Below are 144,179 nucleotides of genomic sequence, written 5' to 3' on the forward strand. Positions count from 1 at the left end.
AGCAATCGGCTATGTATCAATTACTAGCCAAAAGACTATACAAAAGAAATCGAAATGGAATATTGCTTTTGTGTATTAATCCTGAGGAGAAAACCCAATACCTAAGTCAAGCGCATATTATCATAGTAGGACTTCACTTTACGGAAGACCAAACTATGCAGCGGATCTTGAGACTTGGATTATTTTGGCCAACCATGAGAAGTGATGTTCACTCATTTGTAAAAAAATGTCCTCAATGCCCGAAACAAGCACCCATATACCTCATGTGACATTGTTCCAAACATTGTTCCTAAGTGGAGTAACTATCAAGTTACTTACTTATCAAGTCGAACATTTCCTGAGGATATGAGTAAAAGCCGCCAATGAGCAATTGAAACTGAAGCAAGATACTATGCTCCTATTAGAAACCAAATTGTATCGATGGGAAAAGGATCAACATCTGCATCTTTGTGCAAATGAAGATGAATATATTCCCATTATAGAACAAGCACATGCTGGATTAGCTGGAGGTCACTTTTCTAGTGAAATCACCGTGAGAGCAATCTTAATGGCAGGCATTTGGTGGCCGACACTTTTTCCAGATGCCAAGGAATATGTTCGAAGATGTGATGCATGTCAACGGGAATATGTTCGAAGGTGTGATGTATCTGAATGAGCAAAAATGCCAACCCGTGTAGATAGCATGCCTTTAAGACCAATGATGGGGGCTATAGCTTTTGCAAAGTGGGACATAGATTTTGTCGGCCAATACAACCACCTGCTTATAAAACCCAAGCTCAGTATATCATTGTAGCTACGGACTATTTGATCAAGTGGACAGAGGCAAAGGCAACCCAAAGGAATGATGCCAAAACCGCAGCCGCAGTCTTATATAAAAATGTGTTCACAAGATATGGAGTGCTAATAGAAATTGTCAGTGATTGGGAACCTCATTTCCTCAATGAGGTAATTGAGTATCTACTTAATGAATCTATGATCATCCATAACAAATCAGCTTCCTATCACCCACAAGCAAATGGACAAGCTGAGCACACGAATAAAATTCTTAGCTCAGTATTGACTAAAGTGGTCAGTTCAGGACGGACCAATTGGGAAATGAGTCTCCATGCCTCTCTATGGGCTTATAGCGTTTCATTTAAGACAACTTTAAATGCTACACCCTTTAACCTTGTTTATGGTCTTGATGCCATACTGCCGATAGAATTTCTATTGCCGACACTAAGGGTAGCTAAGGATCTTGAGTGGATCGGACATGAATTGTCAGAGAGGCTTGAAGATTTAGAAAATCTTGATGAGCAAAGGCTAACTGCTATAGCTCACATCTATGCACAAAAGCAGAAACAAAAACAGTTTTTTGATTCCCATCTAGTCACAAAAATCTTCAAAAAAGGGGACTTAGTTTTAGTCTACTCCCTTAAACAACACATTCCTAAGTTTAAGAAAAAGGAAAACAGACCATTTATTATTGAAGAGGTATCTCCAAGTGGAGCAATTAAGTTGTCCACTCTAGATGGTGAACCAATAGCTAATTGGATTAGTGGATGCTGCTTAAAGAAGTACAATTTGCCACTAACCAATGATTTGCTAGAAAAGACGCATGCAGCAAAGCAAAGAAAAATGAAACGACAGGAGGTCATTGATGAAGCCCAAGAGGAACCTCGACTTCGAGTACTCAAAAGGAGAGCTGCTCTCAAAAATCAACAAATACCTATTCCCATTAACACTCTGGAACTAGATGAACGACTATGGGAATTACAGAAGGATGCAGTGTCAACAGATGATGAATGGTTAGATGGAATGGACCTTCGCATCAACATACAGCTGAACAATCATAGCACAAATGCATTGGGTCGATACAGGATCACAAGTAAATGCAGTCAGTTATTCCACGTACAAGAAAGCAACGAATTAGTTTTTGACATCGGGAATATCGGCTATCAAAGGATGCAACAAGAACCCAACACCGGCATTGGGAGTAGTCAACTTAATTGTGATAGTACATGGATGTTCATACCCTCATCAGTTTTATGCTTACCAGATGAACACATTAACAAAATAATGATTTTTAGAATCTCATGGATGCCGACGTACAAGGTAGTACCAAATTGGGATACCAATCAACTCAAGCTATCACCTAAAGGCGGACAACTCATTATTCCAATTGCACCAAGCAAAGAAGAATGGAAAAGAGATTGCTAGCAGAACAAACCACGAAGCAATCAATCTTCTCCATCCTATAGACAAGCAAATGCTACAAGTAGCATGCAAGGAGTCAGGCATATCTGGGTACCAAAAGCACAACTCAAGGACAAGCTGTCTCAAATTTGGGTGCCCAAGACAGCATCCACCGTACCAAAGAAGGTTCCGAAGTTAATGACACAAAGAAGAGCATCTTTGAGCAGGGAACCTAAAACAAGATGGATTTGGAGGAAAAAGAAACACTTATCTGCTCCACAAACTGTAAAACCGATGAAGCAGTGGAGAGTTAAGTTTCAAAACACTCAACCACAACAGTACATCGATGAAAAACCAAGATACCAGTGGCGAGTTAAAGCTCAAAAACCATCATCATTGTTACCGACAGCTCAAGAAATCCACGTGCCAATGCATCTTGACGATACAATAAAGCAAAGAGCACACAAGCTACAAGATTTGCTCTTTGGGAAACAACAACAGGAAACCTTGACCACAAAAACCCTTGAGTTAATTGCTCAAGACCCAACTCTTGCACAACATAATGGTTTGAATTGCATGGTAGAGCCAACCAAAGCAACCCATGCACATAGTCGTCCTGAAGTACCCCATTTAGGAGGGGTGGAAGGGAACTAAGTAATTAAGGGCAATGTTTGAAGAGGGAGTAAAAAATTGGATGTTAACGTGTGATTTGTTGCAAAATTACCTAAAAATTCCCTTAAAAATCAATCAGCACGGGCATTGTAACCGATAAAATTTCCCCTATGAGTGTAAATAGTGTATGTACTATCAGAAAATACACCAGAAAATGGCCTTTTTTGCTTATTTTCATCATTTTTTCTTGATATTGGAGCTAAAATTGGAGAAATCCACCAAAAAACAATAAAGCAGCGTTTCACAATAAATTTTCTTAATTGTTGATTTTTCACTTTGCTTTTTTAATACATTTTATTATTTTCTTTGATTTTTTCAATAAGCGTGTCAAAAATTAATACTAAATAGTAAATGAGCTCAGATGGAGAAACTGAAGATACGGTGAGGATAAGAAGAACAAGGCAGACAGGCACGAGAATTTTCAATCGAATCGGCATATGGAAGCGGGAAGCCTAAAATTAGGCCGCCAAGGCCTACTTTTGCAAATTCTTGTAGAATGAGCTAACAGAATCCGATTGGATAAATTTTTGAGTCTAACATAAATTTCACGGCCTAGTAGGACTAACAGGAAAATCTGGGAGAAAATAGTTTGGGAAGTCCGAGTATAGATATCCAAGGTAGCCCAAAATCACCTCATTTCCACTAGTCACTCTTGGAGGAGAGAGCTTTCTGCCTTCTTCGTGCGCGATTTTCGGAGTCTATAGTCGTCTATTTGCAGTGCCGTCTCACACGAGACATGAGGGGTAAGTTCTAAACTTATTAATGAATATGGTCGGGTAGCAATTATAGGCTCCAAAAAAAACCCTAGAAACCCAGTTGTGCATGAAGTCCTACGACACAAATTGACCATAACGGCCTGTCAGCTCAACCAAATTGGACAAGACTTGAACTGTAGCATGCCCCTATATAAAAGAACACTTCCATCTCACCAGATGACCATTTGGTAGGGGTCGAGGGGGTCCCAAGTAAATAATCTCGGTTTTATCCATATGCCAAAATTAGATTCTGACTCCACGGGCAACTTATAGACGAGGTCTATACACAATGTACCTAGATGGTTTCATGGAAATACTCAAGGCAAGCTCTCAAACAACAAAAAACAGCTCGAAGGCTACAAAGCGTCAAATTTGACATACGAAGTCAAATTGACTCTGAATAGGCCAAAATTGGATGAGTAGCTTCAAGACTATGTAGCGGACAAGTCCATAGCTTCAAAAGTGACTAACAACCTCTAGATGCCAAGCAGTCACAAAAATCGGTGATTTTCATAGTTGATGAGATCACGAAGTAATGCCAACACGACCAAACTTTACCAAATTCATTTTAGGACTTTTTTTAGATGTATTAAAGTTGTTTAGGTCATCAAATTGTCAATTCTTGCAAAAAAAGTGACTGTATTTATTAACCACGATTATTTACTTTTATGCTCGTTTGGCTTGAAATTGATCTCTTCACTTCATATCACTTGTACACATCTATTACATGCCACATGTCAAGTATAAGCCAAAATGATCAAGAAAAACTTTGAATTTGTCAAAAAACCCACCAAAGTCTTTTCAATCCAATTTTTGAGTTAACTGTCACATTTTTTTATCCAAATCACCCTATATCTCACACACAGACTCTACATCATGCCTAGAACCAAGTTGCAACAAAAAAGGTACAAATTGATGAAAAAGTTAATAATCGCGATTATTTACTTGTTTGCCAAAATGGATGCAATTTGCAACTTTGACCTTATGGGACCACAGAGCATGATGTCCCAAGCCCACTAATCAAGTTTGAGCAAGTCACACTTCATTGTGTGATGTTTCCATGCACTAGTCGGGTGACGCTCTCTCCAGATTGATGATTTTGTTGGAGTTGGCCTATGCTACGATCTGTAATGGAAATGGCCTATGAACTTTGAGAGTAGCGGAATTAGAAAATTAGGTGAAGCATTTTTTAGAGATTACTTTGTGAGCATAGCGGGTGAACTTAATTGATGGTAGCAACATAAACATGGTACTTAGTTAACTTGGCATGAACAATAATTTTGCAAGAGAGAGAGTTTAGAGAACATGACAATAGTTGAGGACCGAATTCATATGGAGCTGGTCCCCCCTCTAATAGGCATTTGTATTATAGTTTCTCCCATCAAGAGAGACTTGGTACAATACAATCGTTCTGTTCCTTGTGACCTACGTGATGCAATGAATATGGAAAGCTTCATGCATCACAAGCATAACATAAACTTATAGAAAGCATTAACTATCCCAAGCCTCAGTCCCAAGGCCTTAAACACCTTCAAAGGTGGAGAGAGCTAGCAGGGAATGAGGGTAGGGAAGAGGAAGAAGAAACATTCCATAGGAGAAAGAAATAGTTCCTCACTTATCATTAATCTTCTTGCTAGCATACATAATAGCATAGTAATGGAGATGGAGAAGATGGCAATCTTAAGCATCGAAGCATGGCTCTTGGTTGAATTTGCATTCCATAGCCAAGAGTGTTGATGTAGGCTCTCACTTCTCACAAGCTTGGAGAAGGAGGTGGTGTTCCTCAACTTTCACCGAGTGAGAATGCCCTTGCAAATGAGTGTGTGTGTGGAGTATATCCCCCTAGCACCCCCCTTCCTTGCTTTGGGTGAGTGGTGACTTTTCTACATACTGCAAGCTCATTGGACCCCGCTCCCCTAGCCAATCACATGCAGCATGCAGCCAAGTACATGGGTAGTCTTTTGACAAGTGTCCTCCTTACCCCTTAGAGAGAGAGAGAGATTGAAAATATCTAGATATTTGTTGGATGGAAGTAGAAGCTCATTGGACCCCTCTTTAGCCCAACCAATAGCATTCAAGCACAACATGTGGTTAAGCTTGGTGAGAGTTTGACATGTGTCCCCTGTGCTCTTTTAGAAATGGGGTGCCCCTTGGGTGAGTGGAAGGTTAGGTCAAAGATTCCCATAACTTTGGGACTTTTATGCAGAGGAAGCTTCTCAAGCAACTTCCTCATTAAGTGTGTAGGGTCTCTTTTTGACTCAAGCATCTTACCCCCCATGCATAAGAAGCTTTTTAAACAACTTCCTCATTAAGTGTGTAGGGTCTCTTTTTGACTCAAGCATCTTACCCCCCATGCATAAGAAGCTTCTCAAGCAACTTCCTCATTAAGTGTGTAGGTTCTCTTTTTGACTCAAGCATCTTATCCCCCATGCATAGGAAGCTTCTCAAGCAACTTTCTCATTAAGTATGACAAGTACCTCAAGTACCTTAGTCATCAAGCATGACAAGCACCTTAGGTGGAGTTCCCACCTCAAGCTCAGCCCTAGCTTGCCTAAGGTCAAAGGCAAGATTAGTTCGGGTTCCCACCTCAAGCACAACCCTAGCTTGCTTGTCAAAGACAAGTTTAGGTCGGGTTCCCACCTCAAGCTTAGCCCTAGCTTGCTTAAGGTCAAAGAACTTTTAACACTAACCATTGGAGGTCTTTAATGAAGCTAACCCTAAGGTCTTTTAAGCTCCATTAGTTAACCTTGCTCTTTGACATACCATCTCTCATTTGGGCCCCTTTACCATTGGCCCCATGTTGAGATAGATCCGTAAGCACATGTCTATATTCTAACCCTTGTTCCTGTTTATTATCCCACATTAAATGATCAGTTTAATATAAGAAATCATTTGGGTTGGTTAGATATTAGATATTTAATAACAAATTCTCTTTATATCTACTATTTCAAAGTTTAAAAGCCTAAATTTGGCACCATTTCCACTCAGTGCACTCAAATGAGCCCACACTTCACTCAGAGTACCTAAATGCCATATGTTTCAAGCCTATGATGTCAAAAATGCAAACAGATGGGAAAAAATCCCAGGTTGTAAATGAACGCGATAATTTACTTTTGTTGCAAATTTTGCCTGAATTGTATGATTTTGATCTCTACATGTTTTTATGCATCTATGTATGCTTCAAAATTGATTTGAAGCAAAATGGGCATCATTTGCCAACAATTCAGACTCAGGGCATTTCAGAGAGAAAATCGCAAAGTTTTCTAACTCTGACGTTGTAATCACTTAACAGGAGCAATGCAAGCGGCTGCAAAGGCAAAGAAAAGAGTGTCCCAAAAAGAAAAGCTGCAGAAGCTGCCACTGTACCAGTTAGATCCAAAGCTCAATAAAAACGGCAAAGGCAACCTACTTATCTAAAGAACAGCTCAAAGAAAACAACACCACGGTCTTCACTAGCAGATTCAAGAGTGAAGAAGGACATCAGGTAGAATTAGAAATGCTACATAAGGAGGTTTATGATGTAGCGACAAAGCCAGACACCAAAGAAGCCAACAGAAGGCTGGGGCTTGGGGATTCGAGATTTCTACGAACGGGAATCATGCAGAGTGGACTTCCAAAAGGCATATGAATTGGTATCCTCAATCAAGAAAGATGGGTCGGTCCAAATCACGGATCAATAGGGGCAAAAGGTTGAAGTGGTGATCACTAAAGAAATAGTAGCCGAGGCATTGAAGCTACCAACAGACGGTATGACTATGCAGGCAAGAGATAGAAAGACAACATGTATTTTTACCAAATATACTACTCATGCCATGTTTTCTTATCTCATCCAAAGACAAGTGGAGGAACCTGCGCGCCTCTACCATCAACATTTCCACTTCCTCTCAAAGAGACCGCCACGGTATACAACTCCAAACCATGCAGTTGCGACTACTTTCACTCAAGTATTAAAGTCGACAACCAGGCAGGCAATATATCACGCGTAGTACGTGCTTACAACACTGAAGGGCACGAAGAAAGAGGGAAAGATCACATATCTGGGCGCTCCAGAAGTGCTAACAAGAATAACATATCATGCTATTGGAATGGCCGACAATTTGCCGCCAGCCTCAAATCAGAACACATGGATCATTTTAGCTCAACCTTCTCCACGGATCACTAGATCAACAAAGAGAGTATAAAAATCAGATGAGGAATTTGCAGAAAGTTTCCATGAAGCCCATAGCAGTGAAATCTTTGACAACGAAGAAACCAAGGCAAGAAGAGAAGCAATGAAAAAGAAAGTTGTGGTAGCTCACCAAGAGGAGCCTCAACAAAAGAAGGCTAGAATTGAAAGAGAAAAGCAAACAGACGAAAGGAGCCGCCAAGCTACAAGTGAAGACCCTGAAAAATGGAGTCCAAGGGAGGTAAAGGAACCAAGAATCAAGAACCCTGCAAAGAAGGTAGGAGGGTTACGAAGATTTGCTCGAGTGGATGTATGCGGAAGCTGAAGCTTTAAAGCTGAAGGAAGTTCGAGAAGCTCAAAGAAAAGCAACGGAAGAAGCGGCTGAGCAACAGAGACGTGTGGAAGCTGCCAAACAAAGTGAGTCACATCCTGACCAAGAGGAGATGTCTCCAAGACCCTCTTCAGCAACTACGGAACAAGAAGATCAGCCCATGCCGAGTCCAAGGCCTTCACCAAACGGATAAATCTAAGGAAGACGATGTAGCAAAGAAAAAAGAGAGTGAGCAACAGGAAGAAGCAAATTTTGAACAACCCAAGGAAGCTGAAACAACTGCAGCAAGACTTTACTCTACAATAGCTCAAGCAGAAGCAGCTGTGGCATCCACGAAGCCTCAAGAAGCCGAAGCAGCTGGGGCATCCACAAAGCCTCAAGGAGAAGAAGTAGAACCACCTCCGTGGCCACAAGCAGAAGCCATTGCACCAACAAAAGAGCCACAAAACAAAACAGTCCAAACTTCTAAACAACTTTAGGCAGAGTCTGAAGATTGGGAAACCAATGATGAAGTCATCATGCAGGTAAATGAGTATGCAAAGCAAATGCAGCTGATGACAGACAAGATGAGAACAACAACACTTAGCCGCATTGCCAAGGCAAAAGAGTTGGAACTAGTAATTGATGCTCTACAAGGAGAGCTAGAAGACATAATGAACATCATTGAAGATCTTCAAGGGCAGATTAAAGAGGTGAAAAATGAAGCAAAAATACACTAGATTGCAAAGGAGAAACAACAGAAAGAGATGGAAGAGCTGGGAGAGCTCCTGACAAAGTTATATGATGCATGCAAAAGCAAAGATCAACAACTGACAGAAATAACCAATGAACTTTTAACCACTACTCTATCAGCACAGAAGATCCAAGTGCAGCTCGATGTAGCTAATGCCTCTTTGCAGTACTCCGAGCAACGAATCAATGATCAAGCAACGTTTCTAAGACAGATAAGAGAAAACCCCAGTGTAGCCTCGATCAAGGGAACATATGAAGTCTACAAGACTTTAGAAAAGAGGAACAAAGACCTTGAACTTGAGCTGGAACAAACGCAAAGACGAGACCTTGCATTGATGCGGGTTCAAAGAGAAAAACAATTGCTCAAGGAAATGGAAGAACTTAAGAGAGTCAATCAGCTGCTAAGAGAGGGACAAACAGAAACTCGGTAGGAGGCAAGAACTATGAACAACCAACTATCAACAAACCATCAGTTTCTTTTGCTGATATGGAAACACAGCCGTCAGATGGGCTAACAAGAGAGTTAGATTTTCAAGTACCAATCATTGAAGCCGAGCAAGTGCCAATGGTCTAGCTTTCTAAAGCTGAGGAAGATGCACTGAAGGAGCAAATGGTCCAAGAATAGAATGTTGAATGGAAAGCAGCAATGGATTGGGAGTTGAGAGTTTTCCACTCAGTAAATGTAACTCAACTCACTCCCAACCAAATCAATGCACAATGGCATTAGCAATCACTGTCCTACCCATTGATAAAGGTGGAGCTACTGCAGGTTAAGGAAAGACTTTACAAGGATATGCAGGCAGAAGGCTTAGATGATATCCACCCAAAATGGAGAAGGAACTGGTTGAACAAGAACTCTAGATACCTAAATCTGTTCACAAAAGCACCTGCAGCCCTACCAAAGGACCCTATATTCTGTCTTGTACCAAGGGTAAGGACATGGCAGGCATGCGATGCACTGAAGAAGAAGAGGCCAACATGGCTAAATTACCCACGACTACCAGCTCTAGAGCAGGGACCAGCAATGAAAGAATACATGGTGAAAACCCTAACGAGCACCATGACCTTCTTCAAGAGCCTCCCTGACCTCTCATGCGCAATGCTTTGTAAGACCTACAGAATGCTGCTCACCTGCATTCAAACTTTTCATGAGCCTAAGCAAGCAGGAGCACCATGGGTGTCTTTCCTCGAAGTCAATGAAGGTCTATGCTATGATTTAAGTGGACAGCCTTCAGAAGAAGTCCTTTATGGGTTCTACGCCAAATGTATGTTTTTGCCATCAAGCAATATGTTGGCATTTGAAGAGGCATTCTATACAGGTTTCTTCACATGGCGGACAAAGATATTTGGGCAAGTGATCAGCAACCTTACATCAAGGTTTGTTGGCTATTCAGCCATTGAACTTAAAAACAGAGTCACCATGTAGTTTTTGCAAGTCCCAGACAAAGAAAGACGAATCAAATATGAAAAAAGCCCTACATCCGCTTAAAGACCGCCTCGCCAGTCGTCAACTTGAAGACTGCTTCAGTCCATGAAGCTGTGTCAAGGGATGACATAGTCGAGGAAGGGGGAATGTTAGTAGCAAGCTAACTCGGATAACATTTTTTGGAGCTTTTATTGTCAAAACACTTATTATTTTGATAAATCGAGAATGTTGTAACTCCTAATTTCCAGCAAATAAACAATGTAATTGATGAGCCGGGGCTACAAGCTTCCAGATTGTATCAACCTATCTTTAGTTAGAGCTCCTAGATTATTGGTTTTGACCACAGAAATATTGGCTAAGGTATAAAATCCAATTTTTGTAAGTATTTTGTAAGTTTTGGATAATAGAACACAGCGTGAGCTAACGGCACTCATTTATCTCCTTCTTGTGCTTCCTACTCCCTTTTCGGTTGTCAGATTGCAGTGTCGTTTGTTGCGTTGCAGCCGCAAGTAAGAGCTCTACGCGTTGACGTAAGCATTTTATGGTGATCCATAGCTTTTGGCATCGTCGGCCCGTGGCCTAATTTCATCATAAGTAATAATTTAAGCTTAAAAGTCATAAAATAAATATAGGCGGGGTATTGGAGCATCATTGCTAAGCATTTATATGCATTTTGGGTCGAAAATGACTAGGTCAAAAACTCACTGATGCTGTTAATAATCGTGATTTTTGCACTTGACATAAAGCAAGATTTGCGACCATAAGCATGTGTGCTTAGGTCTTATAAACATGTCCTAGAAGTTTCGTAACGTTTGGATGTCATTTAATGCTCTAACGATTATGATTTGTTTGCCGATTAGCGACTAGCTTTTGGTGATTTCGGTCATTTGAGTGTAGCTTGAGTTAGATGCGAGTTGTCTGTTGTTTTTCAGTAGATTGAAAACCTCTTGTAGCCTCTATGCACTAGTCGAGTTAGCTTCGTCCCATGGATTGACAATTATGTTCGTGGTTCTTACTATGTCTGCAATAAGATATGAGTGAGGTTAGACACCCGTTCCACAGTCATGCTTGATGACTAAGGTGCTTGTCGTGCTTGCTCACTAAGATGCTTGAGATGCTTGCCGTGCTTGCCAACTAGGGAGCTTGAGGTGCTTGTGGGGACACTATCCAAGCTTGAGGTGCTTTGTCATGCTTGCTGACTAAGGTGCTTGAGGGTAAGATGTTCCACAAAGTCAACAAAAGATCCCTACAAGGAGGGGGTGAGCCCTGTAGGAAGGGGCTAGAAAGAGAACACACACACACCCTCAGAGAAGGCAAGCTTGGTACAAAGAAATCATATAGGACACTTATCAAGTTCCTCCTCACGTTGCGCTCATGCTGTGCCTAATGCCTATTGGTTGGCCTCCCAAGGGGTCCAAATGATAATTTAGTTAATTTGATTAATCATTTTTTCATTTATCAAGTACTCTCTCTCGAAGGGGAAAGGGGGACACTTGTCCCAAGGCTACCCTTGTTGCTTCATAAGCCTCTTGCATGTGATTGGCTAGGCCTGGAGAGGTCCAATGAGCTTCAAGCATGAGCTACAAGGGGGGGTCGACCAAAGCAAGAAGGGGGCTAGCTTGGGGGGTATACTCTCCCATACACACTCACACACACTCTCATTGTGTAAGTGCGAAGTGCAAGAGGTCCATCTCCTTCTCCGAGCTAGTAGAGAAGTTGAGAGCCTACACCAACACTCTTGGCTATGGAATGCAAATCCAACCAAGAGCCATGCTTCAATGCTAAAGCTTGCCATCTTCTCCATCTTCATTACTATGCTATTATGTATGCTAGCAAGAAGAGTGATAATAAGTGAGGAACTACTTCTTTCTCCTATGGAATGTTTCTTCTTCTTGTTTCTCCACCTTCGAAAGTGTTTGAGGCCTTGGGACTGAGGCTTGGGATGGTTGATGCTTTTTGAAAAGTTTATGTTATGCTCATGATGCATGAAGCTTTCCATCTTCATTGCATCACGTAGGTCACAAGGAACACAAAGATTGCATTGTACCAAGTCTCTCTTAATGGGAGAAACTATAATACAAATGCCTATTGGAGAGGGGACCGGCTCCACATAAATCCGGGCCTCTAAGTTGTCATGTTCCCTAAACTCTCTCTCTCTTGAAAAAGTATTGTTCACACCAGGTTAACTAAGTACTATGTTTATGTTTCTACCATCAATTAAGTTCACCCTCTATGCTTGCATAGTAATCTCACAAAAATGCTTTCTCTAATTTTCCTAGTTCCTCTACTCTCAAAGTTCATAAGCCATTTCCATTACATTGGTATCATAGCATTTGATTTCTCTTTTCTTGCTTAAAAAGAGAGGTCCTTAAATTAGCCTAGTAATGGTTGATTTTGTTAATTGTATTAGGGTAAATGGGATTGGGATCTATTATCGGCTTTGTTGAGTCCACTATGTGGGATATGGTGCACACCTCGGGAGCTTTGGTATTAATAATGGAGTCTTTTTAGACTTGCCTGTGGCTTTACCATTATGAGCCTTAAGAAGTCTAAAAGGAGCTATCCCTCGGCAACTTTGCAATATTAGACCCACTCCACGACTCTCTATAATTAACCAATTCGAGCTGTGGGTGTAGATACTTAAGTGCTGATTTTCAAAGGCTAAGAGGAGTAGCAACTAAGGTTTTGAATTCCCAAAGAATACACTAAGTACTTACATAAATTCTGTTAGCATGGCTGACAATAACCAAGAGAGTAGAATGAACATTGACAACTTTGATTTCGCACATGAGGGTGCTAATGATGATGCCCCCATATTTTTGTCAATTATCTTGTTACTAGGTTGTAGCAAGCTATGGGCAGCCCTGCTTTTCAAGCCGAAGTTACTCAATAACTTCGCACTTATGGGATTTCCCTTCCTCTCCAAGAGGAGAGATAGCTTAGGAGGCCTCTTGAATAGACTCCCAAAAGAAGACTCTCTACCATATGAGAGGAGGAATCCAAAGAGCAAGAAAGTAATGAATCTTTAAGTTTCTATGAAGATGTGGCTCCACGAAGACGGCGGTCTAGACGATCGCCAACTTCTCCCAAGAGGAAACGATCAACCCACAATCCTTCTCCTCATCACTTCAAAAGGGAAGAGAGGAAACAAAGAAAGAAAAGGGAAAGAAATAGGCCTAAAATAGGTCACCCTCTTCTCCTTCTTCTTTACCTTCCTCCTCTTCCGATGAAAGCTATGGCTATTCTCCTAGAGAATACAAGAGGGGAGGACATCGCAAATCATACCCTGCATGGCAAAGGTCACAAAAGCTCAAGAAGTTCAAAGAGGGATGAAAGAGTATCTCTTCTCTCACCTATGATGGCACCTTTGGTGCTATCGACAAAGTATTGGGCTTCATCCATCAATTTGATGCAGCCTTTGGAGATGAGGGCTTCACGGAGTCCTCCAAGCTATGCCATGTAGCTATGCACTTCCAAAAATTGGCTCGTCAATGGTGGACTAGCATTCGTGGCAACGACAAAGCCCCAAAGACATGGAAAACTCTACGACTTTCCATCATGAAGCAATTCCTTGCAAGCGAAGCAAAGGACAAAGTGTTTACCGAATGGTGCCGTTTGAAGCTTCTCTCCCATGAGTCTATCCACAAATATGTAGACAAGTTTTGGGATTTACATCTCAAGGCTACTGTCTTTCAAAAAATAGACTTTGTTGAGCAAAAGCAACAATTATGTGTGGGATTACCTGAAGAGATGGCCGAGTACATCAAATCTCAACGACCTGGATCTATCAACGAAGTAATCTATCACACCATGGTTGCTTTGCGCATCAATTTTTAACAAGGGGCTAGACGCCCGAGGCGGTCACTTATCAAAAGCTTCCTATATCACGTGCGTTCAAGAGGTTATTAATAATACCTCAATATACATACTATATTTACACTACGTACCTATTTAAAAAAACCCCACCCCCCTCTGTATGTATACATTTTGATACATTTTCATCTTTTAATAATCCTCTCCGGTTAACTCACGTGATAGCATACACATTCTAAAAAGTGACCGCCCCGGGGCTAGACGAAATGTCAAGCCCATGGAAAACAAAGACAAAAATGATGCAAAGGGGAAAATCAATGCCCAGAATTCTTCCTAAGGCAATTCCAACAACAACAACATCAACAACAATCGGTCCAAGGAGAAGGAGTTTACAAAGGTAAAAACAAACTCTCTCCTGAAGATCTTGAAGCTTTTCGCAAGGACCATAAATGTTTTAAGTGTGAGGAGCAAGGACATGGTTATCGTTCTTGCCCCGAGAGAAATGCCCGCAATAAGACTCCTAGAGCTTCCACCATCCAATCTCCAAAAGAGGATGCTCATTGCAAAGGATCACCTCTCTCCTATGCTTGGGGAAAGGTAAGGGAGCATGGTGCCTTCATCTTGTTTGACCCTGGCTCTACTCACAACTTCATATCAATGGAGTTGGCCACCAAGTTGGGCATTCAAGCTTTTGAGATGGGAGATACTGTAACGATCGACGCCGCTTTCAAGGGACATCAAGCCTTCGTTACTCCTTTGATTGGGAAGTTGAGGCTGCATGTCCAAAGCTATGTCGACAAAGAAGAGTTTTTCATCTCTCCTCTCCAACATGAGGATGCTATCCTAGGGGCACCATGGTTCAACCACATGGCTGCCAACATGAAGTCCTCTGAAAGGAGAATCTACTTCACCTACAGGGAAAAGAACATGTATATAGATGCTAGTGAGTCTGGTCGTACTATACCACTTGTAAATCCTCCTGCTTTTGATAAACCAATGAAGAGCTCAGTTTCTGCGTACATGATTTTTATCAAAGAGTCTCTAAAAGGTCCTAATGTTTCATCAAATATAAATGGTAGGAATCAAGAAGAGTTAAACTTGTCTAATTTTCTAAAAGGGTCGATGATATCCCTATGGACTTACCTCCAAAACGAGGGGATGATGACCATCGAATTGAGCTCTTACCCGGAAGCTCACCGCCTAACAAGCCTCCTTATTGAGTTTCCCAAGCTCAAGAAGAGGAGATCATGAGGCAAGTACAAGAATTGGTAGACAAAGGGATGGTGAGGCAAAGCTCCTCTCCCTCTTGTTCTCTAGTCCTTTTAGTGCAAAAGAAAGATGGTACATACGGTATGTGTGTGGACTATCGAGCACTAAACCATATCAATATCGAAAACAGATTTACCGTGCCTCGGTTAGAAGATCTGTTTGATAAGCTACAAGGCTCTACCTAATTCAGTAGGATTGACCTTAAAAGTGGCTTTCATCAAATAAGGATAGTGGATGAAGGTATCCTAAAGACCGCACAATGTTTTGTCTTTATGAATATCTAGTCATGCCTTTTGGCTTGACTAATGCACCAGCCACGTTCAATCAATTAATGGAGAAAAATTTTAGACCCTACTGCAAATTCATTGGAGTGTTCTTTGATGATATCATTATCTACTCTAAGTCATCGGAGGAACACAAGCAACATCTCCAAGTGATTTTTCAAGCACTAAGGGAGAACAAGTTTTTTCTCAACCAAAATAAAAGAAAATTTTTCCTTCAAGAGATCAATGCTTATGTCATATTATCTCTCAAGATTGTATCCATATGGATCCATCAAAGTTAGAGATAATAAAAGCATGGCCTAATCCAAGGAATCTACATGAGCTAAGAAGCTTTATTGGTATGTGTGCATACTATAGATGCTTCATAGCAAAATTTCTCAAATAGCAGTCCTACCATTACATGACTTAACAACGAAGAATGTTAAGTATTCATGGACTACTAAGGAGCAAAATGCTTTTGACAAGCTCAAAGAGAAGCTTACCTCCCAACCAGTCCTCATGCTTCCGGATCTCTCGAAGCCATTTGAGGTCCAATGTGATGCTTGTGGTGATTGAGTTGGAACAGTCTTGCTTCAAGAAGGGCATGCCATAGCGTATGAGAGCCAAAGGCTCAATACGGATGAACCCCATGCTCCTCCTTATGTGGGGCATAGAGGCATTCAACCTACTCTCCGAGGAGTAGAGACGTATTTCTATTGGCCTACCATGAAAGTGGACATACAAGTGTATGTTTCAAAATGGGTGATATGGCAAAAGACCAAGTGTGATAGAGGGAAGCAAACTGGATTACTTCAGCCATTGCCTATCCCAAATTCACCATGGGAGAGTATATCCATGGATTTTATCTTTGGATTACCCAAGTCTATCCATGGGAATACGGGAATATGGACAATAGTCGACAGGTTTAACAAGCAAGTCCACTTTATTCCTGTCCAAAAGACTAGTAAGGCACACCAAATGGCAACTCTCTTCATATAATAGATTTTCAAACATCCATCGTGTCAGATAGAGATCCTAGAATGACCAGTAATTTTTGGAAAGTCTCTTTGAAAATCTAGGAACGAGATTGAATTTCTCTTCGGCTCATCACCCACAAATGGATGGCCAAAGTGAGACAGCCAATCTTACGATACTTGATCTACTAAAGACTTATGTTATCGAAGTAGATCAATGCTCACAATGGAAAAAGTACTTACCTCTTGTAGAGTATGTGCACAATAATACTATCCATACTTCTATGGAAAAAGCACCTTTCGAAATCATTGAGGGAAGACCTAAAAGTCCCTTGCTACTCAAAGTACATGGGAAGATCTTCGCTTGCCGATGACTATAGCCGTGACCTACAAGAATCTTTCCAAAAGATTAAGGAGGCTATATCCATCTCTCAACAAAGGCAAAAAGCTGTTGCTGCTGACAAGCACAAAAGGGCCTTAACGTTCAAAGAAAATGATTGGGTCTTACTTAAGTTTCCCAAGTCTCGATTGAGGCAAACGACGGGTAAAAATCCTACGGGCCATCAAAAGTATTATGCCAAACTAGCAAAAAGATACTATGGTCCTTTCCAAATCTTGAAGCCAATCAATGAGATGGCTTATCAACTCAAGTTGCCCAACCATTGTCTCATATACAACGCTTTTCATGTGAGCCTACTTAAGCCCTACAAAGGAGAGCAACCAAGTGAACCAATTATTAAAGACCCTCCCGAAATCAAAGACCAAGAAGAGGTGCTACAACCCGAAGCTATCCTTCGGCATGAAGACAAGGATTATCCAACGGTTTGTTATTAAGTTCAAAAATATTATTTTGAAGATGCTAAATGGATGCAAGGAATACAACTTAAGGACAATATGAACCTTGTCAATGCTTAGAATGCTTACAATGCTACCTTAGAGTAAGCAAATGTACAAATTTCTTTTAAACAAAATGGCCAATGTGTTTGTCTTATAAGACTGCTTCTCTTTTTATTGTGCACAAATTTAAATAGTATGCATACTTAAGATCATGTTTGTGATGACGACGTCCCTCAAACACCAAGTAGAATTTGTCACTCTACTTGGGAGAATGAAATGGACTAAAGAGCAGACATGCTTGTGGCAGCTATGTCTCCCAAGCACCAAATGGATAAGTCATCCATCTTGGAAAGATGTCGTAGGGTAAAGAGGGATCCTCTACCAACTAAGCAAAACTCACTAATGACTGAGACTTTATCTCTTCTACCTCATAGTCGAGGACGACTATAATTTCAAGAGAGAGGTAATGTCATAAAATCTAATATCTAACCAACCCAAATGATTTTCTCATATTAAACTGATCATTTAATGTGGGAGAATAAATGGGAACAAGGGTTAGAATATAGACATGTGCTTACAGATCTATCTCAACACGACGCCAATGGTAAAGGGGTTCAAATGAGAGATGGTTTGTCAAAAATCAAGGCTAGCCAATGGAGCTTAAAGACCTTAGGGTTAGCTTCATTGAAGACCTCCAAAGGTTAGTGTTAAAAGTCCTTTGACCTTAGGTAAGCTAGGGTTGTACTTGAGGTGGGAACCCGGCCCAAGCTTGAGGTGCTTGTCATGATTGCTGACTAAGGTGCTTGAGGTCCTTGTCGTGCTTGATGACTAAGATGCTTGAGGTGCTTGTCGTGCTTGCTGACTAGGGAGCTTGAGGTGCTTGTGGGAACACTACCCAAGCTTGAGGTGCTTTGTCATGCTTGCTAACTAAGGTGCTTGAGGGTAAGGTGTTCCACAAAGTCAACAAAGATCCCTACAAGGAGGGGGCGAGCCCTACAAGAAGGGGCTAGAGGGAGAACACACACCCTCACACAAGGCAAGCTTGGTACAAAGAAAGCATACAAGACACTTTTCAAGTTTCTCCTCATGTTGGGCGAGCCCTATAAGAAGGGGCTAGAGGGAGAACACACACCCTCACACAAGGCAAGCTTGGTACAAAGAAAGCATACAAGACACTTGTCAAGGTTCTCCTCATGTTGCCCTCATGGTGTGCCTAAAGCCTATTGGTTGGCCTCCTAAGGGGTCCAATGATAATCTAGTTGATTTGATTAATCGTTTTTGCATCTTTCAAAGGGGAAAGGGGGACACTTGTCCCAAGGCTACCCTTGTTTCTTCATAAGCCTCTTGCATGTGATTGGCTAGGATTGGAGGGGTCCAATGAGCTTCAAGCATGAGCTACAAGGGGGGGTCGACCAAAGCAAGAAGGGGGCTAGCTTGGGGGGTATACTCTCCCATACACACTGACACACACTCTCATTGTGTGAAGTGCAAAGTGCAAGAGGTCCATCTCCTTCTCCGAGCTAGTAGAGAAGTTGAGAGCCTACACCAACACTCTTGGCTATGGAATTCAAATCCAACCAAGAGCCATGCTTCAATGCTGAAGCTTGCCATCTTCTCCATCTTCATTACTATGCTATTATGTATGCTAGCAAGAAGAGTGATGATAAATGAGGAACTACTTCTTTCTCCTATGGAATGTTTCTTCTTCCTCTTCCCTACCCTCATTCCCTGCTATCTCTCTCCACCTTCGAAGGTCTTTGAGGCCTTGGGACTGAGGCTTGGGATGGTTAATGCTTTTTGCAAAGTTTATGTTATGCTCATGATGCATGAAGCTTTCCATCTTCATTGTATTACCTAGGTCACAAGGAACACAAAGATTGTATTGTACCAAGTCTCTCTTGATGGGAGAAACTATAATACAAACGCCTTTTGGAGGGGGGACCGGCTCCACATAAATCCGGTCCTCAACTATTGTCATGTTCTCTAAACTCTCTCTCTTGCAAAAGTATTTTTCATGCCAAGTTAACTAAGTACTATGTGTATGTTGATACCATCAATTAAGTTCACCCTCTATGCTCACACAGTAATCTCACAAAAATGCTTTCTCTAATTTTCCTATTTCCGCTAGTCTCAAAGTTCATAGGCTATTTCCATTATAGTCACCTTAGGCATGACATCAAGAGAAAATCTATCTCGAGAGAATGAGAGATAAATTTTCCATTGACTCTTGCATGCCTTGCACACACATAATGTGATAAAAATAGCCACAAATTATCGTAACACAATTTTCATTGGGAAGCCTCAACATTGATATCCCTTGCATGCGGCAAGATATAAACCTTGGCAAAAATATAATCAAATTTTGATATAATTTCATAAAGCCGGCCTTGCATGCATCAATAAAAATCTTCAAGGAAAAACATGGTCATTGGTAATATAAATCCATATGCATGCATTGCACATGTTAATAGAAAAATGTGAATTCATTGTTATTACAAAAACATTATCAAAAGTGGGATCTAATCACATGAATGCCTTGCATGTGTATTCACACTTAAAATTAATTAAGAACAACAAAAACTTGATTAGTACTCAATTAAGTTTGAGAATCATGCCTTGCATTCCATAAGAAGTCTCTCAACACAAAAAGTCAACGGAGATTTGTAGGTATATCTCACATGCAAACCAATCATTGCATGAAAGATAAGTCTCATGATGATGTCATCAACAAAATACGTCAAAGTTGATGAATTAGTACTCACATGCCTTGCATGCAAGAAGGATAATGTCGTAGGACAGTTTGGCTATAGCAGAGGTGAGTAAAAACACACCTTGTGAATTTCAAGGCCATTGTTGAGGACCTTACTCTACATTGCTTAAATAAGTTTTGAGAGGCAAGAAAGTTTGAAAGAGGGTTAAAATCGCAACTCACCTAATGAGGATATTCTTGGAGTATAGAGGTGGTCTTTACGACATGTTTCACAAAAAAACACTTGAAAATACCGTCTTCATGTGCTAAAATTAAGCGATCTCAACCTATTGTAATATCACTATAAGCAATAGAGAGCGCGACTTTCATAACTAGATCACACAAGCCCTCTGCATGAAGAGAGAGGTGGACATTTATTGTGAAGCTCCACCCTAGCAACTCCCTTTATAGCCGGGCTTGGCTCCCTATATATAAGACCCCTTTCCATGTGTGCACCTCCTACATTAGCTACCCTTTAACCTCCCAGGATTTATTCTGCTAGTAGCCTCTAGATTTCTCAGGGCTTCTAGCTCCTAGCGATCTCTATAGGCCACCCGTCCGTTAGTACTTGTGTCTAGATAGATACCATACTATAGAGACCCATGCAATAATTGATGGGCTAGATCTTGCGATTATATTCCCTCCTTGTATTTGTACTCCCCCTTTCCAGTTTGATTCCTTGTATTTGACAACATTCCCTTGTAGTTTTGACCCCATCTTTTCTATCTTTTTAGGTATTTTTTGGTTGATTCTTGTTTTAAACAACCGTATCACACTTATAATGCTTGTAATTTTTGGTCTCACAAGTCATTCGGCCTTTTGTAGATGTTAATAGTATATGACATCTCACTCTCTCTCTCTCTCTCTCTCCCCCCCCCCCCCCCAAACAATAACATGGCCCCCAATCCCAATAATGTTCTTGGGTGGTCACTTATCAAGCATTCCATATATCATGTGCTTTCGACTAATTATTGTTGATAATACCCCTATATACGTGTAATGTGCTATATTCTCTCTATGGGTGTCTTTAAAACACTACCAAGAACCTGTAAATTTATACATATACATTTTTGAGAATAATCTGCTTTGGTTAGCTCACGAGGCATGGCACATTTTGAAGAAGTGACTGCCATGTGGTAATGCTACAATTTGTTGTTACAAGAGAGAGCTAGAAGGAACTCACTTTTAGTGGGAATGAACGACATAGAAGAGTGTGGCGTCATTGATGGACGTTCTTTATGTAGTGTGCCAGCTCGCTTGCGTGTTATAATACTGTAGGACAATTTCACAAAGATAAAATCAGTTGTAGCGGTGGGGAATTGTTGCATATGTTCTCTCATGATATAATTTTATTACAAGATTGGGCCCATGTGACCTTTATTTTGCCTTGGGTGAGCCTTGGCACTAAGTAACACCTATATTTAATGCTAGGGAGAGTAATGGGATCGATAGTCGGGGTTGGGGGGCAGGATCTTGAGGCGCACTAAACCTGGCCAGCGGGAAAAACGAGGCGCACCGTCAAAAAATCTATGGGCACTAAACCGGCCAGAGGGAAAAACGAGGCGTGCCGACGAGATTTGAACCCGTGACCTCGCAGTCCAAGTTTAGGGTCACATAGGCTAACGACCTCACCCACGTGCACATTGTGTATCCATAACCGTTTTTACGATTCAATATTGTGAGTTGATACACATTGCTTAGATTGTCCAGGGTTAGTGCATGTCCAGGTTTAGTTTTTGAGTAGACATCTTCAAGTGCGATCTCTCCGACCTTCATGCGTGAACTTGGGGGCCTTTGATCCCACTACCCCCTCAAATATAGGTGTTACTTAGTGTTGGGGTTGGGTGAGGATTCAGGAAGACCAGACTTCCAAGTTCCCAGGACAGAAATTGTACTATTCGCATTTTATCCAAGCGGAGTTGGGGAGAGAAATGTGTATGTGAGATACGTGTCTGAGAGAGAAAGAGAGAGAGCAGAGAGTGTGTATGCATGCCGCAAGAGGAGGCCGCTGTGTGTTGTGACGAAGAGAGAGGGGATCCCGAACATTATCGCCATCAGCACCACTATGGATTTCAACACAGAGCCTTCCCCGCAGAAGAGGAGGAGGTGAATCTAAATCTTGACAGTTTGGCAAGCAGGCGCTCTGCGGCAGTGAAGGAGGGCCTACGAGCCCGGATTTACAGCAAGCAGATGCTTTCGGAGGACGATACTGCTCATTCCAAGGTCTGGCACAGACGAGCTCGCATGGCAGCTTCTTGCAGCACAGCCTGCCGGCTTGCTTTGATCGTCTCACTGTTCGCTGTCGTTGCTGTTGCATGCTTCACACTCCCCATTGACAAGGTATGCTTGCGTTTGCATAATGCCTTTAAAAGCTGATAGACTTGCAAATGGCAAGATACCAAAAGACTTGCATTTGGATCTGCTACCGAGAAGAAGCTCAACTAGGTCATAGTGCATTATGTATGCGCACTTTGCCTGCAAGGAAAGTGAATTACAGCATGTGAGGGCGAATGCACAAAGCATAAATAGGATAGTTGTGATCGTCATCAGCAAGATACGTTGATCACAATTTATTGATGACTGTTATTCACCACAATGGGTCAGTTTCTTCCTGTCCTGTTATTACTGATTTATAAAGATTGTGTTTGTGTTTGTGCCCATGTACACACTTCTTATTGTGAGACGAATGTTAAGGTGGGCTATTTTAGAGACATGTGTCATTTTCTCTCAACCATAGTTTTTCCAAATGCCAATCAAACTTAAACGCAGGCGATTTGAAAGTATGAAACAAGTTTGACTCGGATCTCTGGGCCATTTTAAACACGACCTTAATTTTTGAACATTTTAGAAACATTTTGTAGCATTAAAGTCCAATTAACCATTAAGTATTAAAATCATAGTTACCAGGAACGGGAAACCGGAACGGCAACGCGGAACAAAATGCCATTCCTTGTTACAGGTACTCGCGTTTGAAACACGGAACGGGGATTCGGAACGGGAACTTGGAATGGGAACAGGGAACAGAGACCTGAAAACGGCCATTCCTTGTTACTATGATTAAAATAGAGCATTTGCAAGCGAGTAGCATGTTCATGGCAATATAACTTGATGCATCACAATGAATAATGGATCAATGATCTTTGTGAAAGAAACCCAATTAGGTGCGGAGTTTGAAACCTAGTGGGCATGATGGCATTTGGACAACGATTCACAGATTCAACAAGCAGTCTCACTTCATTCTGGTAAAGAAGACAGAGAAAGCTGATCACTTGGCCAAGCTGTTTGTCATAGAGATTGGCATGCTTGAACATGTAGTGTCAGATAGAGATCCCCCATTCACGAGCTTGTTTTGGAGAGCAATATGGGAGAATATAGGCAGTTGGCTTAAATTTTCATCCATAGACACCACTGAGATGCCTGTCGATGGAAGGCAAACTCATGACGCCGCTCCTCAATGCTAGTCAGCTCATGTCGAGCCTGCTGCATGTGCTCCTCCAACCAAGGACTGTCTGGGTGGTGCTTCTACATCCTCTGCAAGGAAATAATATCCCGTCGGAGACGCGTCTCCTCCTCCCCGGCTGCAGCCAAGCGAGTTGCCGACTCCTGGAGGAAGAAGCGACGAAGCTCAGTGAGTCCAGAGGCCACTCTACTAGTGGGGGTGTCCTGCGTGTCTAAACTCTCTATCTAAAGTGCCTCCACCCGCTCTCTAAGCTCTGGATCCAACAAGACCCTCTCAGGGATGTGCAACATCATACTCCCCCTCCTTTGTCTGTCTGTCACTGTGAGAATCACTGGCGCATGGTCGGGAAAAGTAGTCCTTGTCAAAATGCAAACAGATCCACCCATGTCAAAGAAGTGGTGACTAGCGTAGAAGCGATCTATCCGAGATAGCTTCACTCCTACTACTTTGCGGTCAGAGCGAGAGAAAGATAAGCCGCAGAAAGCCTGGATGTTGCCAAACATTAGTCTCCCTCAAGGTCATACATAGACGCTCTCGCTCCCAAGCTGCCAACTCAGCCTCGTGCACAGTAGCATGGCTACCTCCAATCCTGTTTGAGGGGTCCTCCAACATGTTGAAGTCTCCCTCAACACACCACTGCTCTGCATGCGGTAGAGACTACAATATGTGACCAGAACTCTGCTCATGCATTTGCCACATTGGGCGCATATATGTTCAGGAAGCCCATGAGGCAACCCTGAACCTGCATTGTAATCCATTGAGCCCTACCTGACACAATAATACCTCTGCCTACAATGGCATGCTGCCATAAGTCCGCACTAGTCACCCCCTTCTTGGATACCACCTGGTCCAAATGCAGCTGACTAAAATGTCTCATAATGACCACGCAAAATCTGACCACATCGTCTAATGCGGCTCTCACAAAGATGATGCTCCTGAAGCATAAGAATATCAATCACACCACCCACAAGGCATCGCTGAAGTTCCTAACACAACCGACCTCGTTGGCGCTGAAATTGGGGTCCACCTAATCCTTGCACATTCCATGAGACTATCCTCATGGAGTCGGTGAGAGAAAACCGATGTTGCAACAACAGCCAACCTTGCTATCTTCGAGGCCGGCTTGGATGAGGAGTAATCCGCATTCGAGCGACCCCGAGATAGACGTGATTGTAGAGACTGTCCAACCAAGGACCAAGAAGAGCATGGTGTTCGTGAGGCTACCTCCTATGTCTAGGAGTCCTCATGTATATATACATAGTGTAACTAAGTCAGACTTTGTAAATAATTAATTTATTTACGAGAAAAGAATTATCTAATTAGTTGTGTGCACACCAGAATAGACCTAGCAGTTCTAAGGCCTCAGGTGAGCCTAAATGCGGGCCACAACACCTCAGAGGGACCTTAGCAGAAATTACCCTGAAGCCCTAGTGATTGGGAAATCGGGTCTTCAGAAAGGGGTAAGCAGTAGCCTCAGATTTTAGGCTCAGAAAAATACGCGCGTTAGTACAAGCACATGAATGAGATGGGCTCCTTAGAACAGTGACCCTAAGGCTAATAAACCTAATAAAGCTTTAGGGTAAGTTTTGTTAAGTTAAATTTAACGGTCCGTGCCCGGGTAGGTGGCCGGACAAGTGTGAACAGGTAAAGGCGGTGCAGTGCCCGTGCGGCATTGCGCCGGCAGACCTTTGGTGTTCTCATAAAAGAATCATTGGTAGCATTTGTTAGTTAGTTGCACATTTTTAATTAATGAGCTAGAAGTTTTTAAAGTCAAAAGTTGAATGGTTTTTAAGTTTTTAAAGTAAGTGTGCCAAGTGGCACACTTACCAATGCAAATTAACTCTCTCTCACTCTCACTCTCACCCTCTCTCTCTTCCTAGCGCCTCCTCTCCCTGATGGCTATTTAGGAGCCCCCCTCCCCCATTTTCAGGGTTGGCAGTGCACCTACCCCCCCTAATGTGAGCGTGCTCTACGCGGTGGAGCCCTCCATTGAAGCTTGAGAGCAACCCCTTGCGACATATGTGGTAGCCTTGTGTTCCCATTGTCAAGAACAAGGGATCTCACAGTCATAGACACCTTCTGGTGAAGTTTCATCGCGAGAAGCTGCCGTAGACGCTCTCTTAGCAGAGTGCGGCTGCTGTAATTCTCTGTTTTCAGCCCCTAATCACCTCGATTAGGGCTGTTTTCAGCAGATCAGCCATAGAAATTCTCTTCTCTCTCCTTATCCTAAGTCTACATCAAGTTTGGCGCGATTCCATCGCGAAGAAGACCTCTGTTTCGGCGTAGGGGTGTGCACAGGTAAGAATTTTAGGTTATGTGCAGAAAATTACAGCAAGTATGTGTGTGTGCATTTTGCTTGTGTCTCTTTTGTGTTCGATGCATGAATGAATGAGCATGAAGGCAACACATAACGGAAGATGGACTCTCGTCTGTGAGAGCTTCCGATGAGTTGTTTCGGAAGATAGACTCTCTTTTCGAGAGCTTCCAACCAGTCTCGCAGAAGAGGGGAAATCCCCTAAGCAGTAAGAAAGTGGAAACACTTTCTCAGTCAGTAGTCAGAACAGAACAGAAGAAAGAATAGAGGACGGGCGTATGCCACGTTCCTGTGCTTGTAAAGATTCTCCTTTAGTAATAAAGATATTCTCTTTATGGGCGGGGACCAGCCCATCTTCTGGTCCCCATTGAAGTGTCAAGTTTTCTCGCTCCCTCTAATTCTCTTGAGTATTTGAAGTGCAATTAAACGTCAGTTTACGCTTCCGTATTTTTGTGACAGTGGTATCAGAGCAAGTTCCTCTCTCTCTTCCTGAAGGGATTGACGACTCTTGGCAGACTGCAGAAATGGGAGGACGCGAGATAGAGTTCTCTCTCCTTCAACAGCAGGTGGAAGAGTTGGAGAAAGCCCTCTCCCATCCAGAAGTCCAAAAGATTCTCCATACTCTTGAAAAAGGGAAGGAGAAAATGCCGATGGGGTCGGGAGAAATCCCGCAGAACCCAAAGGCGCCACAACCAAGAAAAGATCCTTTGATTAGAACTTCCCGCATGCACGAGAGGCAGAAGAAACCTCCAGAACGTCATGTGCGGTTTAATCCAAAAGTTCAAGAGCAGGATCCCCCTGATTCCCCTCAGTTCTCTTTCATGAAGGATGTGGAAGACATAGTTTCTCCGGAAGACATGTTTCTCGACGATACGTCGCAGCAAGAAGTACATTCAAGGGAGATATCTCTCTCCTGCTGAGTTGCGAACCTACATTAGTGAAGGAAGATGCTTCAAGTGCGGACAAGTTGGTCATATGAAGGGTGACTGTCCAACCAAACCTCCACAACCACCCTCTTCCAATGCAGTCCCAGATGTACAGGGAAATACAACCAAGGATGGAAAAGAAAGAGCTCTTCTCAAAGCATGGGGTAGTATCAACAACCAGCGGGCTCTTATTTTGTTTGACCCTGGTGGTACAGACAACTTCATCTCTACCAAGCTAGCTGACGACCTGAACTTGCAGCCCAATCGTTTTGGAGTCTCTATTCAAGCGCAATCTGCTTTCAAAGGGCAGAACTCAGACTCTACTCCAATCATAGGGAAGTTGAATCTAAAGGTCGACGACTACAAGGATCAAGAGTCTTTCTTACTAGCTTCACTTGAAGGATGCGATGTTATCTTGGGAATGCCTTGGCACTACAAGATGCATCCCATTCCTGACTATGTTTAGAAAACCTTATCTTTTGCTCATAAAGGAAAGGAGTATCTTGTACTTGCAGATGCAGGTGATTGGCGTATTCCTATCGCCAATCACATTGCCATCAAGAAAGAAATGAAAAAGTGTGTTTCAACGTACTTGATTTTTGCAAGAGAGAGAGATGTGTCTGTTTGACAACTTTCTTCCTCTTTAGAGCAAAAAAGACTTAAGTTAATAGAAAGATATAAAGATTGTTTTGCAGATGAACTTCCAAATGAACTCCCACCTTCGCGACCTGAGGATCATACAATTGATTTGATCCCAGGAAGTTCTCCTCCAAATCAGCCCCCTTATCGAGTTAGTCTAATGCAGCAAGAGGAAATTCTCAAGCAGGTTAACGAACTTTTGGAGAAGGGCTTAATAAGGCCTAGTACTTCTCCATATTGTTCACCTGTCTTGCTAGTACAGAAAAAGGATGGCACATTCCGCATGTGCATAGACTATAGATCTTTAAACAAGATCACAATCAAGAATCGATTTCCAATCCCTTGGATTGACGACATTCTTGATAAGTTACAAGGAGCCAGTGTCTTTAGTCGTATAGACTTGAAGAGCGGTTATCATCAAATCCGCATAGCTCCTCAGGATGTGCATAAGACTTCATTTATAACAACCTTCGGGTTGTATGAATTTCTAGTGATGCCTTTTGGGCTCACTAATGCACCAGCTACATTCAACAGAATGATGGATAGAATCTTCCACCCATACAGAAGCTTTACAGGCGTTTTCTTTGATGACGTCTTAATCTTCTGAGAGACGGAAGACGAACACTATAAGCATCTCGCCTTAGTGTTTGAAGAATTACGCAAACACAAATTATTTGTGAATGCTAAGAAGAGTGAGTTCTTTCTAAAAGAAATCCACTATTTGGGCCATGTAGTATCTCACAACCAGGTGAGAATGGACCCTGATAAGATTCAAGCAGTTGTAGAATGGCCTACGCCAACTACAGTACATGATGTACGAAGTTTCCTCGGCCTGTGTTCTTATTATCGGCGTTTCATTCGAGCTTTTGCCGCGATAGCAGGTCCCCTCCATGACCCGACAAAGAAGCGGATTCCATTCCATTGGGGGTCTGGGCAAAAACAAGCTTTCGAAAAGCTTAAGTATCTACTCAGTCACGGACCTGTTCTCACCAGCCCTGATCTTCGCAAACCTTTCGAAGTATACTGCGATGCATCTGGAGATTGTGTAGGAGCAGTTTTGAACCAAGAGGGTCACGCGATAGCCTATGAAAGTCAGCGCCTTAAAGATGCAGAGTTGCATGTCTCCATATACGAAAAAGAGCTAATGGCAGTAATTCATGCTCTTTCCATTTGGAAACACTATCTATTAGGAGCTGATTTTATTATCAAGACAGATCATCAAAGTCTTCGCTACTTTCTCACACAGAGAAAGTTATCAGAAAAGCAGATGAGATGGGTCAACTTTCTTTCAATGTTTCATTTTCAGATTTTACACACTTCTGGAACAAAGAATGCAGTTGCAGATGCTCTCTCCAGGCGTCCAAAGATCAATGCACTAACAACAATTTATCATGAGGAACTAGAATCTCTCAGCGAGATGTATCCTCAAGATCCAGACATCGCCACAATTTGGGCAGATCTTCAAGCTGGTCACCCAAAGCCACCTTATTCTATCAGGGATAATACACTCTATCGTCAACAAGCAATATGCATAGCTCAGCCCTTACGACAAAAGGTGATGGATGAAGCACATAATTCACCTTATGCCGGGCATCGGGGAATTGCTTCCACCACTAGTGCCCTCGAAAGGTATTTCTTTTGGCCAACACTCCGTGCGGACATTGAAAAATATATACGTGAGTGTTTAGTCTGCCAAAAGGTAAAATATGACAAGACATAAAGTTTATGGCAAGCTTCAGCCGCTCCCTGTGCCTAACACGCCATGGGAAAGTATTGCCATGGATTTTATTACGGATCTTCCTCGATCCAAGAATGGAAATGATGCAATCTGGACTATAGTAGACAGATTCAGTAAGCAAGCCCATTTTCTTCCAGTAAAGAAGATGATCAAAGCTGATCACATGGCTAGAATATTTCTAGCTCAGATTTTTAAACACCATGGATTGCCAAAGACTATTGTCAGCGATAGAGATCCCCGCATGACTAGTCTATTTTTGCAGGCATTGTTCAAAAACTTGGGAACTAAGCTTGATTTTTCATCAGCTTATCATCCTCAAACAGATGGTGAAAGCGAAATCGTTAATGCCACTGTTTTAGATCTCCTCAAGTGCTATGTTTCGGAACGACAATCCGAATGGGAACAGTACTTACCAATAGTTGAGTTTGCGTATAATAATACCATACATTTCTCAACTGGTAAAGCCCCTTTCGAAATTATTTATGGAAAGCCACTCTTACTTCCTATTATGGTGACCAAAGAAAACATCTTCGCCGCAGATGAATTTGTGCGCAATATTGATATTGCCCATCAACAAGTAAAGCAAGCGATTCTTCGTACTCAAGAGCAACAGAAGAGAAAAGCAGACAAGCACAAAAGGAATCTCAATCTTGAAAAAGGACAATATGTCCTGCTTCGGTTTGAGAAAGCTAGATTGAAAAAGCGGGTCGGCAAAGGGAAAGTTGTGTCAAACTTTCCCATAGATTTTACGGCCCTTTCAAAATTACAGATAAAGTCAATGATGTGACTTTCAGATTGGATTTACCTTATAATTGGCGAATCCATAATGCTTTTCATGTCAGTCTCCTCCGACCCTATGTTGGACCTCCTCCAGTGGCACCCGTACAAGAAGATCCTCCTGAAGTCGAAGAGACTGAGGAAATCCTTCAACCTGGACAGATAATCCACCACTCGGAGAGACAACTCAAGTCGGGGAGTCTACATCGAAAGTATTTAGTCATGTTCAAGAATTACACTCCTTTAGATGCAAAGTGGATGACTGAGTCCGATCTCAAGGACTACCCTGACATCTTGCACAGTTATGTTGACGCTCTACAGTTGAGGTCAACTGTTTAGAACCAAGAGGGATGTAACTAAGTCAGACTTTGTAAATAATTAATTTATTTACGAGAAAAGAATTATCTAGTTAGTTGTGTGCACACGAGAATAGACCTAGTAGTTCTAAGGCCTCAGGTGAGCCTAAATGCGGGCCACAACACCTCAGAGGGACCTTAGCAGAAATTACCCTGAAGCCCGAGTGATTGGGAAATCGGGTCTTCAAAAAGGGGTAAGCAGTAGCCTCAGATTTTAGGCTCAGAAAAATACGCGCGACAGTACAAGCACATGAATGAGATGGGGTCCTTAGAACAGTGACCCTAAGGCTAATAAAGCCTTAGGGTAAGTTGTGTTAAGTTAAATTTAACGGTCCGTGCCCGGGCAGGCGGCCGGACAAGTGTGAACAGGTAAAGGCGGTGCAGTGCCCGTGCGGCATTGCGCCGGCAGACCTTTGGTGTTCTCATAAAAGAATCATTGGTAGCATTTGTTAGTTAGTTGCACATTTTTAATTAATGAGCTAGAAGTTTTTAAAGTCAAAAGTTGAATGGTTTTTAAGTTTTTAAAGTAAGTGTGCCAAGTGGCACACTTACCAATGCAAATTAACTCTCTCTCACTCTCTCTCACCCTCTCTCTCTTCCTAGCACCCCCTCTCCCTGATGGCTATTTAGGAGCCCCTCTCCCCCATTTTCAGGGCTGGCAGTGCACCTACCCCCCCCTAATGTGAGCGTGCTCTACGCGGTGGAGCCCTCCAATGAAGCTTGAGAGCAGCCCCTTGCGACATATGTGGTAGCCTTGTGCTCCCATTGTCAAGAACAAGGGATCTCACACTCATAGACACCTTCTGGTGAAGTTTCATCGCGAGAAGCTGCCGTAGATGCTCTCTTAGCAGAGTGCGGCTGCTGTAACTCTCTGTTTTCAGCCCCTAATCACCTCGATTAGGGCTGTTTTCAGCAGATCAGCCATAGAAATTCTCTTCTCTCTCCTTATCCTAAGTCTACATCAAGTTTGGCGCGATTCCATCGCGAAGAAGACCTCTGTTTCGGCGTAGGGGTGTGCACAGGTAAGAATTTCAGGTTATGTGCAGAAAATTACAGCAAGTATGTGCGTGTGCATTTTGCTTGTTTCTCTTTTATGTTCGATGCATGAATGAATGAGCATGAAGGCAACACATAACGGAAGATGGACTCTCGTCTGTGAGAGCTTCCGATGAGTTGTTTCGGAAGATAGACTCTCTTTTCGAGAGCTTCCAACCAGTCTCGCAGAAGATGGGAAATCCCCTAAGCAGTAAGAAAGTGGAAACACTTTCTCAGTCAGTAGTCAGAACAGAACAGAAGAAAGAATAGAGGACGGGCGTATGCCCCGTTCTTGTGCTTGTAAAGATTCTCCCTTAGTAATAAAGATATTCTCTTTATGGGGGGGGACCAGCCCATCTTTTGGTCCCCAATGAAGTGTCAAGTTTTCTCGCTCCCTCTAATTCTCTTGAGTATTTGAAGTGCAATTAAACGTCTGTTTACGCTTCCGTATTTCTGTGACACATAGCATGGTGGACTCCGCGTGTCAGCAAAAAAGTGCACCACAATGTGTCTACATCTTGCTGTGTCTGGAGGTGTAACCGAGAACTTGGGCAACGACCACAAAGTCTGTACGAAATCTGTCACCCCCAAGTCTCCCGTGTGATGAGAGAACTCAAGAGCCTAAGCCTGAAGCTGGTCCATCACTGTGTCCAGAGTCCACTCAGACTGGTCTCTGGCTGCTGGCACACAGAGGGAAAGAGAAACCAACCGTTGTGTCCAGGGCCTCTATCCCTCTAGTTGAAAGAAACAAAATGTGGACTCTGAAGCAAGCCGCCTCAAAGTCTGGTGAAGAGTCGCCGAGGAAGTGTGTGAAGTCGTAGGCGAAGAAGTCCCACCGGCGACAGATGTCGAAATTCGTCAGTCCTCGAGGGATTGCAGCAAAGGGTGATATCTGCAGCAGAAGGGGGGTCCGCAAGAAAGTCTTATCTCGCTCGGCGGCTCGTGGCAAAAGCGCTGCCAAGAGACTTGCTAGCAGACGATGAAGGTCCCGCCCCTTGGGCTGGCTGTGAGGCAAGAACGGGAGAGGATGATGGAGCAGGGGGGCTAGTGGGTAGAATGGAAGGGGGGCGGTAACGTGGAGAGGCGGAGGAGATGGAGCCGGGGGGGGGGGGCAAGGTGGTGGGTGGCACGGGGGGAGGAGGGGTTGTCGGTGGAGAAGCTAAGGTGGAGGGGGTATCTGTTGCCTTGTCATGCTACAAGGGGTCGAAACGGTTCCCTGTGGGAACGCACTGCTGCTAGCCTGGCGTAGGACGATCACCAAGGGGGACCGAACTGGCGCGGTGGTCCCTGGCGACGACGACCACGGACCTATTGCCATCCCTCCTCTACCCGGGCACTAGTGTCGGAGGAGGAACTTGCCTGAGCTCCTCATGTCTCTGTCTCCTGTGTCTGGCCAACCTAGGAGGCCGGGTTTGGGTCTGTGCTGTCACGTGCGCATCTAACCCTATGTGTACGTGGACAACTTGACAACCTGTTCCTACTGCCAGGGTTTAGGAAGCCTAGGAAGTGTTCTGGCACCCTTGTGAGGCACTTAGAGTAGCTACATACCCTCTGATTGCACAACCCATTGCATTAGCATCACGATATAGTACCTAGCATGAGCATTTTCTACCTATGGTTCCAGTTTCCGACCTCGCGTGTGAACACCTCTAATAGGTCATTTTTTACTAAGCGACTTTTCATTTATCCTTGTTGGAATGTAGGTAGGGCAAATGGCCAAGGGAACTATAAAAGAAACCCATTGGGCACTTAGTAGAAACAGAAGACAGATGAAGGCATCAGTACACAAGTGAAGAAGTGCAGCAGAGCCAGTCCTTCCAACGTTTCTCAAAAATCAGCTAGCGTTTTGGAGCAGACCTCGGCATTTTCAGCTTTTATCAGCTTTTTCAGTTTCTAGCCCTAGCCTCGTGAGAACCCGCATCCATTGGTTGCAGATCCTGCAGATCCTCGCCAGTTTCCCTTTCAAGACCCAGATCAGCCTAGCATTTTCAGCTTCAGCAGAATTCAGCCAGCGTTTTGCAGTTCAGCCCATATCAGCCAGCGTTTTTTCTTTTCAGCCCTTGCACGACACGGCGGTTGCAGATCAGCCCCGCAATACCGCCACGATAGCAGATCCATAGCAGAGCATCTAGCGTTTTCAGTTTTTAGCCTTGAGGCAGTTGTCATCGACACCATTGTCGTTGACATCGTCATCGTCATCGCAGATCCCTATCTTGACGACGACACCTTCGTCGTCATCGTCACACTCACCATCGTCGTCGTCAACTTTGGCATCATCATGTACCACAACATCTAGAAGCATTGTACCAGACATTGTGCAATCTAAAGCAAATACCTCTCTAGCAATAGAGAGGGGGGCCCTTGGAGGGGGGTTTGGGACCCCATCTGATGTCGTCTCTCTCTCTCTCTCTCTCTCTCTCTCTCTCTCTCTCTCTCTCTCTCTCTCTAGCACTCTTGCACACTCACTTAGTTCGCATTCGACTCGTGTTTTGGTCATTGCACATTCTCTCGTTAAGTCAAGGTAGGCTCTCCCTTCCCGTTAGTAAAAGGAACCTTGAGCACCCAGTGATCACTCATCGTGAGCCATACACCATCATTCACTTCCGTTGCACATTAGATGTGCCGAAGGTTGGGCCTCCTTCGTTGACAGGCCTTTGCTAGATGGCCCATCTGTTGACAAATGAAGCACTGATTCGGGAGGCCTGGATACTCCACATTCTGGTGGAGCCAACCACCACTCTCCCGAGGTAGTAGAACGACCTTCGGGAGGGTGTGGGTGACTCGAACCAGAATGCGTATTGTAGGTATACCAGCTGACTTGGCAGCTACAGAAGCTGCCGTGCGAGGTGTCTCCAAGACAATCCCAATCTCTGAACGAATCGTGGAAAGGAGCGGGAGGTACTCTCTTCTCAGACCCGTGAAGTAGATTGAGATGGGAAGGTCTGCCTCCTCAACAAGAACATCGGTAGCCGGATCAAATCCATGGCGCCATTGTCGAAAATGAGCTCTAGCTGCTCGGATGGCCAGGGGGCTCATCTCAAAGACCGTATTGCCATCTCGGAAGTCTCAAACTCTATCTGATAGTAGCTGTGCCTGAGAAGCTGAACATTGATGATCTTGCCCACCTCTGCTAAAAGCGTGCCTGGAGGAGATTACGCAGGATGCAAGGGAAAGCAGGTGCTGGCGGGTGGTAGGGCTAGGGCAGCGCGCAGGGGCACGCGCCGCGCAAGGGGCGTGGGTGGTGAGCAACGAGCGTTTCGTTCCACCCTGTTCCAGACAATATTTCTTAGAGCATCTTCCCGAAGATGATGTAATCATCTGGATGCAGAGCACCACAACATAGGTGCAGGCATTGGAGAGGAGGTTCCATGCTCTCTACTTGAGACATGTTTCCCTCTTTCTCTAGATCTGTTCTCGTGCTAGCTGGAGATACCGCTAGAGCCTTTCTTTCGCATGAGGCTAGGGCAGCCCATGTGGAGACTGTGTCAGTGGTCTCTTGTGCAGGGGCAATTGGCAGTATCGGTAGCAATGGAAGTTGTGTTTACCTCGGGTCTAGCGGTGAGGCATGTCAGGTATATGCTAGGACCACCCTTGGTCACTTGTATGAGCAGATTTTTATGAGCATGGAGAGCCTTTCCCAAATCTCTCTCTCTCTCTCTCTCTCTCTCTCTCTCTCTCTCATTCTCAGATATCCTGTCTCTTTCTACCTCATTGTTCTCTCTTCTCCATAGGTCCCTTGTTCATGTATGTGGCATTGCAGGTGTTCTATTTCAAAGTCGATGTGTCCTACGGATCATCAGCCAGTTCTTGTCTACATTGCATCTTTCGCTGCCACCTTTGACATGGTATCAGAGCCCTAGGTGTCATGACCACCTTGATGCTCGGATTGGGCTGATCCGGTGCCATTTTGGACTTGATTGAGAGAGAAGAAGCTTGCTGTTTTTTCCTGGTTTTCTCCAAGTGTGGGGCAGATTTAGATATGCAGAGGCTATGGATTCTTGTCTAGGAATTCCTTGCCTCTACCCTGGTTTACCCTGACCTCTCTTCACCGAGGGGAACCCGATGGAGGCTTCAAGATGTTAGTAGTGCTGGATTGCTTTGGTTTTCCTAGATGGCGTCATGTTGCCGTGCCTTCCTCCGGCAAGGGGAGCAAGCATGCGGTTGTTAGATCCAGAGGGGAAGCTATTCATTTCGAGCTTCTTCTTCAGAGAGCGAGGGGAAGCTATTCATTTCGAGCTTCTTCAGAGAGCGAATTGTTTGGACAACATTAGGATCTTCTTTCTTAGTTATCGAGGAGGTTTCTATGGTTGTGTTTTCTTGGAGGAGATGGATTGGCAGATATGTTGTCTCAAACGGGAGCGCATAAAGTATCAAATATACTCAAATAAATGGAAGTCATCATTTAAGACTAAAGCCCGATAATATAAATGAAAAAATAATTATATATATATATATATATATATATATAGAGAGAGAGAGAGAGAGAGAGAGAGAGAGAGAGAGAGAGAGAGAAGATCGACACAGTATTGGGGACCAAAAGATGGGTTGGTCCCCCCCCCCCCCCCCCCCCCCTCGTAATAGTATCTTGATTACTGAGGAGAAGTCTATACAAGCACTTGAACTTAACATATTACCACGTACGTTCTAGAATATGACGATGTTTCTTGGAAGCCTCAGCTTCCTATTCCTAGGGTAGAACCCTATTCTAAGGAACTTATGTTCCTTATTCCGAATTCTCGAGAACCAAGGTTCTCGCCTCTGGATCTCACCCTCCAAACTCAGGGCATGGTATCCCTGCAACTCTTTTTCGACTCTGTTCCCAGAATCCTCTTCTTGCAGAATAACTCTGCTTTCCTTGGACGCGAAGTCCGTCCTTGGGGATCTCAAGTTCCTGATCTCAACTCGAGAGTCGATCACTCTCAGATTCGTGAATCTATTTCCCAATCTTGGGTACAAAACCCTTGGGCTGATCTTGCTCTAGTTCCTCAGAGCGCTTTCTCCTGCAAAGGCTTATGCCTGCCTCTGTTCCTACTCCCTCGCGAACAAACACTCAAACAAACAAACACTCAGAGATCATAACATGAAAAAGGTTACCTTGAGGCCTCAACGCTTGAAATGCATTTCGGTTCTTGAAAAGCAATTTTCCGAAAGAGTTCTGGTTGTAGGGAATCCTCTCTTCCAATCTAACACACAAAAGGTGTGCTCTCGGGTTCCTCCTCGTAAATCAGCCCTGTCTACGACGTATATGGGCTGAAAACAGAGAAAACAGCAGCTTGTTACGATGGAAATGCTCTCCATTGGCACTTCTTTGTGATAAATACTGCCTACTTGATCCAAACGACGTCTGGAACTCTTGTGGCAGCCATGGGAATTTCCAACGACTTCATCTTCGTGGCTGAAAATCTGCAACAGCTTCTCCTTGCTAGTAGCGCTGGCTTTTTCTGTCCGTGTGAATGAGAGAGGGCTTTTATTACTCCTGGCAGCCGGCGAGAATAGGGAGGGTCTTGCTGCAAAACAAAAGAAGAGCGCTGATTTCGTTCCATGTTTTTTCATAGGGTGGCTGCCCACTTATTAAATGGGTGGCCAGCCTATTTAAAAATGGTCTGAATGTGTTCAAAAACTCAATAAAACCTTATAAGCTGAAAACAATGCTTGCACGACACTTTCGAGGCGGCCTTGGGGATGCAACCACATACACAGATGCAATGCAAACATAAACTTCCTGCTTTCTCAGAAAGCATCTATCTTTCTGAAAACAATGCTTGCACGACACTTTCGAGGTGGCCCTGGATGCAACCCCATACACAGATGTAATGCAGACAAAAACTTCCTAGCGGGAAATCATCTGCTTTGCCGGAAAGCAACCCGCTTTCTCAGAAAGCATCTGTTTTTCCTCAAAGTTTCCTTTGAACCCATCTTCATTCAAGTGCTTGCTCATCCTTGTGTACAAATCTAATATAGTTCGGAATTTCTTCCCGACTATAGAATATTCCCTTTTCGATGCTCTCGTCACCCACCATGTGTTGCATTAGGAATACCCATCACCTAGTGCTTTCCTACCGAACTTACGGTAGAATCTCCTTCGCGATGCTCTATGTCACCCATCCTATGACGCATCAGAGATGTCCGTTCCCGGATGGTTTAATACTTCTTCCTGATGCTCCTTGTCACCCATCCGATGTGACACCTCAGAGGTGCTTGTTCCTAGTGGCCTTACAGATATTCCTGTTCACAGTGCTCCCGTCATTACTCTGAATGACGACGCTCTAGAAAGATCTGTACTCGGATTTCTCCAATGAGAAAAACCCTCAATTAAAATTCCAATAATTCATTTAGAATTATTTCTTCCTAGTGTCCCAAGCGAGAAAACCCTCTCACTTATAAATCCAATAATTCATTTATTTTTTTGTCAGATTAAGCCAATTTAGCAACAATTGTTGTGCCTTTGCAAATGCACGTCTTTCTTGGAATTGTCGATGGACCTACCTATCCGATGGGTAGTAGATTGATGATTCAATTGCACTTTTGTACCAGATTGTGGATTATGGATGACAGAGGGGGATCTCTCTTCTTCTTGAAACAGAGGGTGCTCTTTGATTTTCTCTTCTCCATGTTCGAGTTCCGGCTTCAAGTGACACTTGCTCATTTGGTATGCAGCAGTTCAGGTGCATGTTCCAGTGGATGTGCTGAGTTTGCTTTGACATGCAAAGGGAGATACTTCTATCTCTAGACCCACTTCTTGTTTCATCATTCGACTTCCTTGGATGATGTTTAGAGGTGGAGCATGTGGTGCCAGACCCTTAGCCAACAATGACGACAATACGAGGAGGTTTTGTTGGAGTATGGACTTCTCTTATCTCCATGTTCTCTCCTTCCCATGTGGTTTATGGCCCTATCGATTTGGTCATTCCTTTGCCCTTTTGTGAGCTTGTCAATACCAGTTGTGGGACGTGTTTACGATCTCTTGTATGCTTGTCAGCACCGGTTATGGGACACGTTTGCAAACTTTTATGGGCGGTTTTCTTGATGTTGGACATCAGATTTGTCGAGATCCTTTGGATGACAGGTTTGCACGTAGTGTCGACAGTTGGTGGGGACATCTAGTTCCTACTCCCGCAATCTTGATGCTTCTTCCTTACATCCCTTTGGAGAGATCCAACCTAGGGGGCAGTCCCTCGGGTGCAGATCTAGCCCCTAGGTAAGTATAGCAGGTTCTTCCTTGCTGTTTTATACCTAGGATATTTGCAACAAGTCTGCGCAGTAGAAAAGTATCTTGCAATAATAACGATCCAACTGCTACCCCTGAAAGACTTACGCAAAGTAAAATGTTGTTCGTTGAGAGTAAATCCAGCTCTAACAAGAATTCTCCCCAATCCAAGCAACTCACAAGTCGCACAACCAGCATTTACAGAAAGTACTGCTGCTGACCATTCCAAGAGAATGCATCAAAATTGAGGATAAAGGCACAAACTACTGGTATCCGGTTCATTTCCCAACTCTAAAGTGCTCCACCTTGGAGGAAAGAGTCGGAAGCCTGCACCTCTGGTCATATACCACATGCCAGAATCTCCAAGATTCTACGAAAAGTCCAAAGAATGGGACAACCGAGGCTATTGCGAAATCAACTCTCCGATGATGAAGAACCAAATAACTGAACCAACCACCATATACAATGATAAACTGCATCGGAACTGAGAGTGAAAGTGCAACTGATCTTCATCTGTCTAGAACACATCCCAAGAGAGTATCACTCTACTCTCAGAGTGAATCGGGAATAAACATCCGGTAGAAAGGAACACACATCAATTTTGAGATTGCAACTAACATGACAAGATCAAGAGACCCTGCACCCAAGCTCTGTAAGAGAAGAACAAGGTGTTCTAAAAAGCCACCAGATAGATTGTCGATCCTGTCCACTACACATGGAGCCACAAGAGCTATAAGGAAGTTGTCCTGGAAACTGATTCCCAAGCCGGCTCAACATCCCCCTTCGAAGGGAGAACACCCGGACCATGGATAACTGTCATAACTCTTCAATAGTCTCTGCCTGTGTAACTGGATCACTCTAGATAGGTGAAGCCAAAAAGAAAATAATATACCTATGGAACCTAGAACCAAATCTGGGAGAACCAAGAAGACACTATGAAGAATGCTCCAGCTAATTGTAACTGGTTCCTAGTCCAAGGACTACTATGCACCTATTCGAAGCAACTTGCCAGTCTAAGGATAAGGAAAGTAGGTGTGTCCTGAACGGTACGGTCTCCAGGGATCAATCTGGAAGACGAGGCATAGGAACTATTGCTCGGATGCACTTGGAAAAGCAACTCACACCACAAATCCGAAAGACGAGGCAACCACCGAAATGGCTAAAGAAAACATCCGCCAAGATACTAATTGCACTGGGGGCTAAAGCACATCATCCAAAGCCACAAGAAATGGGGAAGGAAACCAAGGACTAGATGACAGCGTGCATAACACTCCATTGAATAGAGCACCGGAAGTCGACTGAAGATAATAACTTGAAGACCCTCTCTGAAAGAGATGTATCGTCAAAAGTACGCTATGGGGTAACAATTGACTCAACCCCATGTAGGATCAAAGCAAACGCTATCACTAAAAGCTCCAGAGCTAAAGCAAAGAACTCCCCCCAAGATAGGAAGCCCCATTCCCGCTCAATCCTGGGAAAAGAGAGTAAGTACCACCAGAAAGAAATCTTAGACAACCTGGAATAAATCTGCTTCCTATGTAATTGAATAGCAACACCTGAATCCGAAGGAACTCGAGACCCAAAGAGAATCACACCATTCATAAACTCTGACTGCTAAGAAGGAAGACCTGAATGGTTGTCACCTGAGAATCATGTTTACCAAAGAAGCGTTCGGGGTCCAACAAGAACCGAGCTACTCAAGCAACTCTCTGAGATCAAACCAAATGTCCGTCACCTCTACATCTGCCAAGATCAAACTTGTAGGTTCAATCCAATACAAGATGCCAATGTAAGGTGCAGCGGAGTGAATGTTTGAACTTTGCTCAAGATGAGTGCTCCGATCTGTGCTCAAGGTTCCTTTTATTCTTATGGAAGGGAGAGCCTTCCGTTCTTAATGGGAGAGTGCAATGGACACAAACAAAGTGAATGGACATTGTGCGTGAAAGTGTATGAGACTGAGAGATAGAGAGAGAAGAGAATACGACACCAAAGACGTTGTAAAACCCTCCTCCAAAGGCCCCACTCTCGTTGGCGAGAGTGGTCTACTATTGATTGCACAAACTCGTACAAGTGGATGAATGAAAACTGATGCAAGTCTAGGCTATGTCGATGTCGACGACGGGGATGACGAGATCGACTCTAGGGCTGAAAACTGATGCACTTTATCTGCTGTCCAAAAACGCTGGTTTGGGCTGAATCCTGCTGGTTGACAAAGCTGTTTTAGGCTGTGAAAACCGCTGAAATTCTGATGCTATGGCGATGCTGAAAACGCTAGGAAAAAGGGGGGCGATGTTGGGTTTCTGAAAAACGCCAAGGTTGGGGGTTGTATGGCGATGAGGTCTTTGATGAAAAACACCTAGTGCTGGGGTCCTATGGCGATGAGCTCTGCTGAAAACGCCAAGTGCTGGGAGGTCTTGCTTGAGAGGAAATCGCCACCAAGGGGGAGAATGTCCTGCTTGAGAGGGGGGGGGGGGGGGGGGGGGGAACCTACTGCCTATAGTATCTTACCCAGTTTGCCCTACTCAGTTCCCAACAAAAGTCACTTAAAATAATAAGTGAAAAATCTCAAGAATAGGGAAAATAGGTAAAATACATTGGAAAATTCCCCTGAAGGATTTTGATGGGAATGTTTATGATCATGCTGTGTGCAACCAGAGGATATGCATCTACACTAAGTGCCTGGGCATGCACGGTCTGCGAACAGACTCACAAAAGTGCCAGAACACTTGTTAATCTAGACTGACTGGACTGACGGAACCCTTGTTATGAAGTAGCTTGTCCACGGATACATAGGGTTGGATGTGTCACGTGACATGCCCTCCTTTTTAAAGTGAGGTACTGGTACCGAGTTGCATGGCTTCCTTGTAGTCTGCCAACAACTCTGGATAGTCCTTGAAAAACTCTTCGTCGACCCACACCGCTTCGTGGGTCCCTCGATCCTTGAACTTCAAAAAGTATTGTCTCACTTGCTTCTTCGAACCATGTTAAAATCGATGCAACAACACTTCCTCCGGCTCCATGACTTCAGCTTCATCGATGATCTCCGGTTCTTCTTCTTCCGAAATGTCTTTTGGAGGTGTTTCCTCAAACACTTTGAACCAAGAAACATGGAAAACGTTGTGCATTGGCCATGAGTTAGGCAACTGCAATTTCATTGAAACCTCATTTATCTTTTTAATGACTGGAAATGGACCATACATACAAAAAGACAACTTGGGACACTTCTTTCCAACTTGCTTAAGACGTTGCTTCATGATTCTTAAATACACCCAATCCCCTTCCTTGATCGAAACATCCTGACGATGCTTATTAGCCTGCCGTGAATAAGATTCTTGAGCCTTGCTTAGCCGAAGCTTCACACTCTCAGAGATCTCATCCAATGACTGACTTTCAGCATTGGCATCAGGCATTTGATTGACCGAGCGAGTCAAAAGTGACTGGAACGGACGGCCAAAAGCTGCCTCATACGGAGTTCGACCAATGGCAGAAGAAAAAGAGTCATTCAAAATAGCCTGAACCAATGGGAGATATAGCTCCCATTGAGACTGTTGATCATGCACATATGACTTTAACACATCAAAAGCCAATTGATTGTAAATTTCTGTCTGACCATTTGACTGTGGATGAAAAGCCGATGAAAAATTAAACTTAGTGCCAAAATTTTCAAAGATTGCGCGCCAAAAATTGTACGTGAACTTAACATCCCTATCTGAAACAATTGATTTTGGCAAACCACAAAGGGGGTACCAATGCTTAATGAACAACCGTGCTACATCTTGTGCAGTGACTATGGCTTTACAAAGAATCAACATGCAAAACTTGCTGAAACGATCAACAATTGTTAAACATTGAGTGTTCCTTGAATGCAAACTTGGTGGAAGATTAGTCACAAAATCCATGGAAATATCTTGAAAAGGTCCATCAGGATTAGGCAGCGGAAGCAAGAGGCCTTACTGCTTACCTTGAGGAGCTTTTACCTTTTGACATATAGTGCACTGAGTGACATAACGAAACACATCCTTTCGCATTTTAGGCCAATAAAAGAATCTTTCAATTTTTTCCAAAGTGGTGTTCATTCCCCTGTGCCCACCTGTGAGAGAATCATGTGCATCATGCAATATGGTTGGCCTGAGAGAGGGCAACACTCATAAATGTTGACGAAAATACAACAAACCATCACAAATGAGATAGTTGCTTGTCCCTTGGGAAGCAAGAGCCTGCAACCAATGCTTACCAAACTCGGAATCTGCATACTGATTCTTCATGCTATCGAAAGATACACCTTGAATAGAAAATGTGGTTCTTGACTCAAGAGCCAAAATCTGTCCTTTGCAACTCACCGCATCTGCAACAGGGTTAGCTTTTCCAGGCACGTACTCAATCAAACCTCCAAATCGCTCAAAAAATTGTGACCACCGTGCTTAACGATCACTCCAATGTGCACTAGGCATAGACTGGAGCCACTTGAGGGCTTGATGATCTGTGCGTACCGTAAACTCTCTACCATAAAGAAAATGCTTCCAATGTTGAAGAGAGTGAATGACAAACAAAAGTTCTTTATTATAAACTGAATAATTCTTTTCCGCACTATTGAGCTTCCGGCTAAGGAAAGCTACAGGACGACCATGCTGTTGAAGCACAACGCCTATGGCGACATTGCTCGCATCCGTCCATACCTCAAAGGGATCATCCCAAGAGGCAAGGAGAAGACACGGTGCTTCTGTCACCGCAACCTTGAGAGCTGCGAAAGCCTCAATGGCTGCTTCGGGCAAGTCTACGCGCTACAACGAGTCTTGACCCCTTTCAAAACATCAATCATAGGTGCAGCAATGCGTGCAAAATTCTCTATGTGCGAACTATATGCTTGACATAACCCAAGAAAAGAACGCACAACATATGCAATTTTGGGCAAATCCCAATTACGAACCTGTTCCACCTTCGCGGGGTCTAGCTTGACGCCGTCTACAGAAATGATATAACCTAGATAAGTGACTTCAGCAAGAAAAAATTCAGACTTCTTAGCTGCAATGTACAATTGACACTCATCCAAACTGGTTAGTACCTTTCGACATCCCTTTTATGTTGTTCCCACGATGGAGAAAAAATGAGATTATCATCCAAAAAGATGAACACACATACACCGACCATATCGCCGAAACGACCTATCATGAGACGATTAAATGTACCCACGGCACCTGTCAATTCAAAAGGCATAACAATATACTCCCATTGCACTCGCTCGGTGCGAAAAGCGGTCTTGAAGATGTCGCCTTTGAATACCCGTACTTGATGGTATCCACTCTTGAGATCGACCTTGTTGAAAACCTTTGCCCCATTGAGCCTATCTAGGATATGCTCAATGCGAGGCATCGGAAACTTGTTCTTGACGGTCATCTTGTTTAATGCCCTGTAATCAACACACAAACGAGACGAACCATCCTTCTTGCGAACAAACAAAATAGGAGCAGCAAAAGGACTTACACTAGGACGTATGAATCCTCTCGCCACCAACTCCGTGAGTTGTCGCTCTAACTCTTCCTCCTGTGTCTTGTTCAGACGATAGGGAGCCTTATTGACAAGCTGGGCATCCTCCATAAGCTCGATGCGATGGTCCTCTGGCCACTCGGATGGGAGATGAGGTGGAAGATCATCCTGCAAAAAGAGACGTTTAAACTTGGTAAACAAATCTGAATACTTAGCTGGAGCCTGAATGCTCTGGGAAACTGGAGCAACATAGATGAATGCTGCTTGTGCTCCTCATCGTAATTCACGCTTAACCTGCATATGAGAGATGAGAGGCAAAGAATACAAGCCCTCCTCAACACGAATGATGAGGGGGGAGTCAGTCTTGGCATTTAAAGTGAGAGTGTTAGCCTCCCAATCAATGAGAGGGTTATGCTCACGAAACCATCTTATGCCCAAAAGCATATCACATTTTGAAAGAGGAGACACAAGAAATTTCCTACGGAAAGCAGCTTCTTGAACTGTAAACATCACATCATGGCACTCTTTCGTGATGAGAGAGTCCATACTAGGAGCGAAGCCAGAAACCTCGAGAGGAGATTTCTGACTAACCTCTAGGCGGGCTCTCTCAACAAGAGAGGCACTCATGCATACTGCCTGGATCAAACAATATGATAAAACGTTGACCCTTTACATGACCATAACACTTCATGAGAGACGCATCAATGTGTGTGTCAGAGACATGAGAAGATTCAACTTGGTTCATTAGAAGTGCTTGTGGTTGCTGTGGGTGCCTTTGGTTCTTTAGGTGGGACTGTCTTAGGACAAGCCTTCTTAATGTGACCCTTGACGTGACATTGATAACATCTACCTTCCTTAGCATTAATCACTTGTTCTTCAGCCGTGATGTATCCTCTTGTAATTTCTTGTGCAGCTTTTTCATTCGGGGTTAGCTTAGGTTTTGCACGTGCTTTAGCTTTACCCTTAGATTCATCATGAGAGTTCTTTTCCGAAGCATTAGAGGAAGATGGGCTAGAAGAGTTTCCATTCTTACCATTCTTACCGTTCTTACCATTCTGCGTGTTCTGAGAATTCTAAGAGGGTTCCTTGAGAAGTCTTGTTCTCCTTAGGCTTTCCCTTGTTGTGCTTTATCTCTTGGGAGAGAGCAATCGCTACCGCCTTGTTGAGATCCGCGGGGTCAAAGACTTCTACATCAAACTTGATATATTCGTCTAACCCAAAAAGGAAAGCCTCTTTGCGCTCATCATCCGATTTCATAATTGAGTGCCGAGCTGCAAAACACGGTTAGAAAAAGACATGACTGGCATACCATGTTGCTTGAGATTGTGCCAATCTTCTTTCAATCGTGCTAGGTACTGAGGAGGCATAAACCGCGCCTTGAGCTTGTCTTGGAAGTCGGCCCAATTGAAGGAAAGGGGCGCGTCTCCGTCGGCTTCCTCTAGGTGCACGGCTAGCTGTGCCTCTTGCCATGCATGGTATCAATTGATGGCATCACCAGCAAGGTACATAGCTGCCGTCAAAACCTTGCTATTTCCTGTTTTCTTAGTTCTTGCAAACTAAGCATTAAATTGATGCAACCAAGAATGAATAACACTAGCGTCCATCTTACCATCATACTTACTGAACGTCAACTTCTCGGTGACGGGGTTGTTGGAGTCCGAATCTCGGCTTGCGCCACTTGATGAACCACCAACTTCTTTTGGCCGGTTCGTTTCGAGGTGAGGACATGTGGTACCAAGTCGTTCATGCGTTGTTCTCTTTGGGCCTTACGCTCTAACTTCAAAGTAGGCTTTCTTTCTTCGGCCGCTTCCCTTCTTGCGTCGGCCGCCAATTGTGCTTGCACAAGCTCACGCTCAATAGTAGCCTTTCTTTCTTCAGCCGCCAAGCGAGCTTGCTCAAGTCGGCCTTTCTTGCCGCTTTTTTTTCTTTCTGTTCCTCGGCCGCCAAGCGATCGCGATCTTGTTTGTCTTGGCGGTCACGCTCCGCGGCAATGCGAGTCGCCTCTTGCTTTGCCATCATGTCCATCATTGACTTAACCAAAGCTTCCATGGGGTTTGATGCATTTCCTGGCGTAGATGGCGAAGGGGGAGGGCCAGGAAAACCTCCCTGTTGCTGAAATTCTTCTTGACTACTTTCTTGCCCATCACTCTCATACCCGTATCCATTCCGCTTCGGGTGATGACCATGCACTGAAGTTGTGGGTTCTTAAGTTCACGAGGAACTTGTGTTCTTGTGGGTCTTGGGCTCTTGGGTTCTTGAGGGTCTTGAGGTTCTTCTTTTGCTTGCAATTTGTGTTAGAGAAGGATCTTCTCTTCACCCGAGTTCTGCTCTTTTCCGCGGGCTCACCCCTTGGCAGCCTTGTGCTCACACCAAGGTTCCTTTTTCCCACCTCACGTCGATTGGCCGGCCGCTAAGTGCACGGTCCGCTCTCACTGAGTGAAAAGAGACACAAGGGGAGGCTGGACAAGCCCTTCTTTCCTGGGATTCCTGCCACTCTTCAAAAACACGATTAGGAATCGACACGCCCAAGTGAACTTGGGTTCGTGCGACTGCAACAAGCAAAAAGATATCTTGTGATTCTTGTGGTTCTTTCCTTGAGTGATACAGAACACTGCCAAAGCTCTGATACCAATGTAAGGTGCAGGGGAGTGAATGTTTGAACTTTGCTCAATATGAGTGCTCCGATGTGTGCTCAAGGTTCCTTTTATTCTTATGGAAGGGAGAGCCTTCCGTTCTTAATGGGAGAGTGCAATGGACACAAACAAAGTGAATGGACACTGTGCGTGAAAGTGTATGAGACTGAGAGATAGAGAGAGAAGAGAATATGATACCAGAGATGTTGTAAAACCCTTCTCCGAAGGTCCCACTCTCGTTGGCGAGAGTGGTCTACTATTGATTGCACAAACTCGTACAAGTGGATGAATGAGAACTGATGCAAGTCTAGGCTATGTCGATGTCGACGACGGGGATGACGAGACCGACTCTAGGGCTGAAAACTGATGCCCTTTATCTGCCGTCCAAAAACGGTGGTTTGGGTTGAATCCTGCTGGCTGAAAACGCTGTTTTAGGCTGTCAAAACCGCTGAAATTCTGATGGTATGGCGATGCTGAAAACGCTAGGAAAAGGGGGGGCGATGTTGGGTTTCTGAAAAACGCCAAGGCTGGGGGTTGTATGGCGATGAGGTCTTTGATGAAAAACGTGAAATGCTGGGGTCCTATGGTGATGCGCTCTGCTGAAAACGCCAAGTGCTGGGAGGTCTTGCTTGAGAGAAAATCGCCACCAAGGGGGAGAATGTCTTGCTTGAGAGAGAGGGGGGGAACCTGCTGCTTGTGGCTTGTGTTCTCCTTCCTCTTCTGCCAAATAGTGCTAGCCTTGGTTTGCCTATATATTATCTTACCCAATTTGCCCTACTCAGTTTCCAACAAAAGTCACTTAAAATAATAAGTGAAAAATGTCAAAAATAGGGAAAATAGGTAAAATATACTGGAAAAGTCCCTTGAAGGATTCTGATGGGAATGTTTATGATCGTGCTGTGTGCAATCGGAGGATATGCATCTACACTAAGTGCCTGGGCATGCACGGTTTGCGAACAGACTCACAAAAGTGCCAGAACACTTGCTAATCTAGACTGTCTAGACTGACGGAACCCTTGTTATGAAGTAGCTTGTCCGACGAACACATAGGGCTGGATGTGTCACGTGACAGCCAAACTGCATACAGACTCGGAAGAGCACATATACTCCCACAATTGTAACTTGCTTCCTTAAAATCTTCCTCAAAATTGTCCTTTATACTTGTGCTAAAGAGAACATACCCACAACTTAATTGTGCAATCAATATCCAATACATAGCATGATACGAATACTCAAAGGAAGAGTAACGGAACCGGCTCGGGAAACAAGTCCATGAAGAACGTTGGGGACGATCTATAAAACCCTCTCTTTATAGTTGCAGATTGCTCACTCCAGCCTCTTGGTCCGTCTTCCTTTCCACGAGCTGAGATCTCTTTGGATTCATATAGTCGATCCCAATTTCTCCCAGGGATAGGTGTTAGGGAGTGAGGGCTGTTTTGTGCTGTGCCCGGCCAGTGAGAGGTAGATTTCTCATGTCGGGATATGTCTAGCCATGTTTAGCCTTGGGTTTTAGCCTTGGTATGTTTAGCCTTGGGTTTTAGGCTCGGTTCCATGGTCATTAGGCTCCTGCAGGCTTGGAGTATTTTTCCCACCCTTGCCAGTATTTTTCCCTATAGCCCACGGGGCTTCCGGTGCCTTTTCTCCCTATTTCCCATTTTCCCAGGTCATGGGGGACTGGTGAACAGCTGGCCAACCTGGACATGAGTGGGTATATAGGTGTGGGCAGGGTGCTAGGGGAGGGGTGTGTGCATAGAGTCTGCTAGAGCATTGGGCAGCCCTGGAGGGTGTTTGGAGGGTAGGGGGGGACAACATGTCCTAGCGTTTTTGCTGGCTGCTCCCATCCCTAGCGAGCAGCCCTGGAGGGTGTTTGGAAGGCAGGGGGGGACAACATGTCCTAGCGTTTTTGCTGGCTGCTCCCATCCCTAGCGTTTTTCATCCTCAGGTGCGAGGCAACACCGCGAGGCAGACGATGGGCAGCAGCCTTGCGTTTTTCTTAGAGCATCTACACGGAGACGATGTGATCATCTGGATGCAGAGCACCACAACAGAGGTGCAAGCAATGGAGAGGAGGTTCCATGCTCTCTACTCAAGACATTTTCCTCCAGATCTGCTCTCTTGCTAGGAGGAGTTACCGCCAGAGCCTCTCTTTCACAGGAGGCTAGGGCAGCCCTTGTGGAGATTGTGTCAGTGGTCTCGTGTGGAGCAGTTGGCAGTGTCAGTAGCAGTCGCAGTTGTGTTTACCTTGGGTCTAGCCGTGAGGCATGCCATATATATGCCAGGACCACCCTTGGTCACTTGTATGAGCAAATTGTTATCAGCATGGAGAGCCTTTCCGAGATCTCTCTCATTCTCAGATGTCATTCTCTTTCTACCTCAGTGATCTCTCTTCTCCACAGGTGCCTTGTTCATGTATGTGGCATTGCAAGTGTTCTAGATCAGAGTCAAGGTGTCCACTGGATCACGAGCTAGTTCTTGTCTTCATTGCATCTTCCACTGCCACCTTTGACACATCTGGAAGCATGCCATCGGCCATACCGTGTCAAAAAGATCATGATGTTATTGTTCCTTATCACATTAGCCCAAAGGCTTCTGTATACAATCGTATCATAATCTGTCAATTCTTCTGAATTCATTCACTGAGCATCTATAGGTGGGCAGCTCTTGAACTTCACCAGATATTGCCGTGTTGTTCTTCCTTGAGTGATGCAAACTACCACATACACTCTTTATTGTGTTTTGCAACTCTGACCTGGGCTCTGTACTGTGGGACAATGATAGCCTTTCAATGCTTGCCAACCAGTTATAGGTATGCTTAATGTTTTGAATTCACAGAGTTTTTGGAATGGAAACAAAGGATTTTTCTGTTTTTATAGTACCTTAAAGTGTGGTTCTGATGCTGTGCTCGATTATTATTTGCCCATTTTCAGATGTTGAATGGATTTCTGATCTGGATTCATGTCAATCTTGGACCTTGGGGCCCTGTTGCACTGTAAGCTACTTAAATAGTGCCAACTGGTTCATTTGGGTTGAATCTTTCTTTTTGCATAATGTAGCCTTGATTGTGTGTGACAAAGGAAGACATACATGGGTAAAACAGGAACATGTAGACATGGAAGTCAACTTTCCACAATACTCGTTAGATATAGTGGTTTTAGACATCAGATGGGTGCCAGAAGCTCTTTCACACTTCTATCAGACCTGTTTACAGTCCTCTTTCAGCAGACAGCACGTCACATTTAGTTGCTGAGAATATGATTTTCTCTGACTTCATACAATTATTGGACCATAGGTTATAATGAATTGTTAGGAAGAAAATATAGATGCATGGACTGTACTGGCGAAAAAGTTTAGAAGCTTCAGTGTACTTGAGGCACATGGTGGGTCGTATTTGATGTTTGTGTGATGCAATCTGACAGGGCCTTGGCTTATATACCATTGACAGTTTTTGCTGTTCCAGCATCAATTCTTACGGTATGTTAAGTGATGTCTTTGGGTTTGAAGTCAAATTATCATTTAGTATGTGACCATAGTACATTCTGCACAGTCTGAGTAATTGGCTTTGTTAAACAATCTTACAAAGACCGCACACCTCTTTGTTGTGCATTGTTCTTTTATAAAGCCTTGTTTTTGGATTCATGCAATGCTATGTTCTTTCTTTTCTGAATACACAGATTGGTGGCGGTTATTTGTTTGGCCTCCCTATTGGGTTTCTAGCTGATTCAATTGGGGCTGCCTTGGGAGCAACAGTGGCTTTTCTGGTTGGCAGAACGGTCTGTCAACAAACAAATATTCACATTTTATGCTCTGTTTGAATTATGGTGCCTCATTTTTAAGTATACTGCTTCAATGACATCTCTAGGTTTTGTCATATAGATTGGAAGACCACTTGTTCTTGCAAAATTGAAGGACTTTCCACAATTTCAAGCTATATCGTCTGCAGTGCAGCATTCGGGATTCAAGGCAAGTTCATCTTTTTTTCCTTTTGAAACAAAATGGTGAAGACAGGGGCCAGATACTTGTGTTTTGTGGAATAGGAACTTGTATTAACCAGTTGCTTCTATATCTTTTGGGAAGCATTGAAACTAAGACCCACTTTTTTCCTTGGTTTAATGTTGTACAAGTCAAGAGACAGCTAAATAAATGCATGTTACACCAAGAAAGCACTCATTTCTTGCAACTCTTAATGTACTTCGAATTTAGTAGTGTAGAGATCCTGTGAATTATGCTCAAATTGCAGCCCTGGAACCATCTCAACCTAGGTGACCCTCTTTTTTCCATTTGGTGGTGGAAGATCAGATGTCCACCAAACTAGCAGCAAGCCTTGTGTTTTTGCAGCATTTGTGCAGTTAGCCTCTCTGCGACCCCTAGGGCGGCAAACCTGTTTGCAGACAATGTTGTCAATCAAGCCCATACCATTTGCGCTTTTGCAGCGGTAGAGACCAGCGTTAGATCTGCATTTGCAGCCAGCAGATATCATCAAGAAGAAGTCTCAAGTGAGTCCGGAGCTAGGAATTCCATTATATGAGCCAGCTTAGTAGTCTGAGGTATTGATGGAGGATCATTTTGAGGTGTCTATAGATCAGTGAGTTCAGGAGTTGGTGGTAAGTTCCAGTCAGAGGTTCCACTCTTGGCAGGTTTTTTGTTTGGGGGGCAGTAGGAGGTAGTGGAGTTTTCCTTGCAGGAGAAGGGTTTTGGTTGCTATGCTCTTTTTGCTTTTACTTCAGATCTCCTGTTGTCCACGTGGTTGCCTAGTCACTGACATGCAGTTCTCAATCAGACAGAGGCCTAGCTTCTTCTGTTCCGGGGGGTCATGGATGGTGTGCTACAGATTGTATATGACCATCCTTTAACTGAGATGTCTGCTTATGATTCAGTGAACGATCAGATTTTGAGGGAGACACGGAGTTTCATAGATTATATTCTTATGGGTGACTACAGTGAGCCTATAACTTGCACTTCCCTTTAAAGGTGAATTTGGGCTTATCTTGGATTCATCTATGTACATGTTTTAGCAGTATAGCGGACATGCAGACTTCATTCTTGAACTTTTTGATCAAGTTACGATCAGTTGATATTGTGCTAATTCTTTCTATCTTGAATGGTGCGTATGCCCTATAGGGTATCAACTACTCTTGATTTGTTTGAATTCTTTCATTCAATGTTTCTTATAGTGCTAGGCTTCGTTATGGCTGAGTCTGGCAATGCCAAGCCGGTTACAACAATTGCAGACATGTGTCCCATCTATAAAGTTGGTTGTAGCCCCTTCCATTGATTTCCTTGAGACTATTGATTTTGAGTGGAGGGGAGAGATCTTGTTCTCAGAGGATTGTGGTCACGAGCAAACTGAACCGATTCTTGGGATGCCATATGATGGACCACCTTGTGAAGGATTGTTACAAGGCGCAACCCTAGAGACATTTTTTTTTTCTATTGCGATAAAAGTGGGGCTTGGTACCCTTTGTATTAGGTTATCAGAATTACAAAGCCCAAAGGCATTGCACAATCCATAGGCATAACAAAAGAAAATGGAACTGGTAGTGTCAAGTGAAAAAACTGTTAGGATTTACAATGCCAACAAACCTTACCAGTGATACAGAGTTACAAAAGATGAGTGAGTTTGCAAAGCCTAGGAACAGGGGAGTAATGGAGGAAAGTAGGAGAGAGCTAAAGCGAAAACATGCCACCCAGACTTCGACGAGGACGCCGACCAAACAATCTCCGATATCAAACTCTAGATCTCCAAAGCCGCACGGTGCATCCCAGCAGAGTAGGAATCACCACTGCAAAAGATTCTACATCAAATTGCGGGGGAGAGGTGTCAAAATTATCTCTGGCATTAGACCACAAGGTTATCCCTTTAACCTGTAAAAATAGGCATAATAGAGCAAGCCGAAGATGTAAAAGACAATCTGGTTACAAAAGAGCTTAACGTTATAGAGCAAGCTGAAGATGTAAGAGACAATTTTCTTACAAAAGAGCACTGACGAAGTTAGTAGGGATGTATTTAGTCGGTACTATGCATGATGGAGCTGATGGTTATATTGTCTTGTGCATGACTACCATGGGTCTATACCTTTCACTTTCCTTTAAGGGGTGAATCCGGGCTTATCCTGAGGTTATCTAGGTATATTTTTTAGTCGTACAATGGACATGCAGACATCACATTGTGAAGTTTTCATCCAAGTTATGACCAGTTGATATTGTGTGAATTCTTTCTATCTTTTGTGGTGCGTATGCCCGATCAACTACCTCATTTTTGTGCTATTTTGTCCCATTTAATGCTTCTTTTAGTGCTAGGCTTCATTATGGTTGAGTCTCCCCTTGATCTCCGGAGTCATCACAGGAACTCAGTACGCTGAACTTTGTGCTGATGTATGCTCATGTGTGGTGTGTGTGTGTTCTTTTCAAGAGGTCTGTCTGGGGTTGCTTTGCCTTATCCAACCTCTACCTCACTACCTGTCTGTAAACAAGGATAGGTTGTGCCTGCCCTACCTACTTGCCTACCTCGGTCTCTATGAGCAATATTGTGCTGCTACTAAGCACTCTGTTGCTGCTAACCGTGACCTTTTGATCTCTATCATGATGTGTCACGTGCGCATTGCATTTCAGCCACGTGGACAAGCTATTGCTACATGTCAGTGCCAGTATTAGTTAGTATAGATTAGGATCTAGCCTGGCACCTTGTGAGCCTCTAGAAGGACATGCATGATCACGTAGATCATAGTTGCATACCCTCACTTGCACAGTACAATGACTTTGACACCACATTCATAAAAAGTAGAGGGAAAATGGCTAAAAAACTATAAAAGAGTCACATGACCTTCAATTTTTAGGACAATCGGTACCCAGTACCCGCACGGGCAACAACGCCTCAACACCTAGCATTTGCATCACCAATACCCTAGCATCGTCATGGTTTTGCATCAGATCGAGCTTAGCATCAAATCAGCCCCAACGTTTTTGGATCAGTAGTTCAGCACAACATTTTTCCACCAGATCAACCTAGCGTTTTTGCAGGAAGTATTCAATATTCATCATTTAGCCATTGTATCAGCATTCGTGCAGGTAATCTAAAGCAAGTACTTGCTCTGGCAACAAAGCAAGGGGGCCCTTGAGGGCGGTTGGGAGGGTCCTATTGCTGAGCAAAACTCTCTTGGATCTGCTCTGGCTGTGAGGGTTGTGGCCTCCTACGACCAATCTATGTCTATTTGTCGCTCTCTAGGGCAATCCCTCACCAAATGCCACATCTCATGACATCTAAGGCACTAATTTGGTCTGGCCATAACCACAACCCTCTACGAGTGTAACACCCCTTTCCACTCGAGTGATGGAATTTGAAAACTCTGTGGAAGGGGTGGTAGCCACCTTAATAGATGGCACACATGTCTGGGCTGCTCAACACTTGAATGATATGCCAAATCTGCCTCAACATCTTTGACAACCAGAACTATGCAGGTAGCTCTGAAAAAGCAATTATTAGAGTGTACTTCAGGACCTGGCATCTATCCTCGAAAGCAGCTAATGAGAAATCCTCATACCAATGATGCAAAAAAATCAATCTATCCCCAAAAAGGAGGAGTGCAAGTGACAGTCCCAGAGGCTGGCCCCTATGATGAGTGTAACAAACTTGGACCACGCCAAGTCTAGATTCTGTCGCCACACAACAGAGATTACTTAAAAACAATTCACAATTCAAGAGAGTCGACACGGCCCGATGTAGTTCCGTGCCTAGAGAGATTGGCCCCAAAGACTGGCGCACCTTTCGGTATTTCTTTTCTATTAATCTTTGAGCAAAGTACAACTTCCCGTGGGTGCTCGCTCTCAGATTCGGTGTCTAGATGCTCTGAGAAGTGAGCCCCCTTGGGTCACCTATAAAGATTACAAGGGATGCTAAAAGCAGAGCCCCAAAAGTGTTAAAACTCAAAAGAAATTGAGTCCCAAAAGCAACTGGTCAAAAATCTACCTATAAAAGCAGCAACACAAATTACGGAAATCCGTACATGTGCCACGTCAATATGTCAGTGCAACAGGCAGAAATCCGTACTGTCTGCCACGTCGACAAGTCAGTGCGAACTGCAGAATTCCGTATTGTTGCCACGTGGCACTCTGCCACGTCAGCCTATCCACAAGGTGATGCCACGTCATCAGTTTGTGACATACCCCCCTCTTGAAAGAATTGTCATCGCCCTTGATCACGCCTGCAAAACAAACAGAGGCCATAAATCAACTCAGTAGACATTGACTCGAAGTACCGACGCACTAGACACGACACATCTAGCACTTGTACAAAGATGACTGTAACAAACTGTTGACGTGTCAAAGCCTAAAGAATGGAGCCAACTTACAGATGCCGGCCGAGGGGCCTAAACCCTAAGAAGAACAAGCAGTAGAAGAAGTGTCACAGAGTGAGGACGTGGTTGCCCGAGTGCAGAAAACCCTAACCCTAATTTCTGCCAGAAACCCTAATTCTGAAAACCCTAACTGCTGAAACCCTAATTCTGGAAACCCTAACCCTAAAACCTGCAAACCCTAATTTCTGCAAGAAACCCTAATTGCTGCAAACCCTAATTCTGAAAACCCTAACCCTAAAACCTGCAACCCTAATTTCTGCCAGAAACCCTAACTGCTGAAACCCTAATTCTGCTGCCAGAAACCCTAAAACTGCAGAAACCCTAACCCTAACCCTAAGGACAGATTTCTGCGTTTTGCGCTGGCTGATGACGTGGCAGGCTGTACGGATTTCCGTGATTTACGCTGGCAGCTTTTGGCATTGCTTTTTGGACCAGAAGCTTTTGAGTTTGAAAGTTTTTCATGTAAACTGCTTTTTGGACCAGAAGCTTTTGAGTTTGAAAGCTTTTCATGTAAACTGCTTTTCAGGCCAAGGGCCTTTAAATATGAGGCTAGGGCTCATTCTCTGGCATGCTTCTTGGAGAAGGTGCAAAGTTTGGAGTACCGGCTTGTACTTTGATGATGCAATATAAAGAAATACCGAAAGGGGCGCCAAGGTTTGGGGCCAATACTCTCTGGGGTGGAATTCCGCCACTCCGTGTCGTGTGTCGTCTCTCTCTCTCTCTCTCTCTCTCTCTCTCTCTCTCTCTCTCTCTCTCTCTCTCTCTCTCAGTTCAGTTGTTATTGAAGTGCGAAGAGTTTGTTCAGTCTGTTCTTTTCTATTGGCACGTGGTTCCCGCATTTGTGACAGTGGTATCAGAGCATCAGGCGTGTGCTTTTCTAAAAGCATACCGGTCCTACAAAAGAGCAGACAGAGCTATTGGAATTTGATTCGAGGTATCTTCGCCCGCCAACCCGGACTTATTAGCCACCCCCACCCTTACTTCATCGCGCATCGGGCGCGCTCCCGTCTTCACCGCAGTGTCTTACAGGGCATAAGCCAATTAAGATCACTTGCAAGAGAAGGATCCAGATTTGTTTCAAGTCACTGTTTTTTTTCAGAAGCAGTGCCATGCAGATGTTGACGTCTACAGCTACCAAGCAGCATACTCCAAGTACTTGGCAAGCTTTCAAGAAATTTTTTGCTCGAAGTTATATGGTTTCTGACATCTTCCTTCGGAGTGCAACTTCTAGCAGAGTGGGGTATCCTGAAATGCTTGCCATGGAAACCCTAGCAGATTATAACTTGAAGTTTCTCGACATCTCCCAGTAGATGTCTCTTCACGAGCAGATGAACTTGGAGACCGAGTGCGATTGCTATCTTGGGACTACTATCGCCGCCAAAGAAACACTGTTTGTCCAAGAGCTGATGGACCATGCTGTGCTCGGCTATGACCTTATGGAATGAACCTAACCCTAATTTTTGGTGCAGGTTTCAGGATGGAAAGTCAGTCGACTTTTCGAGCTCGATTGATGTCGAGATTGCTTTTTAAGTTTAAGTTCTGTTTGATCTTGTTTGGTGATCCTGTTTGGAATTTGTTTGAAATGGATGATATCTGTTTTGAACCTGTTTTGGTGCCGATTTGAATTGTTTGACTCTGGTTTGATACTGGTTTCAATGATTGGTGATTTTACTCCTGGGTGGAGAAGTGAGAAATACTATTTTGGTATTGTTTGAACCTCGGAACGACGCAGGCCGATGCCTGGGGAGCGTTTCGTTGTATGTTTGAAAACCTCCGGACGACGCAGGCCGATGCCTGGGGAGCGCTTGGTTGTATGCTTGTAAAATAATTATTGTTGTGACTCCCGGCCCGGACCTGGATGGTTATGCGGGAGGAGTATTAAGAAGTCTGAGCAGTGGTTACTCTCAGCACCTCCAAACGACGCAGGTTGCGGTCTGGGGGGTGTTTGGTTGTAAAAGGCCTCTATATCTCCCGGCCCGGACCTTTTTAGGTTATGCGGGAGGAGTGATGAGGGAGTCGTTGAATATCTCCCGGCCCGGACCTTGTTAGGTTATGCGGGAGGAGTGTTCATCGGCGGCTTTATGTTTCTATGTCTTGTAATATGCATATGTGAGCATTTGTGTTGCATTGTGATGTGCCAACCACTGAATATTCCTAATTGGATGAGATTCCCTGGGTATGTAATTTTAGTGCATCAAGACACCCGAGGAAGATCAGTACGGTCTGGGTGTGATGGCTAATTTTACTACGCCGGAATATCAAGAGTTCCGATCTGGACGAAAGGAGAAGCTAACTCCTTGATCAAAACAGTCGATAGGAGCAGCTAACTCCTTGATCAAAAGAGCAGAAAGGAGAAGCTAACTCCTTAATAAAAAGAGCAAATTGATTGTCCCTCGGCATGACCCTTGGAAATTTTTGAACTAACTTGAGTTGTTTTGCAGATATGCTGTAATCGCGAACGATTACTCTCTTTCAAGAAGGGGAGATGTAACAAATTGTTGACGTGTCAGCCTAAAGAATGGAGCCAACTTACAGATGCCGGCCGAGGGGCCTAAACCCTAAGAAGAACAAGCTGTAGAAGAAGTGTCACAGAGTGAGGACGTGGTTGCCCGAGTGCAGAAAACCCTAACCCTAATTTCTGCCAGAAACCCTAATTCTGAAAACCCTAACTGCTGAAACCCTAATTCTGGAAACCCTAACCCTAAAACCTGCAAACCCTAATTTCTGCAGGAAACCCTAATTGCGGCAAACCCTAATTCTGAAAACCCTAACCCTAAAACCTGCAACCCTAATTTCTGCCAGAAACCCTAACTGCTGAAACCCTAATTCTGCTGCCAGAAACCCTAACCCTAACCCTAAGGACAGATTTCTGCGTTTTGCGCTGGCTGATGACGTGGTAGGCTGTACGGATTTCCGTGATTTACGCTGGCAGCTTTTGGCATTGCTTTTTGGACCAGAGGCTTTTGAGTTTGAAAGTTTTTCATGTAAACTGCTTTTTGGACCAGAAGCTTTTGAGTTTGAAAGCTTTTCATGTAAACTGCTTTTCAGGCCAAGGGCCTTTAAATATGAGGCTAGGGCTCATTCTCTGGCATGCTTCCTGGAGAAGGTGCAGAGTTTGGAGTACCGGCTTGTACTTTGATGATGCAATATAAAGAAATACCGAAAGGGGCGCCAAGGTTTGGGGCCAATACTCTCTGGGGTGGAATTCCGCCTCTCCGTGTCGCGTATCGTCTCTCTCTCTCTCTCTCTCTCTCTCTCTCTCAGTTCAGTTGTTATTGAAGTGCGAAGAGTTTGTTCAGTCTGTTCTTTTCTATCTGCACGTGGTGCCCGCATTTGTGACAATGACAGTCACATCACAGGACATCACACGACATCACATGACAAATCAATCACATAAAAATGCATTCCAAATCTCAGACCATGACTGCCAGCAAGGTATTTAGTAACTGCATCTAGATCCATCTCGGACCTCACTGATGCCGGATTAACTAATCCTTATTGCGATCATGTTTATAGAGATTTTTAAGACGGAAATGCTGCAGTCATTTCGTCTTTCAGTTCCTGCACTCAAACACATCAAATGAGAGAGTACAAATCAATCAAATTCAATTTCGGGAATTCTGTTCATAAAGTCATACAGCAGAATAGTGTCAGCCGAGCAATATCCTTGAAACCCAATGGGGACATCAGTGACCTTATTCAATCGAGGTAGACTGTTGACAAAGGAGCGGAGTGACTCCCCTCTTGTGCAATCCCTCTGCACCAGATTCAACCTTGCTGATTTCAGGGATCTATCGGAGTAGACGATGCTAAACCGAATGCTTCAAGGTAAAGTTCCAAAATTTGAGGAGTATCTGCTAGGTCCTCCTCCTCCATCCACTTCGCATTTAATGCCGGATAGTTCTCGAATTCAACCAAGAACCGCCGAATCACTATACCTTTCATCTTTCTTTCCTTGTGTGCCAAAATGTGTTCAGAAACGATTATCTCCTTGCTCTCTTCCACTTCGGGTTGCTCATCAGGCTCCCCATCAACTGGCACCTCACCTTTAAAAGGTTTCAAGAGACTCACATGGAATGCATTGTGAATCTTCCAAGTATTGGGCAGCTCGAGTCGAAATGAGGCATGATTTATGTTTTCTTTAATCTGGAAAGGGCCATAATACCTCATGCTAAGCTTTGGAAAAAGCTGCTCCTTTCCCTTTTATTTCCTTAGGCGTGCCTTCTCAAAACGTAAGAGCACCCAATTGGCTTCCTTTAATTTCAAGTCTAGTCGATGTCGATCTGCTACCTTCTTATGTCGTTCTTGATATTTCTCTAAAGCCTCGCGGACCTTGGCAAAAGCAGTGTCCAAGTTCCTCATGTACTGGTCGGCTTCAAAAATCTTATCCTAGGTTTGGGGAATGTTATGATCTACTAGCTGATTCCCTTTTTCCGTTCTTTCCTTCTTCCCTTGAGACCTGCGGGTAGAGTCTTTCGCTTTCCCTGTCCATTGGCACGTTAGAGTCAATCATCGGAACCCTAAGACGCACTATCATCTGATTCCTCTTTCTTTGGAATGCTTTGATGAACTTGCATCTGGTTCCCTTTGTTCGTCGGAACCTTTTGATTCTCCAGAATCTAGTGATGAGCTCTCATCTGGTTTCCTTGATCCATTCTCTTCACTGACAAACTCTTGCTTTTTTTGAGGTGGATACTATCTTACCCGTCGCATAAGTCAATGAGCTGGCATGCATTCCAAATCGTTGCTTAGTCATGTCTTGTAAGTCTCTGAATGGAGTCAGACTTCTGGTTTAAAGCATAGTCTTGAATCTCTTTAGCAAACCACAACAAAACCGCTCAATCTGGTCTTTCAAAGTAATCTTCCGAAACGAAGACACTGGCAAACAAGTATCCCAAAACCTTTGGCAGTTGTCACAGAAATACGGAAGCGTAAATTGACATTTAATTGCACTTCAAATACTCAAGAGAATTAGAGGGAGCGAGAAAACTTGACACTTCATTGGGGACCAGAAGATGGGCTGGTCCCCCCCCATAAAGAGAATATCTTTATTACTAAGGGAGAATCTTTACAAGCACAGGAACGGGGCATACGCCCGTCCTCTATTCTTTCTTCTGTTCTGTTCTGACTATTGACTGAGAAAGTGTTTCCACTTTCTTACTGCTTAGGGGATTTCCCCTCTTCTGCGAGACTGGTTGGAAGCTCTCGAAAAGAGAGTCTATCTTCCGAAACAGCTCATCGGAAGCTCTCACAGACGAGAGTCCATCTTCCGTTATGTGTTGCCTTCATGCTCATTCATTCATGCATCGAACACAAAAGAGAAACAAGGAAAATGCACACGCACATGCTTGCTGTAATTTTCTGCACATAACCTGAAATTCTTACCTGTGCACACCCCTACGTCGAAACAGAGGTCTTCTTCGCGATGGAATCGCGCCAAACTTGATGTAGACTTAGGATAAGGAGAGAGAAGAGAATTTCTATGGCTGATCTGCTGAAAACATCCCTAATCGAGGTGATTAGGGGCTGAAAACAGAGAATTACAGCAGCCGCACTCTGCTAAGAGAGCGTCTACGGCAGCAGCTCGCGATGAAACTTCACTAGAAGGTGTCTATGACTGTGAGATCCCTTGTTCTTGACAATGGGAGCACAAGGCTACCACATATGTCGCAAGGGGCTGCTCTCAAGCTTCAATGCAGGGCTCCATCGCGTAGAGCACGCTCACATTAGCGGGGGTAGGCGCATTGCCAGCCCTGAAAATGGGGGAGGGGGGCTCCTAAATAGCCATCAGGGAGAGGGGGCGCTAGGAAGAGAGAGAGGGTGAGAGTGAGAGTGAGAGTGAGAGAGAGTTAGTTTGCATTGGTAAGTGTGCCACTTGGCACACTTACTTTATAAACTTAAAAAACCATTCAACTTTTGACTTTAAAAACTTCTAGCTCATTAATTAAAAATGTGCAACTAACTAACAAATGCTACCAATGATTCTTTTATGAGAACACCAAAGGTTTGCCGGCGCAATGCCGCACGGGCACTGCACCGCCTTTACATGTTCACACTTGTCCGGCCGCCTGCCCGGGCACGGACCGTTAAATTTAACTTAACAAACTTACCCTAAGGCTTTATTAGCCTTAGGGTCACTGTTCTAAGGACCCCATCTCATTTATGTGCTTGTACTGACGCGCGTATTTTTCTGAGCCTAAAATCTGAGGCTACTGCTTACTCCTTTCTAAAGACCCGATTTCCCAATCACTAGGGCTTCAGGGTAATTTCTGCTAAGGTCCCTCTGAGGTGTTGTGGCCCACATTTAGGCTCACCTGAGGCCTTAGAACTGCTAGGTCTATTCTGGTGTGCACACAACTAATTAGATAATTCTTTTCTCGTAAATAAATTAATTATTTACAAAGTCTGACTTAGTTACATCCCTCTTGGTTCTAAACTGTTGACCTCAACTGTAGAGCGTCAACATAACTGTGCAAGATGTCAGGGTAGTCCTTGAGATCGGACTCAGTCATCCACTTTGCATCTAAAGGAGTGTAATTCTTGAACTTGACTAAATACTTTCGATCTAGACTCCCCGACTTGAGTTGTCTCTCCGAGTGGTGGATTATCTGTTCAGGTTGAAGGATTTCCTCAGTCTCTTCGACTTCAGGAGGATCTTCTTGTACGGGCGCCACTGGAGGAGGTCCAACATAGGGTCGGAGGAGACTGACATGAAAAGCATTATGGATTCTCCAATTATAAGGTAAACCCAATCTAAAAGTCACATCATTGACTTTATCTGTAATTTTGAAAGGGCCGTAAAATCTATGGGAAAGTTTGACAACTTTCCCTTTGCCGACCCGCTTTTTCAATCTAGCTTTCTCAAACCGAAGCAGGACATATTGTCCTTTTTCAAGATTGAGATTCCTTTTGTGCTTGTCTGCTTTTCTCTTCTGTTGCTCTTGAGTACGAAGAATCGCTTGCTTTACTTGTTGATGGGCAATATCAATATTGCGCACAAATTCATCTGCGGCGAAGATGTTTTCTTTGGTCACCATAATAGGAAGTAAGAGTGGCTTCCCATAAATAATTTCGAAAGGGGCTTTACCAATTGAGGAATGTATGGTATTATTATACGCAAACTCAACTATTGGTAAGTACTGTTCCAATTCGGATTGTCGTTCCGAAACATAGCACTTGAGGAGATCTAAAACAGTGGCATTAGCGATTTCGCTTTGACCATCTGTTTGAGGATGATAAGCTGATGAAAAATCAAGCTTAGTTCCCAAGTTTTCGAACAATGCCTGCCAAAATAGACTAGTCATGCGGGGATCTCTATCGCTGACAATAGTCTTTGGCAATCCATGGTGTTTAAAAATCTGAGCTAGAAATATTCTAGCCATGTGATCAGCTTTGATCGTCTTCTTTACTGGAAGAAAATGGGCTTGCTTACTGAATCTGTCTACTATAGTCCAGATTGCATCATTTCCATTCTTGGATCAAGGAAGATCCGTAATAAAATCCATGGCAATACTTTCCCATGGCGTGTTAGGCACAGGGAGCGGTTGAAGCTTGCCATAAATTTTATGTCTTGTCATATTTTACCTATTGGCAGACTAAACACTCACGTACATATTTTTCAATGTCCGCACGGAGTGTTGGCCAAAAGAAATACCTTTCGAGGGCACTAGTGGTGGAAGCAATTCCCCGATGCCCGGCATAAGGTGAATTATGTGCTTCATCCATCACCTTTTGTCGTAAGGGCTGAGCTATGCATATTGCTTGTTGACGATAGAGTGTATTATCCTTGATAGAATAAGGTGGCTTCGGGTGACCAGCTTGAAGATCTGCCCAAATTGTGGCGAAGTCTGGATCTTGAGGATACATCTCGCTCAGAGATTCTAGTTCCTCATGATAAATTGTTGTTAGTGCATTGATCTTTGGACGCCTGGAGAGAGCATCTGCAACTGCATTCTTTGTTCCAGAAGTGTGTAAAATCTGAAAATGAAACATTGAAAGAAAGTTGGCCCATCTCATCTGCTTTTCTGATAACTTTCTCTGTGTGAGAAAGTAGCGAAGACTTTGATGATCTGTCTTGATAATAAAATCAGCTCCTAATAGATAGTGTTTCCAAATGGAAAGAGCATGAATTACTGCCATTAGCTCTTTTTCGTATATGGAGGCATGCAACTCTGCATCTTTAAGGCGCCGACTTTCATAGGCTAAGTTTGACAACTTTCCCTTTGCCGACCCGCTTTTTCAATCTAGCTTTCTCAAACCGAAGCAGGACATATTGTCCTTTTTCAAGATTGAGATTCCTTTTGTGCTTGTCTGCTTTTCTCTTCTGTTGCTCTTGAGTACGAAGAATCGCTTGCTTTACTTGTTGATGGGCAATATCAATATTGCGCACAAATTCATCTGCGGCGAAGATGTTTTCTTTGGTCACCATAATAGGAAGTAAGAGTGGCTTCCCATAAATAATTTCGAAAGGGGCTTTACCAATTGAGGAATGTATGGTATTATTATACGCAAACTCAACTATTGGTAAGTACTGTTCCAATTCGGATTGTCGTTCCGAAACATAGCACTTGAGGAGATCTAAAACAGTGGCATTAGCGATTTCGCTTTGACCATCTGTTTGAGGATGATAAGCTGATGAAAAATCAAGCTTAGTTCCCAAGTTTTCGAACAATGCCTGCCAAAATAGACTAGTCATGCGGGGATCTCTATCGCTGACAATAGTCTTTGGCAATCCATGGTGTTTAAAAATCTGAGCTAGAAATATTCTAGCCATGTGATCAGCTTTGATCGTCTTCTTTACTGGAAGAAAATGGGCTTGCTTACTGAATCTGTCTACTATAGTCCAGATTGCATCATTTCCATTCTTGGATCGAGGAAGATCCGTAATAAAATCCATGGCAATACTTTCCCATGGCGTGTTAGGCACAGGGAGCGGTTGAAGCTTGCCATAAATTTTATGTCTTGTCATATTTTACCTATTGGCAGACTAAACACTCACGTACATATTTTTCAATGTCCGCACGGAGTGTTGGCCAAAAGAAATACCTTTCGAGGGCACTAGTGGTGGAAGCAATTCCCCGATGCCCGGCATAAGGTGAATTATGTGCTTCATCCATCACCTTTTGTCGTAAGGGCTGAGCTATGCATATTGCTTGTTGACGATAGAGTGTATTATCCTTGATAGAATAAGGTGGCTTCGGGTGACCAGCTTGAAGATCTGCCCAAATTGTGGCGAAGTCTGGATCTTGAGGATACATCTCGCTCAGAGATTCTAGTTCCTCATGATAAATTGTTGTTAGTGCATTGATCTTTGGACGCCTGGAGAGAGCATCTGCAACTGCATTCTTTGTTCCAGAAGTGTGTAAAATCTGAAAATGAAACATTGAAAGAAAGTTGGCCCATCTCATCTGCTTTTCTGATAACTTTCTCTGTGTGAGAAAGTAGCGAAGACTTTGATGATCTGTCTTGATAATAAAATCAGCTCCTAATAGATAGTGTTTCCAAATGGAAAGAGCATGAATTACTGCCATTAGCTCTTTTTCGTATATGGAGGCATGCAACTCTGCATCTTTAAGGCGCCGACTTTCATAGGCTATCGCGTGACCCTCTTGGTTCAAAACTGCTCCTACACAATCTCCAGATGCATCGCAGTATACTTCCAAAGGTTTGCGAAGATCAGGGACGGTGAGAACAGGTCCGTGACTGAGTAGATACTTAAGCTTTTCGAAAGCTTGTTTTTGCCCAGACCCCCAATGGAATGGAATCCACTTCTTTGTCAGGTCATGGAGGGGACCTGCTATCGCGGCAAAAGCTCGAATGAAACGCCGATAATAATAACACAGGCCGAGGAAACTTCGTACATCATGTACTGTAGTTGGCGTAGGCCATTCTACAACTGCTTGAATCTTATCAGGGTCCATTCTCACCTGGTTGTGAGATACTACATGGCCCAAATAGTGGATTTCTTTTAGAAAGAACTCACTCTTCTTAGCATTCACAAATAATTTGTGTTTGCGTAATTCTTCAAACACTAAGACGAGATGCTTATAGTGTTCGTCTTCCGTCTCTGAGAAGATTAAGACGTCATCAAAGAAAACGCCTGTAAAGCTTCTGTATGAGTGGAAGATATTATCCATCATTCTGTTGAATGTAGCTGGTGCATTAGTGAGCCCAAAAAGCATCACTAGAAATTCATACAACCCGAAGGTTGTTCTAAATGAAGTCTTATGCACATCCTGAGGAGCTATGCGGATTCGATGATAACCGCTCTTCAAGTCTATACGACTAAAGACACTAGCTCCTTGTAACTTATCAAGAATGTCGTCAATCCGAGGGATTGGAAATCGATTCTTGATTGTGATCTTGTTTAGAGATCTATAGTCTATGCACATGCGGAATGTGCCATCCTTTTTCTGTACTAGCAAGACAGGTGAACAATATGGAGAAGTACTAGGCCTTATTAAGCCCTTCTCCAAAAGTTCGTTAACCTGCTTGAGAATTTCCTCTTGCTGCATTAGACTAACTCGATAAGGGGGCTGATTTGGAGGAGAACTTCCTGGGATCAAATCAATTGTATGATCCTCAGGTCGCGAAGGTGGGAGTTCATTTGGAAGTTCATATGCAAAACAATCTTTATATCTTACTATTAACTTAAGTCTTTTTTGCTCTAAAGAGGAAGAAAGTTGTGAAACAGACACATCTCTCTCTCTTGCAAAAATCAAGTACGTTGAAACACACTTTTTCATTTCTTTCTTGATGGCAATGTGATTGGCGATAGGAATACGCCAATCACCTGCATCTGCAAGTACAAGATACTCCTTTCCTTTATGAGCAAAAGATAAGGTTTTCTAAACATAGTCAGGAATGGGATGCATCTTGTAGTGCCAAGGCATTCCCAAGATAACATCGCATCCTTCAAGTGAAGCTAGTAAGAAAGACTCTTGATCCTTGTAGTCGTCGACCTTTAGATTCAACTTCCCTATGATTGGAGTAGAGTCTGAGTTCTGCCCTTTGAAAGCAGATTGCGCTTGAATAGAGACTCCAAAACGATTGGGCTGCAAGTTCAGGTCGTCAGCTAGCTTGGTAGAGATGAAGTTGTCTGTACTACTAGGGTCAAACAAAATAAGAGCCCGCTGGTTGTTGATACTACCCCATGCTTTGAGAAGAGCTCTTTCTTTTCCATCCTTGGTTGTATTTCCCTGTACATCTGGGACTGCATTGGAAGAGGGTGGTTGTGGAGGTTTGGTTGGACAGTCACCCTTCATATGACCAACTTGTCCGCACTTGAAGCATCTTCCTTCACTAATGTAGGTTCGCAACTCTGCAGGAGAGAGATATCTCCCTTTCTTGGGCTGATTTGGCTTTGCTTCTACTTCGGAGGCGGTTCTTTTCTTCTATTGAGAAGAAGTAGAAGAGGTAGGCTGCTCATGGAGAGCCTTCTGCTTGGCATGGTAAGTGCTTTGCTCCATCTTCCTGGGAGTACCCTTGTCATGTATTCCATCAGCTATCCGGGCTGATTCCTTAAGTATCTGCAAGTTACCTCGAGGGTAAAGCTTCATAGCCTTTTGCAAGGCTTCATGCAAACCTGCTTCAAACTTGCGCATCTTCTGCGAATCGTCAATCTTCTTGAATGGAGTGACTTTCAAGAGAACGTCCCAAAACCTATCCACATAGCGTGGAACAGTTTCGTTCTCTGACTGTGAAAGTCGATCCCATTCTTTCTTTACCTCTTCCTCATAGTCTGGAGGAAGGAACTGCGCGTAGAACTCCTCCTTGAAAGTGGTCCAATCTTGGGGTTTGCGATCTTCCAGATAAGGGTTAACCACCAATTGCTGGCGGTGCCTTTCAGGTACAAACTGACATCGCGAAGCTTGGATCTTTCTTTAAAATTCCCTTCAGCAAATGCAACTTCAAATTGGCGGATGAAAGCCAAAGCTTTGTCATTATCACGCCGTCCATTGTAGGTGTCGAATTTCACATCTTTATCTCCCGACTTGAATGTTTTCTGCCTGTGGTGCTTCTTCTTATGGTGCTCCTTCTTTCTATGCTTAGACTCCTTGTGGACTGGAGTCCTTTCCCTTGAATGTACTTCTTGCTGTGACGGATCGTCGAGAAACTATGTCTTCCGAAGAAACTATGTCTTCCAGATCCTTCATGAAAGAGAACTGAGGGGAATCAGGGGGATCCTGCTCTTGAACTTTTGGATTAAACCGCACATGACGTTTTGGAGGTTTCTTCTGCCTCTCGTGCATGCGGGAAGTTCCAATCAAAGGATCTTTTCTTGGTTGTGGCGCCTTTGGGTTCTGCGGGATTTCTCCCGACCCCATCGGCATTTTCTCCTTCCCTTTTTCAAGAGTATGGAGAATCTTTTGGACTTCTGGATGGGAGAGGGCTTTCTCCAACTCTTCCACCTGCTGTTGAAGGAGAGAGAACTCTATCTCGCGTCCTCCCATTTCTGCAATCTGCCAAGAGTCGTCAATCCCTTCAGGAAGAGAGAGAGGACCTTGCTCTGATACCACTGTCACAGAAATACGGAAGCGTAAACTGACGTTTAATTGCACTTCAAATACTCAAGAGAATTAGAGGGAGCGAGAAAACTTGACACTTCATTGGGGACCAGAAGATGGGCTGGTCCCCCCCCATAAAGAGAATATCTTTATTACTAAGGGAGAATCTTTACAAGCACAGGAACAGGGCATACGCCAGTCCTCTATTCTTTCTTCTGTTCTGTTCTGACTACTGACTGAGAAAGTGTTTCCACTTTCTTATTGCTTAGGGGATTTCCCCTCTTCTGCGAGACTGGTTGGAAGCTCTCGAAAAGAGAGTCTATCTTCCGAAACAACTCATCGGAAGCTCTCACAGACGAGAGTCCATCTTCCGTTATGTGTTGCCTTCATGCTCATTCATTCATGCATCGAACACAAAAGAGACACAAGCAAAATGCACACGCACTTGCTTGCTGTAATTTTCTGCACATAACCTGAAATTCTTACCTGTGCACACCCCTACGCCGAAACAGAGGTCTTCTTCGCGATGGAATCGCGCCAAACTTGATGTAGACTTAGGATAAGGAGAGAGAAGAGAATTTCTATGGCTGATCTACTGAAAACAGCCCTAATCGAGGTGATTAGGGGCTGAAAACAGAGAATTACATCAGCCGCACTCTGCTAAGAGAGCGTCTACGGCAGCTTCTCGCGATGAAACTTCACTAGAAGGTGTCTATGACTGTGAGATCCCTTGTTCTTGACAATGGGAGCACAAGGCTACCACATATGTCGCAAGGGGCTGCTCTCAAGCTTCAATGGAGGGCTCCACCGCATAGAGCACGCTCACATTAGGGGGGGTAGGTGCACTGCCAGCCCTGAAAATGGGGGAGGGGGGCTCCTAAATAGCCATCAGGGAGAGGGGGCGCTAGGAAGAGAGAGAGGGTGAGAGTGAGAGTGAGAGAGAGTTAGTTTGCATCGGTAAGTGTGCCACTTGGCACACTTACTTTAAAAACTTAAAAACCATTCAACTTTTGACTTTAAAAACTTCTAGCTCATTAATTAAAAATGTGCAACTAACTAACAAATGCTACCAATGATTCTTTTATGAGAACACCAAAGGTCTACCGGCGCAATGCCGCACGGGCACTACACCGCCTTTACCTGTTCACACTTGTCCGGCCACCTGCCCGGGCACGGACCGTTAAATTTAACTTAACAAAACTTACCCTAAGGCTTTATTAGGTTTATTAGCCTTAGGGTCACTGTTCTAAGGACCCCATCTCATTCATGTGCTTGTACTTACGTGCGTATTTTTCTGAGCCTAAAATCTGAGGCTACTGCTTACTCCTTTCTGAAGACCCGATTTCCCAATCACTAGGGCTTCAGGGTAATTTCTGCTAAGGTCCCTCTGAGGTGTTGTGGCCCGCATTTAGGCTCACCTGAGGCCTTAGAACTACTAGGTCTATTTTGGTGTGCACACAACTAATTAGATAATTCTTTTCTCGTAAATAAATTAATTATTTACAAAGTCTGACTTAGTTACAGCAGTAGTCATCCAATATATCTTTCTCAGTCATTTTCAAGTGATCCCAAGTCATTTTCAAGTAGTCTACCCAATGCTGCATGGGCTCTGGTCAATCTAGTCTCTGCTGCCCTCCTCAATGAAAATGCTGGCCCACTAAAAACCACTCCAAGGTAAGTGTAAGCATCTGTATACTCCACCTTCTCTTGGTCGTATGTGAATGCGGGCGCTGACCTCTTGATCCACTGTGGGGTGGTATTAAATACCATGACCTTGGTTTTACCAAGGTTGACGGACAAACCACTTTCCTAGGCAAACCTATGTAAAGCATCCAAGTGACATTGCATCCCCTCCGGAGAGTTGGAGATAAACACAATATCATCAGCATATAACAATAGTGGAATCCATGTCCCTGCCAGCTGTGCACCTCTATCACCATCTCTCTCAATAAAGTCAGAAACCTCATCCACATACATACCAAATAGAGTAGGAGAGAGCGGGCAACCCTGCTTCACCCCAATAGTGGAGTAAACCGCTGTGGATAGACCCTCTGGGGTGCGTACATGCCCCACTACTGACCTGTATAATGCCATGACCCCCCAAATGAGCTCTGTGGGTACTCCCATCTGCTGTAATCTGCACATCAATCTAGCTCTGGGCACTATGTCAAATGCTTTGTGGATCCCACAAAGCTACAATAGATCGTCTCCCACGCGATTTGCCCTCCTCAATGATGGCTCTGAGTGTCAAGATATGGTCAAGGGTAGAAAAACCCCTCCTAAAACCTGTCTGCCCGGCTGCGCGTATTCCCTCCCTCTCTGCCCATCTACTCAGTTGCTGCTCAAGAATAGATGCGTACAACCATGCCAATGTGTGTCCTATCATGATAGTGCGATAGTTCCCAGGCTCCATAGGTCTCCCGACTTGAAGATAGGTACAATAGTAGATAGGCTCCAAGTATCAGGCAAGCCCTCACACATGGCACGGTTAAACATAACTGCTAGAAGCTCTGCTAGTAAATCTCTCGCATGCGTGGAATGCTCAGCCACGAAGCCATCATGATCATATGCTCTCCCAGTCCTCATCCTGTCAATGGCCTTTCTCACCATCTCAGCGGTGAAAAAAGCACATGTGTGTGGGCATGGCTCGGGGGGGGGGGGGGGGGGGGAGTGCTCATGAAAGAGCCTCCATGCCTCACGTGAGTCCTGACTCAAGAATAGCTGGTATAGATCCTGCTCTAGGCGAGCCAAAAATGCCCTCTTCTTCCGCCGCACTAGGCGTCGGAAGTAAATCTGCGTGACTGTCTGTGAGTGATGTCCCCCAAAAGCACCTCCCTCTGAAGTCTAGCTCTAGTGTCCCGGCATTCCTCATCGTACCAACTGTTGTGGGGCATGCTCCCCGAACGGCGTTTCTGCTCAGGCTGGGTATGTGGGTATGCCTTTGCTGCTGCCTCATGTAGTGTTTGTGTCAGTTTAGTAGTAAGCTCCTCCAGAGGTCGCCCTAGCTCCTCTGTGCACAGGCGTCTGTAGATCCCATCTATGTATACAGAGTCCGTCTCCCGCGTGAAGGTGTAGCGAGTAGGGGCTGCTGCCCATAGCCTTTGTGCTACACTAAACTGAAAAGAGATGGTCAGCGACACAAGAGCATGGTCCACTGCCACACCAACAGGTCTGGGTCCAACCGTGAGATCGTGGATACTAGAGATGAGGCTCGGCTGTGCCATTACGTAATCCGCTGTGCTGGCTCCATGTGTGTGTTGAAAGCATGTAAAACCCCCCGTAGCGGGAAATCTCTGTAGGCCATTCAAGATGGCCAATCCATGTGCAGTCCCCATGTCTATCAAGTGTCGTCCATACTCATTGTGTTCTCCATCCTGTGATATTCTGGATAGGCCCGTCTCTGCAACATCCAACTCTCTCAGCATCTCCTCTGAAGTATCATAAAATACTGTCTGATGATGGGCCGTCCTAGCATTGAAATCCCCTAGAATGATGATGTCACCATCTCTAGAGACCTCCCATATGTCATCATCCAGAATAGAGAAGGGGGATTGTCCTCTGGGTGGTGCATAAATTGACGTACTCGGGGGAAAGTAGCAAATAGCAATGTAAAGATATCTGCCTGTCTCTGCTCTCAATCTCACCCACATGTACCTAGCTTGCCCATCCGTGCGGGCTATATGTATCAATGACTGCAACTCCTCCCTGAATAACACTGCCACTCCTCCTGAGCCCCGCCCTTTGTGCTCTGATCACGTCTCCTGTCTACAGGCTGTCTCCCATCTATATCCATTAATGTGAGGCATAGATTGCCCCGGGGCTTGATGTGTCTCAGAGTAGAAGACGATGTCTCTTCCCATAACTCAAAAGCACCCACATCAAGGCGCATAGATCCATCACAATTCCAGGTGGCAACTTTGAGTGTGGTCCCATAGGTCTCGCACCATCATGTGGAGCGCTGCTCTACAATCACTACCTGGCCATCGCTGTAGAAGGCAGTCTTTCCCTTCTCCCTTGCCGCTTGAATCTTTGGCATTACCTCTCTCATATGTGCAAGCTGTGTGAGAGTGAGGTCATCTCCAAGGAATATGCCCGTTTTCTTTAGTGTAGGGTGCTTCTGCAAGAAGTCCTTCTTTGCCTCCATGGATGGGAAATGGATGATTAAAGCTCTCCCTTTTGAAGTCTCCCCATTGCCTTGTGTCTTCTTCCCTTACCCTCCATGCCTTTGTATGAGTAGCCTCACTACCCATCATGCGGAGAAGTTCTTCGACTTCCCCTTCCACATCATCTCGGTCTTTTAGACCGGTTACTCTTATACGCAAGGCTCTAGTTTTCCTTCGCTGCTCTTCTTCTAGAGTCATGTTGATGATGTAGGAGTGGGGACGGATGTGGTTTCTTTCCCTTTCTTAGCGACTTCTATCCATTTCTCGGCCTCATCCGCCTTCTTCTACGTCTTCGTGACCACATCCATCCACGAAGACGTCTTTACCACCTTCTGTTTCTCCTCCTCTTTGATCATCCGTACCTGCTCCTTGATGACCTTGATTTCCTCTATCACCGAGGGCTGGAATTTTCCTTCTTGCAGTCCACTGCTTACTCAATCCGCAAGCTCTCGCTTGAGAGCTGTGACCTCTTCTTTAATTGCTTGTGAAGCCGCCTTAAGTGCCTGTAGCTCTGCGTGCAGGTCCTCTTTCTCCTTCTTCCATTGCGCGCCTTCGTTGAGAAACATTTGAAGAAGGTTGGCCTTCTCTTTCCACCATCCCTCCATCTCTGCTTTCCATTCTTTCATCTCCCTTTCCATTTGTGTTATCCGCTTGTTTGTAAGCACAAAGGTTGCCTTGGTATGGGGCTTACATACTGGTGAAACGATAATGGCTTCCACTGGCGAAGCGCTCATGGCCTCCATCAAAAACAAAACCAAACCAAAAACAAACCCACAATTTGCACTTCTGCGAGAGAGGCCAACTCGCTATATCCACACTACGCATACATCCATTTCCCGCAGAATGCATACGTATGTTTCCTCATATCAATCATACATTCCTACTAATTTCATGCCGTTCTGTAATTCCCTGCTCGTGAAAATTCTGAGAATTCCTGAAAAGGTATACGTGCAGGTCTGAGAAATGCAGGATTTTGAAGATTCGGAAAGTCGAAACGGAAAATGTGAAACTGTGAAAATTCCTCCTGGATTTCTTAAATTCTGCGGGGTGTATGTACCTGCGGGCTGAAAAAGGGGGGGGGGGGGGGGGGGGGGGGGGGGGGGGGGGGGGGGGGGGGGGGGGGGGGGGGGGGGGGGGGGGTGCGCGAGGCAGGGGGGGGGGGCGGTGAGGGGGTGCAGGTTGCGCGAGGGGAAGGTACTGCAGGCTATGCGAGGGGTGCAGAGAGAGAGAGAGAGAGAGAGAGAGAGAGAGAGAGAGAGAGAGAGAGAGAGAGAGAGAGGTGGCCTTCTTCCCCTCCTTGCGCGCTTTTGCAACGCCGTCATGGCTCCACGCACAATTGCAGCCAGCATTGAGCTCTTGCTGTTGCTGCTGTTTAACGTTGTGCTGTTATTGCTTTACGAGACTGCACCGTTGTTGCTGCTCGACAATAGCTGTTTCACTGTTGTTCAACGCCATAACTGTTGGTTTTTGCTGTCACCCGTGAGCACCCTTACCTGCGTGTGTGAGTATTTTCATTGCTTGGCGTTGAAACACCTGCGCCTTCAGTTTTATGACGACTACCGCAGGGATGGAGCCTTTAGTACAGCTGTCTGGAGAGTCAGATTATGATGTCAAGATATTTGGACAGGGCTCTCTATGACAGAGCAGTCATTTGTCAACTGGTCGGCTCCTTAGCTCCTTGTCAAAGGGGTCGTTTAAGGGATTGGGTACAGTCAGCTCTCATCCCGAAGTTTTAGGGATTGGGTTCAGGCAGCTCTCATCTCGAAGGAATAGCTACAGAGATTGATTTTATTGGATAAAGGGTTGTTCAAATTGTTATTCTCTTCAACGCCTGCAGTTCATTCGGTGGTGGCCCGTTGTCCTCTCTTTTACAACACTTGCTTCCTCTAGAATTACCTGACTATTCAGAATTTGAGATTGCATCGTTTAATGCGGTGCAACAGATCCCCATATTTTTAGTGAAGATATCTTTCCTAGATCTGTAAGCATGGTTTAGGATGCCTTCGTTATTCGATAGTTTGGATCAGATTTGGGCACTCCTTTTTTAGAATCTACTGATGTGGATTCTTCTACACCTCTGGTGACGGTGGATACTACTCCAAGGTAGACATTTCCAGTCATTCCATTTTGAGTGGGGTAGAGTAGTCAGGTTTTAGAGATTATCTGTCAGTGGTCGTCCAAGCCAGTGCTATTATTGTCATGCCTTGGGACATCTTGTCACAGATTGTTCTAAAGGCACTTGCAAGTGAGGCAGACAGAGACAGAGACATGGAGATTGTGATCAACAGCAGCAGCAACATACAGAGAGGCAAGATCCACGGCAAATTGCAGCAGCAACAATACTGGTTCAGAGAGCTGCTCATTGTTAGAGCAGTGGTTCTAGGCGTCCTACCATGGTCTATAGGAGGAGAGAGGTGCCTCTTGTATCAATACCATAGCAGGACAATCCTTTAGATGAGAGACAGTTTTCACAGAAAGAAGGCGTTTCTCCTTCACTGCAGCAGTTTGCAGACAGCCTGGTCCAGTCTCTTGTCAAGGAGACAGCAGCGACACCAGATTTGGAGGTTGGGCCTTTGGAGATAGATGTTTTGCTTATTTAGGTCACAAAGAGGAGAGGTCATATGTTTATTCGTAAAGACACTCCTACTCTCAAGACCACTCTATCTCCAAAAAGCCAGGAAAGCTAGTTATTGGAATGAACTATCACTAGTTACAGAAGAGGTGAGTTTGAGTAGATGGACTCAGAAAATGGTTAGAGGCATTTGTAGAGGATATTCAGTACCTTGGATATGATCTCTTCCTGAGATGACACAGTACACTGCAGATACTTGCAGACATGGTTACAGAGAGCGTCTTGGAGAGTATGTGTAACAAACTGCTGACGTGTCAAAGCCTAAAGAATGGAGTCAACGTACAGATGTGGCCGAGGGGCCTAAACCCTAATGCTGGAAACCCTAACCCTAAAATCTGCAAACCCTAATTCTGAAAACCCTAACCCTAAAACCTGCAAACCCTAATTTCTGCCAGAAACCCTAACCCTAACCCTAAGGGAGCAGACAAATTCCGAAAATTGTGCTAACATGATGACGTGGTAGGCTATACGGATTTCCGCGTTTTGCGTTGGTTGATGACGTGGCAAGCTGTACGGATTTCCGTAAATTGCGCTGGCAGCTTTTTGGCTTTGCTTTTGAACCAGAAGCTTTTGAGTTTTAAAGGCTTTTTACTATAATTGCTTTTCAAGCCAAGGGCCTTTACATATGAGGCTAGAGCTCATTCTCTGGCATGCTTCCTGGAGAAGGTGCAGAGTCTGGAGTACCGGCTTGTACTTTGATGATGCAATATAAAGAAATACCGAAAGGGGCGCCAAGGTTTGGGGCCAATACTCTCTAGGGTGGAATTCCGCCACTTCGTGTCGCGTGTCGTCTCTCTCTTTCAGTTCAGTTGTTATTGAAGTGCTAAAAGTTTGTTCAGTCTGTTCTTTTCTATTGGCACGTGGTGCCCGCCTTGTGACAGTGGTATCAGAGCATCAGGCGTGTGCTTTTCTGAAAGCATACCGGTCCCACAAAAGAGCAGCAAGGAGAAGCTAACTCCTTGATCAAAACAGTCGATAGGAGCAGCTAACTCCTTGATCAAAAGAGCAGCAAGGAGAAGCTAACTCCTTAATAAGAAGAGCAAACTGATTGTCCCTCGGAATGACCCTCGGAAATTTTTGAGCTAACTTGAGTTGTTTTGCAGGTATGCTGTAATTGCGGACGATTACTCTCTTTCAAGAAGGGGAGATGTAACAAACCGCTGACATGTCAAAGCCTAAAGAATGGAGTCAACGTACAGATGTGGCCGAGGGGCCTAAACCCTAACTGCTGAAACCCTAATGCTGGAAACCCTAACCCTAAAACCTGCAAACCCTAATTTTTGTTAGAAACCCTAACCCTAACTCTAACCCTAAGGCAACAGACAAATTCCGAAAATTGCGCTAACATGATGACGTGGCAAGGTGTACGGATTTTCGCGTTTTGCATTGGCTGATGACGTGGCAGGCTGTACGGATTTCCGTAAATTGCGCTGGCAGCTTTTTGGCTTTGCTTTTGAACCAGAAGCTTTTGAGTTTTAAAGGCTTTTTACTATAACTGCTTTTCAAGCCAAGGGCCTTTAAATATGAGGCTAGGGCTCATTCTCTGGCATGCTTCCTGGAGAAGGTGTAGAGTTTGGAGTACTGGCTTGTACTTTGATGATGCAATATAAAGAAATACTGAAAGGGGCACCAATGTTTGGGGCCAATACTCTCTGGGGTGGAATTCCGCCACTCCGTGTCGCGTGTCGTCTCTCTCTTTCAGTTCAGTTGTTATTGAAGTGCTAAAAGTCTGTTCAGTCTGTTCTTTTCTATTGGCACGTGGTGCCCGCCTTGTGACAGTGTGGAGGAAGGATTCCTGTGCACAGGTCTTGGAGACCATTATAGATCCCCCCTACTGTTCCCCTACAGGGCTAGAGAAGGGGGACTGTCCTCTGAGTTGTGCATATACTGACGTACTCGGGGGAAAGTAGCAAATGGCAATGTAAAGATATCTGTCAGTCTCTGCTCTCAATCTCGCCCACATGTACCTAGCTTGTACATCCCTACGAGCTGTATGTATCGATGGCTGCAACTCCTTCCTGAATAACACTGCCACTCCTCTTGAGCCCCGCCCTCTGTGCTCTGATCGTCTCCTGTCTACAAAGTGTCTCCCATCTGTATCCACTAATGTGAGGCATAGATTGCCCAGGGGCCTGATGTGTCTCAGAGTAGAAGATGATGTCTCTCCCGGTAAAACTCTCCTCAAAAGCACCACATCCAGACGTATAGATACATTACAATTCCAGGTAGCAACTTTGAGTGTGGTCCCATAGGCCTCACACCGTCATGTGGAGCGTGGCTCCAATATCACCACTCTTCCATCTCGGCAGAAAGCAATCTTACCTTTCTCCCTTGCCGCTCTAATCTCTGGCATTACTTCCTGCATATGGGCCAGATGTGAGAGGGTAAGGTCATCCCCGAGAAAAATGCCCGTCTTCTTAAGAGTTGGTCTCTTCTTCAAAAAGTCCTTCTTCGCTTCCATGGAGGGAAAACGAAGGATGAGTGCCCTTTCTTTCGAGGTTTCCCCCTTGCTCCCATTTTTCTTGTTACCCACTCTCCAAGCTCGAGTGCATTGGCTCATGAACCCCCATCAAAGCCATGAGTTCTTTTACCTCTTTGTTTGCATTATCTTTGTCTTTAAGGCCGCAAATTCTCACATGTAGAGAGCGTACACGTCTTCTTTGCTCCTCTTCTAATGTCAGGTTGATAAGGGTGGGTGTGGATGTTGTTTCCTTGCTTTTCCCTTTCTTGGCAACCTCAATCCATTTCTCAACCTCATCTGCTTTCTGTTGAGTTTTTGTAATAACGTCCACCCAAGAAGTCGTCATTTCTTTATGCTGCTCTTCCCCCTCTTTGATGGCTCGCACTTGCTCTTTGATTGTGTTTAGTTCTTCTATCACAGAGGGTTGCAATTCTCCCTCTTCAAGCGTGTTTCGTGAGCGTGTCTCAGCGAGCTCCTTCTTGAGTGATGCAATCTCTTTGTCTTGGGCCGTCATCCGATCTCGCATTGCCGTGATCTTGCTTTGTTGGGCCGAAACGCATCCTTGAGCATTTTTATTGTCCCTAATAGGTGGCGCTTGATCTTGTTAATGGTTGAGAGAGAGAGAGAGAGAGAGAGAGAGAGAGAGAGAGAGAGAGAGAAATGAAATGAAATGAAATGTTATATTAACGTCTTCAAAAGGCCAAAGTGACCTATGAGACCAGAAAGTTACAATGTGGTGGATCTAATACAAAATCAGAGTAACAAGATGACAAAATGACAAAATAACAAAATAAAATACTATGGAATCCTAGAGTGCTGAGTGTGGACTAAGCCGCTAAAACAGCTAGAGAGAGAGAGAGAGAGAGAGAGAGCTTGCAATCTTTTATCTTGCAGATTGTCCTATTGCTTCGGCTAGTACCTCTCCTACCATTCAACATTTTGAATTACCTTCTTTCAGTTACTCCAATCAGTCTTGGAGCCTACATGATGGCATCGTGGATAGGCATGATGGTGAGTCCAAATCTTCATATATGTGTTGAGAAGAGTCTATAGGTATTTTGATCATTGCTATTGCTAGAAAAGTTTATTAAGTCTTTAAGGAAGCATGAATCTGGTAAATTGCATGTTGTATTATGCTTGTGGTAACAATTGCTTAACGGATTGAAGTCTAATGATCATGAGAGCAAGTACCTGCATACATGAACTTGCTTTGATTCCTCCAATGCCCCCCCCCCCCCCCCCGACCCCGGGGCACACTGGGCCATCAAGCATGATGGAATAAATCTATAAGGAAGCTTGAATTTGGTAAATAGCATGTTGTATTGCACTTGTGGTAACAAGTGTTGAACCCAAATGAATTCTAATGTTCTTGATAGCAAGTATGTAAACAACATGGCCTTCGTTCCTTCAATTCCTGGCCTCTTCTGAGCATTAAGTGATTAACAATCTCCCCTTGAAGCTCCTCTCTTTGAAAGGATACCGATGTCTCCTGGTAGGTTTTCCTCGAGCTATCTTCTTGACATGCAAGGAGTCGTTTTGGCAGTGCTCAATGAATACCCAAAGTTATGATATCTATCAACCTTTGATTAACAACCGCTCCTTCAAGCTCCTAATACTGCACTGACTGCAATTGATAACACAGACCACTTATGATTGATAGCCCAAACTACAGTTACAAGTAGATTGATCAGAGACCGAGTAGATGCAAGCTCATGTAAGGCATTAACCATTGATATTAAACAGCAGGGGTGAATTTAGATGTACAGCTTAACATAATGGGGGGAATATTCTGTCAAAGACTCAAGTACATGCAAGTACCATTTGCTCAAATCATCTTGCCTATCATTTATGGCTCTGACACGCAAAGGTGACACTTGAGAAACTCTCCTGTTACTTGGATAAAAACTCTGTTGTCTTCATGCCATCGTTCTTCTTTTTCCTTGCCTCACTTATATCCCCCCCCCCCCCCCCCGCCTCTCTCCCAATCCCCGCAAAAAAAAAAAAACCAAATTCCCTCACCTGCCATTCAAGCGGATTGTTACCCTGCACATTCCTCAAAACCAAAATGTTTTTTGTTTCTGATAATGCACCATTCTTGTTTGACATGTGTGTTCTGCTACTTCAAGTAAAACATGAATATACTCCGGTAATTCGGAACATTTCCAGCTTCATGATTCTTCACGTAATTCATCCCGTCCTAGTCTCTATTAGTCGAAATTGATGCACAGCCATCATCTACCTGTGCATAGCATATAGGATTTTGGGTCCCCTTTTGGTCGTTTCAGGGGATTTTTTGGGTGTGAGATGCACCTCTTAGTGAGAGGACGTCCCACATGGGCTCATATTTTGAGGCAGAGAGAGTTGCTCCTCTTCAAGCTATCCAGTCCTAGTTATAGGATTTCACCACTGCTTGTTTAATTACCTTCGTTTAGATCATCTTAAGGTCAGCCATGGAGTCCTCCTTGGGGCTGATCGTCTATCAGCATAGCATCCCATCTTTGCTCTCCACATGGTTTCCTGGCCCACATCTGTGGTTTCAATGGTGCAGCCCTAGCTATTTCTTTCCCTCTTTACAACACTTTGAGCTGTCTTTTCAAGAGCCTTTGGCTTGTAGGTTGTGCAGCACATAGGCTGATGTGCATGGTCATAGGATAACCCTCTTCATCCTTGGGGTTCCGTGCTAGTGGTGGATAGTCTGTGTTAAAGAATTTGGGAAAAATTGCGACCACCGCTCACATAGATTGGATTGAATTGAAATGTTATACTAACTTCTTCTAAAGGCCAAAATGACCTATGAGACCAAAGACTCAAGAGTTACATCATGGTGAATCTGATACAAGGTGTGGATAAAACGAAAGAAACTAACTATACAGAAACACTACTAAGGTGGGTATCAAGAGCCTGAGGGGTACACCTATGAAAGGTGGGTGTGTATCTCAGAGCTAAGATAAAGAATGGTGGATATGTGTGTGTTACGATCCGGAGATGGCTCGCATCTTTTGGTGCATGATCGTGTTAATATCCTCTATGGTGAGACTTGAGAGTCTGCACAGGGCGTTTCCCATGTCTTGCCAATATAAATCTGATTTTGTGCTGCAAACTCCTCCCGTGATGGGAGTAAAACCTAGAGGTAGAAGAATATCTCCCAACTTACTGAAGATGGCCGAGGGGTCTAAAAGCCTCAAGTAAAGACCAGAGGGGTTGGGATTAAAAATCCAAACCCTGTCAACTTGTAGATCTCAGCCAAGGGCCTAACCCTAAAAGATAAAACACAAACCTAATTTTGTGTGGAGCATGCTGATGTGGCACCTGCCCACGTATTGTGGAACTGACTGATGACGTTGCAACGCTGTAAGGACAACCTTCTGAGCGCATGCTTTTGGACCTTAAGCTTTTAGAACTATTGCTTTTCGTGTAACTGCTTTTGGATAGACCAAGGGCCTTGAAATGGGTTGTGTGGGCTCTCTCTCTCTCTCTCTCTCTCTCTCTCTCTCTCTCTCTCTCTCTCTCTCTCTCTCTCTCTCTCTCTCTCTCTGGCATTCTACCGTGTGGAGAAGCAAAGTAGAAGTCCCAGAGCTTGTACCTTGTGGAAGCAATATAAAGAAATACCGAAAGTGTCAAAGGTGGTAGTGGAAGATGCATTGAAGACAAGATCTAGCTCGTGATCCGGTGGACACCTCCACTCCGATCTAGAATACCTACAATTCCACGTACATGAGCAAGCCACTTGTGGAGGAGAGAGATCTCTGAGGTAGAAAGAGATGACATCTGAGAATGAAGGAGATTTTTCAAGCATGTCAATTGCCATTCATACTTTCCCACTTAGGGATTGTCACGCGCGCACTGTAATTGCGCCACGTGGACAAGCTTCTGCTACAGTCTAGTGTTCATCTTAGTTTAGCTTAGGACCTAGCGTAGCACTTTGTGAGCCTCTAACAGGAGGTCCATGCCCATGCAGGTCATAGTCATCATTGCATACCCTCTCTTGCACAGTACAACCATTTCAGCATGTAGGCATAGGGACGGTCCCTTAAATCATTTTATTAATAAGTGACCTTTTAGCCATTTTCATCAAGGTCGTGGGGCTGACTTTATGACTGCTCGACCCATCATTTATGGAGTATATATGTGACCTTGGCTTCTCTCCTAAGGGGGGAAGAAGTAGTAACCACAATATCAAGTACCCTCAGCTGTACCCACAGTAGCACTCACAACACCAGCGTTTTCAAGCCTCCACTATCATGTGCACACTGCACTTGCGCGACGTCAACAAGCTTTTGCTACAGTCTAGCGTCAATCTTAGCTTAGGACCTAGCTTGGCACCCTTGTGAGCCTCTAGCAAGACTTGCATGTCCAGGTAGGTCACAATTGCATACTCTCTCTTGCACAATATGTCCCGAGGACGTGGCAATTGCTAACTTGAGTTGTTGGTTTCTTTTCGATGATTTTTGTTTAATTTTTGGGACCCTCTTTTTGAAGTTGCAAATGGTTGGACATTGTATGGTCAGTGTGAAACGGTAGTTTCACCCGCAGACGGGAAGTTGGTCGGCACTGGAATTCCTATAGTAAGAGGATGTATAGGCTCGGTTCAAGATCATGTAGGTCCTCCCGTCGCACTTAGCAAGTTGGTGGATACTAGGAAGTAAACTCAATAAAGGCACAAGGTCAAGGTGGGGTCACGAAAAGAAAGTACCCGACAGTTGGGCCACATTGCATTTTTGGATGCGGTTCCAATGGGGATAGATGGTCAGAAGACAAGTGGGAGCCCAACGGAAGCATCTCCTAAAAATTAGGGAACTGCTATTTTGGGCCATGAAATCTGTTCGCGTCATTACCTCCGAAATGACAAGGGGAACATTTTAGAACTCTGCTGCAAAGTCAACTGGGCAACCAGGCAGGAGATTTTTAAGCGGGGAGCCCAAAATGAGAAAAGGTGGCGCGTTCTAGTGCAGTTTCCTCATGCAGAAACTTGGGCACTCGATTTCTTGTTGAGAGGGAGCTCATTTGAAGTCTGCCACATGTTAAGAGCTATTGATTGCAAGCTTTCCTTCTCATGTACAGTGTGGTGCAAGAAGTCATGCCGTGCACACCTCACACTGCTCTCTCTCTTCCCTACGTACAGTAATGTGATGCCCCACAGGAGGGCTCTTCATTTGACTCATGTATAGCTGTGTGGTTACATGCGTTTTTGCTGAGGCAAGAGCCTCTCTGAGCAGGAACAAGAGTAGCTAACTGCTGCTCCAAAGGCAGGCACCGGTGAGGGTGATAACCTCACCGTACAGGTGTGATTTCAGCGCTGGTTATGCGCTGTATTTTGACTGTTTTCCAGCCATACGGACGCCTGAACCATTGGGAATAGTGCCCCACTACTAGAGGGCAGTTCAGGGACTGTTTAGGGCTGAAAATAGGGCAAAAACCAGTAAATACAGCGTGCTGAATTTAATGTTTTTGTGCAGGAATCAGAGGGTTTATGTCAGTGGAAGCGAGTTCCAGCAGGGGAAAGTTTTGGGGTTGTTATGTTGCTGAAATTTTGCCAGAACAGGTGGTATCTAGTTGGATACAGTTAAAGGATTCCAAGGACTCTTCTTTGTTATTTACGCTCCTAAAGAATAAAGAAATACCGAAAGGGGCGCCAATTTTGGGGCCTACAAGTTGTCGGCGACTGCTCAGAGCATTCTAGCCTCCGAGCCGTGTGTCTGCTTAAGTGTTAATTCCCATCGCAGGTTACCTTGCTAAGGTGCTTTGTGTGTGTGTCTAAAGTAAAGAATTTCGGGTGAAAACCTACGTCTACCGCCCTACGGGCCAGTTTCATGGTTCCGTTGCCAGGACAAAATCACTTTTTCTTCAAGAAGTGAGCCTCTGTTGGTTTGGTGAAGACACAGTATAGAAACGTGGGATTACACTATGGCAGACAAAGGGAAGGGCATTATGGAAGAGGGTTCCTCTTCACAGGACAGACAATAAATTCTGCATGTTCCTACATAATCTTTTCAGCATTCGCTTTGCCAAAAAGTGGTCAAATCAGGGCTGATTTTCTGCTGCGTTTTTAGGGTTTGCAAGTATGAACCAAGATGTCTACTAGATCTCTTGCGGGAGTGATGTGGGTCTATCAGGTGGCACGTTGCTCTCGGATTCTTTGACGCATTGGTAAATCATCTTAAAATTTGAGCTTACTTGGGCACATGTAAAAGTTAAGGGATAGGTTGCAAAATGCTATTTGGTGAAGCTCAAGAACTCCACCTATGGATTGAAAGTGGATGGAAGAGCATGAACTGTCAGAGTCACCAAATTGCAGCTTTACCTCGAGGCCTTTGGGTTATAGCTTACGTATGCCCCAACCCAAGGTCTGCCAAGGAGAGGTAATGGTAGAACTAGCACATCAAATGTACCGATGGATTCAGTGCAATAGCAGTGTACATTGTTTGACAAAAGTATGAAGGTCTCATTAAGTCATCTGTACACATGTTTTGACAGCTTTCTTGCGGATAAATGCGAGATAAAAGGATGCTTACCACACTAAATCATCTATGGCATGTATATATGGCACGTAGTCGAGGGCGGTATGTCACGAGGACGTGGCAATTGCTAACTTGAGTTGTTGGTTTCTTTCCGATGATTTTTGTTTAATTTTTGGGACCCTCTTTTTGAAGTTTTAAATGGCTGGATATTGTATGGCTAGTGTGAAACGGTAGTTTCACCCGCAGACGGGAAGTTGGTTGGCACTGGAATTCGTATAGTAAGAGGATGTCTAGGCTCAGTTCAAGATCATGTAGGTCCCCCCGTCGCACTTAGCAAGTTGGTGGATACTAGGAAGTGAACTCAATAAAGGCACAAAGTCAAGGTGGGGTCACCAAAAGAAAGTACCCGACAGTTGGGCCACATTGCATTTTTGGATGCGGTCCCAATGGGAATAGATGGTCAAAAGACCAGTGGGAGCCCAACGGAAGCATCTCCTAAAACTTAGGGAACTTCTATTTTGGGCCATGAAATCTGTTCGCGTCATTATCTCCGGTCTCCTAGGTCATGATGGGACCGACTTGCTGAGTTTTGTGTAGTCATCCTTTATTTCTTCTGCTAGTTTGTTCTTCATACTCTCCAATCTTTCCTTATCTTTAACCACTCATATGACTTTGTTCACAACCTAGATGAGTTTACCTTTAACACTTGGTCATTCAATGCTTGTAGTGTCTGTGGCAATCGTCCTGGTAATCTGTTGCTTGGTGTTCATGACTTCACTGGGCTTGCAATTCGAGAATTTGCTTGTCTTTCTTGCTTCATGGCTTCCATGCCGATTGCAATTTCTTCAGCTCTAGGAGTAGATAGGATTTCTGTGTGACATAAAAACCTTGAAACCTCGGAACTTGTGGAACATTTTCAGTGAAACGCAAAGCATTCCCAAAAAAATAAGTCAAGGTTTCCTTTTTTCAACACATACTTTTAGTGCATCGTTTATTTTGTCATCACGCGTGTGTGATTACTCTTTGGCAATACAACAAAATTTTAATTCCGAATTTCTGCTATGCTTCTGCTGTCTTTGTCTGTATGTGCGCCCCCCCCCCCCCCCCCCCCCCCCCCCCCCCCCCCCCAACCCAAACCCACAAGCGAACGCGCGCTCACACACAGACAACAGGTTTTATCTCCTATGTTATTTTGTTTCTTAATTAAGCTTTGCTTAAGTTAATACTTCAATTGTGAACAAATTGGCATGTCTATGAATGATAAATTCAAATTGCACTATACTATGTAAAAATACATTTCTAGATTTGTAGTTATGTACGCATTTGTATGTGTACATAGTTCTGTATGTGTGTATACATACGTGCAAACACACACATGTAGATGTGCGATACGAATATAGATATAAAATACCTATATCTACATATGTATTACAAAATAAAAATGAAACCTATGTTTAATGAAACATTTCAAAACCTCAAAACCCCCCACGAAACATTTGATGCCACACTGCGAGTCCCATGGAGATTACTTGGTATGGGGGTAGGGGATCGATGGATTATGTGAAGTCGGGCAAAGCAAAGGTCTTCTTCCCTGTCATTCTGCTGCTGGAGGGGTTTGAGGAGGGTGTTGCCATTTATTCCGATGGAGGCCCCGTCTAGGGGAACTATATGTAAGGGTTACAAGCCCCAAGGCTTAAGAGCCGTAAGGTGCTGCTGCTGTCAAGCTGAGAAAAGGGGAGCGAGCAGAGAAGAGGAGGAAAAACGCAGGCTCTGTGAAGGCGGTGTGCGAGGTGCCCCTAACAAGCTGCCCCTCCGCTCAGGCTGACCTCCTGCATATGAAAATCAATGCGCAGTTGTGGGTATCGTGCGAACATAGCCGGAACCTTACAAATGAGCTTGTAGGAACTTTACTCGCGGTGAATCTAAGGCTGTCTGGTCCTTCGTGAATAGTAGAGATAGTCTTGTGCTTTGGTACCACTATAATCGGCCAACACCACCTGCCAGGCGATACAAGAAGATAGTAATTCTACCTTGTCTCACTAGCTCACATATCCATTAGAATGCAATTTCCACTTGCTCCCTTTTGATGTCTAATCTGGGATCCTAGAAAAGACACGTGCATACGGATATTTACTAGCCTTAAAGAGCTTTTTGAAGTAGATGGGTTCCTTAAGCGTGCCAAAATAAAGCATATGGAAAGGAAATGTTTTAGTGCTTAGATCGTTTCGTTGGAAACAAGTCAATGAGTTTTTATTGGGAGTGCTTGTAGTTGTTACAAGCATTGTGCCATTGTTTAGATAACATGAGTCTTGGGGGGCGGGCGGTAATAATGTAAAGTCAATGGACAGGCAGTTATGGCACTTTTAAATGAGACCGGGTGTGTATCGGTTTTGCTAAAGCAAGGTATTATGATTTGTAATGTGCAGCTGTTGCAAAATCTCATGGTAATTGATGTTTTGATAATTAACATTTTAGTCGGAAGGTTCAAGAACACGCACAAGTCCCTTGCCATCAAATTCAGGCTGTTTTGGATTAAGTTGTTTCATTGATTTCTGTAAATGCTCCTTTAACCGTTTGTGACTTTCTGTAGCCCGTCACCGGAGTTCTTGTTTATGTTGGAACCACCATCAAGGATCTTTCTGATATAAGTCACCACTGGGGCCATTTCACAACATTTGAATGGGTAAAGTCAAAATGTTTGTGATGCCTTAATTCTGTATTGTTAGCCATATTGGTGATGACAGATTCCATTTTGTAAATGAACATTCAATTTATAAATTTGTTCTATTTTCTTATAAATGCATGTTGATGGAGCAGATTCTGTTGGTGCTGGGATTGGCGGTTTCTGGTCAGTAACCAACACATCGACTTTTCAGAAATCGTTGCATGTGGATTTTAGTAATGAGCAGTTATTAATGTACCTTGGTGCTTTTGCAGTGGTGTTGATAGCTCTTTTGTCCAGAATAGCTAGAAGGTCACTCAACAAAGCAATCCTTGAAATTGAAGGAGAGAAAACAAGTCTGAAGCCATCTGAAGCTGAAGCTGTTTCAGAGCTTTGTCAGCCTTTGATTGTTCGTGTAGATCCCGGAGATAGCAAGGACAGCAAAAATGTCCAACACCCTTTATTGAATTGATTCATACCCCTTCATCAGGGTTTCTACGTTTCAAAAGATGTATATAACATAGTCCACCCTGTACATGTTTACAAGAGCTCGGATGGATCTCCGAAACTGGAGATGATAAGAGGAAATGCTTTATGTTCTCTTTTTTGCGTCACTGTTATACCTTCTTTGCTGGCTTCTATTTATAAAAATACAAGCATGTCTGTGTCATCTAAGAGGTGGAGTATGCTGAAAATCAGAAATTCTCGTAGTGACTGAAGCAGCTGAATGGAGCTCATGCTATGCCTCCTGAAAGAAATGTTGAAGTCATTTATTAGTCTTACCGGGGATTTCAAATTCACGCTCATATCCAAACGCATTTTAGGGGAAGTTAAGTCCCTTTTTGGAACTATAATTTCCACCTACACTGGCCCTAGATGAGTGACTGTCTTGGGGCTCTCATTCAGGTCAGTGATGAGACTTGAGCACATAGCCTTTTCTTCTGAAAGCCAATTATTAAGATTATTAAATGAATAAATATATAATATTGATTAAACTTTTTGGTGATACTTGTAATTCTGATCTCGCTCTCTGTGATTCAGCCCATGTAACAAGTTTACCTAATTGTATTTTAACATCTAATATTAGAAGTGAAGGTCTCTTGTACATATACTTTAAATGCAAACTCGAAGTTGAAAGGTCCTTACTTGTAACTGTCAGGATTTAAGATCTGTAAGGACTAAGATTTGCAAGTATGCCATAGGGCTTGTTCGTTTACATGTAGAAATGTTAGATAGGATTTTTATCATGGGTTTTTGAGGCTAGTGGAGAATTCCTGTTGATAGGCATATTGGCAGCATACTTCACTAAGGCCTGAAGTACATGGGTGTATGACAAATACGGACCTGAAGGAACGGCATTGTTAGATGTGAAGTTATCTACGAAATTGAATATGCATGTTGTGAGCAATCAATTCAATGACCATCCCATAATAATGTCAAATCTCTTGATGATTGTGCAAGCACATATTGCTTATCCGCTTCTTTATAGTGGGGGAGAAAAAAAAAGTTTTCTTGTTTGCCTGTTTGACATGGACCACAAAGTCTGTGTGCATCATCGTGTAGGGCACCGTGAAGGTAGACATTGGCAATCCAAGAACATAGTAGTCGAGCTTCTCAAACATGAAGTATATTCCATAAAGTACAATTTGTAATACTCTATTCCATATAACTTTGACATCTTGTGCTCTTAAAGCTGGATTCGCATCATTTCTTGTATTCATTGTTGCATAATACCTATAGCTACGATCTTTTAGAGCAAGGCAGCACCACAAAAATTTTCCGCATGCCTTATGACGAAGTGGCATCTTGTAGTGCATCTAAAACCGAGTTTGAGAATCAACTTGAATTCATTGCCTGCCATCGGCACCTCTGTACCTTGCGTGCTTCTCATGGCCTTCATGTTAAGGCTTCGCATTTCATGTGGATGTGGTTACTTACAAGCATTCCCAAACCACGAAGGAGAACTGCCTTGAGCCATTCTTCTTGGGTTGCCCCTCATTTTCCATTGCAGTAGCTTCCAGCTCCGATGATGCGTGCAAGTATCTTAGGGATGCAATCGGCATTGTCAAATTCGAAACTTCTTGTCGAGGGCCTTGCCATGATCTCCCTCTTGAGATCTTCTTTTTGAGAGCTCGCTTTACTATTTCTAGCTCCTTCCAAGACTCTTTGAAATTTGTTGTGGACAGAGGATGATTTGTAGCAAACATTCAAATCCTCAATCATTCACGGTGTCTTGAGAGCTCGTAGATCCACACCCCTCACATGGGTTTGCCAATAGTGGGCACATGTGGGTGGGAACACCCACTTTGGGCACTTTAATGGCCTTCAATATGAAAATGAAGCTCTCATGGGATGAGCAACCTGCAGTGCATAACCTAGAAGAAGGATTTACAGTGCTCTACATGATGCTTAAAAGAGGCGGAAGTTGAAACAATTTCTCTGCTAGGGATGGCATGCATCCGTCAAGCCCACTTGTGGGTTGTTTCATGGCAGTTGACCCTAGGCCCCTTCCCTTGGAAAACAATTGTTCCGCCTATTTTGCTTCATGATCAAGCTCACTTAAAGGTGGATTCTTGTAGGCATGGCAGCGGGAGGAGGACAAAGATAGAATCCTTGCACTGACCATGCACCACAACCTTCCCCTCTATCCTTGCAAGAGTTTTTCCCATGGCCCATAGCTTTCCGGAGAGAGAGAGAGAGAGAGAGAGAGAGAGAGAGAGAGAAGACCAACGACCAAGCATGCTTCTGTAGTTCGTCATGCTTCTCTTCCTTCCATGCCCTAAGCTTTGATATCAGTATGAGAGACTCGGGACTAGCACATGTGACTCTCCACCCAACCATGCCTAATATAGGCCCTTGGCCTACTAAATATAGGCTCCCATGTACCGCATGTGTGTCCTAGCCCTTGTGTTAAGTATGGAGCCTGATTTATGTCTTGTAATTTTTTGTATTAAAAACACACATTTGTATGGCCCCCATTATGAGGAGAAGCCATCGGGCGTGAAGAAAAATTACTCGTCAAAACAAGCAAAACTTTTGTCGAAATATTCCTTTTCGTCGGAATATTATGGCCGGACAGCGGCCGGAAAGTGGTTGGTAAACGACCGGTCGTTTGGCCTATTGGTCGGTAGTCAATGGCCGGTGGCCGATTTCAAAAGCGGACTTGTCTTCTCAAGGACGGCCACACATGGGCGGATTAGAGAGTCCGTTTGGACTTGTCTACACAAGGGCGGCTACACATGGCTGCCTCTCATGAGAGAGGGTAGCTCTTTTGGCCTATAAAAGGAAGCCATTTTTACACACATTTTGGAGTGTGAAGTTGATGCAACAAGGTGGGTGTGAGGTGGTGAGATTGAAGCAAGGTGAGAGCTCTATTAAGGGTATAATCCCTTTGTAACCTACTTCTTGTTTGAAGTACTAAAGTCATTGAGTGGTTGCTTTCCCCTGGATGTAGCTTACATTGGGTGAACCACGTATATGTTGTGCTCTCTCTCTCTCTCTCTCTCTCTCTCTCTCTCTCTAATCTCTTGTGTGTGAAAATTTGTCTCTCTCCATTAAGTAAGCTACTCAAATATCTATTTAGCTACATCCTATTTCCTAACACCTTGGCCCTGACCCATCTTATCCTAGGCCTAACATTTTTCCAAACTTATTGAAATCTACGTTGGTTACATGCATAGAATCGGGGTAAGATTTTCTATATTTTAATGTGTGTTTTTTCTCAAATGACTTCTTCATAAAACACTATGTGCAACAATAATTTTCAAGTAGAAGTTCCACTTCACTTGCAACAAAAAACATCATCATGAAATCAAAGCATATTTGTTTTAGCCTTTGTTGAAATCCATACATGCACATACTTTACTCCAAAAGCAAAGAATGCCATGATGTATTAGGACATTTACACTTATTCCTTGCAATTATATACATCCCTTTGATCCGTGGCCCGTACATAGCTAGCTCCCACTGCAACCCACTTTAGTTTAACGAGGATGTTATAATTTTATTATTGTGAGTGTATATCATGGTAATGATCCATTCGAAGGCCGGACAAGTGGGGAGCTCCCATGCTAGTCCTGCACACACCGTGCATTGTGGGAATATACCAAAGGGTTTACTAGGGGTTGTTTATGACCCTTATGTGGTTGGAGCTTGGGACTACACCACCTAACTTAGATTGATGACAAGACGGATATATGATCACAAGCGATAGCAAGCCAAGCCTACAAATCAAGAGTTGACGGGACCTTACACGGTCTCAAGCCAAGGGTGAGGACGTGACACTATGTAAGGGGTAATAGTCATTAAGTCCCTTATCTCTAGCCATCAATGTAAGGTTTGGAGCTTTTGAGTTCAATTGACTATATGAACTATTGTTGGGTCCCTTGCACATGTGCCCCTCATTTCTTGTCCCTCATTTTCTCATGCATTTGCATTTTTTTTGCCAATCTTGTGATTTTCAAGTCTTGTCTCTATATGTGGAGTACGTCATGGAGTGGACTCAATGCAACTCAATCTAAATCGTCACAAAGGTGTCAATGTGAGCTTATGTTTTGCCACCTAGAAATCAATTCTATCTATTTTAGCACAAGTATGGCATAGAGGACACTTTTATCGCCACATTTGCCACATGTTGATAGTTTTAATGTTTTTCAATCTCCAATGTTATAAGGATCGTGAAATTCTTAAAGAGGCACTAGCTGAATTTACAGCAAGCTCATTGATGTTTCCATAGCTTGGGTTGCCTCCATAGATGCTGCTTGCATGGGTAGTATTCCCATTGGAGTAAGGTGGGGTCGAACCAAGGATAAAGTGGTTGTTAACAGGGATGACGTCCTTGTAGGAAGTATGATCTGGAGGTGCAGTAGCCATAGCCACATAGAAGCCTTTGCCAAAAGCTGTGAAGTGGCAAATGGAATCTCTACCGTTCATCACAGCTGCTGTTGAATCCCAACATTATGTAGTTATTACCTTATCACAATATTTGTTTGTCAATGTGAGTGAGGTATTATTGTGGCTAAGGGATCTTCCTCTTCCATCACCTCCATGCCAAGAGTTTTCCAAAGTACTTTGAGATCCACACATATTTATTCTTTAAAGAAGCTAATCATGACAGGCTAAACTTTATGAAGCAATAGATTGGTTAGAGCAGATTGTTACCTCACGCAAGTGCTTAGGAACATTTATATGATGTTGTTTTAGACCAAAAAAAGATCTGTGGGTACCTCTAGTTAAAGTAGTGTGTTCAATGCCAAAAGGCATAGCATGACATGTTCATCTTATGTTCCTTTTGGCATGGTTCTCTCACATGTGGTGCCACCTTGCGGGCTATTTTCGACAAAGGTAGTCTAGGATAATATATCATAAATCCTTATGATTGGAAATTGGTTTTCAGAGGCCACATGCAAGAAGTGAAGCATGACTTATTTCTTTTGTAGGAATGTATAGAAAGCAATCTCCAAGTTAGACAATTCCCCATGGATTGATGCCAATGGTAGTTTAGAAGTTTACTAAAAATTAATAAACTATGCATTTTTAAGAGAATGGAACGTTGAATTTGTATAGACTAATTGGTTGCAAATGGAACTCATTGAAAGTATTATCTGTTTATACTTTTTTTTTAATCTAGTGAAACACAAAACTAATGCAGAGAGATTCTACTTTTACATTTTTTGAGGAGTTTCTTTGAATTATATCATCTTTTTGACTTAGCATATTTTTCAAGAATTTTCAAACAAATTGCACTGCATGATTGTGGAAATGTTCTTAGCATGCTTTTTATGTCTTTACAAGCTAGTTTGCAAGGGTAGTTTTGTTAATGATCTTTCAAGACAATTTTCATCACTACCAAAGTGTTTTGTGTGGATAAATTTGAAGAGTTACAAGTATACATACGAATCAATGTAATTTAACTTATCATTTTCACAATCTAGATAGTGGACTTGAGCTAAGAGCCATCAACTCCATCTTATGATTGGATTGAGGATAATATTAATGTAATCAAAAAGTAAGTTCCGTAGACAAGTTGCTACTACTTTTGTTAAATGGAAGAAAGATTATCTGCAAGGTAAATGATTCTTTCACTGTATTAAGCATGACACTACATAACTATACAAATTCAATCTCTACAGTAGCTCTGTGAGTGCGCATGTGCGGTGTGGTGAGGAAGGAGACACACAAGAACACAGAGATATGGGCGGGGAGACTCCAAGAGTGAAAAGTCCCCCTATACACTCTAAGTACATGAATGTACAAAAGTGGGCGGGCACCCATAGCCTAAGCGGTCGGGCAAGGCACAGACGCCTTTACCCCAACAATCTCCCACTTATAGGCGAATGTGCCAATAAATGGGTGTTGGGTGCTACTAGCTAAACTACTAGTATGCCCAGTAGCTCGCTTGATCAATTTACATGCAGTCGTATCGGTTGTAGTGATAGGCGAGCGCATGTCCATGCTAGAGCATGCATGTAAATCCCGCAGACAACTTTGTATGGTCTACAAATCTCCACAATGCATCATGCTAGTGTTAGTCATTGTACAATTGACAATCTCTGCTACAAATGCTCCCACTGTTGCCGCTATCTCGAGTCTCAACCGCAAAAGGTCATGCATGAGTGTCCCGAACATTGAAAAAATCCATGCAACCTCTGCTAACCTGTTCGTGTCAATCACCTCTACATTATGTGCAATCCCTGCACCATCAGGTCAACATCTAGCATAAATCATATCAAAGAACTCCATGTATGCCCGTGTCTCTAAGGAGCACACCCGCTCTACCTCTGCCTGCACAAACAACACCTATTGTGTCTCACTAGAGCAATGTCGCTCTAACTATATTATGCAGACACGTCCTACATAGCACTAAGATCATCCACAAAAGACACGTCTCGTCTCTTGATGAGTTTATGTTTGCAAAGTCATTGAGACTACAATGTCTCATATTTGATCCACGTGCATAGGGTAAACCATGCCATCCCTAGCACCTCTCGCAAGGACCAGTGAACCCAAATGCATCGTAAAAGATCGCTCTCAAAGTGAAGTATGGCATCCACAATCTCTAAGAGCTGATCAACTGAGATCAAACTGACTCTCATGTCTGGCACATGGTGCACATGTCTAAGCACATATGATGTGCCACCTCAGTAATGATAGTCTCACCTCTCTGCACCAACTATGTCATGCACTGAACCATCAGTTAAGCATTCCACTAGAATAGCTAAAAAACCATTCATGGTGTGGAGTGACTTGAAATGTAGCATCCGCATCTAGCAACAATTGCGAAGGAAATCCATAATCCATAGACATAAGAAACGTCAAGAGAAAAAGATGAAGCAAATGTGAGATCCACGTCACTCATGTACTTAGAAACTGCATCTGATCCTTTAACTGTCAAATCAACTGCGCTAACAACATCTACTGCATCTTGAAGACAACCATGTCTCCTACGCTAACGTAACCTAAATGACCACAATGCCAACACATAACTTGTCGACGTGGACATGAACGCCTCTGACTCACAGAAGTCGTAGATGACTCAAATCATTGATGACTCACACAAGTCGTCACAAGTCATAGATGACTCAAATCTATCATACATGCCATGTAATCTTAGGTTCGTTCATAACAAGAGCATATAATGACTCTGCAAGGTATAATCGGATAGTAGATAATTCCATCTTCTCTAGATCCTGCCACTGATTTTTAGACATCCTGCAAGGTCTACTTGCATTACCAGTGAATGATCCATGCAAACCTCATTGTGTCAATGCATCAAGCATGCACTCTCACCATGATGCAAATTTTGAACCGTCGAACCTACTCATCCGTGATGTCACAATTTGAATGATCACCTATCTCTGAAGGACTCTTAACTCATCAACACGTGAAAGAAATAAAGAATCCCTCCTAGAAAATCTTTGGCTTCAACAGCTCCTACTTTCCTGCTCGGGCGGCACATACCGACACATACGGCTCCAACGGACCATTCCAGAGTGCATTTCCCTCGAGCGTGCTCGGCTCTTGGATGGCGTTTACGACCACTGGTGGTTGGTTTTACTTTCTGTTTGGTTTTTTATCAACATGTTTTCTAACCGACAAGGTAGTGTGTGCCAGTTTCTATGCGGTTTTGCTCACAGGTTGCACGCTCTTCACAGGTTGCAAATTATGTGACACAGGTTGTGCGTTCTTCACAAGTTATAGGTTAGGTGCACAGGGTGCACTATGTGGGGCATTCCAAAGAGTATTTTTAGCACAATCTTGTGCACTTCATGCTATGTATGCATTTGTAGATACAACTTGAGCTAGGTATACCTCACAGGTTGGTACATTCATAGGTTTCTCGTACTTTGGACAGGTGCCCTAGTCCATAGAGCCACTCACTCAGGAGTAATCTTCTTAGCCAGGGTTTTGGCAGTTTCATGTATACCCTTTTTGAATCTGTTTATCGAGACACCAAGGGTTTGTTTTCATGCATGTTTGGTGAGATTTTTTAAGTTTTCTACTTAGTTTTCAAGGGAAACTTTGCCAAATTTTTCCCAGATTCTCGCCATGTTTCATGCGTATTTGCAGTTTTACTCTCTGATGGTTTAGTGGTCGAGTGTGACTCCCACTTGGACAATTTTTGTCAACTTGGACATAGTTTAGCGTTCTTGTCTCCACTCTCCTAGGAGTGAGGATTGCATATGCTCGTCTTACTACATATTATAGGCAGTCACACAGGTTTTACAAGTGATATCAAAGCCATGGTGATTAACGGTAGTGCTCCCTCAACGACAATGGAGTTCGGATCTAGGCGGCATCAAATCAAAGTGACACAACATAAATGGGGCAAGGAGAAGTCGAATCGGAGGAGATCCGGATGGATCTTACAGCTCGGTGCATCCCAACGCTTGTAGTCCCTCTTGAGCTAAAGAGGGAATCTTGGAAGAATTGGCTCTCTACAGGGAATTCAAAGATCTACAGACATGGGGCATCTTGCATTGAAGAAAATTGAACAACTAAATGGGGTGCAGCTCACAGTCCGGCATCAAGTAGCTTGGAAGCAAAGGGGGAAACTGTCTAGTAAATGGGGTGGAAGCAAAGGGGGAAATTGGTTAGTAAATCAAGCAAGGCTTGCGAGCTGCCATAAGCAGTGAACCAAGCAAAGCTAAAGCATTGAAAGGCTTTTGTGCAAGCAAACCAAGAAGTATTGTGTGTACTCTCTCTCTCTCTCTCTCTCTCTCTCTCTCTCTCTCTCTCTCTCTCTCTCTCTCTCTCTCTCTCTCTCTCTCTCTCTCTCTCTCTCTCTCTCTCTCTCATACTCTCTCTCTCTCTCTCTCTCTCTCTCTCTCTCTCTCTCTCTCATACACACACAAAAATTTCCAACTCCAATCGATAGCAAGGTTGGGTAGCCAATTTTGACCAAGCCTTGGAAGGGGCACTGGTAGTGTTGGACATTAGGGGTTGCTTGAATAAGCATCAGAAGCAAGGAAATTAAGGTGCAGACATAGACAGCATTGGTGAAGAACCCTAGCAAGTCAGCAAGGCAAAGAATCAAGCAAGGCACATTGTGTGTGTGTGTGTGTGTGTGTGTGTGTGTGTGTGTGTGTGTGTGTGTGTGTGTGTAGCCTACACGCACACACCCATAGTTTGAAGCAATTTTTGTAGAACTGGGGAAAGCATCAAAGGGCATGTAGCGTTGAAGAAATGCTTGGGAGTTGAGACAAAATGGGCAATCATAGCTCTGATACCACTTGTGAGTGCATGGTACAGAGCGTGCAAGTGTGCAGTGCGATGAGGAAGAAGACACACAGGAACATAGAGATATGGGTGGGGAGACTCCAAGAGTGAGCAGCCCCCCCCTATACACTCTAGGTATATGAATGTACAAAAGTGGGCGGGGGCCCATAGCCTAGGTGATCGGGCAAGACACAAAGAGCCTTAACCCCAATAAGCTATTTGCCTAAAAATGTAAGCAGGTCTTTGTACAACTAATATCACATCACATCTCCTTACTGTCAATGTGAATTTGATGCATCCTATAGCTAGGAGTGTAGGGTCAAGATGAACAAAGGATCCTCTTAGACAGAGGTAGTGTTTTAAGATACTATACACACAATTCCACTCTAAACTCCTTGGAGTGATGAACCAAATTGATAAAATCATTTAGGAGATACTCCACATGTCCAAAGTACGAAAGTTCATGGGGTCATGACACATGGTGCCACAATTCTTTTGTGTCAAATGGCCCAATGTGCTAGTCATTTTCTTCATGCAACCTTTACATGCAATTTGGAAGTGCACAAACAAAGTAAGTGACATGCTAATCAAAACACTAATTACTCAATGAAAATTGACTAGAGTGTTGACACAAAATGAACTAGATTACTTGGTTGAAATGAGTACAAAACAGGTGCTTATGTAGCACTTGAGATGTAGCATCTACTTACCTCATGCATGACAACTTTGAAGGACCTATTTGAAGAGCCAAACTCAAATTTTCATATTGAAGGGTTTTTATTTATGCCTACATGGATCCTACATGTGCTGTTATGCTCTATAAATGTTCCACATGGGCTAGGATACAAACAAGGCCTATTTTGGCAATGTTGCACATGCCACCTAGGATGCCTAGTAGATTCTAGGGATATGCTCCATGGTGACTCTAGGACAAAGCCCATGAATCTTACAGTAAGGTATTTGTTGAGATAGAGCACATTAGGAAGGTAGACTTTGGTCCATCGTTAGGGCCAAAAACGACTCAAAAAGGGTTGTTTGTTAATCTAAGGATTAAGGAATAGTTCGATAGTCATTTGACACGTATACAAAAGTATGGCACTCTTGTCTCCTCCATTTTGGGTTTTGGTGGTCCTATTTTGACGGAGAATGGCTAAATGTTCTTGATCATAAGGCTGAAACTGCTATATTTAGGTGCTTTCGGCGAGCGAGCTCATTAAATTTGCGGCCAAAGTAATGAAGTCTCATCTTTTATTCTATTTTATATTTCAAAAAAGCGTTGTCAAAAGATACAAAATCTATGTCATAAGGCTCTCAAAAAAAGGCCATTAATGACAAATCACCTACTTTTTTCAAACATATACCTTTTTCACTCTCTCTCTCTCTATATATATATTGTGAGAGGTTTAAGTCTTTCCGTCTCTATATTTTCTTTCTTCTTCTCTAAGCTTTGAGTTTCCATGGCGTCTTCTGCACGTCGCCCTTCACATAACATAACTTCTTGTGACTTTCATAACGTTAAAGAGGATGGTCTTTGGAAGCCCATATCTTTTCGTGTGAATGACTGGGTAACAATGCTTCCTTCATGCAAAGGTGTACACAGAGTGAAGAGAACTAAACGTGATAAAGTAAAAAACCATTGGAAAGGTCGTGTTCTTGCTTTCAAAGTGACCAACAATGGCTGGCTAGCTAAGGTTCAGCATGTGTACATGGCCAAGGATATGGTGTTAGACTGGGAAGAACATCCCACATTGCATTCTTACTGTAAGTTTAAAAAAAACTTCTATTTGATACAATGAATTTTTCATTCTCCCATTGTTTTTTCTCATTTTTTGATTCCATTCCAGATATATTTCCTTCAACAGCTGTGGAATGGTAGCCTGTGGAGAGTCTAAGTGGGACGTTCAAAGCAATGCATAAAGGGATTGCAGATGCTATGTATGCTGACAAGCCACCTTCCTTTTACAAAACAATGGATTTGTTTGTCTATTTTGCAGAATACAAGGTTCCATCACGAGAAGGTGCATATGGAGAACTACATTAGTTACCCGTTCCCACAATAAGTTCACTTGACTGGGAAGCTCCTGATGCATGTACTATATCAAGCTTCAAATCCAAGATCAAAGAAGACATCCTTAAAGCTATGTCTCCGGGCAGGATATCAAGAAGGATTAAAGTTCAATGGTTCTTGCCTATACATGTCTTTGTGGCATGTTTCAAAACAATGGACTTGCAGAGGACAAAGACGATGTGGCTTAGTAGAAGACTTTCTATGACTGAACTGGATAATGTACTTGGAGACGGATGGAGTACCAAAGAAACTTTCCATATTGGCAATAATATTAGTTGTAGAGTAAGCCAAAATTCTATGTCTATCTCATATCAACTATGTCGTCAATCATTAGTTCTGGGCTACGATTATAGAAGATGGAGAAGCAAATTAGGTAGATGGGTTCCTCTCGAATCTGAGGAAAACTGTCTAGAGTTTGAACTAAAGGTCACAGTCCATCCGCACACCCAGTATAGAAGCCTTATAGTAACAACAAATTGGAGACTACATGATGTTAGAGAATCTCGAGTTTCTTGATGAAACATCTCCAGACTATAGATTCAAAGTGGATGGAATTGTGGTGAGCACAAGGATGGAGAATTCAACCTCTTGTATCACATGCCTTCCCCCAGAAAGAGTTGTATTTGAGCCACTTGCAAGGACTTGAAAAAACAAGTTCAATATTGTAATCATTGCATTTTGCAAATATATTTATCTTTTCTCTACCTTATTGTGATCATTATTTATGTTGTTTTAAACTTATGTGACACCATGATACACATTTAAGAATCGATAGTTGGTATTAAGTATTTGAAGTACAAAATTATGAATCACCAAAGGGTATATGTTCATAAGGACAAAATGAACAAAAGTGTACATAAATTTTGTGGAGTAATCAATCATGAAACTCCACTTTTCTTTTTACCTGAGAGGATTCTACATCCTCAGAGACCCTTTTTCTTTTGTGTTTAGGAGGGGGTGAAAGTTCAGGAGTGGGTGGTGGTGACTTGGGCTCCTCAGGGCTTGGCACGGGGGACTTGGCAAGGGTTGGTGCATTGGGCTCCTGATAAGTGGTTGGCTTGGGTGACTTGGCAACCTTTTTGGCAACATGAATGGTAGCTTGAAAGGTGAGCTAGGTGCTCCCCCTTACTGTTCTTAGTTGTACGACGCTTTTGAACCTTGAATTTCAATGGTGAGTGGAATGGATGGTCCTTTGTATCTGCTCTTCTTTTTGCAGGGCTCTTCTTCTTGGTGGGACTCTTCCTCTTGGCAGGGCTCTTCTTGGCATGTCTCTTCTTAGGACTCTTCTTCTTGTGATCCCTTTTCTTTGAAGGGCTTTTCTTTGTATGGAGGATCTTGTTTGGAGGACTCTTCTTCTTGTGATCCATTTTCTTTGCATCCAAACCCTTGGTGGCTCTACCTTTCTTTGGTGGCAAAGGAGATTCTGGATCATTTGGGTTTATTGATCTTTCCAAAACCATAGAAACAACCTTCTCTCTCACCCACGTGACCCAAGACTCTGGATAGTCATGCAACTGAAACAAATAGAAAAAGAAATTAAAGGACATGAGTACATACATACATACTTAAGAAATCAAAATAAATCAATGGCACATACGATACACACTTACAGTGAGTGCAGTCATCCTGCACCTTGACTCAAAATATCTTCATGCATTGGCAAGCACCCTCCATCCACAAGATGTTGAGTCTATTTGTAAAGACACTTTTTGATTGTAGTACTTGAAACCTTCTATATTGTAATCCTTATTCCTGGTACTCAGGTGACCAACAATAAGTTTGGCAGCACTGTAAGAAGGCATCAATCAAAAAGCTACTAATAGAAAACAATGGGCCATCAAGCATAGGTCATACTATATGCTTACAGTTTACTTCTCCCATGGATACTTGACAATGAATTCATAAATATAATATCTTTCTCCAAAAGATTGAAGATAATAAGAGTCCAATGTCCTCTACAAAAAATAATTAGCTAGGAATACCACAAAAATTTATAAATACATGTAAGGAGTTAAGAGTTACCCTTCAACATAGGGGTATATTATGTAATTGCAGGTCAGCATGTTAAAATCTTCAAAAAAACTTGAAAGGCTTCCTTGCTTGTTAAAAAGACACTGTGTCACTGGAGGATTAAGTATGGAAATTTGCATAGCTATAGCCTCTGGAAGATCCCTCATAAGACACCTGAAAAAGAAAACACATCCCCCAATGAGGCCCTTGTGCCTGCACATGCACTAATAATTAGCAAAGGGGTAACACATACCTGAGATAGATAAAGAGCATAGTATCACCAAGCTCAATGTTGGGGTTTGCAAGCATACTTGTGTCTTGAGGGAATATGTCACAGTACACCTCATCATCCCCACACAAGGAGACATCCACCACCATTTGGCTTGTAACTTTTTCATAAAGGAGAGAGTTGGATGCTCTTAAAATTTTTGCTTGCTCTATAAGGATAGCATCCTCTGACATCATGTCTTGCTCCCTCTCAACCTCCTTGCCTGCTTTGATATCCTGGGCCTTTCTTGTCTCATATTGATGTGTAACATCTTCAATGACAACCCCTGAATTTTTCTGCTGCCTGGAAGGGGGAATATTTAAAATTTGGAAGGCCTTAAGAGCCTCACTAGGAATAAGCTCAAGAGTCTTATCAAACTTGTACCTCGGCCTTGACACAAGCACAAAATCTTTGCTCATAAGTGTGACCCTGTGAGCAAATACAGCTGCAATGTAGCTATCATTCATAAAGTCTATAAGAAAATCCTCAGTAGCCTCCTGAAGGCACATCAAGGCTTGATATTGCACCTTACTGAAACAAAGGTTTTGGTATTCATCATGCTCACAAGTCTACCCTATCTGATATCTCTTTGACAACTCTCATGAAAGGTAGCTTTGGAATGAGAAGACAAGTAGACTTTTGTGCTTTCCTTATTTCCCTTAAAGATTTGACTTGATAATTCAATCTTTTTCTAGCAGTAGGCCTCTAACGAGGTTGTGTAGGTGGTTTCTCTGAATCTTTTTCTAGCAGTAGGCCTCTCACGAGGTTGTGTAGGTGGTTTCTCTGAATCATCATCTTTCTCTGGATCTTTTGGGGCTTGGTAAACTTTTCTTGCAGTTTGTTTTGTCCTCGCCATTTGATAGTCGAAAACTTCTGTCTTTTTGTCACAAAATTCTTCAAAACAAGACCCGCATAGAGGTCCAAGCGCTTTCTAAAGTATCCAGAACAATGCGAAAAGAGATCCTCCCACAATCTAGAAGAGCTTGGTATCGCGTGGCTCGGGATATGAAAAGATACCGCAGGACGCGATAGAAGGTCCTCGCAAAATCTGGAAGAGCTCGCTATCGCGTCGTACGGGAAGATGATGAGCTCGATATCACATGGCTCGGAAACATGAAAAGACACCGCACGATACGATAGGGGGGACACCCACAATCTAGAACAGCTCGCTATCGCGTCGTACGGGAAGATGATGAGCTCGGTAGCGCGTGGCCCGGAAATATGAAAGGACATCGCAGGACGCGATAGGAGGGACACCCACAGTCTAGAAGAGCTCGCTATCGCATCATACAAGAATATGAAAAGATACCATAGGACACGATAAGATGCACTCCGGAAGTGTGGAAGTACTTGCTATCGCGTCATGCGGTAAATAGGGCAGAAGGGGGTGTGTGGGTGGATGAAATAACGCGAAAGAGGGCATGCGGGTCGATGAAAGAAGAGATGCCGGAGGATGCTTGAGGTACGAAACGACACGAACGTGTTGTTTGGGGGAAGGTGAAAAATGAGCATGTGACTTGAGCTTTTTATACAACCGACCGTCCGTATAATGACCGTTGGAAGCATGCCACGTGGCACGTGTGCATGGATGACACGTGTCCATAATGATCATTTTTTACATCCTTATATAAAGCTTGATCTCGTCTTTTTGTGGTGTTGTACTTTTTTGGTGCTTCACGATGCGAGAATCTTTTAGTTTTAACATCAAGCTCTGTTTCACTTCTCTCTCAACTCTATCATGGCTTCTCTCTCAACTCCATCACTTTGGTCCCGCACGACGCAAGGGTAAGTCTTTGCAAACTCTGGAACGTGCCTCTATCGTTTTGATCGGGCTTCTTTTGGCGCGTTCTTATCGACAGGCACGATGCGATAGACAAAGGCCACAGATTGTGCCGCGTGCTTCTATCGCACCGTTTGGGTTTTGCTGCCTAAACCTCTGCACGACATGATAGCGGTAGTTGGCAGATTGTGCCTGAGGCTTCTATCGTGTCGCTTGGGTTCTTGTTCAGCCTTAGCCTCTCCGTTTTGGTCTAGCTTCTTCGATTTGAACGTTTTTCCAACCAAACCATGAACGAAGGTCGTGAAGAGATTTTATAGGAGAGTCCAAGTGAGAAGCTCTTGGTTGCTGTCGTGGATGGTGGTGACATGGAAGTGTACACCAAGGCATATGAAATATTCAACCCTTTGTTTGATCTTGCAATTATGCTAGACTATTTGAAGGACTTTTTGTCAGAAGAATGCAAAGACTTTGAAGAGGCAGTTGAAGGCAAGTGTTTGGTTTTAGATGGTAAGACTTATTGCCATCTAACTGAATTTACTACCAACTCAATTGAGAAAGGCAAAGTAACAGGGAGGTTTGGAAGGTTTTCTAAGAAGACTTCATTTATTTGTCCACCTACCATTTCTTGTCAATTACATTCAAATCCTTGCAACCTTGTTCCAAAAGAAGTTGACTTTCTTTTCTTTTTGTTCCTTAAAGTTGATATGCAAGTTAAAGGTGATGAAGTGAAAGATACAGACGAAGAGGGAACAAATACAAATGTTTCCACAGTTTTACAGCTTGAGAAATATGAAAAGATAACCGATGGGTATGGAAAGACCTCAACCCATGTTGGGTCAACAACCTCCATATCCTGGACATAATGCAATGCGTGTAAAGTACATGCATTTCATAGGGAATCATGGATGAACAAGCACTAGTGCATGTTACACCCTATGTTGAGCCTAGTCCATCTATAGTAATGGTAGAAGGAGAGTGGTATAATTCACATCCACCACCAATGAAAGAACTTGTGACTTATGCTACACCAGAGCTTGCACCGATGTACTATGTAGCTAATCAAGGTTTTAGACCTCCGATGGTAAGACCCATGATTAAGCCAAGAACTGGAAACTGCCATAATTGTGGTGCAGATGATCACTAGAAAAATGAATGTCCAAAGCCTGACAAGAACAAGCCAGTTGAAGCTTTCTGTATACAATGTTGCAAAAAGGGAGGACAATTCCCTGAAGATTGTCCAAAAATTCCTTTAAACAACGGGAAAACAGTAGTGAACGTAGTCCAAGTGATACCTAGTAGCTCATTAGAGATGGAACCTATTGTTCCAATCAAGGTAATCACCAGAGCCCAAGCTAAGAAAAAGAAACATAACTCCTCTGATGACTCAGAGAATACTAAAATTTCCTCTCAAAAGACCAAGAAAAGAAAAAGGCAGAGATATGAGATAAGAAAACAAAAACAAAGGGCTGAAATCAAGGAGAAAGCCAAGAAACTATTCCAAAAAAAAGTGAAAGAAATTGGAAGTGAAATCAAGGAGACCACGGTGAAATCTAGAGGATCAATTTTGGTAGACAAAATTTTTAAGCCAATCAATGCAGCCTCGGAAGCTTACCAAAAGCGGGACTTAAAGCATGCCAAAACATGGGAAAAAAATAGAAAAACTATCCTTCTCCAGATATGGAAGCAGCTAAGCTTGAAGCTGATCAAAATCTGGTAAGAATTACTTAAGAGAAGCTGGAAAAACAAAAACCCAAGCTCGAGAGTATAGCAAAACCTGAGGAGCTTGTGGTAGGAATTAGTAAAGAGAAATCCGCAGTGGTGGTAGAACCCCACCTTGAAACTAAAGAGCTTAAACTCATAGTGCCTCGCAATGAAGATATCTTAAATGGAATTCCGTTCGTAGAAGAAGACTGGCTAGGACATTTATGGAAAAAAGTTAAAGAGATTAATGATGGGAGCCTAACTTTGAAGTCAGCTCCTATAGAGGAAGTTTGGTTAGACAATCTACCTCCTGATATGGACATGGATGTACAATCATTGTATGGGGATTGCGGCTCTGAAGCTTCAAGAATGTCTTAACCAATGACTCTAAAAACACTACCCTCTTACTTGGGTGATAACGAAGACGAATCCATAGTGTGTAAAACCACTCATATAAAAAGATCGGAACAGACCCTAGAGGTAGACAACATCCATTCAATCACGTCTACATCCATTCAATGCACTCTTACTTTAGGAGAACTGTTAAGAATCAGACCATATTTATGGAATGATCTACAAAAAAATCTAGGGAAGGTGGGGATAACAGGGCTATTCGCAAATTTTTTTTGGAAAATTTGAAACACAAATTGGATAACAAAGAGATTAGATATGTGCCAATGAACAAAGTCCGACTATACTACGAAGGGGAAGAAGGAAACACAACCCTTCCAGTGAGACATAATGGTGTGGAAACCATGGCAATACTAGATACTGGGCCAGGCATAGCCATAGCCACGAATGCAGTATGGGAATCATGGGGAAAACCGGCCATTAGATGAATGAAATTGCAATTGGCTCATGGACACATCGAAAAACCTTTAGGACTGCTTGAAAAAGTGATAGTTATTGATTATCAACATACTTTTGCAATAGTGGACTTTGGAAAGAAACTCAATTATGGAATAATCTTGGGAAGACCTTTCATAACTTGCAGGTTCAACATTATCTCCATGAGCTCACGCTAACGTTAGCAGCCCCACTACTTTCTTAAGCAAACCCAAAAGGCACAGTACATCTCAAGAGCCTGTAGCTTGCGTCACTATTGAGCTACAAATTTGGAACCCCCTATGCCAGCTCTAGAGAAGGTAGCCCACATGCAAAATTCAACGATTTTTTCTCTTTTGTTTCAACCTTTTTTTAATTTAAATTTTACCTTTGTAAATTCGTGCATGAGGGACAAGGTTGAGATTTCACATTTCAAAGGTTGTTCTCGCTCTCTACCTTGATAAATTGAAAGAGTTTAAACTAAGGGTGTCTAAGATCAGAGGAGCTTTCTCTTGATTCACAAAGGATAATAGTTGTGATTGTTCACACGAAATAGTTATATCTCATAAGGAAATTTTGATTCAAAGCACCATCATATATGTCTGGACACAATCAAGAAGAGGAGAGAGCAATTGACTTCACTAGCTTAAATTTGCACAACGATGCTACAACTATTGATGGAATTTGGGCAGTTCAATTTCTTGCTTACAGGTTACAAGAAGGTATAGAAAATACTTCTTTGCAGGCTGTAATCCAAACACATCTGCATAAGGAATCATATTGTCCCTCCTCCCAAAGAGGATTCTCCTATGAGGTCTCATAAAGAGACTTTAAAAGGAGGGAATTCTATCGAGTGGAAGAAGCACTCATCTGCCTACAAGAAGAGGAAGAAGCCCTCAACATAAGGCAAAGGGAAAGAATAAATACAAAGATACAAGAGAGAAATCTCCAATGAATGAAGAAGATAGTCCTGAGTCATCTGCTGCAGATGTACATCCTCCTAGGAGATGTGAAAGAATCCCTCACCATCACCTTCCTTTGGGAGGAGAAGATCTTTAAGCTCTCTTTCTTCTAGTCGTTCTAGAGAGAGTGAGACGAAGCCTGAAAGAAACGGAGAAAGAAGAAACCATTTCGCTCTTCATCACCATGAAGCTCATCTAGATCCGGGAGTTTCTCCCACTCATTCTCCCAAAGCACACAAGAGGAGAGGCCATCGATGCTCTGATGCCTAAAGAGAGCATCTCACCTAAGAAATTTCATGAAAGGAGGTAAAATCATAACCTTCCTCTCCTTCAATGGAACTTTTGGCAACGTGGACAAAGTTCTTAGCTTTATCCAACAATTTGATGCGGCCTTTAGGTATGAAATTTTTTCAGAGTCATCCAAACTCCAACATGTTGCTATGCATCCCCATAAATTAGTCCGTCAATGGTTGGCAAGTCTTCGCTCCACGGGGAGAAGCTATGAAGACTTGGAGAACATGTCCAGTTGCTATCGTGAAGTGATTCTTATCCAGTGGGGATTTTGACAAAGTGCTTACATCATGGCGAGTCTCCGAAGACTTGAAAAACATGTCAAGTTGCTATCATGAAGCAATTATTATCCAATGGGGCTTCCAACCAAGTGCTTGTGGTATGGCAAAGCCTAAAGATTGATGATGGTGAGAGCATGCAAAAATATGTGGAAAAGTTTTGGGATCTACAACTCAAAGCTACAATATACAAGCACATCAACTTCTCGGAGCAAAGCAGCAATTCTATGTTGGGCTCCTTGAAGATTGGAGAAACTATCAATACACAAAGACCCTGGACTATTTTGGAGGTTATGCACCACTTGATGATAACCTCCAACATCAAATTCCAAGATTTGGACAAGGGTTCAAAGCCAAAGAATGGGAGAGACAAGCCATAGGAGAAACGAAGAAATTCAAATCAAAATGTTCCTACCAAAATTGAGAAGTCTAAAGACAAATCCGGCTATTAATGTAAAAATTGATTATCTCCTAAAGATATAGAGTGTTATCATAAGGATAATAGATGTTTTAAATGCGGTGAACAAAGTCGTTCTTACCGCGTATGCCCTCAAAGGATGAAAGAGGGAACCCCCTAGAACTACAATGATATTTGTTCAAGAAGAGGGAGTTCTCTCCACCTGGAAGTCCCTTATGTTATGCACGGGGAAAAATGAGAGAACATGGTTCACTCATCCTCTTTGATTAAGGTAACACACACAATCATATATCTGTGGGATTAGCATTAATGCTAGGTTCATGAGATGGGACAAATAGATGTTGGTGAAGGACCCTTGAAGGCCAAGAGACTCTAGTCACACCTTTGTTTGGAAAGCTAAGGCTTCATGTTCAAGGATATGTGAACAATGAGGATTTTCTCATCTCTCCACTCAAGAATGAGGATGTGCTTCTTGGAGCACCATAGTTCCATCATAGTTCCATCAAGTTTCTAGAGAGGTTGGTAGCATTTCAGGATAAGGGTAAAGACATCACTCTGCGAGTTAATGAGAAGGGACACACCATCGTCATTGTATCTCATGACTCCTTTGACAAATCAATAAAGAGTTCTATATATGCTTACATTATATTTTTCACGGATGTTCCTAAAAATATTGTCGTCTCTTCTAATGGTTCATTAAAAGTAGAAAGTAATTTCTATTCATTTCTAAATGAACATGTTGATCTTTTTATCGATGACATCCCAGGAGAGTTACCTCCCAGAGGGGGATGACGATCATAGAGATTAAGCTCATACTAGAAATCTCTCCTCCTAACAAACCTCCTTATTGAATATGACTAGCTCAACAAGAGGAGATTATATCACAACTCAATGAACTTGTGCAAAAAGGAATGGTAAGACCTAGCTCTTTGTCATTTTGTTCTCGTCTTATTAGTGCACAAAAAGGATATCACATACAAAATGAGTGTAGACTATCTTACATTAAACAAGATAATAGTAAAGAACAAATTTTGATCCCAAGGATTAGGAATTTCTTTGATAAGCTACAAGGATCTACCTACTTTAGTAGAATAGACCTTAAAAGTCGTTATCAGCAAATACAATTTGTACCAGAAGATATTCACAAGACATGCTTACAAAACTTGTCAAAGTGAGAGTCAAAACTTGATCACTATCAAAGTGGGAGTCACAACTCGATCACTATCAAAGTGGGAGTCACACTCGACCATGAAACTATCGAAGAGTAAACGGCATACACGAAACCATTAGAGAGTAAATTGTAGATATGCATAAATCATGGTGAGAATCTGGGAGAAATATAGCAAAGATTTCCCTAAATCTTGAGCTAAATCTTATAAATCTCACCAAAATTGCATAGACCATAAATAGACACTCATTGTCTCATTAGCAAATCCATACATAAACTACCAAAATCTTGGCAATCTAGGTCACTCGAGAACGAGCAGCTCTACGGATAACTGTAAACTCTGTTCAAAATACCTGTAAACCTGCGAATTTACCACATGCAACCAATACCTAGCTCACTCGGTATCTGCATATGCATACATAACAACATTTGCACAAATTATGTTGGAAAACTCTCTAAAGTAACCCACATAGTCATACATGAGCACATAACCTGTGCATCATGATGCGCATAGGAAAAACATGACATGTGAGAAAAAATACCTCATCCAAAAAGTGATCCTCAGTCTGAATTGCTCTCCACTTGCCTTGTCGATGCAAAAGAGTGCACCTTCGAGAAAGTGTGTGCTTGGGAAATTGCGTCTCTCAAGAGACGACTTTGATGTTGTGTAAACGCCTTCGTGATTGGTTATCTACCAAAACACCTCAAAAATCTTGCTCTGCACAAGCTAAAATTGCATCTTCAACCTCATAATTTATGCACACCATTTGAGCACCTTTCGTGCTTGCAAAAGTGCATCAAAAATTGCACACTACGCGAAACATAAAACTTGAAATTTCTTGTATACAATCAGTTTGAGATGAATATCAACAAATTGGTGAGGAATTTGCAAAGTTGTAAACCACATCAAAACGGAGGGAAATGGATATAATTTTCAGATCTACATTCTACCAAGAGAAAAACAATCTACAAAACAATGCTAGTGTGCCATAATTTTTAGGGCAGCACCTTCACCTACACACTATATTCCACGTTGTCTTCTAAGCTTCCAAAAGAGCATACATCACTCTTAGCTGAGCTCACAAGCTCCTTTTTTTTCTCACAAAGCTTCTAATCTTTCTTGATCTCTCCACCACCAAGAGCAAGCAAGCTATCGCCTATAATCTCTTGACGCTAATGTGCTCCCCATGATTGCCATGCACTCTGATACCAATTGAAGGGATGCACGAAGCGGAGAGAGAGAGAGAGAGAGAGAGAGAGAGAGAGAGATAGTGTGGGGTGGAGCAGAGTGGCCTAAAGTAGCACTCACTCCTTATTCTTTTATGTATATAAAGAATAAGTGAGTGGGTTAGTAGAGTCAGTGGGGGTGGACATTGAGTGTCCATCCTAGGGCAAGGCACATGCTGCCTTTACCAACACCAAGGGACGTGACAGACATGCGATATAGGGGAGCCTATATTTAGCAAGCCAAGGGCCTATATTAGGCATGGTTGGGTGGAGAGTTGCATGTGCTAGTCCCCAGTCTCTCAGAGCAACCCCTTTGTTGTCCCCATGAAAGTTAGATTATTCATGTGTTGTATGTAGGTATTGCATGGCTCTGTCCCCGAAACACGAAGGCACTACCATATGCATAGTTGAAAAATCAAATCTTTCAATGGTCTGATCATTCTCCTCATCAAGTGAGAGTCAGTTGTGATGAAGCTCCAACTTTGGTTTGTCTAAATGAAACCCAAAAGCCTTGGGATACAAGAAACTATGCAATTACTGTTAAAAATGTATAAGCACAGCCTTGCCATGCATGTTGTGATTCATGAAATAACATGAGTGAGCTCCAAACCATTGTAACCATGGTGCAAGAATGTGTAAAGATAGGAATGCACCAATACTGGTGGTAGATAATAAAGACCACCAATCAAGTGTGAGACCGTGGGGGACTAGACTATGCAATTCTTCACCCAGCCTTGCTATATATAGGCTCCTAGCCATTCAAACATAGCACCCCTTGATCGCATGTCTTTCCTGGCTCTTGGCCCGCCCGGTCTTACCCTAGACATGATATTACTCCCCCTTGGAGAAGCGTTTTTGTCCTCGAAAACAAAGTGGTTGTATCTTCATAAGAACATTATTGTTTTCCACGGTGGCATCCTTCATGGATCCAGCTGTTCATTTGACCGAAACGCGGTTTAGAAGGAGGTTCAATGAAACCAAGACTAACATCTTGATTTTCCACATTGTTGTCCCTGTGCAACCGTCTTGTTGAACCGACCCATTTCCAACATAGTGTGTAAACTCCATTTAAAACTCACCTGAGCATGGTAAACACTTTAATACAACAAAGATGTGCCCAAAAGAGTACCTCTTTTTACTTTCCATGAGAGTAAATGACTGACATAACTTAGCAGCAAAGTATAAGTCCTTGACTTGTTATCAATTTTCACGAGTAAACAACCCCGCTATAACTAGTGTTCAAGGTACATGAGCTTTGAGCAGATCAAGCACAATGGAGTTCACAATTTCACTTTGCCTATCCATTTTGAAGATGATAGGCTTAAGAGAAATTGAGCTTTGTTCCAAGATTCTCAAAGAGTCCTTTCCCTAAATTACTAGTCATTCTGGGATCTCTATCAGAAACAATACTTGTTGGCAAACCATGATACTTAAATATTTGAGAGATGAATAGATATCCCATCTGTGGAGCCTTTCTAATCTTTTTGATAGGCATAAAACGAGCTTGCTTGCTAAAGTCCATATTCGTATATTCCCATGGATATTAAGCCAAAGATAAAATCCATAGAAATAATCTCACAAGGTCATATGCAGTCTCTATAACAAGGTTGGGGGACATGGATCGCGATCCATGTTCCACCACATATGGACTTGATCTCTTGGCAGCTTGTTACCGACTATGTCCACAAATTATGCTGGAAAACTCTCTGAAGTAACCCACATAGTCAGTCATACATGCTACCATATACATGTGGTAGTGATGTGTGTGAACACACTAGGACCGCCGGGGCATTTTTTCCCTCTTTAGGAGGTTTTTCCCCCCGTGCATTGCATATACGCCCATCACTCTAGGGATATCTATCTTTCCATTGCACACTAAGTAACACACTCTCTATTGTGTGCCTTGAGCTTCCTTCGTCTTCTCCAAGCTGTGTGCATTTCTCTACAACCCTAATTCCAACAATTGGTATCAGAGCAGGTTGCGTCCTCCCGGGCTTAGTCTCCAACTGCTTCAGCACACGCCTGCTCACTTTCTCCAATTACAGTGAAGTTTGGCGAGTGTTCACAAGTCGAAAAATAATTTGGGAAGGCTCATAGTACTTAGTGTGCTCAGATTTCTGATTCGGGCTCATTTCGGCCTCTGTTTCCACTACAGGCAGGTCTGCACAAGCAATTTCATCATTTTGTGCAGAATCTTTGTCAGTGCCGTTTACTGCATAACATGTGTCTTACAATCTTCTACGGTTTGTGCTATATAGCACGTGTTGTTCTCGCTTCTTTTCTCCTATTTTCGGGCAGTTTTCACATCAAGTGTAGCATTTACCATGGCTGACAACAACACAGATGTCTTCAAGATGTTTGCTGCTGAGGACAGGTTGGATGGGGACAATTACCCTATGTGGGCTTATATCATGCAATATGTTCTTGTGTCAAAGGGCGTCTGGAACATTGTGCGGGGCATTGATGTACGTCTTGGTTCTGAGGATGTAGGCGATGTTGAAGATGTTGCAGGTCTTCCTGCAAGGATTGATGCTATTAGAGTTGTTTTGCCTATGGCAGAACAAGCTCGTTGGGATGTAAAGGATGCGCAGGCTCATGCATTGATTGCGTTGTTTGTGAAGCGCACCATTGTTCCTCACATTCGTTCAGCAAAATCTGCAAAACAGGCTTGGGATATTCTAGTAGGTCTTTATGCAAGCTGCAATGAGGCTAAAATTGTTTTGCTGCGGAAAGAGTTGGAATCAAAGATTATGCACGAGGAAGATGATATGGACACTTTCCTTACTGGTGTCAAGGATATCAATGAGCAACTTATTTCTACAGGTGAAGTCATTTCAGACAGTTCCCTTGTGTAGACTGTTCTTGATGCCTTACCAGATTCTTACTAGACTTTTGCTAGTACTTGGAGACTTATGACCCAAGGAAATCCTGAAGTTGTCAAGTTTGATGCATTATGCACATTGTTGTTGCAAGAGTCACTTTCTAGAAAAAACAAGACTAGGGCGTGAAGTTGAATAGGTTTTTATTGCTTCTCAGAGAAAGGGTGGTAACAGCAATACAGCCACTTCTTATAGTTCTACTGCGAGTGGAATTTTTTTTGTTCCTAATGCTTCTGCTTGCAGCAATTTGTCTAGAAATTATGGTGATAAGGGCAAAAAGAAAATGTGTTGCCATTATTGTAAAGCTAATGATCACTTTATCAAGTCATGTCCTAAGTTGAAGGCCAAAGAGGCTAAGAAGAAAGAGGGTGGTTCCACTGCAAATGCTAGTTCCACTACAAATCCAGCCATTATTGAGTCTTTAGTGAAAGGAGACTGTGATGCTGATGTTGATGCAAAATGGGCTTTTAGTGCAGAGTGCACTTACAATCCTGTTGTCCATGATGCATGCTTGTTAGTTGCTGCAGATTCACATGTATGGTATTTTGACAGTGGTGCTACAAAGCACATTACCTCACATCGTGAATTATTCACCTCTCTCGAGTCTGTCCCTCATGGGAATTCAGTCACTTCTGCCAACAATGCCTCTTATCCGATTCAAGGAGTTGGAAATATTGTGCTTACTGCTGCTGCAAATGGCAGTTCCTTCACACTCGTTGACGCACTCTATGTACCTGGGATCAAGAAGAATCTCTTGTCTATATCCGCACATGCTAGACTTGGACTTGTAGTCAAATTTGTGGATGATAGATGTACAATTCATGATCTCAGTTTTGGTGATGAAATTGTTGCATCTGGCCTTTTGTGGCGTGGGCTGTATAAGCTCACTTTGTATGACAAGTGTGGACAAAATTTTGCAGATGATGTTGCAGATTCAAGGGCTATTTCATATGCAAAACTTTGGCATGCATGTTTTGGTCATCTGAATTTTGCGAGTTTGCTACGTTTGCAGAAATCTGATATGGTTACTTCTTTGCCGCCTCTTGAAGCACCTATCAAACATGTTTGTGAAGGTTGTATTATGGGTAAAATGCAGCATTCTAAGTTTCCAAAGGATAGTTCAGTTAGGGCCACATGCAGGTTACAACTTGTGCATAGTGATGTTTGTGGGCCCATGCAAACTCCGTCCTTGGGCAATTACTGTACTTCGTGACTTTCATTGATGATTACTCCAGGCATGCATGGGTATTTCCGCTTAAAGCGAATCCGAAGTTTTTATGTGCTTCAAACAATTTCTGGCTATGGTTGAAAATGTATGAAATGTACTATGGGCACCCTCCGTTCCGATCGAGGGGGGGAGTATATGTCTCATGAATTTAATGCATTTTGGCTAGTCGTGGGATAAAACACCAATGTACAGTGCCTTATACACCTCAACAAAATGGTGTTGCTGAGAGGAAAAACGGATCACTTACAGAAATGGCACGATGTATGGTCAAAAGTCAAGCTTTGCCGCATTCTTTTTGGCTTGAGGCCATGATGTGTGCCACTTATGTACTTAAGAGGTGTCCTACGAAAGCTTTGCAGTCTATTACTCCATATGAAGCATGGCATGATAGAAAGCCTTCTATTGAGCACATGCGTGTTTTTGGCTGTTTGGCATATGCTTTGGTTCCACAAACACAACGCAGAAAATTGGATGATAAGGCTGTCAAATGTATTTTTGTTGGTTATAGTGCTGAAAGCAAAGGTTACATGTTGTATCATCCGCAAAAAAAGCATATTCTGGTTTCATAGGATGTACTGTTTGTGGAAGATTCTGTTCATCCCTTGCTGTCATGTACTAGAGACAGTAATGTAAGCTCACAGGACATTTATGACACTTTGTTGCCTCTTTTCAGTGGTGGAAGTTCGAATGTAAATTCCAATGAGGCAAATGTACAGCCTATGGGGGTTTCCACAATTGTTACAGATCAGCCTATTACTGATGCAAATGTACATGATGTACTTGATGAGGAAAGGGCTGAAAATGAGCAGGCTAGAGGTATGCCAAAATGGCTGGTGCATACATTGCGTGATAGTAAATTGGATGCACCTTTGTCTAGTCGTACTCGTTCAGGCTCTCACCATGCATCTTATGCATCAGATTGTTATGTTGTGGCTATGTCCAACTTACATGATGTCAAGGGAACCTCTCTCTTTTAATGAAGCACAGAATTCAGAAAATTGGATGGCTGCCATGCAATCAGAATATGATGCACTTATAGAAAATGACACATGGACTTTATGTGATTTGCCTCTTGGCAAAAAGGCCATTGGTACAAAGTGGGTTTACAAGTTGAAACGCAAGCCGGATGGTGAGATCGATCGCCATAAGGCTCGACTTGTTGCAAAGGGTTATGCACAGCAAAAAGGCATAGATTATGAAGAGACTCTTGCTCCCACTTTTCGTATGACTAATGTGCATTAGCATCTCATTTTGGTTGGGATGTACATCAATCACACATTGTTACTGCTTTCTTGAATGGTGACATATTTGAGGAAGTTTATGTAACGCAGTCTCGCGGTTTTGTCAAGAAAGGACAAGAGAACAAAGTGTGCAAATGTAACAAGGCTTTGTATGGGTTGAAGCAATCTCCTCGTGCTTGGTATGAGAAATCTAACACTCATTTGATCAAACAAGGCTTTCGTAAACAATCCAACAGAAAGCACATTGTATGTAAAGCGTGAGGGTGATGTACTTCTCGTTGTGGTTCTTTATGTAGATGATTTGCTGATCACTGGACCAAATGAGAGGCATATTGCTGAATTTAAGGCTCATTTGAATGCTACTTTCAAGATGAAAGATTTGGGATTGTTGCATCATTATTTGGGCATACAGTTTAAGCAGTGTGATGGTGGTATTGCCTTGTGTCAGAAAAGTTACATAGAGACATTGCTATGTAAGTTTGAACTTGAGGATTGCAAACCTATTGCCACTCCCATGGAAACAGGTTTGAAGTTGAGTCTACATGATGTTGGCGATATTGCTGATGTCACTCTTTACCACACTGCTGTTGGCTGCCTCATTTATGTATGCAACACGAGGCCAGATATTCAGTTTGCAGTCTCACAAGTCAGCAAATTTATGCATAACCCAGGGTCTAAGCATTGGCTGGCAAGAGGATTTTCCGCTACCTTAGTGGCACTTTACATCTTGACTTGTTTTATCCCAAGGGGGAATCATTGCCACCAGGCTTACATGCTTTTTTGGACTCAGATTGGACTGGTTGTTTTGACACGCAAGTGTCCACAAGTGGTTTCTGTTTCATGCTTGGTAGTTCATGTATATCATGGTTGAGCAAGAAGCAACCTACGTGGACACTTCAAGTTGTGAGGCTGAGTACAAGGCAGTCTTGATAGCTACAGTTGAGTGTGTGTGGCTCAGACGCCTTATGGTTGATTTGGGTGTTGGACAGGACACTGCCAACACTATCTACACTGACAGTCAGAGCGCATTGGTAGTTGCGAGGAACCCAATTTTTCATGCTCGCACAAAGCACATCGAGGTGCATTACCACTATGTCAGGGAGAGGCTCTGAGCAGGAGAGATCAGCTTGGCTTATGTGCCAACACAGGACAAACTTGCAGATCTTTTCACAAAGGCATTGTCTCGTGAGAAGCTCAAAGCTTTCCGCAAAGCTTTGGGCTTACTCCCCTTTGTGGACTGATCATGTCCTTAGGGCATGGCACTTCCCTTTACTCATGTGCCAGCTCTCGTTCACCGCATCACTCCAGGGGGGATTTGTTACCATATACATGTGGTAGTGATGTGTGTGAACACACTAGGACTGCTGAGGCATTTATTCCCTCTTTAAGAGGTTTTTGCCTCCCGTGCATTGTATATACGCCCATCACTCTAGGGCTATCTATCTTTCCATTGCACACTAAGTAACACACTCTCTATTGTGTGCCTTGAGCTTTCTTCATCTTCTCCAAGCTGTGTGCGTTTCTCTACAACCCTAATTCCAACAATACATGAGCACATAACCTCTGCATCATAATGCGCATAGGAAAAACATGACATGTGAGAAAAAATACCTTATCCAAAAAGTCCTCGGTCTGAAATGCTCTCCACGTGCGTTGTCGATGCAAAAGAGTGCACCTTCGAGCAAGTGTGTGCTTGGGAAACTGTGTCTCTCAAGAGACGTGTAAACGCCTCTATGAATTGTTATCTACCAAAACACCTCAAAATTCCTGCTCTAGACTAGCTAAAATTGCATCTTCAACCTCATAATTTATGCACACACATTTGAGCACCTGTTGTGCTTGGGAAACTGCGTCTCTCAAGAGACGTGTAAACGCCTCCATGAATTGTTATCTACCAAAACACCTCAAAATTCCTGCTCTAGACAAGCTAAAATTGCATCTTCAACCTCATAATTTATGCACACACATTTGAGCACCTGTTGTGCTTGCAAAAGTGCATCAAAATTTGCACATTGCACAAAACATAAAACTTGAAATTTCTTGTATAAAGCCAGTTTAGATGAATATCAACAAATCAGTGAGTAATTTGTAAAGTTATAAGCCACATCAAAACAGAGGGAAATGGATATAATTTTCAGATCTACATTCTACCAAGAGAAAAACAATCTACAAAATAGTGCTAGTGTGCCATAATTTTTAGGGTAGCACCTTCACCTACACACTATATTCCACGTTGTCTTCAAAAGAATGTGTAAAGATAGGAGTGCACCAATATTGGTTGTAGATAATAAAGACCACCAATCAAGTGTGAGACCGTGGGGGACTAGACTATGCAATTCTTCACCCAACCTTGCTATATATAGGCTCCTAGCCGTTCAAACATAGCACCCCTTGATCGCATGTCTATCCTGGCCCTTGGCCCGCCCGGTCTTACCCTAGACATGACATTACTCCCCATTGGAGAAGCGTTTTTGTCCTCAAAAACAAAACTGGTTGTATCTTCATAAGAACGTTAATGTTTTCCACAGTGGCATCCTTCATGGATCCAGGTGTTTGTTTGACCGAAACGCGGTTCAAAAGGAGGTTCAATGAAACCAAGACTAACATCTTGATTTTCCACATTGTTGTCCCTGTGCAACTGTCTTGTTGAACCGGGCCCATATCCAACATAATGTGTAAACTCCATTTAAAGCTCACTTGAACATGCTAAACGATTTAATACAACAAAGATGTGCCCAAAAGAGTACCTCTTTTCACTTTTTATGAAAGTAAATGGCTGACATAACTCATAACAAAGTATAAGTCCTTGACTTGTTATCAATTTTCACCTGTAAACAACCCCACTATAACTAGTGTTCAAGGTTGAGAACCTGATTACACATGAAGAGACTAAACCTAGTCGCAAACATGCTTTACCTTTTGGTAAGCAAAGTAAAACTAAAGCGATACATGCTTTCTAATTGGATTGCTTGGTGCTAACGTATGCGCTTTGCATATCCTTTAGCGCAAGATACACTTGTAATCTGTCTATCCCCTTTGGATAAATGACAATATTGAGGTGTGTTTTTCGACGGTTTATAGACTGTCTTTCAAAACGACTTGTAAACATGGATCACAATGCCGTAGAACATTGTTGAGGAATGAACAATGTCATGAATAACCATCTTGGTTAACTTGAAAGATCTACAAGCACCCAAAGCAAGCCATGACTTCTATTGGTGATGGTAGATCCAAAAGTAATCTCATAGAGTTACTGCACATAGAGAAACCTAGTAGCCAACGGGGACAAACATAGTCCCACTACCCCTTGGTAGATTGTGGACTTCTTTCCTTGAAAGTACAACTATGTTGAGCTCAAATACCGACTCTCAACACCTATGGAGTGATTGTGTATTAGCTCGATCATAGCCTTGAAAATACCACTCCTAGGGACATAATCAATGTTGCAGAACTAAGCAACAGATCTTCTGCAGTTGGAATCTTATTCACAACTAAGTCATGAGAGAATATTCTTCCTCCATGAAGAGAGGAGAAAGATGTCAAGCCCCCCACAAGAAAATAGTCATACTAGAGTTTCTCAAGTGGTTACATAAGAGAGTACCTGTGTGAAGGCTCTCATAATCTATTCATGTCATGCCATGAATCAGTTTCTTGATAGCTAGGCCATACCTACTTGCTACCCATAAAAACTATCATTGGGAGCTTAGCTATCAAATTTCATCTTACTACCAATCTCTACTCGATCGAAGCCACATTTTCTTGTGAGGTTGGCATTGTAGAAAATCCTACAAAAATAAGAAGTTCAAAAATTGAAACTTAAACATACTTATCAAATTTTTGTAATTATCGCCCTTGTGGCATCACACGTCGTAACATCTCGAGATGGTCTATAGGGCTTGCATTCACCCTTGAAATCCCGTCGGATCTGTTGTGCCAATAGTGGGTTTGGCCTAACCATTTTGGATTGTATCAGATATGGTATCCACAACCTTGCACAAAGTCGTGCTTCTTACATATCGTGGAGGTAATGTTCAACTGGAGCCCTTTGGTCAGAAGGTTTTAAGTCTTGTTCTCAACTGAATGGCATTTTGTGCTTCCTCTCCCTGATTGAAGCTCTGAAAATGGTTGAATTTTCTTGAAATGCACAACCACTTAAGACAAACTCCTTGCAGATAAATGGAATTGGCAAAGCTCAATAACAGCCTTGTTGTAACGAAAATCAAGCCATGCTTGATAAACTTCAACATACCCCTTGGGCGGCAATCATTGCACAAGTTAGACCTGTGCTACTTATACATCTTATTGAGAAGCAAAAAAATACTTTCGGTTAATGCGGCTCTTACCTACTAGCTTTTATTGCCACTGTCCTTGACAAGCACAACCTTGAGCACTAAGATTTCTATCACCACATGGTGTGGTTTAATAGTGTATAGTTATGCAAGCCATGCTTCCCCCTTTAGCATTGTCTTGATCGACTGAAGTTCATAAATAGTTTGCCTAGGAGCCATGCCATACCAAACTTGCAACCCCAAACTCAGAGACGGAGAAAGAAAGACTACTACCAGTCTTCCTGAAATGTAACAAACAATCGGCCATGCCGACCATTGATCCGGCCATGTCGAACAACTTTGCACCCATGAGGCAAACAAGCAATAAGCCTTGCTGATCAACCTGCAGACATCTATCTGTGGAAATCAACAAAAATAAATTCACATCGAGATTAAGAAAACCCTAATTGTTATGTAATGGCAAACCTGATGACCATGACGTTGTTGGTATACTTGGCCAAGGGCCAAGTAAATCGATTGCCTTGCATATTGTTGTATTTTAGATTCCCTTATTGAAGTCTCTGCCAACTTTTTGCTCATGCTTTGCATGCATTCAATGTGCCACATGCAAGTCCGCTTGTCGATATTGGACAACAAGCAATAAATGACTTGATCAGTACTTCTTAAGCCAAATATTCTCAGTCAGTGGTAATCGAATTGCCTTTGCTATCAAACTTTGACGAACAAAAAAAAAGACTCGTACAAGTCCACTTCAAATGACATGACCATGTCTTCGTAGCCTCAATGTAACATCTTGCATGTGGCATGGCCTGAAGAGTGCATGCACGGTGTAGAATGTTGTGCGGTGTGAGTGGGGGAAAGAGAGAAGGAGAGACTAGACAATGTGTGGGTGGAGTAGGGCTTAACTCATTGAGCTCCCCCTTTTTCTTTGTATATGTACACAAGAATAAGGTGTTAGTGGGCGGGCGCCCATAGCCTGGGCGACTAGGCAAGGCACAGACAATTGTACCCCAACATGGCCATCCATACCAAGCTTCTCGTTAATCCATGTCAGCTCACAACCATGCCGATCTACCCTATTGAATCTCAAATCTTGCTTGATTGTCTATGAGTTTTCGTAGCCAATCCATAATTTTCAGATATTCTAAAAGAATTTGAGCTTTGAATCAAAAACCATTTTGTAATTTGCTAATAATTTATTTGCAATTGATGCACAGTACCCTCTTTTGCTCCCAAATCGTATAGCAAGAGGGGAATTTCCCTTGGTTCGGTACGTTTGGGTGGGTACACCCTCTTAAGCAAGGTAAAGAGGTCAAGTTTAGGGGTTGTAGGACCTAGCATGTGAACACAAGAAGCAAAAATGGCGATAGGCAGGCTGGAACATGTCACACAGGGAGAGAAAGAGAGAGAGAGATGCCACGATAGTGACAAAAAAGGACCCTGAGGCTGGCACGAACACGTAGAGGGTGAAAAATCTCATATTGATGCAGGTCCAATTTTGGCCCCTCTCTTATCCTAGGGTTGCTGCCCATCAAGGTTTCATCCTCCCCGGCTTCTTCTTCTTCAGTCCATGACATGCAAAGCATGCAAGCCTAGAGAGAGGCCACGCCTTTTTCCGTTCAAGAGCCTCTGCTCTGATACTAGTGTGAGATTGCGAGGGACTAGACTATGCAATTTTCCACCTAGTCTTGCTATATATAGGCTCCTAGGCCGTTCAAACATAGCACCCCTTGATCGCATGTCCGTCCTTACCCTTGGCCCACCCGGTCATTGTCATAAAATCTAATATCTAACCAACCCAAATGTTTTTCTCATATTAAACTGATCATTTAATGTGAGAGAATAAATGGGAACAAAGGGTTGGAATATAGACATGTGCTTACAGATCTATCTCAACACGACGCCAATGGTAAAGGGGTCCAAATGAGCGATGGTCTGTCAAAGAGCAAGGCTAGCCAATAAATCTTAAAGACCTTAGGGTTAGCTTCATTGAAGACCTCCAAAGGTTAGTGTTAAAAGTCCTTTGACCTTAGGTAAGCTAGGGTTGTACTTGAGGTGGGCACCCGACCCAAACTTGAGGTGCTTGTCATGCTTGCTGGCTAAGATGCTTGAGGTGCTTGATGACTAAGGTTCTTGTCATTGTTAGCAGCAAGCTAACTCGGATAACATTTTTGGAGCTTTTATTGTAAAAACACTTATTTTTTGATAAATCAAGAATGTTGTACCTCATACTTTCCAGCTAAACAGTGTAATTGATGAGCCGAGGCTACAAGCTTCTAGATTATATCAACCTATCTTTAATTAGAGCTCCCAGATTATTAGTTTTGACCACAAAAACCTTGGCTAAGGTATAAAAGCCAAATTTTATAAGTATTTTGTAAGTTTTGGATAATAGAACACAACGTGAGCTAACGACGCTCACTTCTCTCCTTCTCGCGCTTCCGACTCCCTTTCCGGTTGTCACATTGCAATGCCGTCGATTGCCTTGCAACCGTAGGTAAGAGCTCTACACGCTAATGTAAGCATTTCATGGTAATTTGTAGCTTTTGGCGTCGCCGACCCGCAGCTTAATTTCATCATAAGTAAAAATTTAAGCTTAAAAATCATAAAATAAGTGTAGGCGGGGTATTAGCGCATCATTGCTAAGCATTTAGGTAAAAAACGACTTGGTCAAAAACGACTAGGTCGAAAACAACTAGGTCAAAAACTCACCGCTTTTAATTATCGCGATTCTTGCACTTGACCTAAAGTGATATTTGAGACCATAAGCATGTGTGCTTAGGTCTTATAAGCGTGTCCTAAAAGCTTCGTAACGTTTGGATGTTGTTTTATGCTGTAACGGTTATGATTTGTTTGCTGAATAGTGACTAGCTTTTGGTGATTTCGGTCATTTGAGTGTAGCTTGAGTTAGATATAAGTTGTCTGTTGTTTTCCAAAAGATTGACAACCTCTTGTAGCCTCTATGTACTAGTCGGGTAAGCTTCGTTCCATGGATTGACAATTATGTTCGTGGTTCTCGCTATATCTGCAATAAGATAGGAGTGAGGTTAGACACCCGTTCCACATTTGGCACCGCTGCCGGGGATTGGAGAGACCTAAACTAGGGAAAACATGAGCATCTTGTGTAGTTGTCCTTTAACTTCCTCTAGGATCACCTAGAGTGAAAACTTTTATTTAAAAGCTGCATAGCTTAAGATTGTCGTCTTTTGCTATGTAGAGGTAGCTTGGAAGTAAGTGTACTCGCTAAGTACCTTTTAGGATTGTAGTATAGTAGGATTAGATTAGAACTTTGAGAATGATTGATGGACGAGACAAATCTTAAGATCAAGCCTCAAAAAATTTAAAAAAACAAGAAAACGAGTGTTTGTGGACACTTTCCACAACCCCATTGTAGTAGAATCTAAGAGTAGGGCAAGTAGAATCCGAAGTGGGATCTCATAACATTGCTCACTCCAAAAGAATCAATTCTGAGTTGTTTATGTGAATTTCAAGTCTACGGCTTGAAACATCATCAAAAGACTGTCAACCACTGAATCCGGCTAGAGATTATGGTTTAAAAGTTCTATGAACCAGTGGGTAAGCTTAAGGACGTATTTGAGGAAAATTTTCAAGAGTTTGCAAAAACTCGATTATTTTACTTTTTCTTGACATTTTAGGCCAAATTAAGTTTTGACCTAACTCAGAGGCTTAAAATACATCATTAAAAAACTTTCCATCGAAAAAGTTGAAAAAAGTGTTCAATTTAGGCCAAAAGTAAATAATCACGATTATTTACTTTTAGCTAAAAAAATGACCAAGGTTGATACCAGAGACTCTATGCATGTGTACAAACATCTTTTGTAAAGGCCCATAGAATTTGGATCACCAAATTGACCAAAATCGTGGTTAAAACTGAAATTTGTATTGATTGTCGAGAACTTGAGTGTGAGTTGGGAAAATCTTGTTCAAACTTAATAAAACTTGACTCAGGGGCTTATATTGAAGTGTTAAACAAGTGTACATGCTTTGTTTACCAAAAAGATGCAAAAATTTGCCAGAAGTAAATAATTGCGATTATTTACTTTTGTCCCATTTCTCAACTTTTTTGACCAACCCAACATACCACTAGTTTTAGCATGTTATATTAAGACCACAAATCAAATTTGGTAAGATTTGGATCATTGAAGTGAAAATTGTGGCCAAATTTGTAATAGTCAGTCTGCAGACACAAAACTATTGATTATTTGAACAAGGATCATCCAAACTTGATGAAGCTTGGCTAAGGAGCTTAAGTTGAGCCGCTTAACCATTCTGTGTCAACATTGTGGCAAAAAGTTGCACAAAAACAGTAGAAGTAAATAATCGTGATTATTTACATCTGCTACAAAAATTGGACATTTTTGCACATTTGAGTATATCACAAGGTCAACCATATCAAGTAGACCACACAAATCAAATTTGGTGGAATTTGGATCACAAAAGCGAGACTTAAGCCAGATTCTCAAAAACTGAGTCTACGGACACTAAACAATTGATAACTTGGACAAATTTTGTTCAAATTCAGTGAAACTTGTCCAGGGACCATAACAAGTTGATTACTTGGCAAAACAAGCCAAAAAGTGTAAAAAATAAAAAATAATAATAATCGTGATTATTTACTTCTGATACACATAAAATTTTGAACTTTTGAGCTTGTACAATGTTAGAACAACATAATACAAGATCACCGGTCAATTTTGGGTTCAATCGGATCTAAATTAGTACATGTTCACTGAGATTCTAGGTTGCAGATTAGTCCTTTGGCTTTTTGCAAAAGCAGAATTTGAAAGTCTCAATTGATGACTCACTTAGCTCAATTTGAAGTGATATACATAGACCAGTCACAATAGTTAGCAAAAATTGTACAGTCTTTGTGAAAGATAGCTAACTTGATTAAACTGATACAAGAATCAGGTTGCAGACAAGGAATTCAAAGCTCGACAGCGCAATCAAGTCAAGGGAAGAAACTGATAACAAGTCAATCCGATGCTAAGTACTCTATCCAGGGCTTCACAAGTCTATATGAACCTTAGATCTGGTCGTGTACTAGCAAACCAAGGCGTATTTGGAGAGACCGTTAGTAGAGTATCCACCGAAGAGAGTGTGAATCAAGGCGATCACTTTGACACTATCTTTGAAGAAGTCCCAGGCACTTATTCATACTCAACATCTGAAATGTCTTCCTATTCAACTCATTTAGGATCCGGAACGACAGTGCGATATAAGCACATACCCACCTTTTATAAGACTAATGGCCATGGAGCTCAAGTTTACCTGGATCCTAATGAAGAGTATGCCATTCACATTGATGACCATGACATGGAGTTTGAAGAGGAAATCAGGGGAAACAAACAAGGAAAAATGTATATGGATAAAAATGGAACTCATTATTTACAAGTTGAAAACCCTGATGTGATAGACAAATGGGGGTTATAAGTGAATACCATAATTCTCGATATGGCAAGAAAAGAAGGACCACCGACTTTAGAATTCAAGGGATACGATCAAGTTGATTTGAAGCCTTTGAAACAGCTTAGCACGGATAATCCTAGGATTGGAGTCCATTGTTGGGAGGATAGAAACGTCAAAAATCTTCTATAGACTTCTAGGCCAAATCAGGACATTGAATACCCATGAAGATCATCTATATCTTAAAAATCAAAGACAAGGGTTCAACAAATCTACCAACCTATCTATTTAGGGATTGTTATAACAATAACTTTGTTATGATGAGTCCTAAGGAGGTGGAACAAACCAAATACCAAGGATACTCCATAAGAGATTGGATATTGAGCCAAGGACCAAAAACTATACCAAGAGAGGAACTCCGAGAGAAATCTTTGGGAGCAATGTTAAAAAACTCGAACCTACCTCGTCACAAAGAAAACCGTGTGACACTAAAGCCAGTCTAGGGCTACATGAGTCACTATTTCCAACATACTGGTTTGAGGGACTAGGAACATGACCAACTGCTAGGAGACCTGGAGTTGAACCAAATAGACGTGTCAGACCAACTGTTTTTAAAAAATGGGTCAGAAAATATAGTGGATCTAGAGATCCATATGACCACTTAGCAAACTTTAAGCAAGTGCTAAGAGCAAAATGCATATTTGATTTTCATACTCAATTTGAGGGATTTGGAATAACATTAGAAGGAAAAGCATTGACATGGTTCCAAAGCATTCCACCGAGGTCAATCATGGACTTAAATACATTAGCTCAAGGATTTATAGCTGTATGTTCCAAAACGGGGATCAAACATAATATGGTAGCTCAAATCTATAGCTTCAAATAGAAACAAGGTGAGTCTGTTAGGGATGGTGCAACTAAAATGAAGCAATACATTGTAAGATGCCCAGAACTAGAAATACCTGCAGAAGAAAGATTAGTATCATTGTTTCTAGAGGGACTACTAAAGAAAGAACTTCATGCTATATTGTATAGCAAGAAACATATGACCCTGGAAGAGTGTGTGTCAGATGCCATTGACTTGGGAGACAATTGTGATATTTTCAATGAAGAAGATGTCCCTAAGGATAATCAAAGTGAGAAAACAACATCCACCAAACCAACACAAGTGGAAACGGCTGTTGCAGCACCACTTATAGCCATAGAAGACATGCTCAAAAGGATGAATGAAATGATGAATAACGTGCAAAAGCCACCTATCAGGGGACTAGGGCAAGGGATAACTCAACAGGGACAACAAATTAGGCCACAAAAATGGTTTGCAATAGAGGGTAAATGGACCAACCATGAGACCAATGAGTGCTATTACTGAACAAAGCATGATGGAAATGTTCAATATGTGCCTACGAGGCCACAAGGACAACCCATATACAGATATCAGCCTAATATGGTCATCACCGAAAGCAAAGAGATATGTACGCGCACTGAATAATTTGACTCGTCAAAACAAGTCCAAGTCCAAAAAGTTTTGAGATTTAGCTTGTGGACATAATTGGTAACAAGCTGCCAAGAGATCAAGTCCATATGTGGTGGAACATGGATTGCGATCCATGTCCCCCAACCTCAAAATTTGTTGAAAATTTTTATAGAGCCTGCATATGACCTTGTGAGAGTATTTCTATGTATTTTATCTTTGGCTTACCAAAGTATATCCATGGGAATATACGTTTATGGACAATAGTAGACAGGTTTAGCAAGCAAGCTCGTTTTATGCCTATCAAAAAAATTAGTAAGGCTCCACAGATGGCACATCTATTCATCTCTCAAATATTTAAGTATCATGGTTCACCAACAAGTATTATTTCTGATAGAGATCCCAGAATGACTAATAATTTAGGGAAAGGACTCTTTGAGAATCTTGGAACAAAGCTCAATTTCTCTTAAGCCTATCATCTTCAAAATGGATAGGCAAAGTGAAATTGTGAATTCCATTGTGCTTGATTTACTCAAAGCTCATGTAACTAAAGTAGACTGACACAACCAATGGGAGTAGTATCTACCTTTAGTGGAATATGCATGCAACAATATTGTGCATTTTTCTACAGGTAAAGCACCTTTTGAGGTAATCAGAGGAAGGTCAAAAGTTCCCTCCATTTTTAAACTGCATGGGAAGATCTTCCATGTTGATGAGTATAGTTGTGACTTACATGATGCTTAAGATCAAAGAAGTTATCTCTATCACACAGCAAAAGCACAAGGCTAGTGTTGACAAGCATAGAAGGACTCTTCAACTCAAAGATAATGATTGGGTTCTCTTAGAGTTTTCAAAGCTCGCCTACGCCATACTATGGGCAAAATTTGGCACGGAGAACTTACAAGTCATCAAAAGGACTATGCAAAATTAACACGCAAGTATTATGGACCATTCTAGATTGTATGACCAATTTATGAAACTGCTTATCAACTTAAGTTGCCCTCTCATTGGACAATCCAAAAGCATTCCATATAAGTCCACTAAAGGGCTACAAGGGTGATCCGCCACAAGAGCCAGTAGTAGAATATCCTCCAGAACTTGAAGGGACTAAAGAGATATTGCAACCCGAGTATACCATCCACTACCAAGACAAGGTGCTACGCAATGGTTAGTAATTGCGTAAGTATCTCATAAAATTTAAAACAATTCTTTTGAAGATGTTAAATGTATGCAATATCCACAATTGAAAAATAATGTCACTTGTAGCTACATGCAATGAGTTGCATACAAAGCCCTAATGTGTTTACATTGATGAAAATGCAATGAACATGATTCTCTATTTTGAACTTTTTTGTCGCAAATTCTTCATTAATGTATAGATGTAATTTGCATGCATACCAAATGTTGCACAAGAGCGACATAGTTTCTCCCGAGTACCGAGTAGCAATCTACTATAGAAAGGTGCTAGTGCTAGCAAGGTAGATAACTTGCGGCAGATTTTCTCCCAAATGCCAAGTAAATTGGTCACCTACTTTGGAACAATGTCCAATGTGCTAAAAGCAGATCCTGAGCAAAAAGACAATAGCCAAAGAAACCTCTCTTGAATAGAAGCATAGTCGAGGACGACTATAATTTCAAGGGTGGGGTAATGTCAAGAAACTCTCTTGAATAGAAGTATAGTCGAGGAAGACTATGGTTTCAAGGGTGGGATAATGTCACAAATTTCATTTTTGGTCTACTTAAATGAATTTTCTCTCTCTAGAATTGGTCATTCTAGTCAGAGAAAATAAAAATAGTAGAAGACTCAATTATGTACAATGGGTAGAGGAACGTGTTTGTGAACTAGAGAGTTCCAAAAGTTGAATGCATTTTTCATAAGTGCCAACGAAACTCGATAAGGATTCAATAAGGATTTTATGGGGAGAAGACGGGATATTTGCGAGTCCAAAAGAGTCCAAAACGGATACCGAAAGCCTCCGAAAGTGAGAAGGTTAACCAAAAGGTGGGAATGGGAGGCAAGGTGTTAATATTCACACATGCCAAACTTAAGATATATGGAGATAGGGGATGCTTTCCACAAGCCTCGCATGCAAAAGAAAAGGTAAGAGGAGTAGTTCTAAAAATAGATTTTTTTTTTACAAGACCTAAGGTGAGTATTTATGGAATAACTCAAAAAAGAAGGCGTTTCAATAAAAAGGTCCCCCTACAACTTATTGAAAACAGCGAGATGAACAATCTATATTTCTGAGTTTTTTCATTTGAGGACCATAAGAGGGAGATTTCTTCATTTTTCTGCAGGGCTACACTGGAGAGAGCAAGGAAACTTATGTCTTCATGGCTCTTGAAGCTCCATGCAATCCTCAGCCAAAAGGAAGCTCTCCATGCTCTTGTCAAGGCTCATCATCTCCTCTCTCTCTCTCTCTCTCTCTCTCTCTCTCTCTCTCTCTCTCTCTCTCTCCCCACACACACACAAGTATCCATAGTTAAGGTTGCTTAAGCTTTTACATAATTAACTATACATGTTACTACTTCTTAATCCTTACATATCTTCTTTTTGACTTGATTCTTGTTTAATTCCTACGGATCCTATTACTTGTGAGGTGTTTTAGGTGAATAGTCTAATTGCAACCTCTGCCAAATTTTAGAGCTTTCATCTCTTCAATTTGTGCCGTTAAAAGTGCAATTAGCCAATTGTATTGATTAGAAGCTCTTCTGAAGAAGAAGGATGTATTAATACAAAGTCCTTTTGGAGGGGGAGCCGGGTCCAAAATGTCTGGCCCTCAACTAGTGTTGAATTCTCCCTCTCTCCCTCTCTCCCTCTCTCTCTCTCTCTCTTTCTTGTAGTTTCAGCACATGTATGTGATGTGTAATTGAATCTAAGTCAATGCTTGCTTTTTGCAATTGTCATGCTTGATATGCTCAATGTTACACAATTGATCGATTACTCTTTCTGTAATTTTTGTTGTACTTTAATTCCAATTCTATGACAACTATTCAAAATTGCCATAGGTTGTATCAAATTGGATTTTAACACAAGTGCATGACAAAATTGTGGTACCATTTATTACATCTATAACAACTTAGGCTACTTCTCTTGGTTTTCTTCCCTCCACTCTATCCTCACTTTAAGCTTTTCCAAACTAGAAATCTAAAATGCATACTCATGTTTTGATCTCTCTGTATCCATGTTAAAGTGTGCTCCTCAAAGGAAAATTTGTGGAGTGGGTGCCATTTTTTAGCCTCCTTAGAAGCAGGCATGTGCTTGTGCTCAGAGTACACAGAGGAGAAATCATAGAAAGAAAGAGGACTTAAAAAGGATGAGACCTCTAGCGCGTTGTAAGGTGTATTTTGAGCTTTTCTTGCGAGGGTTGTTGTTGTTGCTACTAATTCAAAGTCGATAAGGCCCTCCATGATCTACCAATAGAAAGCATAAACAAAAAGATGTTCTACAAATTGCACGCGAAACACCACTTACACAACTACATTTGGACAAACAATGAATCGCCAAGTAAGAGGAAGAGGCACTTTCTCTACCCTTTTTATTCGGCTTGTTGTGGTGTGATACGCATTCTTTCGTTGAAAAACAACAACCATCACGTGTCAAATGAACCCCTGTGTGTGTGTGTGTGTTGTTGTTGTTGTTGGGAATGGTGTTCCCTAATCGCCAATGGTAGTGTCAAGCTATGGTGGGTGTAGCCTTAGCTTAACCATGGTGTTAGAGTTAGGGTTAGCATGATTAACATTAGGATTAGGGTTATGCTAAGAGCAAAAGCATAAAGAGAGTATAAACACGATGATAAAGTTCAAAGTGCAAATGCTTCATTACAAAACGACCTCTAAAGTAGGCTTGGTTTACAATCATTAGCTAGAGAGGTTCCACCCTCTTGCTATTGGACCATGCCATCATTTATCTTTCCTAGGTGGCTAGAGGGCATTCCCATGTGGTGCCTCAAGTTGGGCTTACACTAACAAGTGCCCCCTTAAGCCAAATTTGGGTTTTAGAAAGACTTCATATGTTTTTGTCATGGTGTACTCTTAGGCTAACATGATTCATCTACTTGATACATCATGGCGGTTCAATTTGATTCATCACCATGGTTCAATATCTCATGATACATCATAGTGGTTCTCGATTGGATTCATCACTATGGTTCACAAGTGAGACTTAGTAGGTTCACCAGTAGTCCTAGGTCGTACAAGAAATTTCATTCATTCATTTTTTGTGAAGAGGTAGTCATGGTTTTCCTCTTCAAAATTTGTCTTCATTTTGTTGTTGTCGTTGATTGGTCCGATTTGTAGAGGATGCGGCGTTCATGGCTAGTGGTGTAAAACACATTTCAATGTTAATGTTGCTTGTCTGTGTGCTCATCATGATGAGCGGTCTTACCACGAAGGACTCCTTCAGGAGTGCCTAGAACCCGTGCTCATGTGTGTGGTGCCTTTGTACACAAATAGTACGTACATTTTGAAAATGGGCTCTTTGTGAAGAAATATTTTTTCATGATTGCTTAGTGAAGCAATCCTTCATTGAGTGTTGAGAAGAGGGCCCTGAACTTTATGACTTTTTAAATTTGAAGAAGAAGTGCTCGGTGTGGAGGTAGTCCGTGAGAACAAGAGCTAATGGCAAAAGGCCCCTGTGTTTCTTGGATAAGGGTCTTGGCTGCAAATATCATTGGGAGCCTTGGGTTTTGTGTGCCTCGAATAGCTGCACTAGGCCAGTTCTCTGCCAAATCACAACAAATAAATTGATTATTACAAGTTGTTGTGATTTCTACCTCTATGAGAAACAAATCTTGGGTTGTTGAAAATATTGGGTAAATCGGTGGATAGATCGTGGGTGAAGTTTTGGGCAAAGTTTGGACACTTCCGGCATATGCGGGCAGACCAGGTAGACCTCCAGGCAGATTGGGTAGCATCGTTAGATGGCAAGAAGGTCATTGTGAACACGATTAGTGGTCGAGGTAGGGAACAGAGTCGTCGAACAGCAACCTAAATTGCAAGCAGCCGGCATGAAGTTTGTCCGGAGCTGACAATGCTAGAAAGCAGTTAAGTGCCTTTCCACCAGGCGGTTCTAAGGTTCTTAATGTGTGAGCGCCCAATGTAGGTAAGCCTTCACAAGGGGGACCTTCCCACGTGGGCCCTTTTAAAGAAAGCAAACTCGATCTTTAGTTCCCAAAAGCTCTCTGAGCATGAAATGCTCAAACTTTCACAAACATACACACAAACTTCTTTAACTGCAGGTCTGTAAAAAATCCAGAGAATGAGCATTGGTGTTGCCAAGATAATTGAATATGCCAATGTACACTCCTTGTAATGATCTAGGGCTCTATGGGAAGCTCTCGAGAAATCCGTCGGGCACACACAAGTTGCACAAGGGAAATGAAAGTTAGGGAGAGATAAATTGCTAATGAAAATATGCAAGAAATTGAGTGAAATTGTCGTGAAAATTTGATCTAATTAATGATGCAAAGGAGCCTAATCACTTTCGTTCTTTCTAATTCTATCAACGTGGGCAATGGCACTTCAATAGTACGTGTCCCATCATTAATAGAGTTTTAAAGAGAAGGATTAGTGTATGCAATGTGCAATGCAAATAAGCTATTGATTACTGATTATAATGGCTAAGAGAGAGAGAAAGGGCATCAATGTAATTTAGCATAGAGATTAATGCCTAGGAGTGAACTGTCGGCTCTGATACCACTTGTTGGGAATGGTGTTCCCTAATCACCAATGGTAGTGTCAAGCTATGGTGGGTGTAGCCTTAGCCTAACCATGGCATTAGAGTTAGGGTTAGAGTGATTAAAATTAGGATTAGGGGTATGCCAAGAGCAAAAGCATAAAGAGAGTATAGACACAATGATAAAATTCAAAGTGCAAATGCTTCATTAGAAAATAACCTCTAAAGTAGGCTTGGTGCCTTACAATCATTGGTTAGAGAGGTTGCACCCTCTTGCTATTGGACAATGTCATCATTTATCTGTCCTAGGTGGCTAGAGGGCATTCCCATGTGGTGCCTCAAGTTGGGCTTACACTAACACGTGTGTGTGTGCACATAAATCCAATATGTTGTTAACAATAATGAAGTTGATTATTGGATTTTGAAGAAAAGAAAAAGTAGCCCAAGACTAATATTCTTGTAAGCCCATCCTTACTTTTTATGTACTGATAAACAACAATATGTTTCTCATGTTGTTTTAGAAGTTCCAAAAATAGGACCAAGGCACTCGCTAATGATGGGAGTTGTCATTCGTGAGGATGGTGGAGAACTAAACAATAGTGAGCAACTCTTATCAATTTTGGAGGAGATGAGGCCTTTGGGACACGTGCACAAGTAATCACCATTGGAAATTTGAATCGGGGGTTTCTTGGTTTTAATTTGTTCCAATTGAGAGATTCTTTTTGTTTTAGATTTAAGCAAATGATGATGGAGGCAAGTGCAAGTAGAACTAGTGTGGGTATTGTGACACAACTACTAAAATTGAAATGCACTTATGGATATCCATTTTTCCATGACATGGATCAGATGTTGAGATAGTGAACAAAATGCGTCAAGAAGGAACTGACAATCTTCGTAAGAATTGGGTTTGCTTTGATCATGTTCAACGTGTGATAGGTTAGACAAACATGGTAGCACAGGTGTACGATCCAATATAAGTTGCTTGAGTGAGATGAGGTTGGTTTTATTTGCATTAAAATAAATAGTTTTATTGTGTGGTGGTAGTGTTCAAGAAATGCAAACTATAGCCATATGGAATGAAAAGCGAGGACACACAGAGGTTATGGATGGGGAGAGAGCAATCTTGTTTGTTTCACTGGGAATAAAGCCTCCACATTCACATTAGCCGGTTTGTAAACAAAAGCTTTCAGATGAAGATAAAGGGCTATGGGAAATGTGGCGGTGTGTTAGAAGTGAGGAAGAATCCACAACCATGTATAGATGTGTTTGTCCATGGTGGGCCATTGGTAAGGTTCCAGATGTAAATGAAATGTGGTGGTGTGCTAGAGGTGAGGAAGAAGCCACAACCATGTATAGATGTGTTCGTCCATGGTGGGCCACTGGTAAGGTTCCATATGTAAATATTCCATGAATGGATCGTTGATTGAGTTGGTAGCATCGATATCCACGTTGGAAAAAACATCTTGTAGAAGTGGTCGTTTCATTTAAATTACCCATGGTCCATTTCTAATTAGATTTTGGAATAAGACTAAGGTGGAGAGGTTATCGCAGGAGATAGAGGACATTTTGTTCATCCCTACCAAAAACTTGGTTGAGATAAAGCATGCCAATTGGCTATTCGGAGAAAGAAACAAACAAATGCTTAGCTTATATGATACGTGCGTTTGATTTGGCCAATTCATTGCTACAAAGTCTGAAGATGCTTGCATTTGTGGAGGGAAGATACCATTGGGCTCAATCTCCTGCAACAAAATTGGCAAGATTCATGCTCCTACTACAACTTGCTTGTAGACAACTGGAGGAACCCTTATTTACAACGACCAATTATTGAAGGAGATAATGTCACAATCACACACAAGCGAAAAAAATAATACCAGTGACACAAGAAGATGAAAATGCTTCACGCGTGCCAAAATATGTAACAATGTTCCAAGGGGGGAAAAGAACACCTCGAGAACCACCAAAAATCTTGGAGAAAGATAGGGACGACGAGATGGTTGCTAAAGAATGTGAAATCCACAATGTCAAGATTGGTTGGGTAGTTTAGCTTGTAAGTGCAAGAAGATTATTAAATATACGGGTATAGGCACCATAACATCATCGTTTTGGGGGATTAGAACTACTGTGACAATGGAAATGACAGTGGATAGGGACGAGGGGCAAAATCATAGTACATGTGGTTTTGCAATGATAGCATAGATCACACGTTGCAAATTTGCAATACAATTTCCCAATGTCTAGGATAGAGCAAAACACATGGCTTTTTGATTAAGGAACAAATTTAATATTAAGTGAATCAATAATGTTGGAGGAACTAGGATTCAAGGTTCAAAAGTGGGTGGTGACAAGCCAACAAATGTACGATAACGCTCGAGAATTTTAGCTGCTATCGCTTAACGGATAGATGCGATATTTATGGAGACAAAGATGGAGGGCCATGTTGTTGATTAAGGAAAAACCACATGAAAGATTTTTGGTATGTACTTCAAGCTTACAAACATGTTCTGAGGTGTATGAAGTGCACATTGCAACAAATCCAATGTGTACATGCAGAGACTTCATATAAAGCAACACAAGGATGACTAAATCTAGCATGAAAGCACATTTGCAACACCTTTTTGCATATCTATGGATTGGATGTAAACAATAATATGTTTATCCATCAATATAAGCTTACAAATGAGGACTGAGGACCTTGCACGAGTGTTCAATACTTGTTGCGCATGATAACTTTTTGAAATATATTTGTCTACTTGTGTCATTGATTTACTTTGGCTCGCGGTCACTTTATTGTGATGTTATGTTGAAATTTTTGGAAGCAGTCAATTCATTGCCACATGGTCATATTTGGGAAGTCGTGAATGGTGACCATGGTTGAGTCAAAGCTGCTTGGATGCTTCTAGGATCAACGTTGGATAGTTGACCATTGTGGTGGCTTTTCATATTGTTACTGTATCATTTTTATCAATCTCAAGGCACTACTCCATACATATCACCATAGATTGTGATTTGGTATCATATTTTTTGTGGTATAGGTGCATAAGTACACATATACACATGCTTATGGGTATTTGTGCGCTTTTTGTTGTTTCATGCTAGTGGGTGAGCATAGCATGAGTGTGGGGTGTGTTTATGATTTTGTGGACATGTATGTGTTTGGAAGGGTGTGATAGAGAGAGAGCGTGTCTAGGTGTGTTGTGTGTGTGTGTGTGTGTGTGTGTGGAGATGAAAAGAAAGAGATATAGTGAGAGCTTGTGTGTATTATAGCGATGGTAGAGACAAAGAGTGAACACATTGAGATAGAGGATAAAGGAGAGAGAGAGAGAGAGAGAGAGAGAGAGAGAGAGAGAGAGAGAGAGAGAGAGAGAGAGAGACGTAAACCCGGGTGCAAACATACAAAGTAGTTCTGGATTGGCAAGAGGACACTTTAAAGTTCAAACTTAACAACACCTCTTATCCTCCTCTTCTACTTACGTGTTACGTCTATCATCATCCACGAGTCAAGCATTTGCAAGCATGGCTTCAATCTCCATCTACTTAATTTGGCCTTGTGTAGGTTTCCATTTGGATCTTATATCTGCCCTTGTGGTATTTTTCTATGATGTCACACAAAATAAAAAAAGCTCCTTCCATAGCTCACTTGTGAAACTCACTTAAAACCCTAACTCCGCTTCATCGGACAATATTTATTGTCCCACAATTCTTGATGCATAAGATGCCCACTCAACTACACCATGAAATTTAGAAGAGAATGGAAAAGAAGAGAATTTTGATATCATAGGAACAATCCACGAGATCTCAAAGATCGATCCAATGAGTTTTGATCATTTCAAAAGACCTCAAAGAACTATTCGAGGAGTTTTGAACATAAGACCATGTACTAACGGGGTGTTCAGATCATTCAAAAGAAGAAGAGTATTTTAACGTCGTAGGTGCATGCATTCCCCTTGGCATTCACGGATTTGGCCAAAGAAGCAAGTGCACGTGTCTAGACCCGCCAAAGGGATGGGTGGCATCCCCCCTCGATACACCACCTTTTACAACGACAAACATGGGTTGCCCTTGGATCTCGCACTTTGCATAATCATACTTGCATATCTCTAAGGCAACCATGCACTCTATTATATGGAGGCATTCGGAGTTGAAGTGACTACCTTTGAGCTTTGCATGTAGTTTGATTGCAACCTAAGAGTGCACCCTCCAATCTAGAGGATGAAGGGCTCTACTACATGGATATGGGAGCCCCATAACAACTTGCATTAGAATGTGGAAATCATTTCAAATGCTTACCTTAACTTGAATTTTCAAAACATTGATGCTCTGTCAAAAATGTCTATTATGCTCCACTTTTGGAAAGCATGTGCTTGCAAGAGTGTTGGATTCCGAACCTAAAGGGCGCCGCTCGAACTCACGCGGGTCCTCATCTCCTTCGGTAACAGTTCATTCAAGCTGTGAGGGCGGGAAAGAAATGGAGGGCAGCTCGCCAACCAGGAGGAGGAGAAAGGCTGTTGCAGAGGAAGAGAACCAAATAGCTTCATCCACTGATATTCCGAAGGAGACTGACATAGTTCCTTCCAAGCGTCCTCGCAACAACGACCCTGCCCTTGCCAGGAGGGCCATTTCTCTTCTTCGCTCTCGCCTCTGCGGTCATTCTCAACCTCTCCTCCTTCCAGAGGCGCAGGAGAACGAGAGGCAAGCGCTTCCCAGCTTCTTTACATCGTTGGTTCACCGTTTGGTCATTGAGAACACTAGGACGGTTCTGGTGCCTTGCGCACCTAATGGCAAACCATGCACAACAAGACCTAGCTCATCTCATGAACCTCATACATCGCGTAACTGAATTGTCTTGAAGATGATGGTATCTCGGTCATTGTTTGAGAAGCTAACATGCATGCATAACCAACTTTTCTCAGCTCATACTCACACCCGCGGTACTCTCATTGACCGAGCATTGGAGCTAGGGAGATCGAGACGCCCACGGCTGAGGTGAGGAGTTTCACAACATCGACGGAGACTACAGCAGCAGAGGATTTAAGCCATACTATCTCGACATACAGAGTATAGCTGAGGATGGATTCATCACCCATTATATCACCCTCTTGTATTGGGCACCCATTGTATCAGTGATCACACATACCCCACACAGTTCCAGCTGGTAGCACTTCTAGATCTCCTTTTTTGTACCCAGACATGGTATCAGATTCACCAGTTTGTAACGTATTTCATTCATGCCTGGGCATATCTCAGAGTTGACCAACTACAGGTGGAGCCCTTTGTGTAGGTGACTTTTGGGTAGTTCACTTCTCGAGTATTGCACTCAAATTTTGGCTGGATATGTTCTAGCTGAAGAAAATTCAAGGCATGTTGTGCTGTTTGCTGAAAGTTTGCTGTTTGAAAGAAACCCCCTATTTTTCCTTTGAAGACGTGCCTTCCTGGTGTGTTTTTTGATATGATGCACACACTAATGTATTGGATTGCTGTTTACAGGAAAATTTTTGAATTGTTGTCGGAAACTATTCGCAATGCGTCCAATAACTCAATCTTGCTTCTTGGTCCTAGAGGTTGTGGAAAATCCCTGGTAAGTTGAAATCTTTTGGTTTCTCCTCTTTCGAACTCACTACACTTGTGACTTTTTAAATGCTTTCTCAGGTTCTCAACAAGGTCATGGTAGAAATTCAACATGAATATCCGGAAAGGTTGTCTGTTGTAAGTAGATCTATACCCAGTACCTGTGAAATTACAGAGACAATTGGGCTGGGGCAATGCAAAGCATGCCATTGGGATCTAGAGCGTTAAGCTGGCAGAAATTTTCACTAGCATGGAACAACATTGTGTTCAAGCCTTTCATGATACCCTTTTTGAGGAGCTCCTTTACTATGCTCCTGCTCAGAGAGACAAGTTGTGGAACAATTTTATCGATGAGGCTTACTTCAGGTCTCACTTCTGAGGGGCCAATTGGAGCACCTGCTCCTCCTGTTACTTGCATGGAACCTCTCACAAGGCACCATATGGAGCCTATGCCAGTGACACAGTCCACACTTAATTAAAGAGGCTTGCCCTAGGGCTCTTTTCTTTTGGTCACAAGCATAAGGGATTTATTCTGTTTGTGTTTTCGTAAAGTATCACTGAAATGCACAAGTCATCATATCAACCAATTTTCCTTAGGGTTTGATTTTACATATAACAAATGTGCCATACCTTTGAAAGTTGTTTTTTGTATCGCAGATACGACTAAGTGGCCTCCTCCATACAGATGACTATTCTGCCCTTAGAGTAAGTAGCCTCCTCCTTACATATAACTACTCTGCACTTAGAGTAGGTTGAGCATTACTCTTTTAAAAAGAAAGTGAGTTTGCTGATTAAGTTTCTTACTGGGATAGCATGGCCTCATCCTTGTATGAAAGACAATACATATGCATTTGTTGTATGGTCTTGAATGATTTCACTCAAGTCAAGCCTGGAGCTTATGGAGTTTGATTATAGACCGGAGCCCATGTTTGCTCCTCATCCTTCTTTCAAGCAAAGGTCTTGACTCTTACCAGCAGTTAGGCATTGCAACTAGGTCTACAAAGAGATGTTAAACATGCCCGTTTTGTGCCTGCTTGTAGTAAGTAGTAAGCAGAACATCCCAGTTCGTTTAGTGCCTGCTTGCTTGCAGTAAGCAGAAGATGCAAATATATTTTTGAAGGAGGATATTGCAATAAGCTTTACATTAGGGCGTTAATGAAGCCTGACAATAAGCCCTTGATCTCACCACATGGCCCTTGATCTCACCATAGAGTTGAGCTACATAGGCATTCATCTCAAGTACCCCAACAAGAACAACTTTTGAGAAGGTTTTGGCATCGATGGCTTCCTTTGGCACTCCTGTTTCCCGCAAGAGTTTTCTTGCAGTGGCAGCTGCACCAAGGAAAGATCCCGTTGCCCGCCAAGAATCGAGAATCACAGCCCTTGAGGCTCATATCCAAGAACTCGTCAAAGAGAACGAGTAACTCAAATGTCTACGCAAGCTTGAAGACGCGCAAGAAGTAGAGAGCCAAGATGTACTTGCAAAAAGCCCACGAAGTTGCAGCTTCCCTCACCGAAACTGTTTGGCAGCTCAAAAGAAAAACCATGAGGCAACACACGAGAAGATTGACACCAAGATACGGGCGGTCTTACAAGAAATCCGACTACAAGAATCTCTTAGCTTGAAGGTTAGGATTGGCGGACTCCACCCGCCATGGTGCACTAGCGAGGACACCCTCGAAGAAGCAATCGACAAGCTCAATGACATTCTTCAACCTATCCACATCAAGCCCGAAACAGTCTCTTTGATCAATGACACACATAAGCATGTGCCACCCGAGCATTGCATCCTCACTCTCAAGGACAAAGACGAGCGGATGAAGTTGCTACTCCAATCCCGACTTCTCAGGGTAAAAGCTTAATGGATCGTTGAGGAACTGACCACAAATCAATTCAAGAGTAAAGCAAGTGAGCTCAAGAAGATGCATGAAGCGCGCAAGCATGTTTGTGCGCCACGGGGAGAGCTTGAGAGAGAGAGAGAGAGAGAGAGGGGGGGGGGGGGGTTCGCCCTCGTCTGTATTCGGCAGCAGCTCATGCAAGAGCCTTCGTTTGTATTCGGCAGCAGCATGCAAGTCAGGGGCTTGCTCTATAGCGCGTGTAAGGCTCGTCTGAGGGACCATTGTGTGTCGGCTAGGGCAGAGGGGCAAAGCTTGAGTCTTGACGCCCCCCCACAGGGTTGTCCTACCTTAGAGAGAGACACTCTTGATGCAGAGAGGGAGGGCTTAGGGTTGAGAGAGAGAGAGAGAGAGAGAGAGAGAGAGAGAGAGAGAGAGAGAGAGAGAGAGAGAGAGAGAGAGAGAGAGAGAGAGAGAGAGAGAGAGAGAGAGAGAGAGAGAGAGAGAGAGAGAGAGAGAGAGAGAGAGGCTCTCTATGTTGATAACAATTTGCTCATACAAGTGACCAAGGGTGCTCCGGCATAGAACTGACATGCCAACTCAATAGACCCGAGGTACACACAGTTGCGATTGCTATTGAACTGCCGATTGGTCTTGGACATTAGACAGTTGACACGGTCTCCACATGGGTATCACCTCCAACATGCTCATGAGAGCCTAGATCTGGTGCATCTCCTCTTGGCAAGATGTAGATGTGGATCTGGATTTCGAATGAGAATCCCTGCCACACTGCATGATCACAAGGCTTGTGAGAGGCCGTCGTGAGGGATTGGTGCACCGTAGGTGTCATGTGCTCATCTAACCCTATGTGCATGTGGACAAGCTAACCTAGGTCTAGGGTTCAGGTTAGCCTAAGAAGTGTTATGGCACCCTTGTGAGCCTTTGCGTAGGCCGTGCATGTCAAGGCACTTAGAATAGTTGCATACCCTGTGATTGCACACAACATGATTATTAGCACGACATTCATTACCCATCATAAGCATTTTCTAGAGCATAGAACCTTTTTGCCGAAGTACACATTTTTCACTTATTTATTAATAAGTGACTTGTTGGAAAAGTAAGTAGGGCAATTTGCTAAAGAACTATAAAAGAAAACCATTGGGCACTCAATAGAAGCAGGGACACAAGGAGGCAGGCACCCAGTAGTCAAGCAGCACCTCAGCAAGAGCCCTAGTGTTTTTTCAAGAAGAAGATCAACGTTTTCAGCCACTACCACTGGCGTTTTCAGTTTCAAGCCTTAGTCTCGCGAGAATCCGCATCCTCTGGTTGCAAATCCTCACCAGATTCCCCATCTAGTACCAAATCAGCCTAGTGTTTTCAGAATTCAGTAGATCAGCCTAGCGTTTTCAGATTTCAGCCAGATGAGCCAACGTTTTTGCATTTCAGCCCTAGTCCGGCGAAGCAATTGCAGATTTAGGCTGTTGTACCGCCACAACAGCAGATCCCCAGTAGAGCATCTAGCATTTTCAGTTTCCAGCCTTGACGTTGTCGTCATCGACACCATCGTCGTCGTCAACATCGTCATCGCAGTCCCTATCTTGACGACGACACCTTCGTCATCGTCATCGCAGATCCCTATCTTGACGATGATACCTTCGTTGCCATCTCGCAGATCTTGGACTTGACGACGACACCATCATAGTCATCGTCATCGTCATAGTCTCCATCGTCGTCGTCGACATCGTCATCATTAAGTATCACATCATCTAGACCATTGTACCAGATTTGTGCAATCTATAGCATAGACCTCTCGCCATAAAGAGGGGGGCCCTTGGAGGGGGGTTTGAGAATTGTATGGTGTCGAATCTTTTCTCTCTCTCTCTCTCTCTCTCTCTCTCATTCTCAGCACTTTCATTCATAGGAGCATTCACTTTGTTTGTGATCATTGCACTTGTACTTTCTCTCTAAGAAGAACGGAAGGCTCTCCCTTCTGTAAGTAAAAGGAACCCTTGATCACAATTTGGAGCACTCATCCTGAGCACTAACAACATTCATCGCCGTTGCACCTTACGGCTTTTCAATCAGACAGAATAGAAAGGTCTCCTACAAGAGTTCGATTATGAGCTTAGGTATCATAAAGGGAAATATAATGCCGTAGCAGATTCCCTTTGTAGGATGCCTCTGATCAATATGAATTGAGTTTTACTCGATTCAATAGTGATCTTCTTGAATTATTAAGAGGGAAATGTGAGGTTGATCCTACATATTCCAAGATATGGGAAACCATCCAAAAAGGGAATCCAAAACAAGAGGCATCGACGGGTGCTTTTGAAGGATTCAAGTGGAAGAATTTTGCCATAGATGATGGCTATTTACTGTACAAAGGTAGAGTATGTGTCCCAAAAGATGAAGAGATTAGGCGCTAGATACTCTATTAGTGTCATGATACTCCAAGTGCAAGACACCCAATTGTAAACAAGACTTGTAGTTTTGTTAAGAGGCAATTTTATTGGTCTGGAATACGTAAGGACGTCCTAGAATATGTAGTTAAATGTAGTAAATGCTAGATCATTAAGGCTGAAAGGCTTAAGATGGGAGGACTACTCCATCCATTAGACATTCCTTCAGGGAAATGGGAGAGTATCTCCATGGATTTTACAGTTGGATTACCTAGAACACAGAGGGGGCACGACTCTATCTTGGTAATAGTGGATAGATTAACTAGATTTATTCCAATCAAATCTAACGTTAAAACTCTTGAATTGGCTGAATTATTTATAGAAAATCTTTGTCGATTATATGGTTTATCAGCAGACATTGTGTCAGATAGAGACAAAAGGTTTTATAGCCATTTTTGAAGAACTGTATTTAAGAGGTTGATCACTAAACTAAGCATGAGCACAGTTGATCATCCTCAAACAGATGGTCAAACTGAAAGGGTTAATCAAATCTTAGAAGATATGCTACGAGCATATCTAAGTAAACGGAAACACTGGGAAGAGTACTTACCTATAATAGAGTTTGCATATAATAGTGCCAACTCCTCTTCTACTGGATATAGTCCATTCATGTTAATGTATGGGTTTCAGCCTAGAGCTCCTTATGCAGTAGGATTGCAAAAGAAAAAAGTTCAAGCAGTTAAAGATTTTTTAGCAGATATGAAGGAAATGCTAAAACTTGCTAAATACAATATTAAAAGGGCTCAAGATAGAGCAAAGGTATATACTGAAGGGGAGCAAGTTTATTTGAAAGTGCCTGAAAAGTCTGAAACCATGAAGACGGTACTGTATCCAAAATTATTACCAAGGTTTTGTGGACCTTTCACAATATTAAAAAGAGTTGGAGATATGGCTTACAAACTCCAATTATAGAGATAAGTGGCATACATCCAATATTCCACGTTAGCAGGCTCAAAAAGAAGTTGGGTCAATTTGATAATCTTATTCAAGATGATCAGATTGTGGAACTCATAGGGTACTCAATCGCTTCCACATGAGCCAAAGAAAGTACTAGACACAAGAGAGAAAAGAACTAGAAATACAATCTAAAAAGAGTGTTAAGTAGAAAGATTGTGTTGAAGAGAGTTCAACATGGGAGTGGGTAAGCATTACTTAGAGAAGGTTTCCGAACTTTAGGATTATTCCTTCCAATGAAATTTTCAAGGACGAAAATTCTTCTTAAGGGGGAAGGAATGCGATGTACCCTATAGTTGGGGCACACATGCACAACACTAGAGCTGGGGGTCATGGCCGTGGCAACCGCCTCTAAATACTGGTAAGGGCCAAATGTCGAAACCTTGAGGGATTTTCCCATGCACAAAGGTGGCACGCCGAAGGCCATGAGAGGGGAGTGAAGGACGCTCTCGGTGTGTGTGTATGTGCGTGGGTAGGATGAGCAAGCTCACCATAGCCAAGCCTTGTAATATGCTAGGGCTCAACCAGGCTGGCATGAGATGATAAAATGTGTAACAAACTTGGACACCCCAAGTCAAGATTCTACCGCTACACAATAGAGATTCACTTCAAAACAGTTCACAATTCACAATTTGGTCGACACGGCCCGGTGTAGTTCCGTGCAAAGAGGTATTGGCATCAAAGACTGGTGCCCCTTTCGGTATTTCTTTTTGTATTAATCTGTGTTCAAAGTACAAGAGAGTGGGTAGGTGCTCACTCTCAGACTCTGCGTCCAGATGCTTTGAGAAGTGAGGCCCTGCCCACTAATTTATAGATACAAGGGATGCCCAAAAAAAGCAGAGCCCCAAAGCTGTATTTTAAAAACTTTTAATTTGAAAGCAATAGGCCCAAAAGCACTGCTAAAAATCAGCCAGTGAACTCAGCCAACGTAGTTTATGGAAATCTGTACAACTGCCACGTGTCATGTCAGCCGCCGCAAATCACACCGCTTTTTCCGGAATTCCGTACCAGCCTGTTAGCGCATATTGCGGGGGTTCCGTACAGTCTGCCACGTGTCACTGTCCAGGCAGTTCACAAGCAGAGTGTGTGTGTGTGTGTCCGGGGTTCATAAATGATGCAGGGACAAAAAGTTAAAAACAGAAGGCCTAGTGTTGACAAGGCTCCTTCCGGACACCACTTTGTGTGTTGTGAAACTCATAAGTTCATTCGTGCCAGTGTAAAAAAAACTCCCAAGAATAGGTCTCTAGCTCCTTTATTCTGTTTCTTGTGGTTAGGGTAATTTTTGGCAATGGGATATGAAAGCTTATCAAGAGTAGACTTGCTTCCTTAATTAAGCTCATCAACATGCAAAGTGGTTTCTTAAAATATTAAGGCACCACCCTTGACGCCTTCATTTACAACAGCTTCAAGTTTTTCTCATGTTGTTTTCTTTGGGTGCATTCAAAAGGTATTCTATGCTGGTTTTTTTTCATTTGGCATTGAGACCTACAAACTGTGAGATTTTTTAATGATATAACATCTCAATAACAGTTTTGATGTTATTTGACTTCAGGAAATCGCCAAACAACTTTGTGTAGAGCATCAGCTTGTTTTCTCAAAAGCGGTATGGTTTTTCTTCTTACGTCACACTTGTTAGTTTTTGCAAAAATGGCTCGAGTTCGTTCTGTTGATCTCTAGCCAAGTTGGTCTTCTGGTATTTTATCGAACACATGATGTACAAAATTTTTAGCTTTAGCTGAACATTTGCTGTGCAAGTTTTGATTAGATGGTGGGAAATATGAAGCAGTCACATTGTTGCTCTAAGTGTATTGGTTCCTTGTTTAAGCACATGTCAAATGGCATAATCAATTTTCAGAAAGTGATTCATCGTAATTTTTAAAATACAGGCCTCTTTTGATGATAATTCTCAGTTTTTGACCACAATGCTAAGGTGAGATGGTTGAGCCGGTTCAATATGAAGTTGAGACTGCATGCAAATTGGCTAACTTCTGTAGCTGTTTTCTGAACAGGGAGTGTGCACTTTCTCACAAGTCAGTTGTATTTATTTTAGATGACTTTGATCTCTTTGCCCAGGTTCTCTTTTTTTTTTCCCTTTACTTGCCAAAGCTCAAGGCTAATAACAAAACCTCCAATGAAGCATCTCAAAATCAACTATGTTCTTGTAAAAGCAGATGTCAAAGCAGAAACTTCTTTACAACCTCCTCAATATCATGCAGTCAAGGGAGGCACAAGCTCTGGTGATTGGTGTCAGCTGCCGTCTGGTAGATCCCGAAAACTTGCTCATATTTCTGCCTTGTATTGGTGAGTAACTATGAATTTGTCTTGAAATTTTTCTCTTGAAGACCGTTCCAGGATGCTGATCAGCTTTTGGAAAAAAGGGTGAGGTCACGATTCTCACATCGAAAGATCCTTTTCAATCCTCCATCAGCTGATGACCTACAAAAGTAATTGCTCTGTTTGCTTGATTTATGT

The 144,179-nt window shown here is 42.8% G+C and overlaps 2 protein-coding genes across 3 annotated transcripts in view; both read left to right on the forward strand.

The window, feature by feature from the left end:
- The first annotated feature begins 22,026 nt into the window (after positions 1-22,026).
- On the forward strand, positions 22,027-86,633 carry LOC147463092 (uncharacterized). Its single transcript, XM_086487281.1, has 9 exons — positions 22,027-22,501; positions 49,658-49,719; positions 50,147-50,201; positions 50,402-50,500; positions 50,604-50,690; positions 77,738-77,854; positions 85,892-85,984; positions 86,119-86,149; positions 86,239-86,633. Exons 1-9 carry the CDS (start codon positions 22,151-22,153, stop codon positions 86,433-86,435), a joined length of 1,092 nt encoding a protein of 363 aa, XP_086343407.1. The 5' UTR covers positions 22,027-22,150; the 3' UTR covers positions 86,436-86,633.
- A 48,605-nt stretch (positions 86,634-135,238) lies between these two features.
- Positions 135,239-144,179, forward strand: part of ORC4 (origin recognition complex subunit 4) — an 11,467-nt gene continuing 2,526 nt past the window's right edge. The window contains exons 1-9 of one of the 2 annotated variants that reach the window (XM_086487302.1): positions 135,239-135,583; positions 136,379-136,469; positions 136,541-136,597; positions 137,117-137,164; positions 143,260-143,310; positions 143,594-143,637; positions 143,717-143,780; positions 143,879-143,968; positions 144,060-144,151. In XM_086487302.1, the coding sequence (XP_086343428.1) occupies positions 135,360-135,583; positions 136,379-136,469; positions 136,541-136,597; positions 137,117-137,164; positions 143,260-143,310; positions 143,594-143,637; positions 143,717-143,780; positions 143,879-143,968; positions 144,060-144,151 (761 nt within the window). In that variant the 5' untranslated portion in view covers positions 135,239-135,359. The remainder of the gene's footprint in view (positions 135,584-136,378; positions 136,470-136,540; positions 136,598-137,116; positions 137,165-143,259; positions 143,311-143,593; positions 143,638-143,716; positions 143,781-143,878; positions 143,969-144,059; positions 144,152-144,179) is intronic. The other variant, XM_086487294.1, reaches the window with a different exon arrangement.

This window comes from Adiantum capillus-veneris, chromosome 2, assembly GCF_014529385.1.
Source record: "Adiantum capillus-veneris isolate H3 chromosome 2, ASM1452938v2, whole genome shotgun sequence".
Lineage (NCBI taxonomy): Eukaryota > Viridiplantae > Streptophyta > Polypodiopsida > Polypodiales > Pteridaceae > Adiantum > Adiantum capillus-veneris.

Coding starts and splice junctions, on each gene's coding strand:
- LOC147463092 (XM_086487281.1), top strand. CDS start 22,151: ATGCCGCAAGAGGAGGCCGCTGTGTGTTGTGACGAAGAGAGAGGGGAT. Junction 50,202..50,401: donor TTCCAGCATCAATTCTTACG/GTATGTTAAGTG, acceptor CTGAATACACAG/ATTGGTGGCGGTTATTTGTT. Junction 50,691..77,737: donor TGCAGCATTCGGGATTCAAG/GCAAGTTCATCT, acceptor TTTATCTTGCAG/ATTGTCCTATTGCTTCGGCT.